This window comes from Notechis scutatus, chromosome Z (assembly GCF_049901735.1).
Source record: "Notechis scutatus isolate UNSWTSFEM ecotype Mainland chromosome Z, rNotScu1.2, whole genome shotgun sequence".
NCBI classification, from domain to species: Eukaryota; Metazoa; Chordata; class Lepidosauria; order Squamata; family Elapidae; genus Notechis; species Notechis scutatus.
Window position 1 is genome coordinate 172,401 of NC_142025.1, and position 142,316 is coordinate 314,716.

The 142,316-nt window shown below is 47.4% G+C and overlaps 4 protein-coding genes and 1 non-coding gene across 6 annotated transcripts in view; 1 reads left to right on the forward strand and 4 right to left on the reverse strand.

The window, feature by feature from the left end:
• Window positions 1-3,864: 3,864 nt before the first annotated feature.
• Window positions 3,865-12,432, reverse strand: ELP6 (elongator acetyltransferase complex subunit 6). 2 transcript variants are annotated; one of them, XM_087946664.1, is made up of 7 exons: window positions 12,263-12,432; window positions 10,968-11,046; window positions 10,363-10,433; window positions 8,472-8,599; window positions 6,862-7,057; window positions 6,017-6,163; window positions 3,865-4,187 (listed from the first exon to the last, which is right to left on the reverse strand). In XM_087946664.1, the coding sequence occupies exons 1-7, from the start codon at window positions 12,314-12,316 to the stop codon at window positions 4,059-4,061; spliced, it is 804 nt and encodes a 267-aa protein (XP_087802790.1). In that variant the 5' UTR covers window positions 12,317-12,432; the 3' UTR covers window positions 3,865-4,058. The 2 variants fall into 2 exon arrangements, with proteins under 2 accessions (XP_087802790.1, XP_087802789.1); XM_087946663.1 differs by having other exon boundaries at window positions 3,865-4,341.
• Window positions 12,433-14,349: 1,917 nt separating this feature from the next.
• LOC148128725 (Nuclear RNase P) lies at window positions 14,350-14,563 on the forward strand. Its single transcript, XR_015746152.1, has one exon.
• Window positions 14,564-15,129: 566 nt separating this feature from the next.
• On the reverse strand, window positions 15,130-38,826 carry CSPG5 (chondroitin sulfate proteoglycan 5). The gene is given in 8 exon segments (XM_087948101.1): window positions 15,130-15,849; window positions 15,851-15,894; window positions 15,897-15,906; window positions 20,858-20,930; window positions 27,925-28,113; window positions 34,244-34,280; window positions 34,283-35,563; window positions 38,523-38,826. Coding segments are annotated over 7 exon segments (1,431 nt in total). The 5' UTR covers window positions 35,256-35,563; window positions 38,523-38,826; the 3' UTR covers window positions 15,130-15,744.
• Window positions 38,827-42,857: 4,031 nt separating this feature from the next.
• SMARCC1 (SWI/SNF related BAF chromatin remodeling complex subunit C1) lies at window positions 42,858-116,345 on the reverse strand. Its single transcript, XM_087945998.1, is given in 31 exon segments — window positions 42,858-43,041; window positions 43,044-43,094; window positions 45,256-45,423; window positions 50,439-50,703; window positions 57,138-57,272; window positions 61,812-61,907; window positions 61,909-61,973; window positions 63,994-64,035; window positions 64,038-64,104; window positions 65,065-65,125; window positions 70,890-71,052; window positions 72,541-72,799; window positions 76,905-76,964; window positions 78,834-78,947; window positions 80,818-80,971; window positions 81,464-81,577; window positions 83,986-84,057; window positions 85,841-85,962; window positions 89,133-89,170; window positions 89,664-89,723; window positions 93,563-93,687; window positions 94,575-94,702; window positions 95,536-95,661; window positions 96,131-96,206; window positions 99,626-99,695; window positions 101,371-101,440; window positions 102,317-102,409; window positions 103,934-104,015; window positions 106,841-106,926; window positions 107,306-107,425; window positions 115,888-116,345. Coding segments are annotated over 31 exon segments (3,444 nt in total). The 5' UTR covers window positions 116,212-116,345; the 3' UTR covers window positions 42,858-43,003.
• Window positions 116,346-136,241: 19,896 nt separating this feature from the next.
• LOC113423580 (KAT8 regulatory NSL complex subunit 1-like) overlaps window positions 136,242-142,316 on the reverse strand; it is a 22,620-nt gene continuing 16,545 nt past the window's right edge. The window contains 3 exon segments of the mRNA XM_087946153.1: window positions 136,242-137,230; window positions 138,882-139,092; window positions 141,624-141,736. Coding sequence (XP_087802279.1) covers window positions 136,979-137,230; window positions 138,882-139,092; window positions 141,624-141,736 — 576 coding nt within the window. The 3' untranslated portion in view covers window positions 136,242-136,978.

The following is a 142,316-nucleotide window of genomic DNA, read 5'->3' on the forward strand; positions in this document are numbered from 1 at the left end:
AACAGTGATGGGAGATGTAGTCCAATATATGTCGGGGAAGGGGTGAGACTACAACTCCCATCTGCCCCAGCCGGTTAAAGCAAGAGGGGTGATGGGATATGTAGTCCAATATATGTAGGGAAAGGGGTTGGACAACTCCCATCTGCTCCTAGCCAGTTGACGCAAGAGGGATGATGGGATATGTAGTCCAAAGTGAAAGCAGCGGGGATGATGGGAGATGTATTCCAACTGGGGGAAACGATTGGACTACAACTCCCATCTCCTCCCCAGCCTTGGGCAGGGTGTGAGGGGAGATGCTGCCCAGCTTGCCTGCAAGCCATGGCTGGGGATGATGAGCCATGCAGTATAAGGTCTCTGTCCCAAACCTCTCCCCTGCCAGGCTGTTCAAGCGACGGGGATGATGGAAGATGTATTGCAATATGTTGGACTACAACCTCCATCTTTCCCTGCCAGAAAGTTTGTGTAACCCAGTGGCTGGGGATAATGGGTCAGGGGTACAACTCCACCCACACCCTACAGCCCCTATGAAAGGATGAAACAGAACGGCAAGCCCATCATGGGATATGTAATCCAAAGCCTGGTGGTGAATGATGGGATTTGAAGTACCCACCATCTTCCTCACCCCAGAGCCAGTTGAAGCACGAGGGAATGATTGGGAGGGTGCTTGGACTACAACTCCCATCTCTCCCCAGCCAGAAAGTCTTTTTACTAAAGCTAGGAATAATGGGCCCTGGGATACAACACCCCTTCAACCTACAGCCCCCCACCTCTGATTTAAAGGATGAAAGATAATGCCGAGACCATCATGGGATATGTAGTCCAATGCTTGAGTGGGGATGATGGGCTCTGAAGGACTCCATTCAACTTCAGTTAAAGCCAACGGGAATGATGGGTTGGACTACAACTCCCATCTCCCCCAGCCGGAAAGTTTCTATAACCCAGTGGCTGAGGATAATGGGTCCTGGGGTACACCCCCCCCCTCTTTTTAAAGGATAGAAAGGAACGGTGAGCCAGTCATGGGCTATGTATTCGAAGAAAAGGGTGTGGATGATGGGATCTGAAGTACCCACCCTCCTCCCTCCCAATCAAAGCAATGGGGATGATGGGGGGAGGAGGTTTGGACTACAACTCCCATCCCCAGCCAGGTTTCTACCACCCAGTGAGTGGAAATAACGGGTCCTGGGGTACCACTACCCACCCTCTACAGTCTCCACCTTTTTTTTTTTACAGATGAAAAGGAACAGCGAGCCCGTTATGGGCTATGTAGTCCAAAGCCTGGGTGGGGATGATGGGATCTGAAGGGCTGCACACGACTCCAGTTAAAGCAATGGGGATGATGGGGAGAGCGGTTGGACTACAACTTCCATCTCCCCTCAGCCAGAAAGTTTCTACCACCGCTGGGGATAATGGGTCCTGGAATACACCGCCACCACCATACACCTCTTTTTTTTAAAGATGGAAACAAACGGCAAGACCATCATGGGCTATGTAGTCCAAAGCTTGGGTGGGGATGATGGGGTCTGAAGTACCCCATACGACAGGTTTAATGATGGGGGGGGTGGAAAGCTTTGGACTACAATTCCCATCTCTCCCCCCTCCCCGCCGCCAGAGGAGGCTGCCGGCCAGGCCACACGGGGCATGACGGGAAACGTAGTCTAAAGCGGCCCCCGAGGCAGGGAAGCGGCGATGGGGACGATGGGCTTCGGCGGGGCCGGGCCGGCCGGCTGGGCTGGGGGAGTCCCTACCCACCTGCAAGCAAGACCCGGCGGGGAACGGAGGAGGGACCGTCCCGAGGCCTCACCTGGGCCTCCCTGGAAGCGGCTCCTTTCCCGATCGGCGACGAAGCAGCGGCCGGGTGGAGGAAAGGCGGAAGGAAGGCGCGGCGGACACACGCTCGCTTCTTTGGCCTGGCCCGGCTTCCGTAGCCGCGGACACGCCTCTCCCGGTGGCATAGGCATGCGCAAGTTAGTTCCCGTTTTTTTCCTTCTCCCCCTCCCCTCTAGCTGAAGCCACGCCCCTCACCCGGCAGGAACGTCGGTGGCAGAGTCCTGTCGTCCTCTGGGTCCTAGCGCCGGGCTTCTCAGCAAAGGGCTTCTTCTCGCCCTCGGACAAAAGGGTCGTTGAGAAAGGGGGCGCCAAAGAGAGGACCCCTCCCCAACGCTCCCCACGAGTGATTTCACCCATCGGGCAGAGGGAGGGACGGAGGGAAGGAAAGAAAAAGGAAAGGAGGAAGAAAGAGGAAGGAGGGGAGGGAGGGAGGAAGGAAAGAGGGAGGAAAGAAAGAAGAAAAGAAGGAAGGGAAGGAAGGAAAGAAAAAGGAAGGAAGGAGGGAAGGAAGAAAAAGGGAGGAAGGAAAACAGGAAAGAAGAAGGCAGGAAAGGAAGGAAGGAAGGAAAGGAGGAAGGAAAGAAGGAAGAAGGCAGGAAAGGAAGGAAGGAGGAAGGAAAGAAAAAGGAAAGAAGGAAGAAGGCAGGAAAGGAAGGAAGGAGAAAGGAAAGAAAAAGGAAAGAAGGAAGAAGGCAGGAAAGGAAGGAAGGAAGGAAAGAGGGAGGAGGGAAGAAAGGAAAAAGGAAAGAAAAGGAAAGAAGGCAGGAGAGGAAGGAAAGAAAAAGGAAGGATGGAAGAAGTAAGTGGAGAAAGGAAGGAAATAAAGAAAAGAAAGAAAAGAAGGGAAGAGGGAGGAGGGAAGGAAGGAAAGAAGAAAGGAAGGAAGGGAAAAGGGATGGAAGGAAACAGAAAAAGGAAGGAAGAAAAGAGGGGAAGAAGGAAAGAAAAGAAGGAAGGAGAGTGGGAGGAAGCGAGCAAGGTAAAGAGAGGGAAGGAAAGAAAGAAAGGAAAGAAAAGGAAGGAAAGGAAGGGAGAAGGGAGGAGAGGAAGAAGGGAGGGGAAAAGGAAGAAAGGAAAAAAGGGAAGAAAGAAGGCAGGAAAGGAAGGAGGGGAGGAAGGAAAGAGGGAGGGAGGAAAAGAAGGATGGAAGGCAAAGAAAGAGGAAGGAAGGAAGGAATGGGAGGGAGGGAGGGAGGGGAGGAAAAGGAGGCCAGAGGAATTGAATTCAGCAACCTTGGCTGCTTTTGCGCTGTGTCTTTGTTTGTGTGTGTGTGTGTGTGTGTGTGTGTGTGTGTGTGTGTGTGTGTGTGTCCCCTTGTGTTTGTACTTTCCCTTGACTCTCTGCCCTGGACTCTCTGTCCATTCCCCAATCTCTCCGTCTCAGCCGCTCTCTTTTAATCCTTTGGACTACAACTCCCACACTCCCCTGGCCCATCCAGAGAATTCGGGGAGTTGAAGTCCCTGTGGCAAAAGAGGACACCAAGATTGCGAAGCCACGGAGCTCATCAAAGGCAGATGGATGGATGGGTGGAAAAGAGGGAGTGAGGGAAGGATGGAAATAGGTGGGTGGATGGAAAGGAGGGAGGGAGGGAAGGAAGAAGGAAGGAAATGGATAGAAAGGAGGGATGGAAAGAAATGGATGGATGGAAAGGAGGGAGGGAGGAAGGAGAAAGGGAGGGAGGAAAGTGGAAGGAAATGGATGGATGGAAAGGAGGGAGGAAAGGAAGAAAGGAAATGGATAGATGGAAAGGAGGGAGGGAGGAAGGAGAAAGGGAGGGAGGAAAGTGGAAGGAGAAATGGATGGATGGAAAGGAGGGAGGAAAGGAAGAAAGGAAATGGATGGATGGAAAGGAGGAAGGAAGGAAAAGGGAGGGAGGAAAGTGGAAGGAAATGGACGGATGGATGGAAAGGAGGGAGGGAGGGAGGGCTGCCAGGGGAATTCTGGGAGTTGAAGTCCCTCTGTCGAAAGAGGCCCAGATTGCATAACCCCGGAGTCCATCCTGGCGTGTGAGAAGGCAGACACAAACAGCCTTTGGGTTTGATCACAGTCCCACTTCATTTATTACATTGTAATCTCTTTCCCTTCTTTCTTCCAGCCGCCCTCGACCAGGATTCGATGCCGGCGCCGCCAACCCGATCCCCTCTGGTCCCTTGGGGAGCGCCGATCCTCCTTGGTCTCCCCCAGATCTCCTTCCGACGGCCTTTCCGGGAACCCACCGCCAACCTCTCAGTCACAACACGGCTGCCGACATTCCTCGGGCAAAGAACGCGACGTTCTTATCCTGGATCTGATACTGGAAAACCCGCTGGGGATCTCTCGCCCCGCCAGATTCCTGGGAATCCTTTTCCAGGATGGTCAGCTGCGGGAAGGAGAGTGAGCGGGGGGTGGGGGCAGGCCTGGACATTGGCCGGGCCGCGTGGCGAAGGCAAGATAAACAGAGCGGAGCGAGACAGAATTTTCACAACCGGTTTGTCCAAACCTGCCCGAACCAGCTGAATCCCCCCACGGGAAATCTACGGATGGAAAGGAGGGAAGGAAGGAAGGAAGGAAGGAAATGGATGGTAAGGAGGGAAGGAAGGAAATGGATGGAAATGGATGGAAAGGAGGGAGGGAGGAAGAAGAGAAGGAAGGAAGGAGAGAAGGTGGAAGGAAACGGATGGAAAGGAAGGAAGGAAATGGATGGAAAGGAGGGAGGGAGGGAGGAGAGAAGGAAGGAAGGAGAGAAGGTGGAAGGAAACGGATGGAAAGGAAGGAAGGAAATGGATGGAAAGGAGGGAAGGAAGGAAGGAAGGAAATGGATGGAAAGGAGGGAAGGAAGGAAGGAAGGAAGGAAGGAAATGGATGGAAAGGAGGGGAAGGAAGGAAGGAAATGGATGGAAAGGAGGGAGGAAGGAAGGAGAGAAGGAAGGAAGGAGAGAAGGTGGAAGGAAACAAATGGAAAGGAGGGAAGGAAGGAAATGGATGGAAAGGAGGGAGGGAGGGAGGAGAGAAGGAAGGAAGGAGAGAAGGTGGAAGGAAACGGATGGAAAGGAAGGAAGGAAATGGATGGAAAGGAGGGAAGGAGGAAGGAGAGAAGGAAGGAAGGAGAGAAGGTGGAAGGAAACGGATGGAAAGGAAGGAAGGAAACGGATGGAAAGGAGGGAGGGAGGAAGGAGAGAAGGAAGGAAGGAGAGAAGGTGGAAGGAAACGGAGGGAAAGAAAGGAAGGAAACGGATGGAAAGGAGGGAGGGAGGAAGAAGAGAAGGAAGGAAGGAGAGAAAACGGAGGGAAGGAAAGGAAGGAAATCAGACAGGCAGGAAAGAAAAGAAGGCAGTAAGGCAGACAAGGAGGAAAGGAACGAAGGAAGGAAAGAAGGAAGGAAGGCAGACAGGCAGGAAAGAAGGAAGGCAGTAAGGCAGACAGGGAAGGAAAGAAGGAAGGAAGGAAGAAGGAAGGAAGGAAGGAAGGAAGGAAAGACAGAAAGGAAAAGAAGGAAGGAAGGAGGACAGTAAGGAAGACAGGCAGGAGGGAAGGAAGAAGGAAGGAAGGAAGGAGGACAGGAAGGAAAGAAGGAAGATAAGGAGACAGGCAGGCAAGGAGGGAGAAAGAAAAGAAGGAAGGAAGGAAGGCAGATACGGAGGAGGGAAGGAAAGAAGAAAGAAGAAAGAAGAAGGAAAGACAGGAAGGAAAGAAGGGACAGTAAGGCAGGCAGGCAGGCAGGCAGGCAGGCAGGCAGGCAGGCAGGCAGGCAGGAAGGAAGGAAGGAAGGAAGGAAGGAAGGAAGGAAGGAAGGAAGGAAGGAAGGAAGGAAGGAAGGAGAGAGAGAAGGAAAAGAAAGAAAGAAGGAAGGAAGAAAAAGAAGAAGGAAAGACAGGAAGGAAAGAAGGGACAGTAAGGCAGGCAGGCAGGCAGGCAGGCAGGCAGGCAGGAAGGAAGGAAGGAAGGAAGGAAGGAAGGAAGGAAGGAAGGAAGGAAAGGAAGAGAGAGAAGGAAAAGAAAGAAAGAAGGAAGGAAGAAAAGAAGAAGGAAAGACAGGAAGGAAAGAAGGGACAGTAAGGCAGGCAGGCAGGCAGGCAGGCAGGCAGGCAGGAAGGAAGGAAGGAAGGAAGGAAGGAAGGAAGGAAGGAAGGAAGGAAGGAAGGAAGGAAGGAAAGCTCTACTTGAAACCCTCCCCCAAGAAGTCCAGGGAAAGGAGACAGGTAGACTCACCTGTCCGTGGACTTCCTTGCAGTAGCCGCTGGCCAGACCTTCGGCCCAGAGGACGCTGTGGGCCTGATGGCGAAGGGCCTTTCCCAGAAGTTCATTCTCCTCGTCTTCCGACGCTTCACTGCTCCGCACCAGGAAAACCAAGTTCCCCTAAAACACAAACCATCATTGTTCACTTGGTTCGCCTTTCCGCTCAGAATACAAGTTAGAGAGCCCAAAACGCCCAGTCCTCGACTTACGACCCCAATTCCCGTCACAAAGCCAGCCCATCGACCATTCTCTCCATGTAACAACCTTTTGGGCCGCCATTGCTAAGTGAATCCCGGCGGTGTTTAACTTCACCATACGGTTGTTCAGTGACATTGACTGATTTTGCTTGTTGGGTGGTCGCGAAACGGATTGCCCCAACCCCGGGATGCTGGGACCGTCGTAAAAAGGAGTTGTCTGAATTCTGATCACGTGACCGCAGGGATGCTGCGACGGCTCACAAGTGCAAAACAGGGTCCTAAGTCCCTTTTTTTCATTTCCGTCGGAACTTTGACCGGTCACTAAATGAACCAGTAACTAAATGAGTGATGCGGTAGCCTAGAGGTGGAGCTCTCACCTCACAATCAGAAGGCTGTGAGTTCAATCCTAGGTAGAGGCAAATATTTCTCTCTCTGGGCATAATGAGAATATATCTGCTGAACAAAACTCCACACTGGCAACAGGAAGGGCATCTGGCCATTCAAACACTCTGCTAGCTCCATTCAATTGCCTTTACTCCACAAGGATTTATGTGGTCATTAAAAGATGATGATGATTAAACGAACTGTTGTAAGTCGAGGATGACCTGCGTCGAGAGTTACCTTCAGTTCATCATTGACGGTCGCCCGGCAATAGTGAACGAAATTCAGGACATCCGTCAGCCGCACTCCAAGACTTAGCAGGACACCGGGATCGTCAATGATCACAACGGGGAACTTCCACCGATATCCGTCAGCAGAAGGATTCATGGATGTCCGGACAAAATGGTAAAGTTGTTTCAGATCCGAGCCATCTCCGCTGCAAACGAGGGATGGAAAATTGAAGTCAACCACGGTCAACGGTCCGACTTTCGGAACCACAGCTAGTCTTTGACTACAACCATTCATCTAGTGACTGTTCCGAGTTACGACAGCCCTGAAAAAAGGCACTTAGGATCTTTAGCTCCCGTACGGGCATCGCCGCATCCCCGTGGCAGCGTGATCAAAACTCAGATGCTTGGAAAGTGACTTGGATTTATGACGGGGATGGTGTCCCAGGGTCACACGGTCCTCTTTTGCGATCGTCGGATGAGCAGGAAGCCGGATTCGCTTAACAACCTTGTCACTAACTTAAGAATGGCAGAGATTCACTCAAGGACCGTGGCAAGGAAGATCGTAACATGGGGCAAAACTCACTTAATAACTGTCTTCCTTAGCAACAGATTTGGCTCAATTGTGGTCAAGTTAAGGACTATGTGGATTTTAGCACCAGAAATTTTGGGCTCCATTTTGGTCGTAAGTCAAGGGCAACTTATATCTGCTAAGTATGACCAAAATGATTTAATTTCTCCCATATACAGGTAGTCCTCTCTTTATGATCACAATTGAGCCGAAAATTTCCGTTGTTAAGAGAGATAGGGACATTGCAACCATTGTAAATGTGAGTCAGTTACTAAGCCTCTGAATTTTGATCACATAACTGGGGATGTGGCAATGGTCGTAAATGTGAAAAATGGTTATTTGATTGAACTTTGCATTTTGTATTTTAACTTTGTTCAGAATAATAAAATAAAATAATAAAAAAAAAAAAAAAAATATAAAAATAAAATAAAATTAAATATAACATAAAATAAGATAATGAAATGAAATAAAATATCAGTGGTAATTTTGAACACAATAAAATAAAATATAAAATAATACAATAAAATAAAACAAAATAAAAATTAAATAAAATAAAACAATGAAATGAAATGAAACAATGAAATAATGAAATAAAATATCAGTGGTAATTTTGAACGCAATAAAATGAATAAAATATAAAATAAAATAAAACAATAAAATCAAAATAAAATTAAATATAACATAAACTGAATGAAATAAAATAATGAAATAAAATATCAGCAGTAATTTTGAACACAATAAAATATATATAATATAAAGTAATAAAACAAAATAAAAATAAAATTAAAACAATAAAAGGAAATGAAATGAAATATTAGTGGTAATTTTGAACGCAATAAAATAAAGTGATATAAATTAAAATAATAAAATAAAAAATAAAACAAATTAAAATAATAAAATAAAATATCAGTGTGATCATAATTTTGAACGCAATAAAATAAATAAAATCATATAAAATCATAAAATAAGATATCAGTGTCAACGTAATTTTGAACGGTCACGAAACAAATTTAGTGGAGGGCTGGGCCTCCAGGGAAAAAACGTTCCGCTACCTAATGAACTGGAAAGGATTGGGGTCCTCGGATTTCTGCGCGTCGCTGAAGAAAACGTGGTTTGCCAATTTCAGCCCTTCAAAGAACACCAGCTGATTTTGTTCCTTGGCTGTCAGGAGACTGACTCCCTAAAAACAACAACAGGGAAAAGGAGAAACAGGAATTTTCTGAGCAAGGAACGAGACTATGGGATTTTTTTTTTCCAGAAGAGCTCGCTCGCTGCATGCGATTCTGTCATGGTTGTAAGTCCGAGGACCCGCCTGAGTTTTTCCAGCTCTCTTATAACTTTGAACGATTGTAAAAGGAACCGTTGTAACACGAGAACTAGATGTATTTCACCCGTTCCCAAGCATACACTGTCGTTGTCTAGATCAGGGGTCCACAATCTGTGGGCCCAGCCCTCTACTGAGGTGCAGCCTATGTCAGGGTTCCGACGGACGCCCTAATTAATTCATGAGCCTCGAGCCAAGTTTCAAAATAAATCCAATTACTTAATGGAGCAACATGTCACCCTTTTCCCAAATGCAGTTGGCTCTGCCCTATGTAATTTACTGCCCTTTCCTCCCAGGGTGCGTCATAAATCACATTCTCCAACCGAAGGCTGTAAAAAACATGACCCTCTGGCTGACTCTGGTAACCTGGGACACAATCTGGAGAAAGGTATGCATGGAATGGGCTTCTGGTCATAGCAACCAAGCTGCTCCATCAGATCTCCCTCCCCCCTCCCTTCTTATGGCAACTCGAGAGCAAGTCAGGAATGCTTTACGAGTTGACAGTCCATTCACAACCGGGCCATACGGGTTGGTGGCTGCTGTGCGCATGCATGCAGCCCCACTCACGCGAGCATCATGGGCGATCACCACGCCACACACGCGAGCCTTGCGGATGATCGCCAGCTGACTCGCATGAGCCTCATGTGTTATCGCAGCTGCACTCACATGAGCCACGCGGGTGTTCCAGCCACAACCGTCTCGCACAACTCGCGCGGGTGATACCACTCAGACGAGCCTCGCAGTGGATTGCAGCCCACTCACATGAATGGCGCAGGTGATCACAGGTCGACTCGCGCGAGCCTCAGGGTGGATCGCAGGTCAACTCACGCAAGCCTCGCAGGTGATTGCAGCCCCACTCACACGAGCCTCGCAGGTAATCCCATTCGGACGAGGTGATCGCATCCCCGCTTGCATGAGCCTCACGGGTTATCACAGCCCCACTCATACGAGCCATATGGGTAATTTCAGCCGCACTCACCTCACGAGTGATTGCAGGACTCAAGTAGGTGATACGACTTAGGCGGGCCTCGCGGTGGACTGAAGCCCCCTCGTGTGAGCCTCAGGGGTAATTGCAGCCCCACTCATGCGAACATCACAGGTGATCGCAGCCCCACTCACACTGAAACCTCGTACCATGCAAGGCTCCTGGGTTATCGCAGCCCCACTCACACGAGCTGTGCGGGTAATTCCAGCTACACTCGCCTCACAGGTGATCACAGGACTCGCACGGGTGATATCACTCAGTTGGGCTTCACGGTGGATTGCAGCCACACTCGCGTGAGCCTCACAAGTGATTACAGCCCCACACGCGAACATCACAGGTTATCACAGCCCAACTCACACGAGCCTCACAGGACTCATGCAAGCAACGGGTGCTCTACCACGTGTACATGCACATATGCCTGCCCCAACCACAGAAACTTTACCCCTTTGTCGCCCCTCTGGACCACCAACCCAGAATACTTGGGAAACTCTGGTCTTGATTCCTCAGATTCCAATTAACCTGGGCGGACATCAATTCCCAGAATTCCCCCAGCCAGGAATTCTGGGACTTGAAGTCCACAAAGTTGTAAGAGATATAAATATGTTTTCATAGACCAAAATAAAATCAGGTTTACCAGCTTTTGAGCCACAGAGTTGTAATGGCTGAAGGATTGCACGAAGGCCAGAAAACAGACTTTGCAACCCGCTGTGAAAGACAAAAAGAGAGAAAGATGTTATACGGATCGTCCTCAAGTTACGACCCACACAGAAGATTTCTGTTGCTAAACGAAACATGCGAAGTGAGCTTCATCCCATTTTACGAGCTTTACAACCGCCGTTGTTAAGTGAATTGTCAGCTTTGGAGGCCATGCTGCCACATAGCCTGAGAAAGCGGGAGGGGGGTGATTTCAATTGAGTAGCTCTAACCACTTCCGTGGTTAGTGAATCTGGCTTCCTGCTGGTCAGAAGGTCGGAAAAAGGGGATCACATAAGCCCTGGGACATTGCGACCGTTGTAAATACGCATCGGCGGCCGAGCATTGGAATGTTGATCACGTGTCCGCTGGAATTCTGCAACGGTTGTTAAGCGTGAACAACGGTTGTCTCATTTTTCAGATCGTTCGAACGATCATGAAGTGAATGGTTGTAAGTCACGATATTTGTTTTTTTAATGATGGAGAACCGGACGGCTGCCTACTGAGGCGGGAGATAGGTTACGGAGTCCTTCCTTGCCCGCGTACCTTTCAGGTAGAAGGAAAGAAAATGGTGGAGCAGGAAACTGGCATCTGTCTGCGTGGCACAAAGCAAAATCAATTTGCTCTGAAAAAAACAAAAACAAGAGTTTGTTTCTGGGATGGTATCAAAAAGGGAAAAGATGACAATATTAAAAATATAGATCCCGTATACATCAGATTAGTCCCCGAGTTACAAGCCCAAAAGGGAAACATGACTGAGTTTTGCCCTCTTGTATGGATAGAGGCAGGCAGGCAGACACGTAGATAGACGTGAGATGTAGATAGAAAGATAGATGATAGAGATATATTCATAGATAGATACATAGATGGATGATGGATGGATAGATATAGACGGATAGATAGAGATGGACGGATGGATAAATAGATGATGGATGGATTGATAGATGGATAGAAAGATTGATGGATGATAGATAGCTGTAGCTATATATAGACTATACAGTAGATATACGGTAGATATAAAATAAATTAACAAAATATAAAGAGAAATGGCACAAAAACAAATAGAATAAAAGATAGAAAATAAAATAACAAGATACCAATCATAAAAAAATAAAATAAACATGAAGCCTATCATAAAATATAACAATGTGCCACAAAAGGTCAAATCACATCCACCCGAAATAACACTTATGATCAAATGTAAACCTATAAGGTCGAATCGAATCGACTATAAATCAAATCAAATCACATAAAACCAAAATAGATATAATAAAATGTAAACGTATATGTAAATTAGAACAGAAGAGACTATCAATCAAATGAAATTATGTGTGTGTGTGTGTGTGTGTGTGTGTGTTAAAATAGAACAGAACAGAATAGAAAAGCAGTAACAGGGAATCAGTGGGAAGGGAGCTTGTAGGTCATCTAGTCCAACCCCCAGCCCAAGTGGGAGACACCATTTCTGACCTGTTAAATAAAGCATATAAATTAAAATTAAATTTCAATTAGATTCTGAGAGCTGAAGTCTGCCGAGCCTATTAAGAACCAGAGTTGCACTACAATGCCCATGATCCCCTGCCAGCTCAAGCAGGGAGCGTCAGTGTATAACTTAACCCCACTCCAAAATGGGGGCAATCAGGAGAGAAAGAACTACAACTCCCGGCGAGCCTCGCGTCCAAAAGCCAAGTCGCCAGAAGCATCTTGGGAAGAGCGGAGTCTCAGCCGTCGCGGGCCCGGTACATCCCGGCCCGCTCCTGGTTCACGCGCACGCGCACGGCGACGGGATCCGAGAGAGACAAAAAAAAAGATCCAGCCGGCGACGCGTTCGCGCTCTCTCTCACCCGCTCCGGCTGCTCCACGGAAAGCCCGAGCAGTTCGTTTAGCGCCACGAACATCCCGTTGGGGCGGCCGTGACCGGCTCCCTCCGCACCCGCGAGAATGGAATCCCAAGCGAGCGAACGACGACAGTTAGGCCGCGGCCTACTGTCGTCGCCCTGCGCATGCGCTCTCTAGAGGGGCGCTCTTTCGCCCCGTCTCTCTGCTCTGATACCGTTAGGTCCGCCCTCTGCCGGCCAAACAGCGGCACTGCCTAGCCAGGAGTAGAAATTTTCCGGCCTTGGAATAATTAATTTAGAATTAGAATAATTAGAATAAGGATTAGAAAAGAATAAGATAGAAACAAAACAGAATAGAAATAGAATAGAAGAATAGCAAGAATAGAATATAGAGAATGGAATAGAATGCAGAATAATATAGAATATATAGAATAGAATAAGAAATAGAAAGAATAGAATAAGAATAGAATAGAATAAAAATAAAATAGAATAAAATAAGAATAGAATAGAAATAGAATAGAAAGAATAGAATAGAATAGAAATAGAATAAAAATAGAATAGAATACATTAAGAAATAGAATAGAAATAAAATAGAATATAACAAATAGAATAAGAAATAGCACAGAATGTAGAATAGAATAAGAAAGAATCGAAATAGAATAGAAATAGAATAGAATAAGAATAGAAGTAGAACGCAGAATATAATAGTATAGAATAAAATAAGAAAGAATAGAAATAGAATATAAGAATTGAAATAGAATACAAATGGAATAGAATATAGAGAATACAACAGTATAAGAAACAGAAATAGAATAGAATGCAGAATAGAACAGAATAGAATGGGAATAGAATGGGAATAGAAAAGAATAGAGTAGAATAATATTTGTGATACATTTTTAAATGTTCAGTTGACTGAATTTCCTGTTTAATGAATAAAGTATATAATAATAACAAAAACAACAATTACAACATTAAATCCTGCTGGTTTTGCAAAAAAAATTTATTTCCATCGGCTTTTCTGCTGTGTTTTCTTCTCCGGTTGTGTTCCCAAAGCACTTGTTCAACCTTGTTTGCCCCAGAGTCCCACTCTCAGGCAGATCTGCCACTCAGAAATCAGAAATATTCCTGCATATATAAAGAGTACTCCACATCCCATCGTCCCCAACCGGCATAGGAATGGAGGGGACTGTAGTCTGACCTATCGCGAGATCAGACAGCTGGTTTCTCCTTATCAAGAACGCTCTGGCTGTTAAGAGGGGAAGCAAAATGATGAACAGGAAGTCCTCGCCTTGGACAGTTCATTGAGTCACTGTTGAAAGGGACACGGGCGCTGAGGATGCCTGGGTGAAAAACCAGACGCGTTCGTGAGAATGCGGAGGAGCGGGTTTTTTTTCCCAGGGATGAACCTTTGCTCCATCTCTGTGATCCAAATTTGTATTTATGTGTATTTATGTACAATAGAATCCGGAGCAGAACAAAACAGAAGAGAAGAGAATGCAGAAGAGAATGGAATAGAATAGAATAGGGATTAGGAGTAGAATAGAATAAGGAATGGAATAGAATGGAATGGAATGGAATGGAATAGGAATGGAATGGAATAGAATAGAATAGAATAGAATAGAATAGAATAGAATAGAATAGAATAGAATAGAATAGAATAGAATAGAATAGAATAGAATAGAATAGAAAATACGGAATGGAATGGAATAGAATAGATTAAAATATGGAATAAGAATAGGAGAAGAGAAGAGGAGAATTACATTGTCACTTTGAATGTACACTGGTCGGCACCCATTAAAATGAAATTTCGTTGCATACCATTTTGGGGTTGTGTGTGTGTGTGTGCGAAGTATACACATTTTAGTGTAGACAAAGACGGCTAAAGAATGCTGAAAACTCCAGAACCACAGAAGATGGCTATTTTTTTTTAAACACGGCAAATTATTTGAATTGATCCTCTAAGCTGGGGGGCTAATTTGAACTGGACAAAGGTTCCAATTCAGCAGCTTGTCCAGACCTGGGACCCTTTTTGTGCTTTGGGACATCAACTCCCACGTTCATTAAGGTGGAGTTTGCAGGAGCCGAGATCCATAACCAGATGAATTACTCTCCGTAGGGGCCACGTGCTGGGTGTCCATCACCCTTTGTCCCGCCTCTGGGAAGGTCTGAGAGAAGGGCCAAGTTTGCCACCCTAGCAGGGTGCCACCTTCTGAAGGTGGGTGAGTTCCAAGCAATCCCAGCAATGAATGCCGTGTAGACACTTTCGACCAAAACCACGGTCGCCCAATCAGCCCTTCTCTCCATGCTATTCCATAACTAGCCAGAAGGGGGAACTGGTGGCATATATGTTGTTATCCTTCTGAGGCACTCTTACCACTGGTCAAGGCAATAGAGATAGTCCTCAACTTATGACCAATTCCATAGCAAATGTTCAAAAGTTCGGACAGAGCCTACCGGGCTAAAACCCAGATTTGAAGTTCGGACAGTTGTCTCCCCCACAGAAATGTGAATATTCCAGCCATGATGCTTTAAGAGGGGAGGACTTCAACTCCCAGAATCCCCCGGCCAGGATGCTATAAGATGGGAGGACTTCAAGTCCCAGAATCCCCCAGCCGGCAGGCATTAAAAGAGGTGGACTTCCACTCCCAGAATCCCCCACTCAGCATATTTTAAGAGGGGACTACTTCCACTCCCACAATTCCATGCTGGCTGGAATTTTGGACGCTGCAGTCCAGCCAACCAATCAGTACTCATTTAACCCAACCCTCATTTTTCATTCGTCTTCGTCCCCTCCATGTCCCGCCTTGCCTTCTCCCCTTCCCCACCCCCGATTTCTACACCGCCAGAGATCCAAACCACACCGTCACTTTAAAAAAAAAAAAAGTTTATTATTATGATTATCGTGATCATTGTCGCCATTCTTATCTCGTGATCTTCACTTATTATTTTTTTGTTACCCACGTATTTTTAAAACCGATTTCTCAAAAAAGAAAAAAATGGAGAAAGAAAGAAAGGAAAAAACGAAAAGAAAAGAAGGCGGGGGAATTAAAATTGCAAAAACAGAAGAATGAAAAAAATCAGTCAAGCCACAGTGAAGGGTTAGAAATCACAGGGGTGGGAGGGGCCGGGGTGAGAGCCGGTAGGGGGCGTGGGGGGGCACGGGGTTGTGGGGTGGGTGGTGGGTGGGAAGGAAGCCAACTAACCTGGGGTCATATATACAGACAAGGGACTGGTCAAGAAATCAATGCACACACCATTCATTTAGGGAAAGCTGCCAGAAATTATCTTCGAGCCATTTTTTTTCTTTAGTAAACTTTCCTTTTCTTTTTTCCGCACGAAATACATCAAAGCATGCGATGGCGTTGGCAGACGGGGGTGGGGGGAGGGAAAGAAACAAAATAATGATAATCGAATCGAAACCCATTTTCCTCCCCGCAGTTACCACCCACCACTCCACCCTCCGTTTGCACGGTCTTCCGGTTGGATCTTCAAGTCAGATTGTTCTGCAAACAGTTTGCATCGGGGTCGTCTGGATTGCCTTTCCGGTTATCCAGCTTGGGCGAGGTGGAATTCTGAATGTTAAACACTTCGTGCGTCTTTGAGGCAGGATTTCAAGGGGTCCTGCAGCTTGTGGGGGCACTGGGATCATCCTAAATGGATGTTGGGGCAGGGTAGGAAACAGGAACAGGTCAGGAAGTGGGAGAGAGAGAAAAATCGGTTAGTTTCCCGGTGTCGTTGGAACGAGTCAGGGAGATGGTCAAAGGGGGCTTGCCTCTTTTCTTCAAACCGGTCTCAAACCCAGCAGCTTTAAGATGCGCGGACTTCAACTCCCAGCATTCCTCAGGCCAGCTGTGGAATTCTGGGAGTTGGAAGTCCACCCGTGGTTTTTTTTCGAGTCGCGAAAGTTGAGAAACTCGGCTCGAAAGAATGCCTGTCCCACCCTTGCCCGCGTACCTGGACTTCAACTCCCAGCATTCCCGATATTGGCTGGGGAATTCTGGGAATTGTAGTCCGCCTGTCTTCGAGTTGCTGAGGGGGGGAGAAACGCTGCTTCTAGTTTATTTCCTCCCCAAAGCAGGGTGGAGTATTTTCCCGAGTACTTTCATGCCTCTAGTACAGGTAGTCCTCATTTAGTGACTGCTCGAAGTTACACCGGCAAAGAAAAAAATGACTTCTGGCCACTTTTTTTCACACTTACAACCATCGCGGCATCCCCACGACGTGTGATCCAATGCTTGCCAACCGTCTCATATTTATGACGGTCGTGCTGTCCCAGGGTCATGTGATTTCTCCCTTTCGTGACCTTCCAAACATCAAGGGAGGGAGAAGCCTGATTCACTTAATGACCATGTGACTCGCTTAACAACGGCAGGGCTTGGCTTCTCCGCGATGGCAAGGGAGGCCATAACATGGGGCGCTGCCATCTGGCATAGCGACAGGAAATGTGGGGCTGGATTGCGGTTGTAAAACAAGGACTACCTGTATATATCCTAGCCAGGGTGCAAGAAATAGTTCTCGGATGAGAAACACGACATTTCATTTGCAACTCTTGAAAGCAGCGCTGTCCTTTTTCTTCCCAGGAAAGGACGCAGCTGCTTTAAAGGACAGCCAATCGCTGGCCTCAGGAGTGCCATTTCTTGTTTTAATTTCTTTTTTTTTTTTCTTTTTTCTTTGTAACCCAAGCTGTGCACAGCCTTAGCGTCAGTCCCCGAGGATGGAACTGCAAGCAGTGATGCAGTCGTGAACATGCCCATGCTTTGGGGTTATTCTCTGCCCTTCCCTCTCTCTGTCTTCACCTGTCTCTCTCCTCTCCTCCTCTCCCTCCTCTCTTTTCTTCCCCCTCTCTCCTCTCCCCTCACCTTCATTCCATCCTACTTTCCTCTCTCTCCTCCCCTCTCTACTGTCCTTTCTTCCCCCTCTCGTCTCCCCTCTCCTCTTCATTCCTTCCTATTTTCTCTCTCCTTTATCTCATCCTCTCCCTCCTTCCCCTCTCTCCTCTCCCCTCTCCTTCATTCCTTCCTACTTTCCTCCTTGTCTCCTCTCCTCCTCTCTCCTGTCCTTCCTTCCTCCCCTCCTCTCCCCTTCATTCCTTCCTATTTTCCTCTCTCCTTTATCAATTCCTCTCCCTCCTTCCCCCTCTCTCTTCTCCTCTTCTTCATTGCATCCTACTTCCCTCTATCTCCTCTCCTCCTCTCCCTGCTCTCCTTTCTTCCTCCTCTCCCCTTCATTCCGACTTTCCTCCCTGTTTCATCTCCCCTCTCCCTCCTCTCCTTTCTTCCCTCTCTCCTCTCTCTCTTTCCTCTTCTCTCTCCTTCACTCCTCCTCCTTCTCTGTCTCCACCCCTCTCCAGTTCCTGCTTTCTTTCCTCCTCCTCCTCCTCCTCCTCCTCCTCCTCCTCCTCCCTCCTCCTCCTCCTCCTCCTCCTCCTCCTCCTCTTTTCTTCCCCATCTCCACTCTCCTTCATTCCTTCCTACTTTCCCCCTCTCCTTCATTCTTCCCTTCCTTCTTTCCTCCTCCCTCCCTGTCTTCTTTCCTATCTTTCCTCTCCTCTCCTCTCCCCTTCCCTCTTTTCTCCTCCCCTCTCCTTTCTTCTCCTCCTCTCCCTCCCTCTCGTCTCTTATCCTCCCTTCCCCTTCCATTTTCTCTCTTTCTCTCCTCTTTTCTCCCTTCCCTCTCCACTCCTCCCTTTCCCTCCCCTCCTCCTCTTTTTCCTCTCTTCTCCTCCCCTCCCTTCTGTTCTTTCCTCTTCCCTCTCCTCTCTTCCCCTCCCTTCTGTCCTCTTTTTCTCTCTCTCTTCTCCTCCCTTCCCTCTCCTCTCTCCCCGTCCTCAGCGCAACAGCAACCTTGGAGAAGGGAGGCAGCCAGCGCCCTCCCCCAGCATTCTCCTGCCTCCCCCACTCCAAATTCCCAGTTCATCCAGTGTAGCTTCTGGCCAAGGATACACAGCCATCCACCACAACACCACGGATGGAGGATGGAGACAAGCAGACAGGGGAGGAAGACACAGGGAGCCTGTGGAAGGGGGCTCAGGCCCACTGCAGGACCAGGGGGAAAAGAGGGGTGGGTAGACTGAAGAGGGGTGGTCTCCCCCAATCCCCCTCGCCTAAGATTTAGGGGCAGCAAACAGGAAATTAGTTACCTTCATCCAAGCATTGACTACCAAAGAGGGTTAAGAGGCCCCAGTAGTGGTTATGCTACTGGTTCACCCCGGTTTGGCCGAACCGGTAGTGAAAAAAAATCAGCTACAGGGGAGATCAACCACCGAACTGGCGGTGACTAAAGTAGGATCCCGCTGCTGAGAGGCCCTCAATATGTCCTCATGAAGTTTCCTTTCAAATCATGTGTCCTGCAGATGTTTAGCTTTCAGCTCCCAGAATCCTCCAGCCAGCATGGCCTTTGCTGGTCATTCTGGGGGTGGGGGCGAAATCGACATTAGAAGGTGGCTCCTGGGGGGGTGAGTGAGAACCCCACTTCAAAAACTGAGGTTGTCCAGTGGTCCTGAATATCTATGAGGAGCCCATCAGGGCAGGAGAGAGAGAAAAGAGAGAGAGAGAGAGAGAGACAGAGACAGAGAGAGGAGAGAGAGAGAGAGAGAGAGAGAGAGACAGAGAAAGAGACAGAGAGAGAGAGAGATGAGAGAGAGAGAGAGAGAGAGAGAGAGAGGAAAGAGAGAGAAGAGAGAGAGAGACAGAGAAAGAGACAGAGAGACAGAGAGACAGAGAGGAGAGAGAGAGAGAGAGAGGCAATGAAGGGCCAAACGCAGAGGATGCTGTGGAGAGATCCCAGATCAGAGGCTCTTCCTGTTGAGGAGGGGGCATCCCACCCATTGGGTGACCCCTTCTCTAGGAATACAGGAGACCCAAAGGAGCTTCAAACCTCACCATCTTCCTTCCTTGGCGTTCATTTTCATTTTCACCTTTGAAACAGTTCTAAGGAGGAGAGACCGAACAGCCACTAGGAAAAAAATGTGGACCTATCTTCTCCCCATATCTTGATCATATCCCTCAGAACTGTGAGAGAAACTCATCCAATGCAATTGCCAAGGCAGTCAAGGATTGCCCTCAAAGGGAGACTCTAAATAGGTTTCACATGAGTTTGGCAGAAATCTGGCGGGAATCCTACAGGGGTAATATGGACCTATCTTCTTCCCCACATCTTTATCATATCCCTCAATCTATTGCAGGGACCCTGAGATAGCTCCAGAGCTGTGAGAGGAACTCGTCCAATGCAATTGCCAAGGATTGCCCTCAAAGCAAGAATCCTAAGTAGGTTTCATGTGAGCTCAGTAGAAATTTGATGGGATGCCTGGGGGGGGAATGTGGACCTTTCTTCTTCTCCCTACATCTTGATTATATCCCTCAATCTAATGCAGGATCCCTGAGATAGCTCCAGAGTCCGATGCAATTGCCAAGGCAGTTGAGGATCGCCAAAAGCAAGAATCCTAAGCAGGCTTCCTGTGAGCTCGGTAAAAATTCAGCGGGATGCTGTTTGGGCAGCCCCAGTTTCTTCCCCTGAACCCCTTGAAATTAGAGGGTGCTACTTGCTGAATATAGGGCGCAACTGGTGTTAAGGTCATGATGCCATCACCTTCAACAGCTTTGAAGAGAAACTGATCATTCATGGAGATCAGGTGAGGATCAGAAGCCCCGACAGGATAACACACACGGGGGAGAGAGGGGTGCTGTGTTGCTCGTGGTCCAACGTCATGCGGGGACCCATAAGCTGTTGGGGGGGGGCAGGAAGGGAACCACCCTTAGGGAGGCAGACTTTGGACCCCTGAAAAAACAGGGCAACTTTCCAGGGGTGTCACAGAGCAAAAACTGATTGCTGAGATACCGCAATTGAAGCTCTGGATTATTTTTGGGTTACTTTCTGCTGGAACCGGGCGCTCCTCAAGTTCCAAATGTCCTCCCTGCTGGTCCTTCACCAGGCATGGGTGGGAGTCCATATGGATAGACGGCAATATTTGTAGCTTGGGGTTGAAATGAAGGGGCCTTGGAGCTCTCTGAGCTGGGTGGTTTTCTTGCCGATGTTTCACCACCCTGCTAGGTAACAGCATCAGGGTTAGAAGGGGGGAAGAGTGTCAGATCCTTGACGCTCTCATAGCTGGGTAGTTTTCTTACAGACATTTCGTGACCCAGCTAGGGAACCTCATCAGTGCTAGGATGGTGAAGGGTTTATTCTCCCATCTCATCATCCTATATCACTCTTATCTTTGCCTATCGAGAGTCGTCAAGATTCGAGCGAAACGAAATCAATGGAAGCCTGCATAAACGCCTAGCTGGACTTTTCACCTTACTGCAGTCGTCTCGATTTTTTTGGATCCAACTCGGTCGGCGGTGGCAACCCAGATGGATCCACTGAGGGTGCAGCCTCCCAGGGGGTGGACCAGGAGCAGCAGCAGCCCAGCCAAGCATGCCTGAGACAGCAGAGACGGGACGGGGAGACAGGGAGGGGGGTGGGGGTGGCAAGGCGTCAGGAAGCATGCTGAAGGACGGGAGAGGTGAAGAAGACACGTTACCTGACATATAATGTTATCATAGTAAGCCAATGCACGAGCGTGGGGGAGTGGTTACACGGGGTGTCACAAAATTTCCTTACATTTGGGTGCGATCCCTCGGCAATGGTGGAGAGGGAGAAGTTGTCGTTGTGTAGCTCCGAAGGGGTTCGGTATCTGCAGGGAAAAGAGAGAAAAGGGTGAGCATGCGCGCGCAAGAGGAGAAGGATGGTCAATTCCAGAGAGGCGCTTTCCTAACCATGTCTCACGGGGGGAAGAGAGGGCTTCTGAGCACGTGCAGAAGGCCAGCCGTTCAAGTGCAAACCTTCTGGACCATCGAGCGGCAGGTGGAAATTCTTGGCTAATCCCCAGAAGCCTTGGTTAGGATTGGATGGGAGATGACTCAGATGCCATGGAGGTGGATGTGTGTGTGTGCACACACTCGCATGTGTTTATTTGTGTAAAGAAAACTTTGGGGGAAAGCACTTTTTTTTTCCAAGGCCTTTTCTTTCTTTCTTTCTTTCTTTCTTTCTTTCTTTCTTTCTTTCTTTCTTTCTTTCTTTCTTTCTTTCTTTCTTTCTTTCTTTCTTTCTTTCTTTTTCTCTTCTTTCCTACTTTCTCCTCTTTTTCTTTCTCATGTTTTTTCTTTTTCCTTTTCTTTTTCTTTCTCCTTCATTCCTTCCTTATCTCTTTTATTTGTTTCTCTCTATTTCTCCCTCCCTCCCTCCCCTTTCTTTCTTTTTTCTTTTTCTTCCTTTCTCTTCTTTCTTTCTCCTCCCTTTCTCTGTTTTTCTTTTTCCTTTCATTTTTTCCTTCTCCTTCCTTCCTTCCTTCCTTTCTTTCTAATTCATTCTACTTCTCCCTCCCTCCCTCTTCTTTCTCTCTTCTTCTTTTTCCTTCCTTTTTTTCTTTTTCTTTCTCTCTTCTTTTTCCTTCCTTCCTTTTTTCTTTTTCTTTCTCTCTTCTTTCTCCTTTTTCTCACTCTCTCATTTTCTCACTTTCTTCTCTTTTTCTTTCCTTTCTTCCTTCTTTCATCCTTTCTCATTCTTTTCTCTCTTTTAATTGTTTCTATCTACTTATCACTCCCTCCCTATCTTTTTTCTTTCGTTCTTTTTGTCTTTCTCACTTTCTTTTATTTCTCTTTCCTTCTCTCTCTTTTTCTCACCTTCTGTTTTTATTTCTCTGGTTTCCTTCTTTTTCTTCTTTTTTACTTTCTCCTCTTTCTCTCTCTTTCTCTTCTGTGTTTTTCTGTCTGTTTTCTCTTTCTTTTTCTTTCTCACTTTTTCTTTCTCTCTCCCTTCTCTCCCTTCCTTCCTTCCTTTTTTCTTTCACATTCTCTTCTTTCTTTTTATTTCTATTTCTCCCTCCCTCCCTTCCCCTTCCTTCCTTCCTTCCTTCCTTCCTTTTCCTTCCTTTTTTTCCCTTCCTTCCAACTTAATAACCCTGGAACTAATTTGACTTCTGCAGCAAATCGCTGTCAAAAAACAACATGTGGTTGACTTAATCCCTGATTCGATGAACGATGGGTGGCCAAGAAAGTTTGTAAAAACAGGCTCCAACATTTCCCTTTCCGAAGCGTCTCGTTCTGCAACTGCCGCAATTTGGGAGTCACTCGACGACATCGGTCATAAGCTGAGGCCTCTCCGTTACTACCCTTTGCTTTATGAGATGGGTAAGTGGCAGGCGGCCTTTGGAAGGGGGCTGGGGTCTTTCTCAAATGCCCACTTCTCTTTCCTGAAACCCCCCCTTGCAATCCCCTTTATAGCAAAACACTTTCAAAAGTTTCTCTCTTGGCAACACAGAAAGCTGTCGAAAACATCTGTGGGTTTTCTCTCTTGGCGGCGAGATTGAAGCCCCCCAGAGGCCACCCACTTACCCTCCCAGCTTTGCATTCAAGCCATCACTGGCCCCAAATAATTCCCCCTGGCAAACCAGCCTTTTCAATGCCCTCTCCCCCCTTCCCCCAATCTCCCCCAAAGAGGACCGTGGGAACCCGGCGTCTTCCCATCGCAGCCGGCTTTGTTCCCTTTCTGGTGACCTTTGACCCTCGTTCCCCCCCACCCCAAGTGCTGGAATCTTTCCAGGGACACCCCTCTCCCCATGGTCACAGCTCCCCCACACCCCACATATGCACACACACTGCCCCTTTGTAAGACAATGCACCATCTGCTCTGGCTGCGCTCAGACGTCCCTTTGCGGGGGGAAAAACAGCGACAATACTCGGCAAAAGGAGGGTGGGGGTATCCGGGTCATGCATTGGGGCGGGGTGGGGGACACAACTCATTTGCATCTGTGAGCAAGTCCCCCTCAAAAAGAAAAGGAGGAATAGGTGGAGGAGGAAGCGGCCAGGATTTTCCCACGATCTTTGCCAGAATGGGAATTCGCTGACTGCTACTCTCGGAGTGCCAATGGGTCAATCTCCATCCAACCGTTTAGCCAGGGGAGGCTGTCACAATGGAGACTTGGAGACTGACTCCCCAAATTTGGGACCTTATCATTATTATTTTTTGCACAGAGAAGGGTGGACCTCACGAGTTTGGGAAGCTGGGGGGGAGGAAAGACATCCCACATCTGCCAAGAGGGGGTGGGCTCAGGTCTAGACCAGGCTGTGGGGAGGCAGTAAATATGCTGTATTCTGGGGAACGAGAAAACGAACGGCCTTCCGTGAATCGATGTCAACTCATAAAATACTTCTATGGTCTTTTTAAAGTTGCTAACAGAAAGGGAGAGGGGAGCAGTGTGGCAGCTTGGAAATCGAAAGTGCATTCCATCAATAGTTTTTCAAAGATAGTAACTAGGTGACTGAAGTTTCTGCCGTGCAAATATCTAATGGGAGAACATGATTGATGAATGAATGAATTCTTTATGAATGAATTCTTTATTGGCCAAGTGTGATTAGACACACAAGGAATTTGTCTTGGTGCATGTGCACTCAGTGTACATGAAAAGAAAAGATACATTCATTAAGAATCATAAGGCACAACGCTTGATATAGTCATAGGGTATAAATAGGCAATCAATAGAATAGAATAGAATTCTTTATTGGACACACAAGGAAATTATGACTCTGGGCAATGGATGTGTCTCGTTGGAGAATATAATCTATAACACACCCAGGGGGTGGGGTGGGGGAAACCAGGGTGAAGGGGGACAAGGAATGTGACAAGGTGACAAGGATGTGCCTCAGAGTCAGCTCCACCCAGGCAGTGCCGGACATTTTAACTCCCCATAAATCCTTTTGAAGTTTGGCTCGAGACTCATGATTTCATTGGGGGAAACTGCCGGAATCCTGACACTCTGTTTAACTCCCGATGAAGGCCCTTTATAGATGTAGCCCTTGACTTTACAACTGGCACGGGCGGGGGGAGTTGGACTAGAAGACCTCTAAGATGTCCCTTCCAAGCATGATTCTCACGGATGGATGGTCTGTTAGCCGAGGGGCCGGAGCCAGCAGTGCTGTGACCAGGAAAACTTGAGTGGGCTTCTCTGGGCCTTAATGCACAAACCCAAGGACAGGTGGAACCGAGTTGGAAGGGGTACCGGAGGTCATGTAGTCTAACCCTGGTGTGTACATCCATGAACAGGCGACAGTTCATTTACTGACAGTTTGAAATGACGACGGCGCTGAAAAAAAAAGAGAGGCTGATGATCCCCTTTTTTGCACTTCCTGTATCCCCCCCCCCAAACCCGGTCACGTGATCAAAATTTGGACACTTGGCCACTGACTCATATTTATGACAGTTGTGGTGTCCCGGGGGTCATGTGATCCCCTTTGCGCCCTTCCGACAAGTGATGGGGAAGCCAGATTGACTTCACAACCATGTGACTAACACGTCGGTGATTTGTTTAACGACAGAGGCCAGATAAGCGATAAAATGGGGGCAAAACTCATTTAACAAATGTCAACTTAGGAGATTGGCTTGAAGTAAGCCAGTTGCTTTCGTGCCTAAGGCGGGACTAGAACTCCCAATCTCCCAGTTTCCAGCCTGCTGCCTTAACACTTCACCCAAACTAGCTCTTCGTGTGAACCTTCCTTGATGGCTTAGCAGGGATTCCCTTGTTTCAAAACCGCATGTCTGGCGCCTAGCCTTGGGACAGGGAAATCCAGGCGCCCTTCCCCACGGGGTGGGCATCCATCCCCACGTTGGTCTACTGGACAACCTTGAGTTGGACCCTTCCCACTTCTCCTCCTTTTTGGTTGCTACATTCGGCTTCTCGGAGAGGAGCATTCTTCACCTCCTTGGCGGAACCGAGGGGACAATTTATCCGGGAAATTGATAGCTTGAAGACCAACCAGCATCAACAGCGCAAGCCTCTCTCCATCTCATCTAGGGCCAAGTTGGCATCCTGCCCAGCAGAAAGTCCGTCCATAAATCAGAGACTGGAGAAGATGGATCTCTCGGGAGCTCCACGGCTAACAGCTGTGTGGAAACGTCTCCTTGGGTGTAGCGACGCCGAGAACAGCCAAGCAGAAAAATCGGTCCATGGGCGAGGAAGAACTCTTACGTCGGCCAGTTTTTGAAGGAGGAGGAGGAGAAAGAGGAGGAGGAGGAGGAGGAGGAGATGGAGGAGAAGGAGGAGGGGAAGAAGGAGGAGGAGAAAGAGAAGAAGAAGAAGAAGAAGAAGAAGAAGAAGAAGAAGAAGAAGAAGAAGAAGAAGAAGAAGAAGAAGAAGAAGAAGAAGAAGAAGAAGAAGAAGAAGAAGAAGAAGAAGAAGAAGAAGAAGAAGAAGAAGAAAGAAGAAGGAGGAGGAGGAGGAGGAGGAGGAGGAGGAGGAGGAGGAGGAGGAGGAGGAGGAGGAGGAGAAGAAGAAGAAGAAGAAGGAGGAGAAGAAGAAGAAGAAGAAGAAGAAGAAGAAGAAGAAGAAGAAGAAGAAGAAGAAGAAGAAGAAGAAGAAGAAGAAGAAGAAGAAGAAGAAGAAGAAGAAGAAGAAGAAGAAGAAGAAGAAGAAGAAGAAGAAGAAGAAGAAGAAGAAGAAGAAGAAGAAGAAGACAACACCTGGGTAGGTGGATGGGGGTGTCGCTCCAAAATGATCAAGGAAGGAAAGTTGGGGCCTCACCAACTTTAGAGGAAGGGAAGACACAGTGTGGTGGGGTTGAAGAAAGGAAGAAGAGGAGAGTTCGAAGGGACCTTGGAGATCTTCCAAAGTGGACGATGGATGGGAGAAGGTCAGAGGTGGAGTTGAGAAAGGTCAGGAGATGTTGGTGAGAGAAAGTATCTCAGACGAGGTGGAATGGAGCATGGAGGTCTTCTTGTCCCCCAAGGACTGGAGGAGGGATGGGTGAAGGTCGAAGGTAGACCTGGGAAGCTCAGGAGATGTGAGAGAGAGAGAGAGAGAGAGAGTAGAGTAGAGAATTGCAGAATTGAAGAGGGGGAAGGGACCTTGGAGGCATTCTAGTCCAAGCCCAGGCTGGAGCTGGAGACCCTCTACCATTTCAGACAAGGGCCGGTCCAATCGCTTCTTGAAGAGCTCGCTCCTCAGTGATGGAGCACCGACAACTTCTGATGGGAAGTCATTCTACTGGTCAATCGTCCTCACTCCTTATGTCATGCCCCTGTCGGAGTCTGAATCCGAGGAGAAAGCCGAACAGCTGACAGGGAGCGGGAGTGTGGCTCCGTTGGCTGTGAAGGAAACGGGGCGGGGGGGAGGGCAAAGTCTGACTGGGCAGAACAGGGAGAGGTAGAACAAGGGAGAGGGTGTTCAGAGGGTAGACCCAGGCCCACCCCCCTTTTCATCCTAGGGCACGCAGGGAGGAACGGAGAAGGGAGCAAGGTGGGTTGCCTGGCTTACGGGGTAGGAAAGGGCCCTGATTCTCTTCATTAGCCACACCTGGAGAGAGAGTTTAAAAGAGATGCAAGCTGAGTGCGGCATCTGCTGGGAACAAACTTGAGTTTATCTTGTGTTGACTTTGCTTATCTGTGTTCCTGGCGTCTTCCCAAACCGTGTTGAGTTATTGCCATGCCTTTGCGTCTGGAATTCCTTCTCCTGCCCTGCCAGACTCCTTTTGCCTCGGTTGGACTTATAGTTACAGTTTTTGTTGACCACGTTTTGGACTTGATTCTCTGCAGCCCAAAGGCTGTTTACCTGGGAGAGTTTTTTTTTTTTTCTCCAGCCCAGAAGGTAACCAGGACGTTGGAGATAGTCAAGGGACTCTTATCGCTTATTTGACTGTGTTGCCTTTGTGCCACGCCCCTTTGGGTCCTCACACCTTAGTTGCAGGTTGCTTCTCTCCTTGATGAGCTTCCATCCATTGCTTCTATGGGGCAGGCCCTCCAATTTGGGAAGATGCTCTCATGTCTCCAACCTCCTTCTTTTCGCTAGACTAGATATCCCCGATTCCTGCAACCGGTCTCCATGTTTCTCCAGCACCATGTAAAGTTACAACGGGTAGCTGTTGGCCAGAGTAACATCTGCCTACTGCCTCCAAATGCTTAAGAGGGGGAGTCTGGTGGACAACAGGACTCCTTTGAGCATGCTGTGACTTTCGGCCTGTCGCTCTCACTCTCTCTCTCTCTCTCTCTCTGAGTCCAACCCACCTCACAGGATGGTTGTGGTGGGAAAAATAGGAGGAGGAAGGAGGGGGAGGGGGAGGTGGTCATCACTTTGAGTCATTGATGAGGGAGGGAGGGAGGTGGGAAGGGAGGAAGGGAGATGGGAGGGAAAGAAAGGGAGGGAGGGAGGGAGGAGACAGAGGGGGAAGGAAGGAAGGGAGGGAGGAAGGAGATGGGAGGAAGGGAGAGAGAGGGAAGAAGAAAAGGGAGGGAGGGAAAGAGGAAGGAGAGGGTGGGAGAGAGAGAGAGAGAGGAGAGGGAGAGGAAGGAAGGAAGGAGGGAAGGAAGGAAGGAAGGAGATAGAAGGGATGGAGGGAAGAGGAAATGGGGAAGAGAGGGGGCTGCAAGGGAGCAGGGAAGGAGAGGGAGGGAGAAAGATAGGAGAAGTAGAGGGGGAGGAAGGAAGGAGGAAGGAATGAAGGAGATGAGAGGAAGGAAAGTGAGGGAAGGAGGGAGGAAAGGGAGGGAAGAATGAGAGGGAGGGAGGAAGGAGTGGGAGGGAAAGAGGGAGGGAGGAAGGACAGGCAGGGAGGGAGGAGAGGGAGGGAAGGGCTACTTCAAGGAGGGGGCACTTTTGTTGGGGAGACCCTGCCTCCCTCCCTCCCTCCCGGCCAACTCACTTGCTCTTCCGCAGCTTGAGGTTCTCGGTCTTGAGCAGGTAGAGCTTCTTGGCGAAGAAGACAGTCATCATAAAGAGGAGCAGGACGACCAGGGCAGCCGAGCCCACCGCCACGCACATCACCTGGAAGTCGGTCACGATGGACTCGCAGCGCAGCCCCTTGTGCCAGATGTAGTCCTGGGTGTTGCACCTAAGGGGGCGGGGGGAAAGGACCAGTGGTGGGTTTCCAAATTTCTTCCAACTCTTTCGGGGAGAGAGAACATGCACGCAGGGCTCTTGCATCGACGCCGGGGAGCTGCGCTGGGTTGTTGTTTTTTTAGCTCAGCTGAGGCGCAGCAATGCGTTCTGCCACGAGAGAATCAGCTGAACTAAAAGAAACCCAAGGGAATAGAGGAGAGGAAAGGGCGGGGCCAGCCAGAGGTGGTATTTGCTGGTTCTCTGAACTACTCAAAATTTTAGCAACCGGTCCGACAGAACCGGACCGAACCGGCTGAATACCACCTCAAAGGTTTGGACTGATCCCACGCAATCCCCCATTCCAGCACTCTCTCTCTCTCTCCCTCTTCCTGTATCTATCTCTCTATCTTTCTATATCTATATCTCACTACATCTGTCTGTCTGTCTACCTACCTACCTATCTCTCTACCTCTCTCTCTACCTCTATCTGTTCTCTCTCTCTCATCTATCTATCTTTCCCTCCCTCCCCCATCCACCCACAGCTTAAATAAAACCTTCCAAGTTTTTGTCCCTCCCTTTCCCAGCCGCCCGTGCAGAATTCACCTCCGGAAGAGAGGGATAGCGCCATTTGCAATTGAATGAAGTGGGGGGGAAAGAAATAAACTAAAAAGAAAAAAAGAAAAATTCTTAAAAATGATCAAAAAAGGAAACGTAAATAATAAAACATAAAATAATTAAATCAAATCAAATTAAAATCAGAAAAATTAAACAAAAAACAAAAAAAACCTAAATCTATTAAAAAAATTAAAAACATAATTTAATTTAAATTATTTTAAATTAAACTAAAATAAAATAAATGAAATTAATGAAATAATCAATCAAATCAAATATAAAAAAATAAACCTAAAGTAAATTAAATTAAACTAAACTAATTAAAGTAAGTAAACAAACTAAAATAAAGGAAATTAATTAAAAAATAAAATAAAACAAAATAATTAAATTAAACTAAATTAAAGTAAAGTAAACTAAATTAAAGAAAATAAAGAAATAATTAAATTAAATTATTAAGATCTTTTGTGACCTATGAGAAAAGATTTGGCCTTACATAAAATCTCCCAGTGGAAATGCCACTCTAGAAAGTCCTTTACTTATAATCCACTGAGCCCAACATTTCTGTCGCTAAGTGAGACAGTGGGGAAGGGAGTTTTGTCCCTTTTTACCACCTTTCTGGCCACCGTTGTTAAGTGAATCACGACAGTTTTTAAGTCAGTTTTGAGTCACAAGGTCGTTAAGTGAATCGGGATTGACTTTGCTCATCAGGAGATTCACCACTGTGACTGTCATAAATATGAGTCCATCGCCGAGTGCCTTGATATGAATCACACGACCATGGGGAGGGTGCAGCGGTTATAAGTGAGGAAAAACAACCATCGCTTTTTCCTGTGCCGTCATAATTTTGAACCATCACTCAGACTTATGACCATTACCACGTCCCCGCAATCAAAACTCCTGTGGCAACGGTCTTGTATTTATGACCATCTCGTGTCCCCCCTCTGCGACCAGTCCATGGGTAGAAGCCCGATTCACTGAATGACTGTCTGACGACGGGGATTCGCTTCATGGCGGGCCAAAAGGTCATTAAATTGAGTCAAAACTCAGTGAACGACTGTTGTGTTTGGCAAGATAAATTTTGGGCTTCGGGGCGGTCATCAATCTGAGAATTACTTGTATTCTGCTCAGGAGACAGATGAAAATAGATCTTAAATTCATATTGTTATATAATATTATAATATATAATATCATGTATTGTTATAATATATAATAATATGTAATATTATATTACATTCATCCTGATATTTTAGTTTCATATATTTCCTTTTTATAACTTGTTATACAGGGTGGCATTATTCCTTTTTGCTCGACTTATGACCACCTTCGAGCCCAACGTTTCGTCACTTTGTTCCATCTTGAGTTTGGCCCCCTTTGAACGACCTCTCTGGCCACCGTCGTTAAGTAAATCATGGTGGTGGAGAGGCAAGCAACCCGGTCTTTAAGTGAATTGGGCTTCCCCATTGAACTCTGCTGGCCTGACAGTCGCAAAAGGGGATCATATAGTGCTGGCATCGTCATAAGCACAAGTCAGAATTCTGATTGCACGACCGCAGGGAGGCTACGACAGTCATAAGGGTGAAAAACAGCCACCGGTCACGTTTTTGTTCAGTGCCGCTGGAACTTGGAATGGTCATTAAATGGGCTGTCGTAAGTTGAGGACTTTCTGTTTGGGGTCTCCTGCTTGAGCAGGGGGGTTGGACTAGATGACCTCCAAGGTACCTTGCATTATTCTACAATTTCTGTAAGGGTCTCCTGCTTTAGCAGTGGGATAGCCTAAATGACCTCTGAGGTTCCATCCGACGCTATGATTTGACATATCTTCCATCTTGGCTGGAGCTACTTGGAACCTACAGAACTCCCCACCACTAGACCTCTGCCAAATCTACAGCCTGAAAGAGTGCTCGACCGGCTCTCCCGACCTCAACAGACTACAAAGCTCAGAGTCCCCGACTTCAGGATCTCCCCATGGGGATCCAGGAATCCATTTCTGACTGCAGTTTCTGACCTCCTGGCTGGACGACCAAGTGGATTAACGGCTTCCGACGGCTTTGACCTAATTCCGGCAGAGGGGCGAGGCCGGAGGACTCCGAATACCATCTGCCTGCTTCTGGGAAAAGCGGGGGCAGGGTCTTCCGACCCCATCTGTGGAATTCAGGGTAGGGGGTCTTCAAAGAGGATGGCCTCCACACACGGAGCTTGGAACCTCGTCCTCGAGATACGACCACGGATTTAAGAGAGCATTCGATATGACGATGGCACTGAAAGAAGCGATGAGGGGATGTTTGTTTCACCCTTAACAACCGTCGTGCCTCCCGATGATTCAAATTCTAGATGAAGGGCCACCAAACCAAACCCCGTGTTTCCCTGAAAATAAGACCGGGTCTTATATTAATTTTTGCTCCAAAAGACCCGTTAGGCCTTATTTTCCAGTTAGGGCTTATCTTCAGGAAAACAGGCTACTTATGACGGTTACAGTGTCCCAGGAGGTGGGGGAGAGGTCAGGGCTCGTCCCCATTTTGCGACAAGCGAAGTCAGGTGTGGGGGAAGGGCGGGGAGGCCTGATTCGCTGAACAACCAGGTGTCCGACATTATCCGCCCTGTCGATTCCCTTCACAAACGTCTCACTTAGCAGCAGAAATGGAAGGGGGTGGTGGACTGCGTAAGCCACGTCACGACAGCGGGGATTCGCTTCAGGAAAGGTCGCAAAACAGGGCAATACTCACTCAACGACCGTCTCGCTTGGGGAGGGACCAAGTGGCCATCGTACTGTCGAGGACAGCCCTACCTCAACATTTGATTTGGGGTGAGGGGGGACAGGGTGGTGCCCTGGAAAGACCCGACCGGCAAGGGCCAAACTCGCCCATCTCGCTTAGTGACATAAACGTCAGGCTCCACTTTGGTCGTAAGCCGAGAACTACAGGCCTTATGAAACAAAACCGCCCCGTCAGCAAAAGGACCAGGTAGCCATGTTAGGCGCGGAATGATTGAGCAGCTCCGGTGGCCTAGAGGTGGAGCTCTCGCCTCACAATCAGGAGGCTGTGGGTTCAACCCTAGGGAGAGGCTAACATTTGGAATAGACTCTTCTCCTCAAGCAGGGGTTGGACTAGATGACCTCGCAGGTCCCTTCCGATGTTCTTCTTCTGTCAGGGTCTCCTGTTTGGGCTGGGGTTGGACTAGAAGACCTCCCAGTTCCCTTCCAATTCAGCGACTCGAAGTTGAGCTCCGCCTCACAATCAAGAGGCTGTGAGTTCGATCGAGGCGAACGTTTGGAATAGGCTCTCCTGCCTCGAGCAGTGGGTTGGATTAGATGACCTCCGAGGTCTCACCCAACTCTTGTTATTTCTGTGAAATCTATGAAATTCTTTGGGGAGGGAGGAATTGAAATGGGGGTATGAGGTCAAAGGTGAGGCCAAGATGGGAGGGGGAAGAAAAGGGGAGGGGTCTCTTGGCTTCAGCCTCCCCCCCGCCACTGTGAGACCCTCAGAGGTCCCATTTTGAGTCTGGGGGCAACTGAGGTGGTGTTCAAAGAACGCTACCACCCCCTTGGTTGCAGAAGAGGGAAAGAGGGAGGGGGATATCTTTCAAGACCCTCCCCCCTACTTTAAGCCCCTCCCTCCTGAATCCTCTTTTAATGACCCTCGGCGTCATTAAAATGAAACCTCTGCGAAGTTCAGGCGGGCCGATTGGCATCTGGCAAAGAAGAACTCCTGAGCATGCGCAGAGTGCTTTTGAGTGGGAGGGGGAGTTTTCTTCAGTGCCAGGTGAGAATTGAGCAGGGGGGCCTTTCCTGAATGGAACAGAATGAATCCTCAGAAGGTGCCCAGGAGGTCATCTAGCCTGCCCAGCTCCTTTGCGTTTCTCCATCGACCAGCTGAGGGTGGGTGAGTGCTGCTCCTGGGCTCCTCAGCCTCCAGGTGTCAGATTTCCATCCCCCAGCGCCAGTTCAGGGGTTCCTTCCCCCAGGGGAGAGACAGAGAGAAAGAGGGAGGGAAAGAGAGGGAGGGAGGGAAGGAACAGAGAGAGAGGAGGGAGGGAGAGAGAGAGGGAGGGAGGGAAAGTGAAAGAAAAGAGGCAGAGAGAGGGAGGAAAGAGAGAGGGGGGAGGGAAAGAGAAAGAGAGGCAGAGAGAGAGAGAAAGATAGAGAAAGAGGTAAAGAGAAAGAGAGGGAGGGAGGGAGAGAGAGAAAGAGAGAAAGAGGGAGGAAGAAAGAGAGGGAAAGAAAGACAGAGGGGGAGGAAAAGAGAGAGAAAGAGAGGGAGGGAAAGAGAGAGAGTGAAAAGACAGAGCGGGGAAAAGAGAGAAATAATATTACAAAAGTTTTTCTTTTTTATTGTTGCTAAACGTAATATTTCAAAAGCAAGGGAAAAAAAAACCAAGGGGCATAAAAATGCATTTTTCATGTTTTTCTTGGAACAATTATCTGAATTCTGCCTTGTTTATCATTATTTTAGGTAGTAAAGCCTCATTATTCAGGTTAAATTAAATTATTCACTACCCTAGGGCCTAGCCCTAGACCATTCCTCCCTCTCTCTCTCTCATTCTCCCTCTCTCTCTTTCTGTTCCTTTCTTTCCTTTCTTTCTTTCTCTCTCTCTCTATATATATATTTCTCACTCTTTCTCATCCTCTCTCCCTCTCCCTCATTCTTACCTTATTTTCTTTCTATTTCTTTGTTTCTTTCCCCTTCTCTTTCTTTCTCTCTTTCATTCTCCCTCTCTCTCATTCTTTTTCCTCTTTCTTTCTCTCTCTCATTCTTTTTTCTGTTTCTTGCTCTTCTCTCTCTCCCTCACCCCTTCTCTTTTGTTCTTTCTCTCTCCCTCCTTCTCTTTCCCATTCTTCTCTCCTTCACTCTCATTCTTTTTTATCTCCTTCTGTCTGTTTCTCTCTCCTATTTTCTTCCTATTTCTTTGATTCTTTCTCCTCTTTCTCCCTCTCTCTCTCATTCTCCACCTCTCATTCTGTTTTCCTTTCTTTCTCTCTTTCTCTTTTTTACTTGTTCTTTCTCCCTCCCTCACCTCTTCTCTCATTCTTTCTCTCTCCCGCTCCTTCTCTCTCCCATTCCCCCTCTCCTTCAATCTCATTCTCTTTTCTATCTCCCTCTGTCTCCTTCTCTCTTTCCCTCTCTCCCATTCTCACCTATTGTTTTCTTTCTATTTCTTTCTGTTTCTTTCTCCTCTTTCTTTCTCTCTCCCTCTCTTTCATTCTCCCTCTCTCATTCTTTCCTCTTTCTCTCTCATTCTTTCCTCTTTCTCTCTCATTCTCTTTTTTTCTGTTTCTCACCCATTCTTCTCTCTCTCCTTCTTTCCCATTTTCCCTCTCTCCTTCACTCTTTTTTCTACCTCCCTCTGTCTCCTTCTCTCTCTCTTTCCCAAGTTTCCTTTTGCACCCCGAAGTTGAAAAGAAACCCCCTAGCTTCTCCGGCTTGAAGGTAAGGGAGGAGTGGTCTCTGTGTGAAACCTCCCCTCAAATCTTCCCTTACGGGAGCCGAGAGGGACCCCCAGCCCTTTTCCAGCTTCCGTCCCCCTCTGCTCACCTGCAGAAGGCGCCCAGGTTCTCCACTAGGTAACACTGCCCCCGTTGTGGCAGTAACTTGGGAAGGTGTCGCAAACTGACTTGCAAGTTGCGTTGTGTCGGGTGTAGCCGCTACGGCATTCGGTGCTGTTCTCTGGGATGCTGGCTTCCCGGGCCGGATCCCCGAAACTGGTCCGGCAATGGTTCGTCCCCGAAACGACAAAAGTCTGCGGGGGGAGAAGAAAGCGGCGGACGGTGGGCTCTGTGCCGGGGAGTTTGCTGTGGACTTTAGGGGGTGTGGGCGTGGGGGCCCAGGGGTCCTTCCCCTCTTCCTCTTCCTCTGCAGCCCCTGCCTCTTCCTCTTCTTCTTCCTCCTCTTCCTCCTCCTCCTCCGGCTCCTCTTCCTCATCGCCGTCGGTGTAGAAGGAGGTTGTGGGGTAAAAATCCGACTCGTCGAATGGGCTGAACTCATCGTAAAGGTCACGGAAGGGCCACGAGACCCCTTTGTCCACAGACGGCTTCGACTTGGTCGAGTCTACGCCAGGCCCACGCAAGGCCCCTCCGTCGAAGAGGTCATAGTAATCAATGTCGATGATCTCCGAGGCCAGTGGATCAGAAGAAGGGGTCTGCGTAGGTTTGACGATGGGAGGTGCCGTGGAGCGGAGGGTCTCCAGGTTCGGGGTGCGGCTGGACAGCTCTTCTGTCGGGCCCTGGGCACCGCCGGCTCCTCCCAGGGTCTCAGCCGCTTGGGGGTGGTGCGTGGATCGCGTGGGGTCAAGCAGCAGCTCCCTCTCGGCGTTGTCGCGACCGAGTGGATTGAAATCGTGCGGGGGGAGTGCCGTGGCCCATCCGGGATTCAGGGGCGTCTTCGCGTGGGGGTCTCCACTGCCCACGTCTTCTTGGCTGCCGGGCCCGGCTTTGCCTCGGTCGAAAAGCCTCCAGGTGCCGTCTTCCGCCCTCCCCAGGGATGCCCCGCGTGGGGCAGCCGAGGAAGCTTCAGTGCCGGGGTCCGGGTGCGAATCACTCTCCACCATCTCTCTCACCGTCCGCCGGGAGCAGCCGGGACAGAGAACTGGCCAGGTTTTGGGCTCCCACGTGGGTTGACGGGCCCATGTGGGGGGCAGAGCGTGGAGCACCCGTGGGGACTCCTTGGCCCGGGCCGGTTGCACAGATGACCCCTGAGCCGCGGAGACGTTGCCCACCAGCCCGGAGGTCTCTCTGAGGGGAGCCGGATGCACTTTCGTGGGGGGCTGGCTGCTGAGAAGGAGGGCCCCCTGGCTGCTTCTCCACAGGGGTCCCGGGATTTTGGGGTCACCCGGGAAACTCGGACGGGGCTCAGAGCCTGCAAGGGAGGAAAGCAGACACATCGGAACACGGTGCTTAGGGTGTGTCTCTCTTTGGCGATGCACACACGCCTCCGTGGGAGGGGGGAGGGGGGAACCCCCAAGAGAGGGGGAGGGGGAGGAGGAGGAAATAAATATGCCTATTTTCTGCCATACCCTTCACCGCGGCTGTGCCACGCGTGGCATCGCAAAAATAGCAGCCGTTCCCACACAGCCTGATTCATCTGTTGGATCCTCCTCACCTCCTTCAGAGCGTAGTAAAGGGAGATTAATTCCCAGGAGGTGTGGCCGGGAGGGAGAGGAGAAGGAAGGAAGGAAGGAAGGAAGGAAGGAAGGAAGGAAGGAAGGAAGGAAGGAAGGAAGGAAGGATGGAAGGAAGGAAGGAAGGAAAAGAGGCAGGGAGGGTGGGAGGGAAAGGATGGATAGGAAAGAGGGAGAGAGGGAAGGGAGGGAAGGAGTGAGAGGGAGGAAGAAGGGAGGGAGGAGGGAAGTGAATGAGGGAGGGAAGGAAGGAAGGAAGGAAAAAGGCAGGGAGGGAGGGAGGAAGGAAGGAAGGAAGGAAGGAAAAGAGACAGGGTGGGAGGGAAAGGATGGATAGGAAAGAGGGAGGGAAGGAGGGAGGGAAGGAAGGTAAAGAGGGAGGGAGGGAGGGAAAGGATGGATAGGAAGGAGGGAGAGAGGGAAGGGAGGGAAGGAGTGAGAGGGAGGAAGAAGGGAGGGAGGAGGGAAGTGAACGAGGGAGGAAGGAAGGAAGGAAGGAAGGAAAAAGGCAGGGAGGGAGGGAGGAAGGGAAGGAAGGAAAAGAGACAGGGAGGGAGGAAAAGGATGGATAGGAAAGAGGGAGGGAAGGAAGAAAGAGAGAGAGGAGGGAAAAAAGGAAGGAAAGGAGGGAGGGAAGGAAGGTAAAGAGGGAGGGAGGGAGGGAGGGAAAGGATGGATAGGAAGGAGGGAGAGAGGGAAGGGAGGGAGGGAAGGAGTGAGAGGGAGGAGGAAGGAAGGGAGGAGGGAAGTGAATGAGGGAGGGAAGGAAGGAAGGAAAAAAGGCAGGGAGGGAGGGAGGATAGGAAGGTGGGAGGGAAGGAAGGAAGGAAAGAAGGAAGAAAGGAAAGAAAAAAAGGAGGAAGTGAGGGAAGAAAAAGAGAGGAAGGGAAAATTGATGAAGGGAGGGACGGAGGGAGGGAGGGAGAAGAGGGAGAGAAGGAAGGAAAAGAGGCAAGGAGGAAAGAGGGAGGGAAGGAGGGATTGATGGGAAGGAGGTAGGGAAAAGGAAAGGTTCAAGGAAGGAAAAGAGGGAGTGAGGGAAGGAAAAGGAGGGAATGAGGAAAGGAAAGAAGGGCAGATGGGAAGGAAGGAGGGAGGGAAGGAAAGGAGGGAGGAAGGGAGAAATTGAAGGAAGGAAGGAAGGGAAGAAGGGACAGAAGGAGGGAGAAGAAAGGGAAGGAATCAGGGAGGGAGGGAGGGAGGGAGGAGTAAAGAAGGTGGGAGGGAGGGAAGGAAGAAGGAAAGAAGAAAGGATGATGGAGGGAGAGAGGAATGATGGATGGAGGGAAGAAAATGGAAGAGAGGACAGGGAAGGGATGAAGGAAGGAGGGAGAGAGGAAGGAAGAAAAGAAGGAGGGGTGCAGGGAAAAATGTAAGAGAGGAATTGGAAGGGTGGAAGGAGGGAGGCAGGGAAGGAAGGAAGATGGGAGGGAAGGAGGAGGGATGTAAAAAGGACAGGGAAGGGCAGAAGGAAGGAAGGAATATGAAGGAGGGAAGGAGGGAAGAAGGAAGGAAAGGGAAGGAAGAAAGGCAGGAAAAGGGGAGAGGGAAGAAGAGAGGAAGGAAGGAGAGATGGAGGGATGAAAATGGGAGAGAAGAGAGGAAAGGGATGAAGGAGGGATGCAAGAAGGGAGACAGGGAGAAAAGGAAGGAGGGATGGAAGGAAAAAAGAAGGATGAGGGGAGGGAGAGAAGGAGGAAGGAAGGAAGGAGGGAGGGAGAAAATGAAAGAGAAGGAAAGGAGGGAAAGGAAGGGGATGAGGAGGGAGAAACGAAGGGAGGAGAAAAAGATGGAGGGAGGAAGGCAGGGGCTTAGAGTGAAAGAGGGGCACACCCATTTTTTTGGGGGGGTGTCTCCCCCCTTCTTCCAGAAAGACCCTGGGAGGGGTTCACCTGCTTGAGGGGGTCGCAACCAAGCAGGTGTGTGTGTGTGTGTGTGTGTGTAGGGCGGGCCGGGCAGGTTTTCTGCACATGCTCAGGAACCCCTCTTCCTGGGGATGCCACCTTCCTCCCCCCCACCGCCTCTCCTTCCCTCTTGACCCCTTCCCTCATTCCAACCAAACCCCTCCCTTTCCCCCTGGACCATCTAGCTTGTCTTCCACACCTTTTGGCTGGGGATGTTGGGCTTGGGAGTCCGGCCCGTGGGGAGGAAAGAGTGGGCTGGGGAAAGTGTGTGTGTGCGCGCGGGAGAGAGCAGGACCCCCTCTCCCCTTTTCTGGACCCCCAACCCCTTTCCCAGGAGAAAGGGAGTCCCCTCCCCAATCTCAGACCCCCCTCTTGAAAGACGCTGATTGACAGATGGGGAGAGATAACCCCCCTCCCCAGATTTCCGCAGCCCCCTCCCCTCAATCTAGAGGAAAAACCCCCTCCCAGATTTCCGCAGCGCGATCCACCTACCTGCATCTCTTCCAAGGGTGCTCTGTGTGTGTGTGTGTGTGTGGATTTGGAGTGGTGTTCGGGGGTGAGATACGTGTCGGGGGGAGAACACCCCAATGACCCCCTCCCCCTTCGTCTCCCCATGGCCCACCGCGCCCCCAATCCGAGCCCCCCAGCCTGAAAGACCCCAGCCTGAAATGCGAAGAAGACCCCCTCCTCATTTCTTTGGCCAATGTGGGGAAGGGTCTGCGAAGGGCTAGGAGGGACCCCTCCCACAGATTCTCAGGACCCCCAGCCCCTTCCTTCTTCCAGGCCCACCTACCCGCCAGCAGCAAAGCCAGGAGGGCCAGCCGGGGAGCCGCCGGGGCGCCCCCATCCCTGCCTGCCCTTCCACGCCGCCGATTAGCTCCTTCGCCGCCGCCCCATCATCCGCGGCCGCCTCGCCTCCAAGCAGCACCACCGCCGAGTGGCCAGCCGCCTCCTTGAACGGGGGTGGGTGGGGTGGGGGCGAGAGGAGGATGGGCGGGGAGGGGGCGGCGCTTGGAGAGGGGGAGGAGAGTGAGAGGCAGCAGCAGCGGCGGCAGCCCCCCTCCCCATCCACGCCAATCATCCGCGGCAACCAGGAGAGAGAGAGAGATGGGCTTTGTAGTCTCTCTGCGTTGTCGCGCGGCAGACACCCCTCGCTGGGCTGAACGTGGGAAACGTGGGAGCTGGACGGGAGGGTCGATGCGGGAATTCGCACGGGGCTGGGCGCTCGGGACTCGCGCCCAAAAGCAGCCAATGCAAGGCGCGAACGGAGCCAAGCAGCAGGCAGGCACCCCCAGCCAAGGAATTCAAGGCGGGGGGGGCTCCTCTGGCTGGGGAGGGAGTGCAAGAGGAGGAGGAGTCTTTGTGGCCGGTAGTGGTGGTGGTCTTGGCTGGATCCGGCTGGGGCTTTGCTTAAGGCTTTAGTGCCTTGGGCAACTCAGCTTCAACTCCAAGAAACCCCCCCACAAGCTGGCAAGTTTTTAAGAGGACTACAACTCCCAGAATCCCCAAGGCAACATGCTTTAAGATCGGTGGAAGTCAACTTCCAGAATCCCCCAGCCGGCTGGGGAATTCTGGGAGTTGCAGTCCACGTGCTTAAAGTTATCATCATCCTGGAAGGACCGTGATTGTAGTAGTAGGAGGTTGGGCCATCGTACCGTTGCTGCCTCAGTCGCCGAAGGAAGATGAGAGGGTCCATCAGAAAGCAACGCCAAAGCCCATGACGCTGGGCTGCCTCAGCCTTTCCAAACCCATGTCCCTCGAGGTTTGCCCGGCTGTGAGGCCAAGGAGCCTTCCTTTCCCCCCGTCCATCCTGTCCGTCAGAAATTGAGGAATCTTATTCCCAATTCTCGGGCTTTCTTGGAGCGACTCGCAGAGAAAATAGTAGCGGAGCTGGTGGACCTTGTTTGGGGCAGCTCTTAATTTTGGCAGGGGGTGACTGGCGGGCAGGGGAGGTTTCCTCTTAGCCAGCTTTTTGGGGAGCCAATCGGGAGCAGAAAGAAAGGGAGTTGTTGGGTGATGCCAAGCAGATCCAGGTGCAGATCCTGCTTGGCCCGGGAGATACGACAGGCATCCTGTCTCGAATTCAGTGGAGAGAAATTGGGTCGATTGCGGAAAGAGTCTGTCCGTCAGTTGTTGGGGAGGATGCCTGGATTGTCTTGCTTCCTTAGGATGATCTTCATCAAATGCCGGTCATGTTGGGCTTAGCTTGAGAAACCAAACCGGGTTTCTCTGCTAGGTGCATTCCAGGCACAGGCCCGTTTTGCATCAATCCGTTGCACCCAAAAAAAAAAAAAAAAGATCACCGTGAACACATACCCACATCCGTAGAGGAGCATATACCTGCAGCATTGCCAGCGATGCGGCTGGCAGCTCTCCTGGCTGAGGATGCTGGGAGTTGTAGTGCCACGGCCTGTGGATTGGGAAGGCTGAAAAGGGAGGTGGGGGAAAACCCAGACTTGGCGGGATGGGACTCAAGGGAGTTTAACAAAAAAGGGGAAATCCGTGTTTTCAATTGTGGGTTGTTGTTTTTTTTTAGTGCAAAAAGATGAAAGTTGTTTTAAATTGAATTATTTGGGGTTTTTCATGCAAAAAAAAAAAAAAGGAAATTGTGTGTTTCAAATTAAATTGAGTTTTGTGGTTTTTAAATGCAAAAAGGTGAAAACTTAAGTTTTGGGTGGGATTTTAAATGTAAAAAAAAATTGTGCGTGTGTTAAACTCTGGATGTTTTGCTGAACATTTTAATGCAAAGAGTGTGGGCATGCCTGTAAACTGTAGGGGTTTTGTGAGTTTTTCTTTAAATGCCAAAACAGGAACGTTTAAAAGTTGGCTTTTAATGTTGTACACAACCTCTGTGTGTGTGTGTGTGTGTGTGTGTGTGTGTTTCACAGCTCTATAAATCTGTTCGATTAATAAGAATAAACTCCATTTCTTTTCCAACAAGGGAAAGTCCCCATTTCTTTGGCCATCCTAGAGACCGTATGGTGGGCACCAGGTCAGCCCAGGGTTGTGTGTGTGTATGTGTTTGATTTTTAAAAACCGGCTGTGCAGATCTTTTTGGGTGTCATTGTCAGAACAATGGAAGATGTTGAGCAAAGGCGGCAACAAGAGCATTCCAGGTAGACTTACGAAAGTTCTTTTAGTGACTGAAGTTACGACGGTGAAAAAAGTTTTTTCATACTTATGACCGTCGCAGGATCCCCATGGTCCCCTGATCGAAATCCAGAGGTGGGCGGGCTGCAGCTGAGCACAGGCCACAGGGCAGGGCAGGGACGGGTGGACAGGGCCAGCTGATCGTTGTCCGTATTGATTCGCTACAAGCGCCCGGAACTGGCCACAGCCCACCGCTGCTCGTATTCGTCCCAGTCGTAGTGTCCCGGTGTTACGTGATTCCTCTTCTGTGACCGTCTTGACAAGCAGGAAGCCAGATTCACTTGACCAGGTTTTACGACACAACTGCAGCAACTCACTTAACAACTATGGGAGAACGGTCGTAAAACAGAGCAAAACTCACTTCACAAATCTCTCGCTTGGCCACCGGGCACCGTTGCGGTTGTTAAGTTGAGGTATACCTTGGTCATTCAACAAACACACCATCAACATGCCGAGTTGTTTTTAAAAAAAACCCACATTTTTATTTTCATTGTCACAAATATTGAAACGTTTGTGCTGCGAGAACTGATGTCCCCACCCCCAAATTGGAGCCAAAAAAAACCCCCACCCACCCCCAAACATCTCTCCGTTCTCATGCGTACCAAAACACCATTGTGTTAATAATTCGTCACACAAACATACGCGGGACGATCCCGGTCACTAATCGAGTTTTTAAAAAAAGGGAAGAAAGAAAGAAAGAAAAGGAGAGAAAAAGTTCTCCGCTTTGCAACAAATCTTTTCTAATCCAAAGGAGAGCTCGCTAAAAAAGAAAGAGGACTCTGTCCGAAAAGGACCTATACTGAGAACCACAAATCCCATGGTGCTCCTGAGGTAAGGAGAGATTGGGGGGGGGGGGGGCTCACGAGGGACGGGAAGGAAAAAAAAGGGACCTTCTTTTCTAGGTGTGTACGTAGAGCGGAGGACAAGATCTTCCCCCAAACAAAGAGGTTGGAACAACCGGAAATTGTTACCCTACACAACCGCTGAATTCTTCACACCCGGGGGTCGGGGGAGTGGGGTGAAGCAGGTTTGGGGTGTCTGTATGTGCCCGGCCCCCCAGTTAGAAACACTGCATCGTTGTGCAGGACAACCCCACTTCAAAAACACACCTTCCAATTTCGGGTGTGGGAGGGGCGGGGGGGGGTGGGGATTATGCGTGTTTTGGGGGAGGGTGCCACGGCCGGCCTCGGCACCCCGGACGACCCACCTGTAAAGGCTGTTAGAAAACCAGGTGCTGCGGCTGCGAGGCTCCGGGTCTGATCCAAGGGCCAGGAGCGCCACTCCCCACGTCTAAAGGGTGTGTGGAAAAAGGCGGGGGTTTGGGGGTACAGTACAGGTTGGGGGGGGGGGTGTTCCCATGAAAGGCGGGAGGGGGCTTTCAGGACCCCAAAGAGGATCCTGCTCTTGCTGGCTTGCCCCCCCCCACACACCCACACCCAGTGCAGCTGTTTTCTAAGAGGTAGTTTTGAGAACCAATGACAGTGGAGGGTTGAGTGGTGTGGGGGGGAGGGGCTGCAGGGGGAGGAGCCACAGAACGGTGGGGAAAAAGGGGGCTGGAAGGGGAGGTCTCCCTGGGCTACTACAATGACATCGTGGGGAGGGGAGAAGGAGGGGTGTGTGTGTGTGTGTGTGTCCCGTCCCAAGGTTCAAGAAGGCGTGAAGGAGAAAGGGCAAATGTTCTGGAGAACTTGGTCCATCTGGGAGAAGAGATGGAGACGTCTCCCAGAAGATTTGTCCCCTTGAACCCTAAGCTATGGGGAACCCTTCCTTCCTCCCCCCCCCCCACCCCCTCCGATTCACGGGAACGAGCTGGTCCATCTTGGTTCTTGGCCTGACCCGCTGACCCAGCCCTCCCCCCCGCACCTCAAAAAAAAAAAAAAACCCCTTTTGAGGATGCGGGGAGCTCTTGGTGGCCAGGAGACCGAGGCACCAGGATGAACCAGCTCTGGGCCAGAAGCACCACCCAAGGGTGACCACCGCCCTCATCACAAAATCATGGGAGTTGGGGGTCGAATGACGCATTGGGAAGGAAAGACAAGCTGGGAGGAGAAGGAGCAGAACATGGAGAATGATGGTGTGGGTTGCATCTTCCAGAGCTTGAGATGGTCCCGGTGGAGGACGCCTTCAGGGCGCTGTGGAGGCGGGGAGGGGTCCTGCGGGAGCGGTGTGGCCCCGTCGGTTGGAGGAGGTGGTGGCGGCTGAGGCGGCGGAGGATCTGAGAAGAGACAGCAAAGAAATTAAGGTGGGCACCTGGAAAGAGAGCTCTGATCTTCAAGTCGGGTTCCTTAGAAGTTGCAAGAGATGATTGCGATGTCTGGCCTGGCTTTGATTCTGTCTTTCCACGTGGTAGGAAGACCTGCGGTCGGACTGACCCCGAGGCCTCTTACTCACCCTGTGGTCACAGGAGGCCAAGCCCAATATGAGGTGCAGCGAATCCTCGACTCGAGGTGGCACAGGAGGCAACCCCAATATTTAACCAAGTGGCAGGGCTACCCCTTATCGGAGGAATCCTGGGTAAAGAGTAGGGACGTCCAAGCCAATCGCCTCGTGGCAAGGCTCCATGCAGAAACTCCAACCAAGCCTGCAGGGGGTGTGTGGGTGGGGGTGGTGGGGTTCACAGCCCCAAGTCCTATACCTGCAATACTAATTCTTTTTGTGTTGTACAGGTCACCTTCAAGAAGTGAGGGGAGCCGAATGTCAACTCGTAAAACATCTCTATGGCTGTTTTAGAGTTGCCAACAGAAAGGGGTTTGAAAGAGCAGTGTGGGAGCTTGGAAATCGAAAGCGCATTCCATACTAGTTTTTCAGAGATAGTAACTAGGTGACTGAAGTTTCTACCATGCGAAAATCTAACTGGAGAGCATGATTGAAGTCTCTTGGCTATGGGGGTGTCTCATTTGGAGAATATGGATTATGATACACCCAGGGGGTGGGGGGAAATCGGGGTCAAGGGTGACAGTGAATTATGTGTCTCAGAGACGGCTACACATAGGCAGTGCTGGCATGTTAACTCCCAATAAATAAATCCTGTTTAGTTTTGGAAGTTTGGCTTGAGACTCATGATTTAGTTGGTGTAACTGCCGAAATCCTGACAGATGGGTTGGAACCAGTGGTGGGACGCTGCTGGCTCACACCGGTTCTAGCGAGCCGGTAGTGCTGGTAAGCAGTTGGCCCTGCCCCCGCCCCCTCCTCTGCTTTATTTCCTCGCTTGGGAGGTCAGCTGATTTGCAGAGTGGATTGCTGTGCCTCAGCCATTTTACTCCCCAGCGCTGAATACAAGGTCAGTTTTGAAGCTTGAAATCGGTGGTTTATGGAGACGCGCACAAAGCGCACTCTCCGAGAACCAGTAGTAAAAAAAGGATGAATCCCGCCCACTGGTTGGAAGCCACCTTTGAACATGAAGGTTTGCCCCTAAAAATGGGGACGGACCAAGGACCAATTGTTGAAGGCCTCCAACCAGAGATGGATGGATCAGAAGGTTCATTTGGGGAAGGGTGGACAACATCCATTGGATGGCTGGTAATATGCAAGAATGTGGAATTTCTTTATTATTATTATTTATACAGACCAAAAGTCAGCAACCTGTGGCTCTGGAGCCGCATGTGGCTCTTTCAATCCCTCTGCTACAGCTCCCTGTCACCTGTCGGCTCCACAATCGATAGGGCTTTCGGTTAGGACAGGGAGAGGAAAAAGGATGCCGCGCTAGGAGGAGACTCTATGGTGGGGGAACCGGACTTCCGGTTGGCTCCAGGATTGAATGGGAGGCTTCCGGTTAGGATCTTTGTGGCTCTTTTGAGTGTTTGCCAACCCGATTTAGACCATTTATTTGCCGGATCCCCAGCAACGCCCTTCAAAATGGAGTTGGTGGTTTGGGGATGGCCCGTCAGGAAGCCAGGGGAACTCTCTGCCACTAGATGGAAGATTTGTAAGAGGCTGACTTCAGTTAATAGCCAAGAGCTATTATCGGAGAGCAACAGGGCTGAAGATCAGACAACCGTTTGTCCACCATGCTAGTGGTCGTCCTCGACTTACGAGCCATAATCGAGCCCAACTTTTCTGCTGCTAAGTGAGACAAATGACTCAGATTGAGGATGGTCACCCTGTCCCGGGGTTCTCTTTTTGCGACTTCCTGACCAGCAAAGTCAACACGGAAGCCGGACTTGCTCAACGATCAGGTGACTCACTTAAACCACTGCAACGATTTGCATCACACTTAACGGATATGTCACTGAGCAATAAAAAGGTCGGGCTCAATTGTGATGGCTAAGTCGAGGACCCGCTGGAAATTTAAGCAATAAAAGGAAAGGAGGCCACTGAGAGTCGGGGTCGAAGAAGACGTGCTGAAGGAGAGTCAGGGGCCAATGGGGAAGACTTACACAAGCCATTTGGGGATGCCAGTTGTCCCCGGGACCCGACAATGTTTCCTGTCCCAGATGAAGGGATATTGGTGCTGCCGGCTGACGGGGTGTTGCTGGTTCCAGTTGGCATGATGCGGCCTGGCAGGGGCTGTCCAGGTATCAGGGAACCCTGTCCGAGGATTGGACCTGTAAGGGAGGAAGTAGTAGTGAGATGTTGGAGGAAGGCTATGATGGAGGGTGGTGGCCCTTGGAGCCGCCCTTGAACCTTTGGAACATCTCTCTGTTCATGTCTCCATCCACCCATCCATCCACCCACGCATCCCTCTTCTCGTCCTCTTCATTTACTTCTTCCTCCTCCATCTATATCTACCCATCTATCCTCTGGTCTTCTTCATCCATTTTCTTCTCCTCCCCATCCATCCAGCCATCTTTTGGTCTTCTTCATGCATTTTCTCCTCCCCATCCATCCATCTACCCATAGCTCTTTCCCTCCATTTTCTGATCCTCTTCATCCATTTTCCCCCTCCTCCTTCCTCTCTCCATCCCATCAGCATCCTGGCCCCCATCGGATGAGACAGGAACACAAAATGGAACCTCCTAAATAACACACAATATCGCACCCTTAAGGGCCACCTGAGTATGATGGTTCAGGTCTATTCCAGCCAACTCTATGATTCTGTGAGCAAGTCAGGACGGAAGGGCCAGGTCCTTCAAACTTCTGACCATGCTCTCCAGGAGCCAGGATAACATCTCACTGGTTCCTTCCAACTCTATGATTCCGTGAGCAAGTCAGGACGGAAGGGCCAGGTCCTCTGGGCTTCTGATCATACTCTCCAGAAATCTTCAGAAGACCCCCATGGTCCATCCCAACTTTACGATTCTGTGAGGAAGTCAGGACCGAAGGGACGGGTCCTCCAGCTTCCAACCATCCAGGAATCATGAGAGTTATGATGCATCGTCTTGAGAAGAACATCTCAAGTCAGATATATGGCCCATGGCTTCTAAGTCTTGTGAAAGAGAAGAATGCCTGAAAGCTCATGTTCAGGGTTGGCCTGGTCAAACCCTCACCAGAAGAAGCTCTTTTGGGGGGTGCCCATCTCATGTGGCTCCTCCAGCCCAGGAAGCCTACCATAAATTTGTTAAGTCTTCCTGAGATAATCCAAGTTAAGTAGATGAGGTAGACCGAGCAAAGCAAACTTGAGTTACTGACTGCCAATTCGAACACTCACTAAAAACCTGTTAGTGGGGCAGTTTTATTAGTATCCCATTAGCAATCTATAAGTATCCCATTAGTAACATATAAGTATCCTATTAACACTATTTATTTTCCCCATTAAGAAAAAAAGGACGTAAAGTCACAAATGTTGGCTGGTGTCTAGGAGATGCGTCAGCAAAAATTCCAACGTGACGGACTTTACTCGATCTGAAACTGCTGGGGATGGGATCTACACCATACCACCATACCATCCTGGGATTCTTGTCCTTTCGGGGGGAGGAAGGAGAGAGGAAAGAGACTACAAAACCCAGCAAATTAATTTCAGAGCTGGTGTGTACAAGTTCAGCAGTGGCTGCACCGCTTAGTAAGAACTTAGTAAATTCTAAAGCTTTCTTTCCTTTCAAATATCTCTGCCTCCCCCTTCTTAATCCATCCTCACAATGTTCTGTAGGAACATTTGCGTACCCCAAAGTCTCCCTGCTCAAGGCAAAGGGCCACCTATCCACCTCTCTATCCACCCATCTTTCCATCCTCCCTTTCACCCATTTTCATCCATCTCTCTATCCATCCATTCCCCACCGCCCATTATCATCTCCCTCCCTCCCTTTCCATCCATCTCTCTCCATTCCCAGTCCTTTGGCATCTCCATCCATCTCTCCATCCAAAGCCTTGGCAACTAAAGCACCAATCAAACTACTGGATTGAAGTGGAGAGAGAAAGAGAGGGAGGAAGAGAAAGAGAAAGGGAAGAGGAAATGGAGGGAGAGGGAAAGAGAGGAAAGACAGAGAAAAATAGGGGGAGAGAGAGGGGGGGAGAAAGGAGAAGAAAGGGGGGTGAGATGGGAAAGAGGAGAGAGGAGAGAGAGGAAGAAATAAATAGCGGAGAGAAGAGAGAGCGGAGAGAGGAGAGAGAGAGAGTGGAGAAAGGAGGGTGGGGGAGGGAAATGCTTTTTAACATGCCGGCTGGGGGATTCTGGGAGTTGAAGAACTCCCCTCTTAAAGCTTCCTGGCTGGGGGATTTTGGGAGTTGGAGTCTGCCCATCCCCATGTGGTGGAGGCTGCGAAAAACCCTGCCCCCCCCATAGTCCTTGTCTTACAACGGTCCATTTAGTGACCGTTCGAAGTTAAAACAGCACATAGTTTTCAGACTTTAGAACTGTTGGTCACCCAGACAACATTGGCAACCGCCTCGTAATTTACGACAGTCGCGGTGTACTGGGGGTGAGTGTGTGGTGTGTGTCACGCGATCCCCTTTTTACGACCTACGGACCAACCACATTACTGACTTAACAATGGCAGGGATTTTTCACTTAACAACGGGGACAAGAAACTCCTTGAAGAAAAGATCTCCCGAAATGCAGCCACTCCATCACGGTTGTTAAGCCGAGGGAGGCCTATCGTTCAGCCGCGCCTTTTGAAAAAATGCTTTTAAAGCCATTGGCGAGGAGGGAAAAAAATCTTATTTTTAAAATTTTTTTCCTGCTGCTCTACTTTTGCAGGGAACGGCACACAACATTACAATGCCTTTTAAAAGCCTTTTTATGTGTGTGTGTGTGTGTGTGTATGTATATATATATATATTTATTTTCGGGTTGCAAAACGCTGACCTGCAAAAACTCTCCATCACAGGTTGGGGGAGGGGGAAAGTGGCTTCCTGCTAACCAGGATTTCCCCACAGTAACCGAGATTCAGAGACACAGAGTGACAGATAGGGAGAGAAGAGACAGTCAGCCAGCGAGAGAGAAGAGACACACAGAGAGAAAGACAGTCAGAGGCAAGAGACTGTGTGCGGGGAGAACTTTGGTGGAGGAGAAAGACAGGAGCCAGAGACAAGAGACACAGGGAGGGAGAGACAGAGAGAAGAAACAGAGAGAGACAGTCAGGGACAAGAGACACGGGGGAAGGGCGGGAAGGACATTTGCTGGAGGAGAAAGAGGAGAAGATGGGCGGATGGAGGAGAAAGGCGGAACAGCTGGAGCAGAATAAACAGGGGAAGCGTGACCTACATACAGGAAGGGAGGCTGAAAGGAACACACACACACACACACACAAATGCACAGCCGAGCACAAATGGCAGCTGTTTGGGTTGGGGAGGTGGGCTGGGGGAAGTGAGGCATGGTTCATTAGACAGGAGGCTGCTGGCGGAGATGCCTTTGGTTGGCTTTTCTTCCGTCCTGCCCGTCTCCCTTCTTCCTTCCCTTCCTCCCCCCATATATCTCCTTCCTTCCATCCACCCATCCCCCACACCTACTTCGTTTCATACTTCCTTCCTTCCTTCTTTCCTCCATCTCCTCATATCTCCTTCCTTCCATCCCTCATGCCTACTTCCTTCTTTCCTCCATCTCCTCATATCTCCTTCCTTCCTTCCATCCATCCTTCATTCATCTCCTGCCTTATTTTTTCTTTCCATTCATCCTTTCCCATATCTCCTTCCTTCTTTTTCTCTTCCACTCATTCCTGTATATCTTCCTTCCTTCCTTTCATCCCTCTATACTTCATCCATCTCCTGCCTTTTTCCTTCCATTCCTCCTTTTCCCACACCTATTTTTCCATTCACCCTTTCCCACATATCTCTTTCCTTCTTCCTTATTTCTCTTCCATTCGTCCTTCCCCTCGTATATATATCTTCCTTCCATCCATCTGCCTTCTTTTTTCCCTTCCATGCCTCCTTTCCCACATATCTCCTTTCCTTTTTCTTTTCCATTCATGCTTCTCCCACATATCTTCCTTCTTTCCTTCTTCCCTCCCTCCTTCACTCCGGGAATGTCCTCTCAGAATGTGCTAATCCTGCTCTGGGGTTGAAACCTGTTTTCCCCGCCAAGGGATTTTTAAAAAAACCTTTCTTGCTTTCCAGAGTTTGAAAAGCCCATTTTCGCACCCTCTGGGTATCCCCAAATAAGTTTCCAAGAAGCTTTGGAGCAAAGCTTTGATAGGGAGGTGCCACCAAGCGCTGAGGGCCCCTGGCGTTAACAAAACGGAGGAGGACGAGGAGGAAACGCCGCCGATTGCAATCCACCATTCCTCTTGCGCTCCTAACACAACACAGGGGTTGTTATATGCTGATGATGTTCCCTAGTTGGGTCATGAGACGTCTGCAAGGAAACCACCAAGCTTAGAGAGCTCCAAGGGCCCCACAGTTTCTTTCTTTCTTTCTTTCTTTCTTTCTTTCTTTCTTTCTTTCTTTCTTTCTTTCTTTCTCTCTCTCTCTCTCTCTCTCTCCTTTCTTTCTCTTTCCTTCCTTCTTTCACTTCCCTTTTCTTCTTCCTCCTCCTCCTTCCTTCTAGCACTAATGACGTTCCCTAGTTGGGCCATGAAACGTCTGCAAGGAAATTCACCCAGGGGAAACCCACCCCCCAAAGGAGGGGAAAGGATGCTACCAGGAGATTGAGTCTCCTCCCATTTATAGTCACACTTACGTACAGTTCAAAAAGGCAACGAAAAGGGTGGCACATCCCCTCTAGTTACCAATACTCAGAGAAGCAAGGATTAACCCCAGACAAACAATCAAGGAGAAAAACAATTCTCTTCTAATCAAGCAACTATCAAGGGGAATAAAAAAAATATATACTCCTCCTCCTGGCACTGATGACGCTACCTAGTTGGGTCGTGAAATGTCTACAAGCTCAGAAAGCCCTAGGGCCCTCGCCATCCTCTTACTTATGACCATTGCTGCGTTCCCCATGGTCCCATGACCCAAACTGGCCACGACGGACCGCACAACCACAGGGATTCGCTGAACCCCACCGTGGAAAAGGAAGGGCTGCACAAACCAGGCGCGCATCTGCTCAAACTGCCGCCTCCCAAAGTTGGTCGCAAGGCGAGGACTACCTATTATTTACAGGTGAGGGCCTCCAGGACTTCATCAGACTTGGGCTTCCTTATCTCCTGGTCAGGATTTTGGGCCAGCCCCAGAACGACTCTCACACTTTCTCTGATCGCTGAAACCCACGCTTCGGCGGCCAGTGCCGACCGACGGTGTCACTCACCGGGTTGAGGAGGGTGAGGCGGGGGCATCGGGAGGTGCATCATGGGGTAAGGGGGAGGCTGCTGGTGAGATGACAAGGCTGTCCCCAGTGGGTTCATGCCCGGACCGCCGGCGTGCTGGTGCGACTGTTGGACATTCTGGCTCTGCTGTTGCTGCTGCTGCTGCTGCTGTTCTAATTGTTGCCGGGCTCGGAGTTCGGCATATTTCAGCTGCTCCATGTGGAAGTTTTGACGCTCGGTGAGCAGCTGTTGCCTTTGCTGCTCCAGCTAAGGGGGGGAATCGAGACAAAGGGGGAAAAGTCATAAACCGATTGTTAAGATTCCGGCAGTTGCCCTAATTAAACCATGAGCCTCGAGCCAAGCTTCAAAAACTTCCAACGGATTTATTAGGAGCGAACATGTCGGCATGACCTGTGTGAAGCCGATTCTGAGACACATCATTCACTGTCACCCTTGAGCCTGGTTTCCCCCCACCCCGCTGGGCGTATCATAATTCATATTCTCCAACGAAGCATGTTCCCCAATTAGTGATTTGCAGGTGGCAGAAACCCTGGTCGATTAGTTACAATCTTTATTTTTTATTTTTTAATAAAGTTTTATTTGGGTTTTCCCAAAACATACCTACCGGGGTGTAGCAGACTCTGAGACACCATAATTCATTGTCACCCTTGACCCTGGTTTCCCCCACCCCACCCCCTAATTCATATCCTCCAATGGGACACATCCATAGCCCAGAGTCATCAATCAGGCTCTCCAGTTAGAATTTTGTGTGGCAGAAACTTCGGTCACCTAGAAACTATCTTTGAAAACATTTGTGGAATGCAAGCTGCCCACTGCTTCCGCCTCCCTTTCGGTTGGCAACTCTAAAAGACCACAGAAATATTTTATGAGTTGACAGTGGATTTTGCCCTGTTTGCCCCGCTTTCTGGTAGGCTGTTGTTAAGTGAAGCGCCGGGGCTGTTCATTGAGGAATATGGTTGTTGAGGGAATCAGGCTTCCCCAAGGTCGCAAATGAGGATCATGTGATTCCCAGGAAAATAGCGACCGTTGTAAATCCGTGGCAGTTACCAAATGTCCAAATGTTGAGGACAGGTTAGCCCTTGCCTTACGACCAGAATTGAGCCCATCATTACTGTTGCTAAACGAGACAGTTCTTCCAAGTGAAGTAAAAGGTGAGTGAAGTGTTCATACCACCTTATAAGGCCTTGGTAAGGCCATACTTGGAATCCTGAATCCAGTTTTGGTCGCCACGATGTAAGAAAAGAGGTTGAGACTCTGGAAGGAGTGCAGAGAAGAGCAACCAAGAGGATTAGGGGGCTGGAGGCCGAAACAAAGGAAGAACTGCTGCAGGAACTGTGTATGGACTAAGGGAGTATGGACTAAGAGAAGGACTAAGGGAGACATGATAGCAGTCTTCCAAGATCTCAAAGAAGAGGGAATCAAGCTATTCTCCAAAGCACCTGAGGGCAGGACAAGAAGCAATGGGTGGAAACTAATCCAGGAGAGAAGCAACTTAGAATTAAGGAGAAACTTCCTGACAGTGAGAACAATTAACCAGTGGAACTGCTTGCCACTAGAAGTTGTGAATGCTCCAACACTGGAAGTTTTTAAGAAGATATGGTAGTGTAGGGTTTCCTGCCTAGGCAGGAGGTTGGACTAGAAGACCTCCAAGGTCCCTTCCAACTCTGTTACTCCTATTCTATTCTATTCTATTCTATTCTATTCTATTCTATTCTATTCTGTTCTGTTCTGTTCTGTTCTGTTCTGTTCTGTTCTGTTCTAGTCTAGTCTATCTTTCCCTCTGAATCTTAACAAAAAGGGAGGGGAGAAGAAAATGGTTTTTTAAAAAACCCAACGGGTTCCTAAATTCTGATCATGCCTCTGTGAGAAAAATAGTAATAATAATAATGAAAAGAGATCGAATCGTCCGTCTCTGAAACGGGGACCAATGGAATTTCTCCACCTGTCAACTTCCCATTCGGATGGCGCATTGCCGAGGGAAATCCTATTCACACCTCCCCACTGTAGAACGGGGCGTGTCGCTTTTGCGTGGGCGAGCGAGCGAAGTATTCACAGGGCACAGCGGTGCAAAATAAATAAATAACACGGGGAAATTAAAAGCAACTCAGCCGCCACGGGGGGGCCATCGGTTCTGCAGTAATGCAGCCCAACACCTCTTGTGTGAGATTTTTTTTTTTTTAAATACAACCCTGAACTTCGATCTCTCCTGGGCTAAAAAAAAACTGTTACGCTGAATCGGTTATGTACAAAATTTCATCTCTACTCCTTTTGCAAAGATGAAAAAAAAGGCCAATTTGATGTCGACTGGAACGCTTCCCGCCCCGAGAAGAATAACAACAACAACAACAAAAACCAACATTTTTTTGCAACAGGAAAGGTTTATTTTGCAAGGAAAATTGAGGTGTTTGTTTTTATTTCTCCCTCCCCCCTGTTTTTTTTTTTTTTTGGAAAGCTTGGGGAATCCATGCAGCGAGAAGAGCTGCTTACTGCAAGTAATTTTCTTAAAGGGGGGGAGAGGGGGAGAAAGAGAATCAATGGAGAAGCTGCCTTCGCCCCTAGCAACCGGTCCTTTCCTTATCTGCCAATCAGCGGAGGGTGGGGGGAGTCACACAAAGGCTATTCCGGGAAAGGAAATCGGGAAAACCGGCGGAGATAAAGAGCCGGAAGAATGTGCCAGGGGTTCACACAAAGTGGGGAAGGGGGATATGCCCCATTTTGTGTGGTTTGCCTGCAGGGGGAAACGGCAGGGGCTTCGACTCCCCCTCCCCCAGGGGATCAAAGGTCAGGAAGAGAACAAGCCTGAAACTTTTTCCCCCGAGGAGGAGGAGGGGTCTGGAACAGGGAGTGGGGGAAGAAATAAACTTGGGGGGGGAAGGGTCTGGGTTATTGTGGCAGGTCAGATGCCAAGACAAGAATGGTTGAATGGAGCGTGACTCCGCCGATGGATGGGGTGGGTGGAAGGACTTCAGGGATGGACCATGGTGTTGTGGTCCACCAGCGGGACAGTGGCAGACTCGGACAGTGAGGAGGTGGTGGAGGAACATGGGCCAGTCCTGGAGTCTGGGGAGGGCTCTGCGTTGGGGCAGATATGGGGCCAGGGCCCTCTGACAGTTATCAGCTGCCTTCTGAGTCAGAGATAAGTGGGGAAGAAGAACAGCCGGAGCCTGTTCCCAATGTGCACATGCGCAGAGCTGCCAGGAGAAGGGAACAGTTAAGAAACAAGGGTCAACTCAGGAGTAAAGCCACAGGTGGACGATGAATGGCCCCTCCCAGAGGGAATAAAGGGGAGCAAAAGGGGAGTGGGGTTGGCAGGGGACAAGTAGTTCAAGTCATTCGGGTGAAGATCTGTTCCTGACTTCTTGCCAAACAATTGCTGCTACAGCGTGGCGTTTGGAAGCTATCAGCCTGGCAACTCTCCAAGCCTGATAAAGGCCTGTAGTTGTGAAATCTCATGAAAGACTGTTGTCTGGGACTTTGGAATTCACTTTATAACCTAAATAAAAGGGGTTTTATTGAGACGAGGAGTCTGCTTCATGATCTTGGGAAATTTAGGTCAGAACACATGGAGCGTTAGGGGAGACTCCCAAGGATTGACCATGGGGTGTCTTGAGGAACTCCAAAGATTGACTTTGGAGTGACTAGATGGATTCCATGGGTTGACTAAGGGGAACCCAAAGGGACGATGAATTTACCAAGAGCTGCTTAGAACAACTCCCATTTTCCAACCACAGGATATCCAGAAAGATTAGGGGTATTGATTGCGGTGTGTCCGGAGGGACGGCACGAATTGAATCCGGGGTGCCCAGAGAAAGAGATTGTGTGGAGGGTCCATGACATGGCACAGATTCATTCGCCGGCCCCAACTGGGAAAAGAATTAGTACATGAACGGGACGAACGTCGGTGTCTGTAGGAGAAGCTGGACATGAAGTCGTGAAAAGAGGCAGCAGCTTAGAAGTCTTACGTAGTCGCAAGCAAATTAAGTCCAGCCTCCCTTGGATTTGGTTGACTCACAGCTTAAAACTCCTACTACCTAATTTCCCTGAAAATACGATCTACCCTGAAAATAAGTCCTAGCTTGATTTCCCCCCCACACACATACACCCAATATAAGCCCTACACCCCAAAATAAACCCTAATTAGAGCATTTGCACCAAGACAAATTCCTTGAGTGTCCAATCAAACTTGGCCAATAAAGAATTCTATCCTATCCTATCATATCCTATCCTATCCTAATTCTATTCAGACCCCCACCTGCTCCAGGGGGGGGAAGGGGGGGGCAAGGTGCACAGGTAAAAATTAAGCCAGGGTGGGGATGGGGTGGTGGTGGAGCTGCCCTACTTACCAGGCCTTGCACACCCCAACATCTGCCTTGCTGGCCCACATCTTCTGCGTCCACTTATTGCCACTTGCGCGTGTCGCCCCCGGCCTCTGTTCTGTTGTGAGAGGTCTTCAGAAAAGGTCCCTGCAGCTAAGAAGCGGGCTCTGGACTGATGCCTGCGGCATTCCCCTGGCCTTGTTTCACGGTCAGAGGCCTTCCTAAAAGGCCCCTGGAGCTCGGTTATCGGCTGCAGAGGGGGCTTCCCGGAAGGGGGGCGCTGCGCACATCAATCTGGAGCCCGTCTCTCAGCTGCACAGGCCTTTCCAGAAGGTCTCTGACAGCGAACCAGAGGCGGGGTGGTGTGTGTGTGTGTGTGTGTGTGTGTGTGTGTGAAGCGCGTGCAAGCAGCCAAAGAAGTAGTGGGCCGGCAAGGCAAAGCAGATGTCGGGGTGTGCGAGATCTGATAAGTAGGGCAGCTCCATCACCACCCTATCCCCATCCTAGCTTAATTTTTAACCCGTGCGCCTCATCCCACCCCCTACACCCGAGTGGGTGGGGCCTTTATTAGGGCTTATTTGGGAGGGGGTGTAGGGCTTATATTGGGTGCACATGTAAAAAAAATCAAGTTGGACTTACTAGGTCATATTTTCAGGGAAACTCGGTAGTAGGAGTTAAGGTATGAGTCAACCATATGTGTATGTATGTATGTATGTATATATGTTTATATAAGATAGATATAGATAGATAGGGGGAGGAAGGGAGAGAGACCGGGTCTTATTTTTGGGGGAAACACGGGTAGCAGGTGCTGTTTGCAGAGAAGATTCTCCCCTGGCTAGGCTTTTCAGCAATCCATCACTTTAGTTGAAAGATTCCTGCATATACAATCCATCACTTTAATTGGATCTGCATGTGTGCAGCTGGTCTTGGTTTTTGCCAGCCCTCCATGTGGAGGAGGGTCTTCCCAATTTCTCTGGTGGGGGACCAGCGTTCCCCCCCCCCCTATTTTAGTGGGTGGAAAATAGGTCTCTATTTCTCTGCCTGGTGCACAGGCAAGTCATGCAATAAAGCACCACCTGTCTGGCTTGGCAGATTGGGCTTAGCCCCGGGGGGAACCCTCTCTCACTGTACCCTATTTTGGGAGGGTTCCCTAACCTTGGACCACTGCCAGCGATGCTGCTGTTGAGGAGAAGGGGCAGACATGTGGAAATGCCAATTGTTGAGAAGGCTGACAGATCCACTCTTTTTCTTAAGATTGCACGCACAAATATGGGCCCCTCCATAGAGAGGAGAGATCCCCGCTACAACAGAAGTATGAAATCCATGGGGCAGGACAAACTCAGCACCCCTCTTAGCAATGGTGCTCTAGGGAACAATTTGGGCCTGGAAGTCGAATCTTTTTTCTTTTCTATGAGGTTTATTATTTGGGGGTGGGGGGTGGGGGGAAATCAAAGGAATTTCCCAGAGGAAACTCACAACCAGAAAGGTGAGGAAAATAAACTGACCAACAAACCAATGAATAAGATGACAACCGTTGGTATGCGTTGAAGTGAATGAAATCAAGAAAATTTGGAAATTAGGGGGCGGGGATAGGAGGAGGGAGAAGAATCGGCAGCCCTCAACTTACAACTGTTTGTTTAGCAACCTTTCAAACTTATAATGGCACTGAAAAAGAATGACCTGGGACCGTTTCTCGCACTTAATCATCTTCTTCTTTTAATGACCCCATAATCCCTTGCTGGGTGGAGTCTGGGCAACTGAATGGAGCTGAGTGTTTACTGGCCGGAAGCCCTTCCTGTCGCCAGTGCAGAATTTTGTTCAGCAGATACATTCTCATCGTGCCCAGAAAGATCTGCCTCTACCTAGGATCGAACTCACAGCCCCGATGGCAAGGCGAGAACTCAACCTATAGGCCACCGCACCATTCATTTCTCACACTTAATGATCGTTGCAAATTCTTCATGCTCTCATGATTAAAATTCAGAGGGTTGGCAACTGGCTCGTATTTATGATGGTGGCAGTGTCCCAGGATCAAGAGATTTCCTTTTGCGATCTTTTGAAGGGAAGCCAAGATTCACTTTACAACCATGTTACTAACAACTGCGGCGAGAATGGTCTTGCAATGGTGTGGACCTCACTAGACCACCGTCTTGCTTAGCAACACAAATCTGGGGCTCCACTATGCTCATAAATCGAGTCGTACCTGTGTATCGGAGACGTTTACTGCCCAGAGTTAATTATAAAAACGAGAAGGTGGGATATAAATAAATCCACAGTAGAGAAAGTAAATCTGGAGAAACTTTTGAGCTGGCAGAAAAACAGGTTCCGAGACATGCATGAATGGAAACTGGAATTTAATCTTACCGCCTCTTTCTCTCGATCCATGATTGTTTCCAGCTCTTCAAAATGACGAAGTTTGATCTCTAGTTTTTTCATTTGCGTTTCCACCAGGAGAGCTACCAGAGATTTGATCTTCCGTTCCTCGACGGCGGCCAGATGCTGAGGAAGAACAGAACATTGTTTATTGGGAGGCCAAACCAGCAATGTGGGTGTTTTATTTTTGTTGTTGATCTGGATAGTATTCCTGCCCCCCCCCCCCAGCTCTTGAAAACATTTTATCTTTTTATTTTGTGCTGGTAAGCATCTGTCTGGCTTCTGCAATTCTTGCAGAATTTGCTTTCAATGAGACGGAAAGGGTTAAAGATAAACTTGTCGAGGTTGCTGTACGGCGCCTGAATTTTGAGGTGATCGACAGCACAGCTGTGGGATCTGCCTGGCAACCATTTAAGGCTGAGATTTTTTGGGGTGGTGGTGGTGGTGGTAAATGAAGGCACTGTTCTATCCTTCCTTGACAGTATGAAGATGAAGTAATCATCTCAAAGCGGCTTAATAATTCAAGTCTCAAAACGCCATGAGCAGCTTTAAGATGACACTGGCGACCACAACGGGACATATGAGATTGCCAATGGGGAAATGATTTCATTTATTAGAATGATTCCCCAAAAATGGGGATTTTGGAAGGTAATGTCTGGGGAAAAGATTGAGTGAGATGGTTTCCCCACCCAGGGTGTGATTGGGAAGGACGTTGCACTGGTGTGACAGAGTTTATTGGGGTAAACCTGGATCATCTTGGATCCAGTTGTGGGATTCAGCTGGTGTAACAACCGGTTCGGTGAGCATGGGCTACCGGTTACTAACAACTGCTTTGCCCGAACTGGTCCATACCAGCTGAATCCCACCCCTGCTTGGATCCCAGATATAAAAGCAAAGCGTGCAAAAGGAATTAGCACCTTACAACAGTTTGTTTAGTGACTGTTCAAAGTGAGCCAGCCGTGTGCAGCAGCAGCCAAAAAAGCTAATGCAATCCTGTTGCATTAACAGAGGGATACAATCAAGATCAAATGAGGTACTAATACCACTCTATAAAGCCCTAGTAAGACCACACCTAGAGTACTGCATCCAGTTTTGGTCCCCACATTATAGAAAAGAGGTTGAGACTCAAGAAAAAGTATAGAGAAGAGCAACCAGGATGATTAGGGGACTGGAGACTAAAAGATATGAAGAACGGTTACAGGAACTGGGCCTGGCTAGTCTAGTGAAGAGAAGGACCAGGGGAGACATTATATGTTCCAATATTTGAGGAGCTGTCACAGAGAGGAGGAGGGTCAAGCTATTTCCCAAGGCACCCAAAGGCCAGACAAGGAATAATGGATGGAAACCAAACAAGGAGAGATTCAACCTGGAAATAAGGAGAAACTTTCTGACAGTGAGAACAATCAACCCATGGAACAGACGTTGTCCTCGGAAGTTGTGGGAGCGCCATCACTTGAGGCTTTCAAGAAGAGCCTGGGCTGCCCTCTGTCAGAAATGGTGTAGGGTCTCCCGCTTGGGCAGAGGGTTGGACTAGATGACCTACAAGGTCCCTTCCAACTCTGTTATCTGTTAGAACGGTATTGGAAAAAAGGGACTTATGACAGTTACGTTGCAGCATCCCCATGGTCAGGTGATGCAAATTCAAACCCTTGGCAACTGCCTCGTATTTATGATCGTTGCATGTCCTGGGATCTCCTCTTACGACCTTCTCACAAGCAAAGTCAATGAGGGGAGGAGCCAGATTTGACTTTACAGCCGTGTTGCTAACTTAACAACTGCAGCGATTCGCTTTTAGCAATTCTGGCAAAGACGATCGTCAAACCTGAACACATGTCTCGCTTAGCAAGAGAAATTTTGGGGCTGAATTATGGTCGTCAGTCAAGGACTTAACTGCATTTTCAGAGAAAGCAAATAGGAGATGGATTGTTAAGACTTTTTTAAGAGTTAAGAGATTTGTTATCAGCTCCAGAGGCCTTCAGGAAAGCCTTGCCGGTTGCTGAAGAAATGGGCCAGCAAGGCAGGTGTCGGGGTGTGCGAGACCTGTCTACACCTGTCCAAAGGTAAGTAGTAGGGCAGCTCTGCCCCATACCCACCCTAGCTTAACGTTTACCCGTCCACTCTGGAGCGGGCAGGATAGTAATTAGGGCTTTTTTTTTGGGGGAAATAGGGCTTATATTGGGCGCACATCTAAAAATCAACCTAGGACTTACTTTCAGGGTAGGTCCTATTTTTGAGGAAGCAGGGTATCTGCATTATGGGTAGTCCTCGACTTACAACCATTCACAGTTACAAACAGCCCTGAAAAAAGCGACTTACAATGGTTTTCACAGTTGCAACCGCTGCTGCCTCAAAACTCAGCTGCTTGGCACATGACTCAGATTTATGACGGTGGCGGTGTTCCCCCAGAAGTCAGATGATTTCCCTTTGGCAAACGAAGCCAAAGAGGAAGCAAGAATCATGTAACAACCGTGTGATTAACCTAGTAAGCGCAGTGATTCAACTTAACAACCAAGGAGCAATGAGGAAGGAAAGGAGACAAGAAAGGGAAGAAAGAGAGAGAGAGAAAAAAGAAAGGGAGTGAAAGAGAACGGAAGAGGAGGGAAGGAAGAATGAAGGAAGCAGAGAGGGAGGGAACAAAGAAAAAAAAAGAAGGATGGAATGAAACAGAAAGAAAGGAAGAGAAAGTAAGGAAGAGAGGAGGGGAGGAAGAAAGAAATAAGGAAGGAAAAAAGGGGAGGGAAGGATGGAAAAATGGAGAGAAGGAAGAAAAAAGGAAAGAAAGGAAGGAAAGTAGAAAAGGAAGAAGGAAAGAAAGGAAAGAGAAAGAGGAGGGAAGGAAAGGAGCAGGGTGGAAGGAACAAAGAGAAGGAAGGAAGGAGAAAGAGGAAGAAAGGAAGAAAAAAGGAAAGGAAAGGGAGGAGAAAGGAAATGAGGCAAGAAAGAAAAGAGAGAGAAAAGGAAGGAAACAAGGAAGGAGAAAGACAGGAGGAAGAAAGGAAAGAAGGGAGCAGGGAAGGATGGAGGGAAGGAATAGAAATAAAAAAAAGAAAGGAAGAAGAGGAGGAAAGATCCTTGGTGTTCTGTGGGCTAGACTGTCTTGGAAACGTTTCATATCCCAACTAGGTAACATCATCAGTACTAGAAGGAGTGTGGGGTTGGCTCTCTGTTTATATACAGTCCCTTCTACTCCTTATGATGTCACCTAAGAGGGTCATAAAATGTCTGCAAGGGAACAACTGGGAGAAGAAAGATTGGGAAATGGGGCAAAATTCACTTTAACAACAGTCTCGTTTAGGAAGAGAACTCTGGGGCTCTATTGTGGTCGCTAAGTCAAGAACTACTGCATGGGGAAAGCCTGTTTTTTTTGGAAGCTTCCTTTGCATCCCGGGGCAAACCCCCAAAGGAAATTTCACTTGGATAGAGTCAGTGGTGCTTTGATCATAAATGAGCATGCTCTTCAGGTCGGACTTTGTTTTTCCCTGTCGGAAGAAATGAACATGTGGAAGAGTTTGGGTGCAAAAGGGACAACCGCCTGTCATGCGTCGCAGTCTGAATAGGAGGAGGAAGACAAACAGCTGACAGGGAGCAGGAGTGAGGCTCTGTTGGCTGTGGAGAAAACTGGGGAAGGGCAAAGTCCACTTGGGCAGAGCAGGAGAGAGGTAGAACAAGGGAAAGGGTGTTCAGAGGGAAGACCTGGGCCTATCCCCTAGGGCATGCAGGGAGGAATGGAGAAGAGAGCAATGTGGGTTGCATGGCTTACGGGGGAGGAAAGGGCTCCGATTTCCTTCATTAGCCACAGAAGGGAGTTTAAAAGAGATGCAAGCTGAGAGCGACGTCTGCTGGGAACAAACGTGCCTGGCGTCTTCCTAACCATGGTGATTTACTGCCTTCACGTCTGGAATTCTTGCTCCTGCCCTGTCTCATTTTGCCTTGATTAGACTTGTAGTTAAGTTTTTGTTGACCATGTTTTGGACTTGATTCTCTGCAGCCCAAAGGCTGCTCCTAGGAGTTTTTTCTCCAGCCCAGAAGGTAACCAGGACATTGGGGGCAAAGCTGGAGGCAAATAAAGGGACTCCTACTGATTTGACTGTGTTGCCTTGGTGCCACGTCCTGGGTCATCACACTGCGATTCCTAAGAGCGGAGCCCGAGGAGAAAGGAGCATGGGTATCCTTGGAAAAGGGGGATCTTTCTGCTTACTGGCTTGTAAATGGGCAGAAAGACTCATCAGCATGCATTCAACCAGAAGGGGGCGAGGGGGGGGAGGCTACACAATGGTCTCTTTTCAGACCCACAACCCACCCCCTCCCTCCCAGTAATTTAGAGCTAGAATGGGTTAGTCTCCCTACACACACACACACACAAACACTAACCCCTGCGAGGTTCTTTCAATCATGCCAAAAGGCATCAACCCGTCGAAGCCGTTAACGGAGCAGTGTTGCCAAAATTTTCGGCAAGGCCGACAATAGCGGACACACATTCCCCTTCGCACCAGCTGAAGGCGGCTGAGGCGCACAAACAGGGCATTGGGAAAGCATGGAAGAAACAGGAAGAGGGGGAAACAAAAACAACACACAACGCAACGAAAAGTAATCCTGGGCACGTCGCTGAAGACAAAGCAGCGGAAATCCAGAGGGCCGCACGGAGAAGTCCTCTCCAGGACCAACCTTGGCTTTGGTGGCAGCCGACGCCAAAGCGGCAGCTGCGGCTGTGGCGACGTTCCCTTCGGAGAGTTCGGGCTCGACACGGGCGCTTCCCGCCCCCACCGCCGTCCTTCTCTTTGCCACCATCGAAGTTCTCCTTGTCGGCCTCGTCGGCGTCCTTGTCGTCTGAACAAAAGGAACCCCCGGGTTAGATTCTGGTCAGCTCCTTTTCTTTCCTTCCCAGTCTGAGATTTGAGTTGTGGCTGAAGAAAAACCAGTCTCGTCCCGCCATGACCAGGGGATGGACTGCTATCTCTTTGCCCTGGTTCAGGCGAACCGGTAGCGAATTTTAATCCTTTTTAATGACCGGTTCGGTGAACCGGTAAATCCCACCCTGCCCCTTCCAGGAGTCCCCAGGTGGCCCGTTTTGGATGCCAGGTAAGTACAGGACCCTCGCAGACGCTTGGGGAGGGCAAGAAACAGACTGCCCTGAGGCTCCAAAAGGATGGAAATGGGCCCGTTTCCAGCTGCTGGAGCCCAGGGAAGCAGCTTTCACCCTCCCGGAGGTTAGAGGAAAGCCTCCGGAGCCCAGGGAGGGAGAAAAATTCCCCACCACCACCATGGTGCAGGAGGCCAACAAGGCCATGCCCACCATGGCCAGCCCACCCACCAGCCGGGCAGAGAAGCCATGGCTGAAATTTGTGAAGTTTACCCGAGTCTGACCAGCAAGAGAACTTGCTCTGCTAGAGCCTCTCTGGACAGGTAGTCCTCGACTTACCAACAGTTCATTTAGTGACCGTTTGAAGGTGTTGAAAAAAAGGGACTTAGGATCTGCCTGTCGTACTGACGATGGTTGCAGGCTCCCCTGTTCAATATTTGGATGCTTGGCAACTGGCTCGTAATTACAACAGTTTGGAATGTCCCCGGGTCATGGGACCCCCTTTTGCGACCTTCTGACTGAAACAATTCATAGGGGGGGAGCCAGATTCACTTAATGACCGTGTTTCAGAGTGAATTGTCCATTTGCCAACTGTAGCAGGAAAGATCATAAAATTTGGGAGGGGCAGAGAAATTCATTTTAATGACAGTTTGGCTCAGCAATAGAAATTTGTGGGCCCAATTGTGGTCGTTAAGTCGAGGACAGCCTACACCTCGCTTCCTTTCCATAAGCCCAGTTGAGGCCCAAATGTTCCATCGCTAAGCGAGACATCACTAAGTGAGTTTCCTCCCGAATTTTACAAACTTTCTTTCCAACGCCATCAAGTGAACCACGACCGTTGTTAAGTGGATCAAGCTTCTCCATCAACTTATGCTCGTTTAATGGTCGCAAAAGGGGATGATATGACCCCTGGGGACACGGCAACCATCGTAAATGTGAGCTGGTTGCCAACTTTGTCTAAATTTTTGATCACACGGCCACGGGGCATGCTAAAGTGGTCACTGGGCATGAAAAAAGTTCAGATTTTTAAGTGCAGTTGTAACTTCGGTCATTAAATGAGCCGTTGTAAGTGAAAGGCAGGTCATAAGTCCAGAGCAGGGCAAGTTACCCCCAAAAATCTTCCTGGGTTTGCCCATTTGTTCTTTCAGATCAAGACTGTACCGCCATAAACAAAAATATCCCCCCCCTCCTCTCTTTTAACGTTTCAGCCTGGACTCTGTTAGCCTTGAGGATTAATGACCCGCTGTAGATATATACCACGATGACGGGAGATGAAAAGCGCCGGTAAAGTGAAGCAGACAAGGTTTTCCAAAATCAAGATTTACTCTCTCCCGGCACAGAGAGAGAGAGAGAAAGAGGCTTGTGAAATGAGCGGCAGGAAATTTACGGCCGCATTCTGTGTTGGGGGTAGAATGGAACTACGTCTGCTACAGGGTGTCACTGGAACAATAGAGAAGACCTGTGTGTGTTTGTGATACAGCAAAACATTCCTTGTCACCCTTGACCCTGGGTTTTCCCCACCCCCTGGGTATATCATAATTCATATTTTCCAATGGGAAACATCTAAAGCCAAGAGTCATCAATCGTGTTCTCCAATGAGAGATTTGCTTGGCAGAAACTTCAGTCACCTAGTTAAAGTATCTGAAAAACTATTTATGGAATGCACTTTCGGTTTCCAAGCTGCCACATTTCTTCCCCTTCCCTTTCTGTTGGCAACTCTAAAAAAACCATATAAATATTTTAGTTGACAACTCCCCCCATTTCTACCTTGTTTTGAATCTTGAGACACATCACTATCTTGTTCTTTTAGGTGATTCTCTCCTCGTCTCCTTCCGGTAACTTGTTGGGGTCAATTTCATTCTCTCCTTTGGTTTCAACCTAGGGACGGTGGAGAAGAAAGAGAAAGAAGGGATGATGAAATTCATATTTAAACAAGAGAGAGAGAGGAGAGAGAGAGGAGAGGGAGAGAGAGAGAGAGAGAGAGAGAGAGAGAGAGAGGGAGGGAGGGAGGGAGGGAGGCTTAAGAGAATCATGGACTACAAGTTGTCACGCGGCAGCTGAATTTCAGCGGAAAAAAGAAAAAGGACTTAAAGCTCCCATATCCCGATAGGACTACTCTAGGATAGTAACAGCTAACCTAACCCTAATCCTGGTACTCTCTGAGCTTGGTCGTTTTCTTGCAGACATTTCACTACCCAACTAGGTAACATTATCAGTTCATCCCCACTGCCTTATAGCCCTGATGATATTACCTAGTTGGGTTGTGAAATGTTTGCACGCAAATAACCACCAAGATCAGAGAGCAATCCTCCTGCTCTTCCTCCCCCACAACTCCTCCTCTCCACAAAGCCCCCTCCCCTCTAGCACTGATGATGTTCCATTATGAAAACCAACAAGCTCAGAGAGCCCCAAGGACCCCACAATCCTCCTCCCTCTCCCTTCCTTCCCTTTGCCCTCCTCCTTTTCCTTCCTCCCTTCTAGCACTGATATTTCCTAGCTGGGTCATGAGATGTGAGAAAACAACTGAAATCAGAGAGCACCGAGGCCCTCATAAACTTCCTCCTCATCCTCCCTTCTACCACTGATGATGTTCCCCAGTTGGGTTATGAAACGTCTGCCAGAAAACCACCCAGCTCAGAGAACCCCAAGGACCCCACAATCTCTGCAAACCCGGTTCCTTCCAACCCTTGATGACATTAGCTAGTTGGGTCATGAGACGTCATCAAGAATCAATCCTGAGCCTCAGCTCCAAACCAAACTCACTCAAGCTGGAAAGAGAAACGACAATGACAACAACCACAACCACCACAACAAAAAGGGGATTGGATTGTGTCAGACCTTAACTTTGTCTGCCTGGGCGTCGTCCATGTCGGTCTCCATCTTGTCCTCCTGAGCTCCATCTAGAAGACAAGAAGAAGATGGACCCTGAAGATCACACCCTGGATGGACGCCAATAAATCAAGGCGACAGAGCTTGGTCCTCGAGTTAACGACCCGAATGAACCAGCCAATTTACGCCATGGAGTGCAAAACGTTGGTGAAGGGAGTTGGCGCCACTTTCCGGCTTCTCTTTCCGCCCTCATTCCAAGTATGGAAGTCAGTGATAAGAACGGTCATTAAGTGAAGCTAGATTTCCCTGTCGCCTTTGCTCGTCAGAAGGTTGCAAAAGCGGATCATGTGAGCCCCTCTCCCCCCAGGATGGTCCTTAAGTGAATCTGGATTTCCCCACAGATTTCGCTCTTTGGGAAAGTGGCAACAGCGGATCGCGTGAACCTCAGGACGCTGCCAATGTTATAAATACGGAACCGGTTGGCAAGTATCTGAATTTGGATCACGTGGCCACGGGGATGCCGCAACGGTCGTTAAGTGTGAAAAAACGGTCCTTCTTTTTTCAGCACCGTTGTAACTTTGGTCACTAATGAACTGCTGTTAAGTCGAGCACAACCTTGAATGGTACGATAGAACACCTGGTGCTTTGGACATGCAAAGATATGACACCGGGAAAACAGAATCCTTCGTTAATGCAACTTACAACGATTGAGCCTGAAAGGCAAGGAGGAGTGAGAATTCTGTGCGGTATGATGGGATAGATGGTATAAGCGGATAGAACATAGGAATAAGGACTAACGTATACAAATAAACATAAGTATAAGTAATATCTATGACACAATACTGTTAACAATGTAAAGAGAGATGTGTAATTTGGAAAATAAATAAATAAAACAAACCCCTTTCCCCTCCTCCCTTTCTGTTGGCAACTCTTAAAAAGACCATAGAAATATTTTAGGAGTTGACACACTGCCATTGTTCAGTTAGTAGCCCGGTTTTTAAGTGAATCTGACCTGGCTTGGCTCGCAAAAGGGGAATCATGTGACCTTGGGACACAGCGGCGGTCGTAAGTACGAAACTGTGGCCGAGCACCTGAAATTTAACCCTGTGAACCTCTGAAATGCTTGTAAGTGTGAAAAATAGTTCTATTTTCATTGCCATCGTCACTTCAAACAGTCACTAAATGAGTGACTGAACTCGACTTACGACCTCCACTGAGTCCGCTGCTAAGCGAGACAGCCGTCCCCAAGTCCCTTGTTTTTCATTGCTGTTGTCACTTCAAAGGCTCACGAAACAAACCGCTGCTAAGTTCGAAAACTCCCATCAGGTTATATGGCAACACGACAGGGCAATAAGAGATATTTTAATAACATCTCTTATTTATATTTATAATCATTTTAAAGTCTGTCTGAAAGGACAGAATCCCAAAGATTCAAAAAAGAGGGAGGGAATTTTTTATTTTTTTTTAAAGAGAGATTTAAGCGGATGAAAGGCGTTTTATTCCCATTTTCTCAACTGCCATAAAATTATAACTGCCTCCGTATGAGGTTGTGAAATCAATTCAATTTTCTTTCTTTCCCTTCCTTCCTTTTTCTTCATCACTTCCCTCCCTTTTTTCTTTCCTTTTTCTTTGTCTCCTTCCCTTTCTCCTTCCTTCTCTTTCCTTCCCTTCCTTTCTTCCACCCCTCCTTGCTTCCTCCCTCCCTGCTTCGTTTTCTCTTTCTTGCCACCTTTCCTTCCATTTTTCCTTCCTTCAGCTTCCTTCCCTGCTTTCCTTCCATCTTTCCTTTCTTCCTTTTTCTTTGTTTCCTTCCCTTCCCTTTCTTGTCTTTCCTTCCTTCGTTCTGCCCTTCCCTGCTTCCTCCCTCCCTTCCCTCCATGCTATCTTTCTCTTTCATTTCTTTCCTCCTCCTTTCCTTCCATCTTCCTTTCCTTCCTTCCTGTCTTCCTTCCCTCCCTGCTTCCTTCCATCTTTCTTCATTCCCTCCCTTGTCTTTCTCTTCCCTTTCTTTCTTCCCTTCCTTTCCTGTCTTCCTTCCCTCCCTGCTTCCTTCCTTCTTTCTTCATTCCCTCCCTTTCTTTTCTCTTTCCTTCCTCCTTCCTTTTTGTCTTCCTTCCCTCCCCTCCCCTTTCTTTCTTTCTTTCTTTCTTTCCTTTCCTTCCTTTCTTTCCCTTCCTTTTTCTGTTACTTCCCTCTGTTCTTCTTTTCATTCATTCCTTCTGCCCCTCCATTTCTCCCTTCCTTCCCTCCATTCTATCTTTCTTTCCTTTTTCTCTTTCTTGCCTCCCTCCCTTCCTTCCTTCCCTTCCCTCCCGGTTTCCTTCTTCCCCTCCCCTTTTTCTTGCCTTCCTTCCTCTCTCCTTTTTCTCTCTCTCTCTCTTGATTCCTGCCTTCCCTCCTCCCTCCACTCTCTTTTGTTTTTAAGTCTCCTTCAGACACAACAACAACTAGCATCTGGCCATCAACCCCCCGCCTAATCCCAAAAAGAACACAATCTGGTTGTGGTCTCACGCAAAAGCAGCTATCCCAGGGCCAGAAGGGAGTTTTCCAAAATAAGACAAATTGCAATAAAAAAAGACAGACTTACAGCCGTTTCTCCCACTTACGACCTTCACCTGCATTCCCCAACACTCACCCTTATGACCGTCGCGGTCTCCCGAAGCCATGCCATCCCACCCTCTTTGCCACCTTCTGAGAAACCACATGGGGGGCAGGGGGAAGATGCCCCTTTCAGTTCCCAAACGGGCAGCTCAACCTATCGATGGCTCGATTCACTTAGCGACTGGGGTAAGAATGGTTGTCAAAATGGGTCAAAACAAATGATCTCACCCTTCATGACGTACTTTGAGGGCTCAAGGGCGGTTGCAAATTGAGGATAACCCCCCGAACAGTCCTCAACATATGGCATATAGGCAGTCCTTGACTTAAGAAGAGTTTCTTTAGCGACGGCCACTGATCCACAACAGTTGTTAAGCCGAGGACTGTAGGCAGAGTCTCTAGGGGGTAACCCCAGCATGGGGGCCCCAGTATGATACCCTTGAATTTCCATTTTGTCCGTTCGAGCGGATCAAGGCGCTGTCAAGTTCTGTCCTCATATAACGACCATAGCTGGCCATAAAAGGGAGTCCTCAAAGGTTAAAGTTTCCCTTTTGGTTTTTTAAAAATCGGTTATTGGTCTCAGAGGTGAAAAAAAAAAGGGGGGGGGGAGGACAGTAAGTTGATGGACGGTGTGTAGTGGTTTAGGTGCTGGCTTCGAAACCAGAAGACGGGGAGTTGTAGTACAGGTTAAAGTGTGAGAGCAGGCTGGGGGATGGTGGAACGATGAACAGGAGACAGTGAATTCTAGTCTTTCCTCAGGAAGGAAGGGTGGGTGGGTGACTTTGAGCCAATCCCCAGGAGACTGGGAGTTCTAGTCGGAAAGAGTATTATGTATGCTTGGCAATTTGAGTTACTTATCAAATGATAAAGTTAGATCCCAAGAGAGAAGCAATGAAAACGGCTCTCCCTTGCCCAGAGAAATGAAGGATTTCCTTCCCTGCAGGGGTTCCAAACGCTCCCCGACCCTCCGCAGGGCCTTCTTTGAAAGGTCAGCCAAGGGGGCTGCTTAGTGGCTGAGCCCCCCCACCCCCGCACGCACCCCCTGCCGGGCGCCCATCTGCCTGGGCTCTTAGGCTAAGAGGTCTCCTGTGGGGGGAATGTCCCTTAAAGCCGCCGTCTTCTGAGGTGCTGGTCAGATCAAGCAGATGGAGGGCACAGCGTTTGGGAGGAACAGGAGTCGGGAGGGTTTCCGGCTGGAGCAGAGGGTTGGGGTAGATGGCTTCTAGGATCCCCCGATCTCTACGGATTCTATAAGGGTCTCCCTGCTTTGAGGAGTTTGGACCGGAAGACCTTCAAGGCTGCCTTCCAACTGCACGACTCTGAAAGGGTCTCCGGTTTGAGCAGCGGGGTTGCACTAGATCAGGGGCCGCCAACCTTTTGGACCTCAGGGACCCCCAAACTCATCATGTTAAATCCCGGGGGCCACGATGTGAATTTGGACTGACGGTGGCTTGCTGACGTTGGTGGGAGGAAGGAGGAGAGGGAGAGAGAGAGAGAGACGACCTCCAAGGTCCCTTCCAACCCTGTGATTCTGTGATTCCGTCAGGGTCTCAGGTCATAATGGAAGGGACCTTGGAGGTCTTCTAGTCCAACCCCCTGCTCGAGCAGGGGACCCTTAGAGAGACATGGAATAACAGACTTGGAACTTGGAGGTCATCTAGTCCAGCTCTTGCTTGCATAGGAGACCCTTATAGAATCACCTGGGAAGTCATCTAGCCCAACCCCTTGCTCTGTTGGAAGGGAGCCTCGAAGGCCACCTAGCCTGATCCCCTCTCCTGCAGGAGACCTTTACAGGATCAAGGAAGCACAGAGCTGGAAGGGATCCCGGGGGGTCATCTAGTCCAACCCCCTCTCTGGCAGAAGACCCTATAACTGTCAGAATGGGAGAGGATCTCCTGCTCGAGCAGGGGGTTGGACTAGATGACCTCCAGGGTTCCCTTTCCAATTCTGTCACTCTGCCCCATCCAACGACCTTTCTTGACACCATTGTCCAGCGAATCCCTGTCATTGTGAAGTTAGCCACACGGTCGTTCCGTGAATTTGCCTCCCCTGTTGGCTTTTGCTGGCCGGAAGGTTGCAAAAGGGGATCAGATGAACCACAGATACGGCGACTGTCATAAAGACGAGTCAGGGGAGAAGGATCAGGTTGTAAGTGTGAGAAACGGCTGTACGTCCCCCCCCCCTTTTTTTTACCAGCGTCATCGTAATTGTGAATGACTCACCAAAACAAACAGTCGTAAGTCCAGGACTGATTTGGATTACAAAACAGGAACTGTAGACGGGGGAGAAATTGCATCGCCAGGTTTTGGCTTTTCGTTTACTGACACTGCCCGGGCGCTAAACGAGCGGTTGTAAGTCAAGAACTGCCCCAATTGTAGTTGGGGAGAGAAACAGGGTGACAAGGGTTCTCGCATTTCATTTAGCAACTTGGAACCGTGCTTAACCGAACGGTCGTTAAGTCGAGGACTAACTGGATTTGAACCCCCCACGGATTGGAAAAGGGGAGAACTTCTGCTGGCAGCCTGCAGAGACGGCAGCAGAATCAGACAGTGGGGAGGAGCATGGGCCCGTCCAGGAGTCTGGGGAGGACTCGGATGAGAGTCCTGCGTCCGATACAGAGATGGGGCCAGGACCACCTGGGAGTGGGGTGCTGTCTCTGGAGCCTCGAGTCTCTCAGCAGCGAGGCAGAGGACCCAGGGAGCCTGTTCCCAGTGCACGCTTGCACAGAGCTGCCACAAGGCAGAGCAGCTGAGACAAAAGGCGACTCGGGTGTAAGGCTGGGAAGTGATTGCCCTTCCCTTAAGGGATAAAGGACAGGCAAAGGGACAGGAGTCTTTGCAGGAGGCAACGTTGTTCGTCTCTGTTCAAATTAAACCTTGGAGCTCTGTGGGGACTTTGTACTCCGGTTGGTTTTTTACAGTTCATTTGGCATTTTAGTTGCTGGCAGCAATTCAAAGGAGAGAAAGGTGGGTGCTTATCTCGAGGGACTGTTTGGGACTCATTACGGGCTGGGAATGAACATAATTCCCAGCCATTGAAATAAAAAAGAGCTGTTGGGACTAAGCACGTGCTTAATTATGGTCTCAGGAAGTCTTGGTCAGAATATAGTGGGTCTCCCTGCATTTAACTGGAAGCCAAAATAGGGCATATGGGGATTCCTGGAAGGGGCGAGCCAGCAATTTAACAACCAGTTCAGCCGATGAGGGTGCGAACCGGTTGAATCCCACCACGGAGCGTCCATTTTCTCCGGCTCATCGGGGGCCGTTCCGGCAATGCAGCTACTCTCGAGCCCGTAAGTGGGGTCTACTTTCCCTGAAACTCGAGCAGCTTCTTGAACCTTCCTGATGTGGGCCTCCACCAGCTCCAGAGGGACTTCTTCTCGGACGCGGGAAAATTCCTCTGCAGGACCAAAAAACATTGGAAATTCAGAAGGGACCGTGGAGGTTTTCTAGCCCAACCCTGGAGATCCCTTGTAACCCCTTTGGGAGAAAATGGGTTATGCGCTTTTTGAAAAGCCCCTTCCAGGGATGGGAGCTCGGGGGAAGGCTTGTCTGTCAAAAGAGTTGGAAGACAACCACGCTGGGATTGTGCGAGGAATTGTCAGGGGAGGCATCTTGGACTGCTGGAACCCTGTTGTACGTGGGGCTACCCTTGGAGAGTGTTTGGAAGAAGGCGACTGGGGTATGTAGAAGGCAGCGGGGCTGATTGAGTACGTATGTGGAGTCCTCGGTGGTCTCTGAGCTGGATGGTTTTCTTGTAGTTTTGTGACCCAACTAGGGAACATCGTCAGGGCTAGAAGGGAGGAGGAGGAGGAGGGGTCTTTGCAGATGTTTCACGACCCAACTAGGGAACATCATCAGAGCTAGAAGGGAGGGAGGTTGGCTCTCTTCTTTATATACAACCCCTTTTACCACGGATGTTACTTAAATTGGGTCATGAAACATCTCCAAAAAAACCAACAAACCCAGAAAGCACCCAGGACCCCACCTCCATCCTCTCCTTCTTCCTCCCCCTTTTCTTGTTCTTCACTTCCTTTTGGCACTGATGGCATTGCCTAGTTGGATTATCTGCAAGGAAACTACCCAGATCAGAGAGTACCCGGAACCCCATAATCCCACCCATCCATCCTTTTTTCTTTCCCCTTCTCCTCCTCCTCCATTCCTTTCTAGCCCTGACAACATTACCTACTTAGGTGGTGAAATATCTGCAAGGAAACCACCGAGGTCAGAGAGCACAGGGACCCAACAGTCCTCTCCCTCCCTCCCATCCTTCCTCCCCCTCCCCCATTCCTTTCTAGCCCTGATGACATTACCTAGTTGGATCACGAAATGACAGCAAGGAAACCACCCAGCTCAGAGCGCCCCAAGGAGACCCCCATAGTCCTCCTCTCTCTCCCTCTCATCCATCCATCCATTTTTTCTTCCCCCTCCTCCTCCTCCATTTCTTTCTAGCCTTGATGACGTTCTCTAGTTGGGTCAGAGACCACCCTCAACTCACCTCCCCCGAGCGACCAATACTCTTCTTCCTCTCAAGTTTCCCTACCTAGGGAACCCGGTTTAGCTTCTAAGCTAGGGGTCGTCAACCTTAAACACTCATAAGAGCCACAAAGGTCGTAATTGGAAGCCCCCTCAATTCTGGAGCCGACCAGAAGTCCGGTTCCCCCACCATACAGTCTCCTCCTAGCATGGCATCCTTTTTCCTCTGCCTGTTCTAAGAAAGCCTTATCAATTGGGAAGCTGACCAGCGACAGGGAGCCACAGCAGAGGGATAAAAGAGCCACATGCGGCTCCAGAGCCATGGATTGCCCACTCCTGATCTAAGCCAAGATCACCAATCCTGGTCCGTACAGCAGCGGGAATGAGGGGTGGGTGGGAAGAAGACCCATACCTAAAGCGGCTTTGGCAGCGGCCGAAGCCACCCGCGGATCCACCACCGAGGCCAGGAAGGCCACAGTGCTCATGACCGGATTGCCGGATTGGCTGAAGGGACGGGCTGGTAGGCCAGGGGTCCAAGGAGGCGTCCTCCGATTCTCCAGGTAAGGGTCTTCTATGGGGAGTCTGAGGAAATGGAGGATGCACTCATCCTGGGTTCGACTCCCGACGTGCTCGGAGACTTTATTCCAGTCGTCCTTGTACATCTCCAATGCCTGGCGGAGAAGAGAATGATTTTTTTGGGGGGGTGGTGTTTCAGGAGCAACACACAAATTACACACATCACAATCCCGTTGGTGGGATTTACTTATGACCTCAAGGAGCCCGAAATTTCCGCCGCTAAGCAAGATGTCTGTTGGATTCCGGCAGTTACCCCATTTAAATCATGAATCTCGAGCCAAACTTCCAAAGGATTTATTGGGAGTTAACATGCCGGCACTGCCTGGGTGTAGCCAACTCTGAGGCACATCATTCATTGTCACCCTTGACCCTGGTTTTCCCCCACCCCACCCCCTGGGTGTATCGTAATTCATATCCTCCAATGGGACATCTTCATAGCCCAGAGTCATCAATCATGCTCTCCAGTTAGATATTTGTGCGGCAGAAACCTCGGTCACCTAGTTACTATCTCTGAAAAACTATTTATGGAATGCACTTTCGATTTCCAAGCTGCCACACTGCTCTTTCAAACCCCTTTCCACCCACTCCCTTTCTGTTGGCAATTCTAAAAAGACCACTGAAATAATTTTGAGTTGACACTCGGCCCCTCAAGTTTTAAAGTGAATTAAATTAGTCCCACGGTTGCTAAGCGAAGCGGTCTTCCCCCCACCCTTAAGTTCGCTGTTCGGGAGTCAGGATCAGAGATATTCAGACGGATCGAAATGGTAGTGAAAATTTTTGAAACCCACCACTGGTCGGGATCATGTGATTTTCCCACCTGTCCGGCCTGGGGGTCACGGTGACCCTTGTTCATGCGGGTCATTTGGCAAGCACCTGAATTTTGATTGGGCAACCATGGGGGCGTTGTGACAGTCATTAAGTGTGAAAAACGGGTTGTAAGTCATGGTTGCCGTGTAACTCTGGGACACAGTGACCGTCATAAATACGAGTTAGTGGCCAAGCGCCTGGATTTCGATCACGAGACCACGGAGAAGCAATGATGGTCGTATGTGTGGAAAAAGAAGGTCCCAAGTCACGTCTTTCAGGGGCATCGTAACTCAGAACGGGCGCTAAAGGAACCATCGTAAGTCAAGGACAACCTGAGCGGGTGCTTTATGGTGGTTCAAAGTCATTTAGATTCACTTGGACTTTGGTTACGGGACTAGAAATTGGGAGACGGGGAGTTGTAGTTCTGCCTTAGGGCCTCAAGCCAGCTGGGTGACTTTGGGCCAGACGCTCATGCTTAGCCCTAGAAAGGCGGCAATGGCAGACCTTTAAGAAAACTTGGGGGCTTCTCCATGCATGATGAAGAGGAGGAGGAGGGAGGGAGGGAGGGAGGGAGGAAGGTGCAGGAGCCAGTGATAGAGGGAGCGAGGGAGGAAAAGAGAGGAAGAAGAATAGATTGAGGAAGGGGGAATAGGAGGAGATGCAGGAGGAGGAAGAGATGAGGAAGGGGAAGCAAAGAGAAGAGGAGAAAAAAAAGAGGAGGAGGAGGAAAAGAAGAAGAGTGGAGGAGGGTGGAGGAAAAGGAGAAGAGGAAGAAAAAGGAGGTAAAGTAGAAAGAGAAGAGGAAGTGGAAGAAGAGATGGAGAAGAAGGAAGCGAGGAGGTGGAACAGGAAGAGGAAATACAGGAGGAGGAGGAGGAAGGGGAAGCAAAAAGGGGGAGACGAAGAGGAAGAGAGGAAAAAGAGGAGGAGGAAGAGGAGAAGAGGAAGAAAAAAGGAAATGAAGGAGAAAAGGGAAGCAAAGAGAAGAGGAAAAGGAGGAAGAGATGAAGAGAAAGAGGAAAAAGAGGAGAACGGAGGAGGGGCGGAGGAAAAGGAGAAGAAGAAAAAAAGGAGGAAAGGGGAAGAGGAAGTGGGGAAAGAGATGGAGAAGGAGGAAGAAGGGAGTGAGGAGAGGAAGAAAAGGAGAACATAGAAAAGGAGGAGGTGGAGGAGGGAGAGATGGAGAAGGAAGGGAGGAGGGAGCAGCAACAGCAGCGCTTTTTTGGAAGGAGCCAATGGGAAAGGCCTGCTCTGCTGTTGCTATGGCAACAGGAAGATTGTCTCCATGTGGTCCCCCAGTTAAGCCTTGACTGGAGGATGCTTCCCCCTTCCTTCCTTCCAACTTTCTTTGAATTCTGAACCTTCTTCTCCTTTCATCCGGAGGCCATCTCTTCTTTCCCTACCAGCCCTCCCTTCTTGCCTTCCATCCCTTTTTTTCTCATTCCTCCCCTCCCCTCCTTCTTTCCTTTCTTCTCGATTCCTCTTTCTCTTCCTTGTTTCGTCCATTGCTCCCCTTTTCTTTCCATCTTTCCTTGTTTTTCCTGTCTGCTCTCCCTTCTCCCTTTCCTTTTTCTTCTCCTTCCCCACTTCCTTCTTTCTTCCATCGCTCTCTTTTCCTTCCTCTTTCCTCTTTTCTCCCTCCTTCCCCATTTTTCGACTGCTCCTTTTTCCTTTCCTTCTTTTTCTTTCCTGCCCTCCCTTCTCCCTTTCCTTTCTTCTTTCGCTTCCTTCTCTTCTACCTTTCTTCTCCTTCCCCTTCCTTCTTTCTTCCATCCTTCCCTCCCTTCCCCTCTCTCTTTTCCTTCTTGCCCCCCTCGTCCCTTCCCTTTTCTTCCTTTCTCCTTCTTTCCCTTCTTTCCTATTTCTCCTCCCTTCCCTTCCTCCTCCCTCCCATTTTTCCTTCTTTCTGCCCTCCATCTTCTTTCCTTCTTCCCTCCCCTTCTTCCTATTTCTCCTCCCTTCCCTTCTTCCTGCCCTTTCCTCCCTTCCCCTCCCTTTTTTACTTCCTTTTTCCTCCCTCCCTCCCTCTTTTCCTCCTTCCCACCTCCTCTATTCCTTCTTCCTCCTTCCATTTTTGCCTATTTTTCCTCCCTTCTTTTCTTCCTCCCTTTTCCTCCCTCGTCATCCCTCTTTTCCTTCCTTCTTCCCCCCTCCCTCACATTTTTCCTCCCTTCCTTTCTTCTTCCTCCTTCCCTATTTCTGCCTTCTCTTCCTCCCCCTTTCCTCCCATCCTCCTCCCCTTTTTCTTCTTCCTCTTTTCTTTCCTTCCTTCCCCCTCCCCATTCCTTCTTCCTCCCTCTTTCCTCCCCCCTCTTCCCTTTTTTTCTTCCTCTCTCTTTTCTTTCCAAGCATCCTCCCACCTCCTCCTCTCCTTCCTCCCTGAGATCTGGCTTCAGCCAGAACAGTGAGGCGCGTCGTCATTGCTCAATTGGAGCTGCCTCTCATCCACAATGCAGCTCGCCTCCTTCCTTTCACCCCTTTCACCTGTCTGTTTGGCGCCTCCCCTCTACCGCTGCCCGCTAAATCTCCATCCAATTCGATGGGAGGAGGAGGATGAGATATTGGATTTATTGATCCGTTTGGGACGGCTAAGCAGAGGCAACCTACCTCCTTCCGTCAGACACGGAAGGTGGTTTTGTTCTAAGCTTCCTCCCTCTGTGTTACAAACCACAATTCGTGGTTAAGACTCTAAATTATAGTTTAACTGACCGAACTAGACCACGTTTGGTCCTTCCCAGCTGGTGTGGATACAATATGCAATGGAGAAAAGGAAAGTTACCCCAAAATCAAAGAGGCCACCTCACTCTCTGGAGTGCGACACAATGCACAACCACACCAGAGGGAACTAAGGGAGCTTGTCGAAAAGGATTGACTAACCACCATTCAGAGGATTCAGCCCACTGTTGAGCGTACTGACGGGAGACCTTGATGTATGACATCCAAATTTATCTTGCTACGTGAGAAATCTGTTCCATAAAGCCCCGCTTTATGGCGTTTCCTGCCATGGTTGTTAAGCGAATCCCAGCGGTTGGGAAGAGAGTCCCACTGTCATTAAGCGAAGCAGACTTCCAGCTTGTCAGAAAGGTGGCAAAAAAGGGGATGGTGGGGACACGGCGACCGTTGTAGATACGAGTCAGTGGCCCAGAGTCTGAATTTTGATCAGGGTGTGTGTGTGTGTTGTGACCGTCATAAATCCAAATTGGTGGCCCAGTGTCTGATTTTTTGATCATGTAACCCCAGAACGTTGAGACTGTTGTCAAATAGGAATATCTGAACGGTGATCATGCGACCGCGGGGATGTTATGACGGACCTCATGTTCGAAAAAAGGGTGCTAAATCACTTTTTTCAGGGACGAGGTGAACACAAACACCACACACACACAAAAATATTACCTCAAGCAGAAGCAGAGTCTCTTGTTCTGTCCATTCTCGGCCAGCGTTGGCGCTTTTACTCTGGAACGAAGAAATAAAATATATATATAATCTAATTTATATATCTAATCTAATCTCTCTCTCTCTCTCTCCATCATCTGTCCATCTATTTATCTAACCATCCTGTCTTATCATCTCTCTCTCTCTCTCCATTATCTGTGCATCTGTCTATCCATGTATCCTGTCTTTCTATCATCCATCCACCTATCAACTCTCTACATCATCTGTGCATCTATCCATCTGTCTATTATCCATCTATTCATTCTATCTATTCTATCTATCTACCTATCTATCATCTCTCCAACATCTGTGCATGTCTATCCATCTATCCTGTCTTGTCTATCATCCATCCATCGATCCAACCATCCATTCATCCACTCTATCTATCGTCTATCTCAGTGGTCCCCAACCTTTTTTGTACCAGGGACCAGTTTCACGCAGAAACACTTTTTCAAGGACCGGGGGGGAGAGGGAGTCGAGTTTGGTGGTTTGCTTGCAGACGTTTCATTGCCTGACTAGGTAACATCTGATGTTGTTACCTAGTCGGGTAATAAACGCGTCTGACAGCAAACCACCAAGTTCAGGAGCGCCAATGCCTCCTCATTGCAACCTGAGCGACAGATATTCTCTTCTATTGGGACATTTAAAACGGAGGGTTTCAGCTGCAGATTCAGGAACTGCGCCAGGCTGAGGAGCGCCTTCAAAACTGAGCGCTGGGCGGCAGCCACGGCTGTCTCCGCGGCTCAGGACAAGTTCCTGCAGGACGGCTCAGAAGCCCCGCCTCTCGGCCCTCCCTCCCTCAGCCTCATCCCTCAGGTGTCTGCCTCGTTCCTCTCTCAGTCGCTCTCTCGCTCCTCCACCAGCCCAGGAAGAAACTGCTTCAAGGAAGCCGGCAAGGTGGCTTTTCCTGTCGGCGCAGCTCCCCGAAGTGCCCGTTCGCTCGGTTCAATCCAGTGCTCCGTTCTGCCTGCCTGCCTGCCTTGGTTTCTGGTAGTTTCGGAGCAGCTTGGCTGAGTAAAAGAGGCGAATAGTTATTATTCTCAGCCGAAGCTGCTCCGAAACCACCAGAAACGAAGGCAGGCAGGCAGGCAGAACGGAGCACTGGATTGAACCGAGGGCGGCGGGTGGGGGTGAGCGGGCGCTTCGGAGGAGCTGCGCCGACAGGAAAAGCCACCCTGCAGTCTTCTTTGAAGCAGTTTCTTCCTGGGCTGGTGGAGGAGCGAGGCGCGACTGAGAGAGGAACGAGGCGGGAGGAAACCGAAGCCACTGAGCCGGAGAGTAGGACAGGCTTTGGTTGCTTCCTCCCTCCCCTTCTTTCATTTGTGTCCTTGATCCCCGATCCCAGCAGCATTCACCGAAGGCGAAGAAAGCCGCCATTTTTATTTTATTTTTATTTTCTTTGCGGCCCGGTACAAAGTGATCCACGGACCTTTACCGGTCCGCGGCCCAGTGGTTGGGGACCCCTGGTCTATCTAATCTACCTATCTACCTACCAACCAAGTTATCTTTTATCTCTATTTACCTATCAATTTAAGCTATCTCGCTCTCCCTACCTACCAACTTTATCTATCCACCCACTCTCCCCCTCACCTACTTACCACCTGTCCCCTCTGTGTGCTTGTTTTTGTGTGGGTGGGTGTTTGTGTGGGTGTGAATCATCCCTCCAATTGAGAGATTTGCTCATCATCTCCCTCTCCGAGCGAATTTCCCAGCTGCCTGGGAGGAAATACTTCCTTATTAAACAGCCTGACCATTCTACACACTAGCCAGTTTTCAGACTGAAGATTATGAACAGAGGTAATCTTGTTTCTCTAGCTCAGCATCTACTTCCAGAGGCGGGGAGTTCCACCTGCTCAAGGAAGGAAGAAAAAGGGGGGGGGCATGGCTTGCCTTGGCTAAAGTTTTCTTGGAGTAGATGTCCGTGCGGAGGCCAAAATTCTGCAGATCCATCGGTTTCTCCTTGTTTTTCTCTGGGAAGGTCAGCATTTGTTGGGAAGCAGGAATCTAAGTTTTTAAAAAAAGGAAAAGAAAAAGGCAGAATAATGAGAAGGGGGGGAGGGAGAGAATCTGAACACCCTTAAGGAGGAGGAAGCCAAAAAACCCAACTCTCAATAAGCAAAATCAAGTTTACTTTCCGAAAAGATGCACATGAAGTACTTAGAAAATACGATAAGATCCCACCCACTCCAGAATGGATGGGTAAAAATTAAGCTTGGGTGGAGCTGCCCTACTCCTTACCTTTGGACAGGTGTAGCCAGGCTTTGCATACCCTGACACCTGCCTGGCCGGCCCATTTCCTCTGCAGCCAGCAAGGCTGGCAAGGCTTTCCTAAAGGCTTCTGGAGCTGATAATAAAGCTCTGGATTGATCCTATCGGCTGCACAGGCCTTCCGGAAAGCCTCGCCAGGCATAGAGGAGTTTCCTGAAGGCCTCTGACAGCAAAGAAGAGGCCGGGGGCGATGTGCGCAAGTGAAGTTTAGTCAGTGGATGACATTCCCTCCGCAAAATGAGACCTGGTGTCTTTTTTTGGTGGCAAAATAAAAATAAGACAGGGTCTTATTTTGGGGAAAACACGGTACTACTACGCCTCCTCGCCACAGGTTAAAAATAAAATATTTTTCCAGATCACAAATACCAATGATAGGTGAGGGGTCATATCTAAATTAGGAAGAGGAGCCGAAAACTGAAATCAAGAGATTTGAAAAAAAGAAAAGGAGGCGACCGAAGAAATGAGCAAAACAGTTTTCAACTGTGGAGACTGTGAGTGCCAAAGTCTGGGACTCATCACCTAATCTAGATCCCTGACCGGAACGGAACCCCACCAGACGGAAAAGAAATGGGTGGGGCTGGATGCCCTTCACAGCTCACAGAGAACGGGCGTATCAGGTAAGTACCAACGCCCTTTCTCCCGTGAGCTGTTCAGAGCATCCAGAAGTGGGACATACCAAAGCTTGGCCTGTCCTTAGGGGGGGGACTCCGTCTGGATCGAAACCCACTCCTAAACTCTGTGGACCCTCTGCAGGACTCTTCTGCCAAATGAAGCGTCCGCTGAGGCGTAGACATCAATTTTATAATTTCTGACAAAGGGCGATGGTGAAGCCCAAGTCGCCGCTCTGCAGATTTCGTCTATGGAAGCCCGTGTGGCCCATGCTGCTGATGTTGCCACACGCTGGGGAGGTGTCCCGTGGAGGAGGAGGAGGAGGAGCGTCCCGGAGTTTTAAGCCCAGCCTTTCCAGAAGAGACTGAAGCACCTCCCACTACTGGATGCTCTTCGCAGCTCATGGGAGAATCCCCCAGCCTTCAGGTTGAGAAGCTCTGAACTCTTTCCATCCATCCATTGGTTCCTCAACCACGGCAGCTTGAATTCAACTCCCAGAATCCCCCAGCCTTCATGCTGAGAAGCTCTGGTCCACCTCTTCCTCTCCATTCCACCCTCCCAGTATTTTTCTCTGGATTGATCCGGAGCTCTGTTATCGGCTGCAGAGGCCTTCAGGAAAGCCTTGCCAGCCGCAGGAGGACGCCGGGAGTGACACATGCAAATGAGGATGACGTCCCCCAAAAATAAGACCTGATGCCTTTTTTTTGGTGCCCCCCCCCCCAAAAAAGACAGGATCTTATTTTCGGGGAAACGTGGTAATTAATGTACCTTATTTTACCCCCCAATTCTTTATTATTTCAAATAGAAGATGGTGGCTAAGACTCATTTCTTTTTTTGGTTTGTTTGTTTTAATTTTATATTTTTTCTTGCCTTGCCCGCGTTTGGTCAGGCCAAACCCAGAAATAAGTAAGGTTTTTCTGAGGTGGACAGGAGTTTGTCCTGCCTTGAAGGCCATCAACTGAAACTCAAGAGACCTACCGGCAGAAGGACGGTTTACCTGAGGGGTGCGTAGGTGGAGCGGCATGAGTCCGGATGGGGTGTCGGCCAACACGTTGAAGTGCGGGGTGGGCGGTGGTCCCATGGCCATAGGCCGGCTTTCCGGATCCACTTGGTAATTGATCAGGCCCCACTGCTCCAGAAAGGCGTGGACCCTACAAGAGGGACAATGGGTGAATGGGGGCGACACCAGCGGTGGGTTGCAACCGGTTTGCCACAGTTTGGTTGAACTGGTTGTTAATTTTACATCTGGTTCCCCGAACTGGTAGTTGCAATGGCTGGCAGGCCCCCTCCTCCTGTCCCCGAAGTCTCCACGCAGCCCATTTTGGATCGCAGGTAAGTGCAGGGTCTGTGTGGAGGCTCGGGGGTAACAAACAAGCCTCCTGGAGATTCCAGGCCCGTTTCCGCCCTCCCAGAGGCCTCGAGAACAGCTTTTAAAGCCCTGGGAGTGCAAAAACGCCCCCCATGCGCCCCCCGCTCCTAGGGTGGTGCAGGAGGCTAACTAGGCCACACTCATCATGGCCACGCCCACCCAGCCACTGTGATCCCCTTGCTCCGCATAATGAAAGGAGACCCTGCAGGCATGATGTCATCCCCCCCCCCCTCCCCCCACATTAACACAGACGCACAGACATGGCAATGACTACCTCATCACGGCACAAACGTCCCCAGTTAAGTTTCTTCGACAGGCCGTGCTGGTCAAATATTCCTGAGGGTTCAACCGGTAGGTGTCGATCATGAAATTGCGATAAGCTAAGTATCTGGGAAATATGAAAAGAAGCAGACAACCAGTTAAGGAAGGTTGAGGGTTGGGGTGTCTACCTGTATGCGTTAATTGTGCTTGTTTTTAAAAAAATACTTTTATTGTACTTTTTTCATTATTATTCATCCCATTTCCAAATTTTGCAACAGCAGCGTACTGGCTCTGTCAAGTCCTTTTTAAATATACATCCATCCATCCATCATAGTTTGTCTAACTATCTTCTCTCTCCCATCCATCCATCCATCATCTGTTTGTCTGCCTCTATTCCCTCCCATTCATCCATCGTCTGTCTGTCTGTCTATCCAACTAGCTTCTTTCTCCCATCCATCCATCATCTGTCTGTCTATTCTCCAATCCATCATTGTCTGTCTGTCCATCTATCTTCTCTCTCCCATCCATCCATCCATCCATCCATCCATCCATCCATCTATCTATCATCTGAAAATAAAGGTAAAGGTTCCCTCGCACATATGTGCTAGTCATTTCCGGCTCTAGGGGATGGTACTCATCGCCATTACAAAGCCGAAGAGGAGCCAGCGCTGTCCAAAGACGTCTCCGTGGTCATGTGGCCGGCAGGACTAAATGCCGAAGGCGCAGGGAACGCTGTTCCCTTCCCACCAAAGGGGTCCCTATTTTTCTACTTGCATTTTTTATGTGCTTTCGAACTGCTAGGTTGGCAAGAACCTGGGACAAGGAATGGGAGCTCACTCTGTTATGTGGCACTGGGGATTCGAACAGCCAAACTGCCGACCTTTCTGATCGACAAGCTCAGCGTCTTAGCCTCTGAGCCACCTTGCCCCCTTCATCACGGTATACACCCGGGTTATAACTATTATTCTCACAGTCATACGGTATAGTCTCTTTTAAATAGAGTGTTGTACATCGTAATTATAACTACTCTTTTCATAATTGTATCACAATACTCTTATTACATTTATCACTCTACTGTATGTATGTGCTAATTGTGGTAGGTGGCATTACCAAGAGATGAAAAGGTAGAGGAGGAGGAGGAGGAGGAAGGACAGACTGTGGGGTCCTTGGCCCTGAGCTGGGTTTTGTCTTGCAGATGTTTCATGACCCAGCTAGGTAACATTATGAGTGCTAGAAGAGAAGGGGGTTTTGGAGGAGGAGGAGGAGGAGGAGGAGGAGGAGGAGGAGGAGGGACTGTGGTCCTTGGAACTCTTTGACTTGGGAGGTTTTCTTGCGGATGTTTCACGACCCAACTAGGGAACATCATCAGTGCTAGAAAAGGGAGGGGGAGGAAGACTATGAGGTCCTGGGTGCTTTCTGAATTTGGTTGTTTTCTCGCAGACATGTCATGACCCAGCTAGGGAACATCATCAATGCTAGAAGGGAAGGGAGTTTTCAAGGAGGAGGAAGAAAAGGAGGAGGAGGAGAAAGAAGAAGAGGAGAAGGATTGTGGGGTCCTTGGTGCTCTGACTTGGGGGAGGTGTTTCTTGTGAACATTTCATGGCCCAACTAGGGAACATCATCAGTGCTAGAAGGAGCGAGGTTTCTGGAGAAGAGGAAGAGGAGGAGGAGGAGGAGAAGGAGGAGGAGGAGGAGGAAGGACAGATAGATGGATGGACTGTGGGGTCCTCGGTGCTCTCTGAGTTTCCCTGCAGATGTTTCACGACCCAACTAGGGAATGTTATTGGTGCTAGGAGGGAGGGGAGATTGTCAAGAGAAGGAGGAGGAAGAACAGGAGGAGGAAGAAGAAGAAAAGGAAGAGGAGGAAGGAGGAGGAGTGTGGTGGTGGGGTGTTCGGTGCTCTCTAAATTTGGCAGAAGAAGAGGCTCGGTCAAGGAGAAGGAGGAGGAGAAAGAAAAAGAGGAGGACAAAGAGAAGGAGGAAGAAGGAAAGGAGGAATATGAGGACAGGGAAGAAGAGGAAAAGGTAGAGGAGGAGGAAGAGAAGGAGGACTGGGGGACAGGGTCCTTAGTACTCTCTGAGCTGGTATATTTCCTTGCAGATGTTTCATGACCCAACTAGGTAACATAATCAGTGCTAGAAGGGATGGGGGTGTTGTGGAGAGGAGGAACAAAAGGGGAGAGACAGAAGGAGAGAGAGAGAGAGAAAGACAGAGAGTGACAGACAGACAAGAGACAGAGAGAGGGAAAGAGAGACAGACAGAAAGAGAGAGAGAAAGAAAAAGACAGACAGAGACACACACACACAGAGAGAGACAGAGACAGAGAGAGAGACAGAGATAGAATGACAAAGAGAGACAGAGGGAAAGAGAAACAGATAGAAAAAGACACATACACACATAGAGAGAGAGAGACAGACAGAGAGACAGAGAAACAGAGACAGAAAGAGTGACAGACAGACAGACAGAGAGAGAGAGAGAGCCAGAGAGAGACAAAGAGAAAATAAGAGATCCCCTCCCTCGACTCTGTAACTTACATTTCTGGAGTCTTGGATTTGTTTTTCCCGTTAAAAAATTCGGGAAGCGCCCGGCGTTCGATGACATGGATGCTAGAAGAAACGAAAAAGAGAAATCGGGTCAGTCTGCTGTTCGGTTCAAGACGGCCTTGCAAATTCCCAGCTGGCTCTGTGAATCATCCCTGGATCAACCTGGATTCAATGCTAGCTTGCTGTGGAAGCCCCAGTCACAGCCATCGGGATAGCAGGACAAGCCCGAAGGCGACAATGCCAGATTCATTAAGCCAAATCTATATAAAAGTCGCTTTGTGCTGTTAATTAAAAAAAAAAGGACAGATCCGGCCACAAATAATAAATGTAATCTATTTCCTTGCAGAAGTTTCGTGACCCGACTTAGGTGGTATCTGTTCTGACCAAGGCTTCCTGAGACAGTAACAATCACACACTTAGTCCCAAAAACCCTCTTTTTATTTCAATGGCTGTGAATTATATGCATTCACCGCCCGTAAGGAGTCCCAAACAGATTGTGAATAGTCCAACAGAAATTCTGCCACAGTCCTTCGGGATAAGGCTGATCAGCACTCACCTTTATCTCCCTTGAAATGCTGCCAACGACTACATTGCCAATTAGCTGTACAAAGCCAAACGGAGCACAAAGTCAACACGGAGCTTCAGAGTTTAAACCGACCAGAACAAACAAAGTTGCTTCCTGCAAAGGCTCATGTCCCTTTGCTCCTCCTTTATGACTTATGGGAGGGACCAATCACCTCCAAGCCTTACTCCCGAGTTGCCCCTTTGGTCTTAACTATTCTTGTTTTCTGGCGCCTCTGCGCAAGCACGCACTGGGAACAGGCTCCCCCTGTTCCTCTGCCTTGCTGTTGTCAGATTCTGGAAGCTCCTGAGTCAGCACATAACTCCCAGATGGCTCTGGCCCCCTCTCTGTGTCGGACGCAAATCCCTTGTCCAAGTCCTCCCAGACTCAAGAACTGGCCCATGTTCCTCCCCACTGTCTGCTGCCAGCTCCGCAGGCCTCCGGTGGACCACAACAGTATCAGTGCTGGAAGGGACTGTTTATAAAAAGAGAATGAAACCCTCCTAGCTACTCCCTTCTAGCACTGATGCTGTTCACGAGTTGTCTGCAAGAAAACACCCAGCTCAGAGAGCACCAAGGACCACCCCAGTCCTCCTCCTTCCTCATCTTCCTTCCTTCCTTCCTTCCTTCCTTCCTTCCTTCCTTCCTTCCTTCCTTCCTTCCTTCCTTCCTTTCCTTCCTTCCTTCCTTTCCTTCCTTCCTTCCAGTACTGATGACATTCCCTAGTTGGGTCATGAAATGTCTGCAAGGAAACAACCAAGCTTAGAGAGCAATAAGAACCGCCCTCCCAGTCCTCCTCCCTCCCTCCTCTTCCCCTGGTCTTCCACTCCATAACCCTCCTCCCTTCTAGCAATTATGACTTCATCATCAGCTAGTTTGGTAATTAAAGGACTGCAAGAAAATCAGCAGGCTCAGAGAGCACCAAGGACTCCACAGTCTTTTTCCTCTACCACCTCATCTTCCTCCCCTTCATTCCATGTAGAAAATAATGTCAATTATGGAATTGACAAGATTCCTTCCTTCCTCCTTTCCCTCTCCTTCCTTCCTTCCTTCCTTCCTTCCTTCCTTCCTTCCTTCCTTCCTTCCTTCCTTCCTTCCTTCCTCCTCTCCTTCTTTCCTTCCTTCCAGCACTGATGACGTTCCCTAGTTGGCTCATGAAACATCTACAAGGAAACCCCCAAGTTTAGAGAGCAACAACGACCCCACAGTCCTTCCTCCTCCTCTTCCCCCTCCAAACCCCCTCACTAACCCCACTAAGGTTTGACGTAAAATGAGGAAGCTTACCAATTGTAGTCGAACCAGGAGGCATAGCTGGGGATTATGATGTGGTTGGTCTGTTCGGTGACGTTGTCTTCTCCGGCATCGAGGGACCGTCCCTGGTCCCCTTTGTTTGGGTCTTCATCTTCCTGTCGGCGAGAAAGAGAGTTGAAGAGTTGGCAATATTCTTTTCTTCCTCCTCTTCCTCCATCTCTTGGTCCTCCGTCCTCACTTCTCCTCCTTCTCCCTCTTCTCGTTCTCTTCTTCCCTTTTTTTTCTCCTCCTCCTCCCTTCTCCTTTTTTCTCTTTCCTTCTCTCTCCTCCTCCTGTTCCCCTTTTTCTTCTTCTCCCTTTTCCCCTCCTTTCTTTTTCTCCTTCTCCTCCCCCCCCTTTTCTCCTCCTTCTCCTCCTCTTCCCCTTCTTTTTTCTCTTCCTCCCTTCTCCCTTCTTCTCTTTTCTCCTGTTCCTGAGCTATATGACTTTGACCCCCCCACCCCACCCCCAGTTCTCAAAGAAGGTACTGGACATTGGTAACATTTGTCGGAGGAATAAATATTGTGTGAAGGAGAGCACCTTAATGTAAGAGGAGATTGGGGGACGCTTTGTACCCGGGGTCTTCTGAGATTTGGTTACCGGCAAGATTGGTTCGGAGAAAAGAGAAGATTTGTTGCTCAGAATTGAACCATCATCAGTGCGGGAAGGAAGGAAAAGGAGGGAGGAAAGGAAGGGGGGGGGGGAAAGAAGGAAGGACTGTGGAGTCCTGGGTGCTCTCTGAATTTGGTTGTTTTCTCTGAGACGTCTCATGACCCAGCTAGGAAATATCATCAGTGTTAGAAGGGTGGAAGGAAAAGGAGGAAAGGGAGGAGGAAGGGAAGGAAGGAAGAAAAGGAGGGAGGGAGGGAGGGAGGGAGGAACTGGGGGACTTGGTGCTCTCTGAGCTGGGTGGTTTTCTTGCAGACGTCTCATGACCCAACTAGGAAATATCATCAGTGTTAGAAGGGTGGAAGGAAAAGGAGGAAAGGAAGGGAAGGGAAGGAAGAAAAGGAGGGAGGGAGGGAGGGAGGGGGAGGGAGGGAGGAAGGAAGGAAGGAAGGAAGGAAGGAAGGAAGGAAGGAAGGAAGGAAGGAAGGAAGGAAGGAAGGAAGGAAGGAACTGGGGGTCCTTGGTGCTCTCTGAGCTGGGTGGTTTTCTTGCAGACGTCTCATGACCCAACTAGGGAACATCATCAGTGCTAGAAGAGAGAGAGGTTTTTGGAAAGGAGGAGGAGGACTGTGGGGTCTTTGGTGCTCTCTGAGCTTGTGTTAGCGGAGAGTTTATATCGACAGAGAATAAATCAAGAAAAGCCTGCCAAGAAAACTACCCAGTTCAGAGAGCATGAAAGACCCCACAGTCCCTCTTTTCCTCCCTCCCTCCCTTCCTCTTTTCCCTCCTCCTCCTCTCCACAAACCTCCCTCCCTTTTAGCACTGATGATGTTCCCAAGCTGGGTCATGAAACGTCTGCAAGGAAACCACTCAGCTCAGAGAGCACCATGGACCACATACCCCCCAGGCCTTCCTTCCTTCTTTCCTTCCTCTTTTTCTCTTTTCCCTTCTCTTCCTCTCCAGAAACTTCACACCCTTCTAGCCTAACCCTCTCCCTTCTAGCAATGATGATAGATGATCCCTAGCTGGGTCCTGAAATGATGATCCCTAGCTGGGTCCTGAAACGTCTGCAAGCAAACCACCCAGCTCAGAGAGCGCCAAGGGCCCCATGGTCCTTCCTTCTCCTCTCTCTCCTTCTCTCTTTCTCCCTGTCCTTCTCCCTCTCTTTCTCCTCCTCCTATTCTTCCATTCCACAACACCCTCCTTTCCAGCCCTGATGATGTTCCGTAGTTGGATCACAAAACATCTACAAGGAAACACCAAGGGCCCCATAGTCCGTCCTTCCTTCTTTGTCCTTTCTTTTCCTTCCTTCCCCTTCTCCCTCCCTGCTTTTTCTGTGTCCCCCCCCCACCCCACTTCTCATGAACCTCCCTCCTTCCTAACCCCGATGACATTCCCTAGTTGGGCCACGAAACGTCTGCAAGAAAACCTCAAATGACTCCCCAGGACCCCTCAAAAAATGTCCTTTTCATTCAACAAACGTGGAGTGAAACTATCAGAGGTTCAACATATCCCAATTTGCGAAATCTCCCTCCCCCCCCACCCCGATCCTCTGCCCATAATTCAAGTTAGGAGTCATGATTTTTGACGAGAAGATTTGGTGCATAGTTCACCCCCAAAAGCCAGTCAGAGCCCGGCGTGGCCCAAGCAAAGCAAAATTTCCTGGGAGAGATTACTCCTTCTCTTGAGCTAAAAAACCTTCAAAAAGGGGAACTTATTTTGCAACTCAAACAAATGCCACTTCCTTTGCCATCTTTTCTCCAAGATTAGAGTCCAGGCAGGGGTGGGGCTTCCAAAATTTTAGCAACCGGTTCTCCGCCTGGTTGCTGGGGTGTGTGTGGCCATGGTGGGCGTGGCCTAGTCGGCCTCCAGCACCACGGCAGGGGAGGGCATTTTCACCCTCTCCGGGCTCCAGAGGCCCTCTGGAGGCTGGAAACAGGCCCGTTTCTGGTCTTCCAGAGCCTCTAGGCGGCCTGTTTTTCGCCCTCCCTGAGCCTCTGTGTGGGCCTGTATTCATCTGGGATCCAAAATTGGCCACGTGGGGACTCCTGGGACGGGGGGCTAGCCAGGGTGGGATTTGCTGGTTCGCTGAACCGTCCCTAAAATTAGCCACCAGTTAGCAACCGGATCGCACGATCCGGGCAAACTGGTAGCAGCCATACCTGAGTCCAGGAGCCTCGCTGAGGTCCAGCTTCTGTCAACTCATAAAATATTTCTGTGGTCTTTTTAGAGTTGCTAACAGAAAGGGAGGGGAGAGCAGTGCAGCAGCTTGGAAATCGAAAGTGCATTCCATGAATAGTTTTTCAAAGATAGTAACTAGGTGACTGGAGTTCCTGCCGGACAAAATTCTAACTGGAGAGCCTGACTTGATGACTCTGGGCTATGGACGTGTCTCACTGGAGAATATCAATTGTGATACACCCAGGGGGCGGGGGGGAAACCAGGGTCAAGGGTGACAAGGAATGATGTGCCTCAGAGTCGGCTACACCCAGGCGGTGCCGGACATTTTAACTCCCCATAAATACTTTGGAAGTTTTGCTCGAGACTCAGGATTTCATTGGGGGGAACTGCCGGAATCCTGACAGCGCCTTTGTTTGAGGGGAAGTCGAAGCTCCAGGCTGCAAATTAAAATTAATTATTTTTAAAAAAAAATTAAAGAGAAAGAACATTGGCTAACCTTCGCTCCGGCCGTCATCGTCTCGTCATCTTGTTCATCTGCAAGACAAAGAAGACAATGGGAGGCGGATTTGGGTCATTCGCACAATGTCGCCGTTGTATACCACGGAGCGCAGCAAATGCCTGAATGTCACAATATCTACGGCTGCCCTCCCTTCTGCAGGGACTCGACTTACAACTGCAATGGAGGCTAGCCTGTCCGTGGCTAAGTGAGACGGTAGTGAAGTTTGACAATGTTCCTGGCCACCATTAAGTTGAATCCCCATCCTTGGGAGGTTAGTCCTAGGGTCGTGAAGCGAAGCTTAAGGGGGAATCATGAGAGCCCAGACCACTTGCGACCGTTGTAAAGATAAGTCGGAGGGGTTTGAGCGGCTGAATTTTGATTGCTTGAACAAGGGACACTGCGATGATCATTAAGGGGGAAAACACCATCCTAAGTTCCTTTTTTAAGGGCTGTTGTAATGACGGTCGCTAAACGGTCATAAGTCGAGGCCCAGCTGTAAATAAAAAGCCAGAATAAAGTTGGTCTCACCAAGATCTGCGACGGTACCTCCTTTGACTGGTGTGTTTTCGCTGTCCTTCTTCGGATTAACTGCAAAAAGAAATAAGATCAACGTATATATATATAATTTCATATTTGATAGCATTATTTTTATCATTTAAATTTAATTTGTGTTATTTTATTTGATGATATTTTTATTTTATTATTTATTTTATTATTTTTCCTTTATTTTATTCAATTTTACTTTGATATTATTTTAATTGAATTATGTGATTTTATTTTATATTTTATTCTATTTTAATTTTATTTTACTTAATTTTATTCTATTTTATTTATTATTTTAATTTTATTGCTTTAATTTATATTTTACATTATTTATTTTATTCTTTTCACTTTATTATATTCTATTCTATTTTACTTTATTTTATATTATTTTATTATTTTAATTTTGTTTTAATGGAATTGTGATTTTTATTTTATATTGTATTATTTTATTCTATTTTATTTTATTCTATTTTACTTAATTTTGTTCAATTTATTTAATTTTATTATTTTAATTTTATTTAATTTTATTATTTTAATTTATTTTAATTCTTATTCTCTGCTCTTTTTCCATCAAATCAGAATCTTCGACCCGGTGTTTGCCAGACCTGAATGCCAGATCGCTCTCTGAGAGGTCAACACCTCCATCCCCATGTCCATCGTACAGGCAGTCCTCGACTTACGACCACAATGGAGGCCCATCTTTCCGCTGCTAAGCAAGATTTTTGCGAAGCGAACATTGGTCCAAAGTTTAGACTTTCCTTTTGCCACCGTCATTAAGTGAAGGGCTGCAGCTGGTAAGCGAGTTGCACGGTCGTTAAGTGAATCTGGCCCCCCAGTTGTGGAAAGGGATCATGCTGACCCTGGGATGCTGCGACCGTTATAAATAACAGTCGGTTGGCCTGGGGGTGGGGGGGGTGTCTTGATTTTGATCCCATGACTGCGATGGTCGTAAGTGTGAAAAAAGGGTCCTCGGTCACTTTTCCTTTCAGTGCCTTTTCACTTCAAATGGTAACTAAATGAATGGTCGTTAAGATGAGAATTACCTGCATTCTGCAAATAGAGGGTGGGAGGAATCCAGCAACTTTTAAAATTTGGAGACTTCAACTCCCAGAATTCCCAAGCCAGGCATGCTAGACCAACAATCAAGCAGTGAACAAGTACTCCAATCAAGGAATATACCAAGGAGAAAAACATGACACCCCCCCACCCCTCCCTTCTAGCACTGATGACGTTCCCTAGTTGGGTCATGAAACGTCTGCAAGGAAACCCCACACCTCAGAGAGCATCAAGGGCCCCACAATCTTTCCTCCTCCTCCTTCCCCCTCCTTTTCATTCTCCTCCTCCTTTCCTTCATTCTCCTCCTCTTTCTCCCCTTCCTCTCTTCTTGCTCCTTCCTCCTCCTCTTCACCTCTTCCTTGTTCCTTCCTCTTCTTGACCTCTTCTTCCCCTTCCTCTTCTCCTCCTCCTCCTTCCCTTCCTTCCCCCCTCCTCCTCTTCCTTGTTCTTTCCTTCCTCTTCTCAACCTCTTCCTCCCCTTCCTCTCCTCCTCCTCCTTCTTCCCTTCCTTTTCCCCTCCTCCTCCTCTCCCAAAATCCCCCTCCTCCCTTCTAGCCCTGATGGCATTCCCTAGTTGGGTCACAAAATGTCTGCAAGGAAAAACCCCAAGCTCCAAAAGCCCCAAGGACCCCCGCAGTCCTCCCTTCTCCTCCTCCTCATCTTCCTCCTCCCTGAACTCCCCCCTCCCTTCTCGACTGACCTTCCCTGGTTGGATCATAAAACAGAACAAAGAGAGGCCCTGAGGGAGAAACCTATTTCCTTCTCTGTCCAAGCTTTCATTTCGCCCCCGCTCCCCGCAACCATTATGCTATACAGCCTTTCCTATTTTCAAACAAAAAGCATTTTTTGCTAAAAATACTCTATTTACACACACACACACACACACTCCACATGGTTGTGTAGACTCCAGTAACTCGGCTCTCAGATTTTGGAGAAATGGTTGCAGAAATATGTATGTATGTATGTATGTATGTATGTATGTATGTATGTATGTTATTCAGCTTTGTTTGGGTATTTTCCCACGTCATTGTAGTGGTGCTTTTAAAGTTGTAGCAACGTTTGGGCAGAATCTCATCTGCCATCATCAGGCTTCTGCATTGTGTTCGTCTGTGAGTTGAACAGAAACGTTGCTACAACTCTAAAAGCACAACTACAATGACATGGGAAAATATCCGAACAAAGCTGAATAACATACATGTAAGTACCCGCGAAAACTTAAGAAAATATATGTGTGTGTATGTGTGTGTATACACATACATACATATTTAGACACACACACACATATATATACAAAGACACACACACACACATATATATATACATACTAGCTCACTAGTCGTGCTTCGCTACGAAACAATGTGGTCGGGCTTAGTTTTTGGGGAGGAAAATAATGAGGGGGGGGAATTCTGCCTCTGCCTATCAGCATCCATCCAGTATTCATCTGGCTAGCGTCCTGTCAGAGTTGAGGGCTGTTTGGAAATTGAAACTGTAACTGCTCTGTGAGCAAGGATACAGCAAGGAGCCTGCTCTGGACTAAAGCTGTTTAGTGTTGTGAAACTGAAACTGAAACTCCTCTGCTTGTGTTTTGCCTTGGGAACAGATTTCTTTTCAGGTGGGGAGGGGGAGTAGAACTCCTTAGCATCAGAGCGTGTTAATTGCTGTAGAAGAAATACTAATGAAATACTATTGATTCAATGGTCATTTTGAAATATCCTTTCTTAGTGAGCCCCTAGAAGCCTAGAGGAACCAATGGGCCAAATGTCAAGTTTGTAGGCTTTACGGTTCTGGAGATTTTGTGATGATGTGTGAGGGGTATTTTGCTTTTATATATAATTAATTAATTATAGATAGATATAAGATATATACACACACACATATACACACACAGAGATATACATAACTATATATACACACATACACACACACACATATGTATGCATATGAATGTATGCATATAAACACATACACACACACACACACACACACATATATATGTACATATATCAGGCATGATATTCCCCTCTGAAAAAAAAATCGGGGCCGGCCAAAGGAGACCCCCACCGCGCGCCAAGAAATCGCTGCCCAGCTCCCTTTTCCTGCCGCTCAGCGGCCTCCGCTCGCGCCGCCCGCCCGCCCGGGCTCCGCTCAGGTATCCGGCTGGGGCTGTCAGGAGTTGCTACCGCTGGTGCGGCTCCGGTCCCGCATTGCCTCGGGAAGGAAAGGCAAAACCAGGAGCCGCTGCTGCCGTTGCAAAGCGCCGCCGTGGCTCTTCCTTTTTGCCTTTCCCTTCCTGAGGCAACGCGAAACTGGAGCCACGCAGAGCCGCGCCAGCGGTAGCAACTCCTGACTCGGGGCCTCCGAGGGGAGGGGAAGGAGGAGAAGAAGGGGGGGAAGGGGGGGGACGATTCCCAAAAAAATCGGAATTCTGATTTTAATCGGAAGAATATCATGTCTGATATATGTACATGTGGCGGTTGTTCAGCGAGTCATATGTTGGTTGAGCGAATCCGTGGACTCGGGGGGGTGGGGGACACCAATGGGGACGCCACGACTGTCAAAAATGAGTCGGCTGCCCAATGCCTGACTTTGGATTGCAGGGATGTGAACTGTGACAAAAACAAAAACAAAACCTGGACCTCCATCACCAACATCTCATTCAGCAACGGGAATTTTGGTCATCAAGTCAAGGACCGTCCATCTGGAGAAAACCTCCAGATTACGGTTTTCAGAAGCGAGGAAAATAAAAACACAGCGGAGTAAACGGGGGAGACTTCTGTGGGGGTTTGTGTGGTGCAGCTTTGTGTATTGTCCGCGGCTTTGCAACGCACCATTTTTGGGCAGGGCCACCTCCTCAACGTTGGGCACCGGGGTGGGGTCCTCCATGTCTTTGGTCAGATCGTCCTGCTCCTCCTCTTCTTTCTGACCGCGTCGCTTGCCATAGAGGCTGGCTTGTCTGAAAGGGGAGTGAGGGGTGGGGGTAGACAAAAGTAGAAGAGACCACCCTTGAGTGACCCTTTTCTGCACAGGGGGTGGACCATGGGTTAGGGTTTCCCCCCCCACCCCTGTCAACCTGAAAATGGGTGGGCTTCAACTCTCAAGTGGTCCTGAGTTAGCATGTTGAGCAACATCTCTTTCTCTGTCACTTTCATCCATTCATCTCTTCATCTCTCCACCCATCCTTCCACCCACCCATCTCTCCATTCACCCCTCCCTTAATCCATCTCTCCATCCATCCATTCATCCATCCATCCATCCATCCACCATATCCCTCCCTCCCTCCATTCACCCTCCCACCTCTCCTCTATCCCTTCATCTCTCCATCCATCCATCCCTCCATTCTCCCACCCATCCCTCGACCACCCATCTCCCCACCTCTCCATCCCTCCATTCACCCACCCACCTATCCCTCCCTCCCTCCATTCACCCACCCACCTATCCCTCCCTCCCTCCATTCACCCACCCATCTCGCCATCTCTCTCTCTCTCTCTCTCTCTCTCTCTCTCTCCCTCCCTCCACTCACCAATCTCTCCATTCATTCCCCCACCCAGGTGTTTCTCAACCACGGCCACCTAGAAGACGGCTGGCCTTCAACATAAGATAGAATGAGGATAACAGGAGAAAGGAGCGACAGGTTAACGAGTCCCCAACGGAACAGTCTCTTTCTGACTGATCAGCCGAGATGGGAGGGAATGAGCACCTCCTTCTCCTGCAGGATTGTGAATGGATCCACCTTGGGAGGTGGCAGATCATCTCCTTCCTCCTCTCGGTCACGTTAACCACAAACTCACTGCCACTTGATGGGTAATTCAATCCATCCATCCATCCATCCAAGGACCATACCCTTTCTTGCCAACTTTCTTCCTGGATTCCACTGGGGTGGGAGGTGGTGGGGGTGAAGGAGAGGCCTTCCTCTTACGGGTCCCGGCCGCTGCCTTCCTATCTCGCCGTTCGGGGCTACGGACCGGCTGCTGAAAAAAGAAAGAGACGGTCCAACCAGGCTCCCCTTTCCCCAGGACCCATCGTCCATGTCTCATCCAGCAGCTGGTTCCTCAGGGGTCCTGCCTTTGAAAATGATCCAGGAACCTGTGGCAGGTTCCCCCAAAGGGGCTTTGAGGCAAGATTAGATGGGCACTGAGGGTCCCACCACTGGCAAGATTCACAGGTGTTATGGGCCTCTTCTCTTAAGGAGGTCCATCTGGTGGGACCCAGAAGAAGGACATTCTACAGTGGTGGTTCCCTCCATGTTCTTTGAAGGACCTCTTATCTCAGTTACATCCATCTGACCCACCACAGCAAGGAGGGAAGGAGATGTTATGGGTCTCCTCTCCTAAGAAGGTCCACCTGGGGGAACTAAGGAAGTAGTATTAGGGTTAAGGTCCAGCCACTGGTCTAAAATGGTCTAGGGTCTCCTTGCTTGAGCAGAAAACCTCCAAGGTCCCTTCCAGATTATTTTCCCTTCTTTCCTCCTCTCTTTTCCTTTTCTTCCTCTTTCCTACTCCCACCCATCTTTTCTCTCTTCCCTTCTTCTCCTCTTCCCTTTACCCTTTTTAACCTCTCTCCTCTTCCTACCTTCCCTTCCTCTCTCCTTTCTCCTTCTCCTCTCTCCCCCTCCATTCTATCTCTTCCCCTTTTCCTCTTCCCTTCTTTTTCCTTTCTTCCCCTCCCTCCCCTCCCCTCTGCCTTCTCCCTCTTCCCATCTTTTCTTCCCTTTCCCCTTTTAACCTCTCTCCTCTTCCCTCCTTCCTTCCTTCCCTCCCTCCCTCCCAGTATCACCTCTATCCCAAGAAGCCAAAAGCATCACCTCTTCGTTTCTCAGGTAGATCCGTTGTCGAAAACTGACCGGCTTCTTGTTCTCATCCACCTCATAATCTTCTTCATTCATCCATTCATTGAAGACGTCCATGTCCAAGATCCATCGGGCGTGGACCTAGCCCAAACAAGCAGAATCATCAGAATCGTCTTGAAGGACAGGCAGTCCTCGACCTACAACCGCCGTTCAGCCCAAAATTATGGCTGCTACGCGAGAAATCGGGAGTTTTGCCTGATTTTAGGATTTTTCCTGCCACCACTGTTAAGTGAAATGCTGCAGTCGTTAAGTGGGGAACCCGGTTGTTAAGTGACTCTGGCTTTCCCCATTCAGTTGGCTGGTCAGGAGGTCACCAAAGGGTCATGTAACCCCGGGGTGCTGTGACCGTTGTAAATGGCCATGGCCTCCAGCCCCCTCACCATTTAGGAGAACTTCATTCTGATGTTTGACATTTTTTGCGGGGGTCATCTTGTGTGCGCAAACCGTACGCGTAATTTCTCTTCTCTAAGAATTAGTAATGCCTCCAGCGGGAAGTCACTGAAAAAGCAGGGACTGTCACAGCCTCCGCCCACCAAGAAGCAAGACGCACCTTCCAAGGCTTTTCGGGAATTGGAGGCTCTTCGATCTCTGCTTCGACTTCGCTCACATGGACCCAGGTGTCATAGCTGAAAGGTTAAAAAAGAAAAAAAGAAAAAGGTTGGTTAGACTGCTCTGACAGGATGGAGCACAAGAGACATGACTGTCTATCTATCTATCTATCTATCTATCTATCTATCTATCTATCTACTTACTTATCTATCTCTATCCATCTCTATCTCTATACATCTGTCTGTCTATCTATCTGTCTATCTATCATCTATCTATCTATCTATCTATCTATCTATCTATCTATCTATCTATCTATCTATCTATCACCTATCTATCCATCTAGTATCTATCTCTCAGCTATATATCTATCCATCCATCATCTATCCATCTATCTAATATCCATCTACCTATCTATGTATCGATCTATCTATATATATAGATCTATCCATCCTGTATTTACCTATTTACCTGTCTATCCATCCATTATCTATCTATACATCTTCTAATATCTCTCATCTATCCATCCATCCATCCATTTAGTATCTAACTAGTATATCTATGTATCTACCCATCTATTCATCTAGGATCTATATCTACCCATCCATTGATCCATTCATCCATCAATCAAATTATCTACCTAGCTATCCACCTACCCACCATCCATCCTTCCTTCCATCCATAAATCCATCCATCCATCCATAATCAAACTATATATCCATCATCTATCCATCTATCCATCCATCTAGTATCATCTACCTACCTATCTATGTATCTATCTATAGATCTATCCACCCCATATTTACTTATCTATTTACCTGTGTCTATCCATCCAGTATCTATCTATACATCTAATAACTCTCTCATCTATCCATCCATCCATCTAGTATCCATCCATCCATCCATTTAGTATCAATCTAGTATCTATCTATCCACCTATGTATCTACCTATCTACCCATCTAGTATCTATCCATCTACCCATTAGTATCTATTTATCCATCGATCTATATCCATCTATCGATCTACCCATCCATCATCTATCTATCCATGTTTAGTTTAGTTTACTTTATTGTCATTGCACCTCATACAACGAAATCAAACACCATCTTCAGTGCACATCATGACCGTGACCATGAAAATAAACACAAACACACATCCTTCACCTTTCACACATTGAACCGGAAACCCCCTACACCACACCAACACTGCACTATACAGCAGAATTCAAAAGAGCTCCTGCCCTGGGATAGATGCTGTTTTTCAGCCTACTTGTCCTTGTTTTTATTATTTTGTATCGTCTGCCAGATGGTAATAGTTCAAAAAAAAGGGGGTTCCCAGGATGAGATGGATCTTTGAGAATGTTTTGAACTTCCTTAAGGCAGCGGGAGCTATAAAGCTCTTCCAAAGAGGGGAGAGGGCAACCCATGATCCTCTGAGGGGCAATGACCTTAACCCTCTGGAGTGCTGTCCTATCTGCCACGGTGCAATTGGAAAACCATACAGAGGTGCACTAAGTTCAGATGCTCTTTATGGTGCAGCGGTAGAAGGTCACCAGCAGTTTCTCATTCTGTTGTTATTTCCTGAGCAGTCTCAGGTAGTATAATCTCTGCTGGGCCCTTTTGACCAGGGCTGCAATGTGAGCCCCCCAGGTCATGTCCTCTTTTAGGGTAACACCAAGAAACTTAAAACTGGCCACTTGCTCCACTCGGTCTCCATGGATAAGCAAGGGATGGATGTCTGATCTGTTCCTTCTATATAGTCCACTATAAGCTCCTTGGTCTTAATGGTGTTGAGGACCAAGTTATTGTCTTCACACCACGAAAGCAACCGTTGGTCCACCTCATCTTGGCAGGCAGTCATTCCCCCCCCCCCCCAGATGAGTCCCACCACTGTTGTATCATCTGCAAATTTAGCAAGAGTATTACTAGCGTGAGTGGGAATGCAGTCATGCACAGAAAGAGTATAGAGTAAGGGACTCAACAAGCAACCCTGTGGTGTACCAGTGTTAAGAATAAGGGCTGAAGAGGTATGATTACCTAATCTGACCCTCTGTGAGCGGCCAGACAGGAAATCCATAATCCAAAGGCAGATTGAATGAGAAAGCCCAAGGTCCAGAAGTTTAGACACTAGTCTATGTGGAAGAATTGTGTTAAATGCAGAACTAAAATCCACAAAAAGCATCCTCACATAGCCCTCTCACTGTTCTAGCTGAGTCAGAGCAGTGTGAAGAGCGATGGCTATAGCGTCCTCTGTAGATCTATTTTTTCTGTATGCAAACTGGTGTTTGTCAAATGTATGCGGAAGACCAGAAATGATGTGCCAGCAGACCAATTTCTCAAAGCACTTCATGATGATAGGAGTAAGTGCCACCGGTCTGTAATCGTTGAGGTTATTGATAGGGAACTTCTTTGGCAGCAGAACAATGGTGGAAGCCTTCAAACAAGATGGAATAGTGGACTGGGATAGAGACCGGTTGAAGATCCTGGTAAAGACTCCAGCCGACTGATCAGCACAGTCTTTAAGCACTCAGCCAGAGATACTGTCAGGACCGGCAGCCTTTCTAGGGTTCACAGCCCTCAAAATGCTCCTCACCTCCTGTTCCTCCACAATGAGGTGGGTGCTACAATTGGCTGGTGGTTGTATTTTATCTGTCTCTGGTGTCTCCACTTCAAAGCGAGCAAAGAAATGATTCAGTTCCTCTGCCAATGAAGCCTCCCCCTCAGCAGGGATGACATTGGTCGGTTGATGGTTTGTAATGTAGTATCTATATCCATCCATCTTGTATCTATTTATCCATACATCTAGTATCTGTCCATCTATTGATCTATTCATAATCAAACTATCTATCCATCCATCTACCCACCCACTTATCCATCTATCCACCCACCACCATCTATCTATTCATCCATCCATCCTTCCTTCCATCCATAAATCCATTCATCCATAATAAAACTATCTATCTATCCAGCCAGTCAGCCTCTATTCATTTATCTATCCATCCATCCACCCATCCAATTTATTTGCAATTAAATGGGCAAAAAAGATCTACTGGTCTATCTACCCTTTGAATTTGGTATCTGTCGTCTTTTTCACTTCTTTTTTTTTAATTCCTCAACTTACAATTGACACCAAGTCCTAACATTTCCATTGCTAAGTGAGGTTTGCCCCATTTTATGACTTTTCTTGCCACAGTTGTTAAAAGAATCACTGCGCTTGTTAAAGTTAGTTACACGGCTGTTCAGTGAATCTTTTGATGGTCAGACGGTCACAAAAGGGGATAAATGTGATCCCGGGACATTGCAAACGTCATAAATACGAATCAGTGGCCAAGCATCTGAATTTTGATCTCTTCATCATCTTGGGGATGCTGCAACAGCCATTAAGGGTGAAAAACGGGTGTAAGTCACTTTTTTTCCGTGCCGTGGTCACTAAATGAACTGTCGTAAATCAAGAACTAGCTGTATTGTAATGTCAGATTGCCAAGGCCTTGTGGATTACCTGTCTGGGTAATAACCCCAATGCACCAGGATTTGCTTGTCTTTTCTCATCACCGGTCTCAGCCACTCATCTGCCAGGAAGAGAAATCAAATGACATCTGCCTATTTATTCATTTAATTTATTCATTACGTACGGAGTGACGGAATCCGACATTCATGTATCAAATTCATCAAACCGGCATAGAGAAACATGTATCAAAATATAAAAACACCAGTTTCAAGCAGCAACTGGACTTTCTTCGGAAAGTGGCAACTGGATTTTATTTTTCATGAAGAGGTTTTGCTTCTCATCCAAGAAGCTTCTTCAGTTCAGAGTCAGGAAATCAATTGTTTCTCAGAAGGGAGGAAGCCTCTTTGGATTGAAAAGCAAAATCTCTTCAAGGACAAAAAAACCCCAAGAAAGTCCAGGTTGCCTTTTGAAGAAAAAGGGACATTCAAACACCTGGATGAGTGAGAATCTCCAAAGACATGTCCTCATGGTCCCGAGTAGTGCAAATGGGGATGGAGCCTTGATGTTTTCTGCCGTGTCCATACACAGGCTCCACCCCCACTTGCACTACTTGGGTGACTCTGGGGACACAGGTAAGTTTCCAAATGGTCTCAACAGCGCTCTAAAAGAATGCCAGCCTGGCTGCAAGAATTTATATCAGGGGGGTCTTCAAACTTGACAGCTTTAAGACTTGTGGACTTCAACTCCCAGAATTCCTCCTCCAGTCATGTTAGCTCGGGAATTCTGGGAGTTGAAGTCCACAAGTCTTAAACTTGCCACATTTGAAGACCCTGGATTTATACCCTTCCATTCCCCAACATCCAGTCCCAGCTGAAGAAACATCTCAGCAACCATCAGCGGAGGCTTTTAAGAAGAAACTGGACAAGGATTTGTCTGAAATTGTATCGGGTTTCCTGCTCGAGCTAGGGGGTTGGACTAGAAGACCAACCAGGTCCCTTCCAGCTTGGTGACTCTGTACTTCAGGTGAGAAACCAGATCAGAAAGGATTCAGAAGACCCAGGGGCCAACGTGCCTGGGAAAATGCTGCCCTCCAGTGGAAAAACTCTGGAGAACATCTGCAGGATCAGCCAACCACCTCATCTCTGCATGCCAGTCACAACGGACAAATATGTCCTTTTAAGGCCCTAGAGGCAAATGGCACCTATATTTTGAACACTATTTTAATCTATATACAGGATATATAAGCGCGAAATACCACTCCCGCATCATTACAAAATCTCCCGAACCGTCAAGCCTACCAACTTGACATTTGGCACGTATGTGCCTCTTGGCTTCCAGGGGCTCGCTCACTAAGCAAGGATTTTTCAAAATGACCCTCAGACCCCTTATTAGTATTTCCTATATTATTATTATTAACACGCTCTGATGCTAAAGAGTTCTACTCCCCCTCCCCACCTGGAAAGAAATCTCTTCCAAATGCAAAACACAAGCAGAGGAGAGGAGTTTCACTTTCACAACACCAAGCAGCTTTAGTCCAGAAGAGCTGAGCTAACCCACACCCAGACTCCTTGCTGTCTCCTTCTTGCTAACAGCAAATACGGTTTCAGTTTCCAAACAGCCCTCCATTCTCTCACACGCTGACAGGATGCTAGCCAGATTAGTATTGATGGATGCTGGTAGGCAGAGGCAGAATCCCACCCCCCTTATTTTCCTCACCAAAAACTAAGCCCGACCACATAGTTTCCTAGCGAAACACGGGTAGCGAGCTAGTAGAATATTATAAAGGTGTGTCGAACCTTCATCCAGTGAGGTAGGAACAGGGTATATATGATGTGTGGCCTTCGACTTGTCATCCGTGACCGTCCCCTAAGAGGGAAAAAAAACAGAGAGTAATAGCATATAAGCTTGCTGCTTTTCTTGGAGAAGTTTCATAACCCAACTAGGTAACACCCTCAGGGCTAGAAGGGAGGGGATTTATTGAGAGGAGGAAAAAGACTGTGGGGTCCTTGGTGCTCTCTGAGCTGGGTGGTTTTCTTGCAGACGTTTCATGACCCAACTAGGGAACATCAGGAAGGAAGGAAGGAAGGAAGGAAGGAAGGAAGGAAGGAAGGAAGGAAGGAAGGAAGGAAGGAAGGAAGGAAGGAAGGAAGGAAGGAAGGAAGGAAGGAAGGAAGGGACTAGATGGTCCTTGGTGCTCTCTGAATTGGGTGGTTTTCTTGCAGACGTTTCATGACCAAACTAGGGAACATCATCAGTGCTAGAAGGGAGGGGGGTTTGTGGGGAGGGGGAGGAGGAGGAGGAAGAGGAGGAGGAGAAGGAGTCATTGTGTCTTTGAGCTTGGTTGTGTTCTTTCAGACATTTCATGACCCAAACTAGGGAACATCATCAGTGCTAGAAGGGAGGGGGGTTTGTAGGGAGGGGGAGGATGAGGACTATGGGATTCTTGGTGCTCTGAGCTTGGTGGCTTCCGCGGAGACATTTCATGACCCAACTAGGTAACAGCATCAGTGCTAGAAGGGGGGTTGATATCTCTTTCTCTCTATACGGTCCCTTCTAACATTAACAAAATTACCTAGCTGGGTTATGAAACGTCTCCAAGAAAGCAACCAAGGACCCAACACACAGACTGCAGTTGTGAGCCCCAAGGGGCAGTTTTGAGAACTTCCTGTCTCATTTTTCCCAAATGGCTTCATTATCCCACAAGAAAACCGCGTGGGGATCTGGCAGTTTTGACCTCATTACCTGATGGCGTTTGACAATGTCTTTGAGCTTGTTAGCCACTTTCAGCTCGATGTCCGGAATGAGGTAGATGCTTGGTCTGCTCAGACAGTTATTCTGGAAAAAAAATAACAACAACAACAATAATAAAGGAATTAAAAAGTAGCCAGCAATGAACTTTTTTGATCCTAAGACGGCAGCAGAATCAGACAGTGGGGAGGAGCATGGGCCCGTCCAGGAGTCTGGGGAGGACTCGGATGAGAGTCCTGCGTCCGATACAGAGATGGGGCCAGGACCACCTGGGAGTGGGGTGCTGTCTCTGGAGCCTCCGGAGTCTCTCAGCAGCGAGGCAGAGGACCCAGGGGAGCCTGTTCCCAGTGCACGCTTGCACAGAGCTGCCACAAGGCAAGAGCAGCTGAGACAAAAGGGGCGACTCGGGTGTAAGGCTGGGAAGTGATTGCCCTTCCCTTAAGGGATAAAGGACAGGCAAAGGGACAGGAGTCTTTGCAGGAGGCAACGTTGTTCGCTCTGTTCAAATTAAACCTTGGAGCTCTGTGGGGACTTTGTACTCCGGTTGGTTTTTTACAGTTTGGCATTTTAGTTGTTGGCAGCAATTCAAAGGAGAGAAAGGTGAGTGCTTATTTCGAGGGACTGTTTGGGACTCATTACGGGCTGGGAATGAACATAATTCCCAGCCATTGAAATAAAGAGAATTGTTTGGACTAAGTGTGTGCTTAATTATGGTCTCAGGAAGCTTTGGTCAGAACAAGGATAGAAATTAAATACTGCATTCAAATAAATAAATAAACATACACATACACACAAATACAGATACACACAGACACCTGTGTATCTATATGTACATATGTATAGGATATATTTTTAATATATATCATTCACATATACATATACATTTATACACACAAACACACACATGTATATACATGTGTGTACAGCTAGCAACAGTGTGTATATACGTGTGTATATAGCTAGCAATAGCTATTAGACTTATATACTGCTTTATAGTGCTTTACAGCCTTCTCTAAGCACTTTACAGAGTCAGCCTCTTGCCCCCAACAATCTGGGTCCTCATTTTACCCACCTAGGAAGGGTGGAAGTCTGACACACACACACACATATATACACACACACATACACACACACATACATATATTATAATATATGTATGTATGTATAAAAAATACGGGATAAAAAATATAAATATTGCATTCAAATAATAACCCATTAGTCCTATCGTAAACAATATCATAAACAATACAAATTTAATACTTCAAGAAGATATTGATATTTATCTCTAGGAAAACTGCATTCTTTTAACCTGTTTCTAACTGCCCATGATGCTTGCCGTTTAATCAAATTATGTATATTTTAGATATATATTTATTTTTAGAGACTGACAAAGAATCAGCCTTTAGGGGGGGAAAAGGGAAGAGATTATTATTTTTTCCTTAAAAGTACTTCAGGGATGGTTGGTTGATGTCGAGTTGATGCAGCCGTGTATAATACATATGTATGATATATATGTTTTATTATATTTATTCTGAGAGGCCCAAATCCCTGAAGCACCTCAAAAGCCATTTCCGAGACCCCCACAATCCAAAATAACATTTTCAGCCTTGCCTGCACTAATGTTTTCTCAATGTTCATGAACATTTCCACGTTTCGGTCCATCCGCGAAGGGTTTTGCAAGTCGAATCGCCTCCTGTGAAGAAAATAAGGCAGAGAGAAGAAATGTGTGTGTGTTTTGTGTTTTCTTTTTATAGTTATTATCATGTACACCGAAGATAGCATTTAATTTTGTCATACGAGGTGCAATGAGGGGGGTATTTATCATCATTCAGGATGAGCAGAAATGCAATTCTCACGCCATCCTTGACTTGCAACCGCCAGCGGCCCACCCCGCTGCTAAGCAAGATGTCAATGAAGTGCGCCCTGCCCCATTTTACTTTTCCAGCCACATTTGTTGAAGGAATTGCTGCAGTCGTTAAATTAGGGAGCCAATTCTTAAGTGAATCTGGCTTTCCCCAGTTTGCTCGTCAGAAGGCCGCAAAAAGGGAATCGCATGACGCCCAACCATCACAAACTGGAATGGGTTGAAGTTGGATTCCATGATCACGGGGATGCTACAACAGGCGTAAGTGTGGAAAACAGTCATAAGTCGTATTTTGAAAATGGTCATAAGTCACATCTTTTGGTGCTGTTAACTCTGAACATTCACTAAACGAACTGTTGTAAGTCAAGGATTACCTGTGTTATCAGTCAGGAGGGCAATAAATGCACTTATTCTCAGCCGGTAGGCAGTCCCTGACTTACAACCAGCACTGGGAGCAGAATTTCCATCACTAAGCAAGGCAGCGGGCTCAGCGAGCCTCCCCCAAATTTGATAACCTTTGTCCGGCTGTTAAGCAATTGCAGCAGTTGTTAAAAGTGAATCACAAGGTTGTTAAAACGATCGGGCTCCGCCCCTCACGGAGGTTGCTCATCAGAAGGTCCCAAACACAAGACCCCCAGGATGGTGTAACTGGTGGTAAATACAAGCGCATTGCCAATTCAAGGACCCACGAGTACGGTTGTTAAAGTACAAGAAATGGTCGGGGAATTATTCTTTTTTAAATATAATAGTGGCCTACTCAGAAATTAATAAGAGGATAGAGCAGGGGGACCTTCAAACTTGATAGCTTTAAGACGTGTGGATTTCAACTCCCAGAATTCCTCCTCCAGTCATGTTACCTCAGGAATTCTGGGAGTTGAAGTCCACAAGCCTTAAACTTGCCAAGGTTGAAGACCCTTGGGCTACATAATGGAGATTTATAATTTAATTTAAATGTGTGAAATGCTATGAGAATTATATAATTTAAACACTGCAACTATGATTAATATATAATTGGTAGCAAAAGGAGTGAGGTTAAGAAGATAGAGATGGACCTTAAAAATAACATGCGGTAATATTGAATCATTAAGATTGATCATTTAATAATTATACATATGAATATCAAACTCAAAAAATTGTCAACTACATTGAGGAATAGAATAGAATAGAATAGAATAGAATAGAATAGAATAGAATAGAATAGAACAGAACAGAACAGAACAGAATTCTTTATTGGCTAAGTGTGAATGGACACCCAAGGAATTTGTCTTGGTGCAAATGCTCTCAGTGTCCATAAAAGAAAAGATACATTCATCAAGAGTCAAGAATCATCAGGTACAACACTTAATGATAGTCATAGGGTACAATAAGCAATCAAATCATACTAGGAAACAGTCAATATTAAATCCTAAGGATACAAGCGACCAGGTTACAGTTATACAGTCACAAGTGGGAGGGGATGGGTGATAAGGAGTGGTAAGAAGATTAATAGTAATAGTAATGCAGATGTCAACTCATAAAACATTCCTATGCCTGTTTTAGTAGTTGCCATAAAAAAGGGGGGGGGGAGAGGAAGGAAATCTGAAAGAGCAGTGCAGCAGTTTAGAAACTGAAAGTACATTCCAACTCTTATCTTTAAAATACTGTAACTAAACTACCAGAGCTTTTGCCCTCGAATATATTTAATTGGAGAATGTGAATGAGGACACCCAGCCCGTAATTGGAGATTATGATTGATGACACCCAGCTCGAGAACAGGCTCAATTAGAGAATCTGGTTTATGAGACCCCCAGGAGGGGGTGGGGAAACAGGGTCACAGGGGACTGTAAATTACGTAGGCCGGAGTTGGCTTCATACAGGGCAGTGCCAGTATGTCGCCTCTAATGCATCCTTTGAAGTTTTTTTAAGTTTGGCTCCAGAATCATGATTTAATTAGGGTGATTGCTGGAATCCTGACAGCAGACTTTGTAAATAGTTGGATAGTATTGAGGGAATTATTTGTTTAGCAGAGTGATGGCGTTCAGGGAAAAACTTTGCTTGTGTCTAGTTGTTCTGATGTGCAGTGCTCTATAGTGCCATTTGAGGGGAGGAGTTGAAACAGTTCATGTCCAAGATGTGAAGGGTCTGTAAATATTTTCACAGCCCTCTTTTTGACCTGTGCAGTATACAGGTCCTGGATTGATAGGCAGGTTGGTAGTAATAACTACTCTCTGAAGTCGGTGTCTGTCTTGTTGGGTTGCAGAACCAAACCAGACAGTGATAGAGGTGCAGATGACAAGACTCAATAATTCCTCTGTTGAACTGTATCAACAGTTCTATATAGAATATAGAGACTGACCAAAAAATATCGTACTGTAATATTGAATAATTAAGATTGATCATTTAATGATTATATGTATTAATACCAAACTTGAAAAATTGCCAACTATATTAAGGAAAAGGAATAGTGTTCTATTTGTATCAAAATGTAAGACGCTACGGAACCACACTGGTCACACATTGATTCTGGTTGTAACCAAAAAATACAACATTTATTGTATCAAAAAAAAAAAAAAAAAGCATGAGAAGCGGCCCGTACGGCTCTTTTTTTGAGAAGTCCGGTCACTAAAAGGAGCGGCCGTTAAGTCGAGGACAACTTGCGGGGATCGGAAACTCACCACCCTTGCTCATTCTTGTACTTGTAAGCGGCCCCAAGGATGTAACACAAGGTCCCTCCGGCTTTGAAATCCAGGAAACACTTGGCCTGAAAGACAAAACCAGTTGCGGGTTGTGGTTTTTCCCCCCCTCCCTTCCTGACAAACCTGAAACACGCAACTGGTCACACAAATCGCACAACAAATGATTGGCCAACGGTTGGCAAGTTCGCCACACAGATTGGCCATCGAGAGAACCGGATTGGACAAGGAGAAAAGATGCGGGCCATGAAGCTAGGAGGCAGTGAGTTCTAGTCCCGCCTTAGGCACAAAAGCCACCTGGCTGACTCTGGGCCAATCACTAGGAGGCTGGGAGTTCTAGTCCCACCTTAGGCATGAAGCCAAGGGCCAACTGTTGGCATCCCGTGTTCTACCCACAAAGACTTCCACTGAAGACCCACAACAGGGGTCCCTACCCTCAATACTAACCGGAAACTTGGTGAAGGCGGGATTGGCCACATGTTTTCCAAAGGCATCTTCCTGGAACTGCAGCAATTGGGACACCAGCCCAGCCAGGGTTTTATTGGTCGGTGCGTCGGCCTGGACATACTGTGAAAGGAAGACACAACACAATTGTGGGTGTTACTTTTCCGTCTGGATGCAGAACCACAACATTGGCCGTAACCCTGAGCGCAGCATGGGTCATCTTGGTTTGTTTGAATCCTGATTCTCCCAATGAGGAGAAGCTGTTGCAGATGGAAGTCAGGTAGCGAGGGGGGCTGTCCCCTGAGTTACAACCACACGTTTAGTGACCAAAGTTAGATAGAGCAGCCCCAGAAAAAACAGCCAATTTCTTAAGAGCAAGGAAAATGTATGTGGCTAAGCCAGACAGTGAAGGGAGGGTTGCCCCGTTTTATGACCTCTCTTCCTGCAGTTCTTAAGTGTTCTGACCTAGGCTTCCCAAGATCATAAAGCCGACTCCTCGTCCTGATAAAACATCTATTATTTAGGTTATAAATTGAATTCCTCTCCAGTAAAGTCTCGGCCAACTGTCTTTCGAGAGATTTCACAACTACAGACCTTTATCAGGCTTGGAGAGTTGCCAGGCTGATAGCTTCCAAATGCCACGCTGTAGCAGCAATGACTTGGCAAGAAGTCAGGAACAGATCTTCACCCGAATGAACTGAACTAATTGTCCCCTGCAAACCCCACTCGCCTTTTGCTTCTCTTTATTCCCTCTGGGAGGGGCCATTCATCATCCACCTGTGGCTTTACTCCTGAGTTGACCCTTGTTCCTTAACTGTTCCCTTCTCCTGGCAGCTCTGCGCATGTGCACACTGGGAACAGGCTCCAGCAGTTCTTTCCCACTTATCTCTGACTCTGAAGGCAGCCGAAGGCAGCTGATAACTGTCAGACAGCTCTGACTCATATCTGCCCCAGACTCCAGAACTGGCCCATGTTCCTCCTCAACCTTCTCACTGTCTGAGTCTGCCGCCAGCTCCGTTGGCAGGCCACAAACATAAAGTGAATCGCCCCAGTTGTCAAGTCAGACCGTCGTTAAAATGAATTTGGCTTCCCCATGGACTTTGCTCATCATACGCTTGCCAAAGGGGATCACCTGACCCCGAGACACTGAAACCCTTGTAAATCCGAGCCGGTTGCCAAGAATCTCAATTTTGATCACTTGACCGTATGGGGATGCTGCAAGGGTTGTTACGTGTGAAAAATGGTCATAAGAGACTTTTTTTTCAATGCTGTTGTAAGTTTGAATGATCTGTTGTTAAGTCAAGGACTACTTTCTTAAGCTCCACCAACAGGGGACCTGATCAGCAAATGTAGGATTGTCAGGAATTAGTCTCCTGCTTGAGCAGGGGTTGGACTACATGACCACCAAGACCCCTTCCAACTCTGTAATGCTGTAAGGATCTCCTGCTCGAGCAGGGGTTGGATTAGAAGACCTCCAAGGTCCCTTTCAATTGTGTATTTCTGTAAGGATCTCCTGCTCGAGCAGGGGTTGGACTAGATCAGGGTCCCCAACCACCGGTCCGCGGACGGTACCGTCCGCGGAACAAGTCCTACCGGGTCTAGTTGCTGGGCGCCGCCATCTTTTGATGAAAAAGTGCTTCCGGTGAGCTTTTCCGGTAGAAAGCTCACTGGAAGCACTTTTTCATCAAGAAAAGATGGCGGCGCCCAGCTAATGCCGGTACCGGGCCGCGGCATAAGAAAGGTTGGGGATCACTGGACTAGATGACTTCCAAGGCCCCTTCCAACTCTGTCATTCTATGATTCTGAAAGGGTTTCCTGTTTGAAGCAGGGGCTTGGACCAAAAGACCTCCCAGATGACTTTCAATTCTGTATATTTCTCTAAGAGTCTGTTGCTCAAGCTGGGGGGTGGACTAGATGACCTCCAAGGCCCTTCCAACTATGTAATTCTCTAAGGGTCTCTGGCCTAAGCAGAGGGTTTGACTAGATCAGTGGTCGCCAACTCGTGGGGCAGGGATCACTGGTGGTCCGCAAGAAAATTTTGGTGGTCTGCAGAGAAATATCCCCCCAAAGCACTCCCCCAAAGCAATTAATCCAGTCTGCATGGGAACACAAGGCTGTGCGCCCACATGGCCCGCCCACCCACTACCCCCTACCCTTTGGCCAAACACAAACATTACCTTGAGTAGAGCCACAGGAGCTGGAACTGGAAGGTAAGACCAACGGCGGGGGAGGGAAATCCGCCCTGGGGTGGTTTGCTGACGTTGGTGGGAAAGTCGGTCCCATATTCCAGAGCTGCAGGAGTCACAAGAGTGAGCAGCTCCTCCAGTCCATGGCAGGCTGGTACATCCGGGTAGAGGAGCAGCTGCTCTGGGGTGACCAAAGGGCCAGTCCTGTGACTCCTGCAGCTCTGGAATATGGGACTGACTTTCCCACCAGCATTAGCAAGCCACTGTCAGTCAAAATTCATATTAATGGTCCACGGGATTTTAAATTATGAGTTTGGTGGTCCCTGAGATCCAAAACGTTGGTGACCCCTGGACTAGATGATTTCCAAGGTCCCTTCCAACCCTTCTTCTTCTATTCTGTATCATCCCACGGCCAGTTTTGCTATACACAACCTAAGATTTTATCGGCTTTTCTAATTGTTGTACTCTGCTCTGGCGGCTTCCAAACTAATTGGCGGCCTCTTAAAAACAAACAAACGGAAGGGCGATCAAATCCAGCCCTGCAGGCCATTGTGGGTGGCCCAGGTTCATTCATATACACAACAGCACAAGCACACAACAAATGAAACTCTACCAGGCTGGCAGACAAGAGGGGAGATTGGTCAGGGTATCGAGTCACAGAGCTGGGGAGGGACAGCTGCACTTCCAGCTGCTAAACCTCCCCATAGGCTGTTGTGTTTGGTGTCAACACCTGCCAGTCCTCTGCCAGGAGACCAGCAAGGAGGTGTGATTGTGACAATACAGGCTTTTGTAAAAGAATGAGGGAAGAGAAAGGGAACTCAGATTTGCAGATGACCCGAAATACTCTCAAAAAGACTTTAGTAAGTCATTCGACAGAGTAGAACACAACACATACGTCTCAGTAAGTGGACAAATGTGGGATAGACAGCTCCCCCACCAGATGGGAGTGGGGTGAACTGGCTGACAAACCATACTCAACGAGTAGTCCTTAACAGTATGATCTCCAGGGAGGGATACCACGAGGTTACAGTCTTAGGCCCAGGACTCTTGAATAGTTTCATAAATGCCTTAGATGATGTCAACTCATAAAACATTTCTATGCTGGTTTTAGAGTTGCCATGAACAGAAGGGGGGAGGGGAGAAATCTGAAAGAGCAGTGCATCTGTTTGGAACCAAAAGTGCGTTCTATTCTTATCTTGCAAAGATTATAACTAAAGGACCAGAATTTCTGCCCTGCAAATCTCTAATTGGAGAACATGATTGATGACTCTCTGCTATGAAAGTCTTTCCTTGGAGAATATGAACCCAGAGGGGGTGGGTGGGAAACCAGGATCAAGGGTGACAGTGAATTACATGTCTCAGAATCCTTTTGAAGCTTGGCTCCAGGCTGATGATTTAATTAGGTCAACTGCTGGAATCCTGACAAGATGAGGGAATAGAAGGGGAATTCCTGCAGTTTGAAAATGACACTAAACTGGCAGGAATAGCCAACACCCCAGAAGACAAGCTCAGAATCCAAAAAGATCTGGATGGAAGGGAACTACAGGCCCAATCCAGCAAAATGAAATGTAATGTGGGTTTCATCCCATTGAGTTTCATACAAAGAAACAAGTTATAACTAGCAGCCAGCCCGGGTTTGTTATAAAGCGATCACGCCAAAGGAATCTTATTTCATTATTTGACCAAGTGACCAAATTAATAGACCAGCAAAATCCCGTGGACATAGTATATTTAGACTCCAGTAAGGCATTCAATAGAGTAGATCACAACCTACTTCTTGCTAAGCTAGAAAAATGTAGGATAGATAGCATCACCATCAGATGGATGTCCATCAACTGGCTGACAAACCGTACTCAAGGAATAGTATTTAACGATACTAAATGGAGGGAAGTAAGCAGTAGGGTACCACAAGACTCTATCTTAGACCCAGTGCTGTTCAATATTTTTGTAAATGACTTGTATGAGAGGAAATAGAAAAGAAACTCATCAAATTTGCAAATGACACTAAACTGTCAGGAATAGCCAACAACACCCCAGAAGATAAGCTCAGGATCCAAAAAGATCTGGATGGACTCGAACCCTGGGCCCTATCCAGTGGTGGGCTGGTACCGGTTCTCCCCAGTTCAAGCAAACTGATAGCTAATTTTATGGCTGGTTCGGTGACCCAGTAAATCTCACCCCTGGCTGGCCCTGCCCCTCCCCAGGAGTCCCCACGCGGTCTGTTTTGGATGCCAGATAAGCACAGGGCTCACGCGGAGGCTCAGGGAGGGAAAACAATGGGCCTCCTGGAGGCTCTGGAAGGCCGTAAAGGGGCCCATTTCCGGCTTCCAGAGGGCCTCCAGAGCCCAGGGAGGCCATTTTCACCCCCTCGGAGGCTCAAAGAAAGCTTCGAGCCCGGGGAGGGTAAAAATGTCCCTCCTCCGCTGTGGTGCAAGAGACAGCCACGCCCACTCAGCAACCAGGCAAGAGAACCAATTGTTAAAATTTTTGAAGCCCACCCCTGCTCCTATCCAACAATATGGGCCAGCCAGGGATGAGATTTACTGGGTCACCGAGCCAGCCATAAACATAGAAATTTAACATAGAAAAGCAAGGTGGGAAAAACCAAAGGTACAAGTGCAGAGTGGGAGAAATCCAGCTTGAAAACAGTAACTGTGAGAGGGACATTGGAGTCCTAACAAATGATCACTTAAATATGAGCTAGCCATGTGCAGCAACAGCCGAAAAAGCTAATACGATCCTTGCTTGTCGAAACAGAGGCATAGAATTAAAATCATGTGAAGGATTAGTACATTAAGTGGAGTTCTTGCCACAGTTGTTGAGCAAATCGTTGCTGTTGTGAAGTGAGTCACATGGTTAAGTGAATCCAGCTTCCCCAATGACTATGCTCATCGGAAGGTTGCCAAAAGGGAATTGCGTGACACCCCCCGCCCAGGACTCTCATAAATAAGAGTCAGGTGCCAAGCGTCTGAATTTTGATCATGTCACATGGGGATGCTATTATGGCTGCAAATGTGAAAACTGGTCATGTCTCTTTTTTTTCTGGTGCCGTTGTAACTTGGAACCGTAGCTAAACAAACGGTTGTAAGTCAGTGACTTCCCTTCTGTGAGGGATAAGGGGCAGTGAAAAGTTTGATAGATAAATTACTCTTATTGTTGTTAATAAATAATCATAAATAAATCAAGGAAGGAAGAAAGGAAGGAAGGAAGGGAGAGAGGGAGGGAGGGAGAGAAAAAGAAGGAAAAAGGAGAATTAGGAGGAGAGGAAGAAAAAGAGGAAGGAAAGAATGAAAAGGAAAGGAGGAGGAAAGAAAGGAGATGGAGGAATAGGAGGAAGGCAGGAAAGAAGACAAAAAGAGGGGGGAAGGAACAAGAGAAGGAAAAGGAGGGAGGAAGAAAAGGAGAAGGAAGGAGTAAATAAAACTGGCAAACTTTTGAGAAAAAAACTTGAATTCTGATTGCAAAGATGAGCACAGCTGCCTCAGTTCCCTGCTGAGCATGTATGCAACCACTCTATCACGCGTGCGCAACTTCATGCCTGTTCATGCACAAAAGAAACCAACAGGTTTGACCTGCCTTACAACTTCTGTGGCTCATCTGATATCACGGGTTTCAAAAAAAAAGGTAGAGAGGCTGCGTAACTTAATGACTACACATGGGAAAAACCATTCGGAAAAATTCGACCCAAAGGAGGAGTTGTTACAACAAGCTCACAGCATTGGGTGCAACATAGCTACCCATAGCTGAAGGGTTCAAAGAGTCTATGATCCACGTCACAGCGATCAGTGTAACCAACCTTATCCAGGCATGGATAGAAGAGTGTTTTTAAGCTTGGAGTTGAAATGCGGGGGTCTTTGGTGCTCTCTTGAGTTGGATGGTTTCCATGCAGACATTTCATGACCCAACTAGGGACCAGCATCAGTGCTAGAAGGGAATGGGGAGGGGGGGAGAGGAGGAGGAGGACTCTCCAAGCTTAGTGGTTCCCTTGCAGACATCTTGTTACCAAACTAGGTAACGTCATCAGGGCTAATGTTGGGTTCATTCATATTTCAGTAAGTAAATTCTGTATTCATATTTCAGTACATTCTGTAAGAAAATCACAAAGGCCAGAGAGCATTGAGAACCTTTCAGTCCTCCTCCTCCTTTTCTTCTTCCTCCTCCGCCTCCCTTCTAGCACTGATGTTTCCTAATTGGGTCATGAAACATCCGCAAGAAAACCACCAAACTAAGAGAGCACCAAGGACCACAGTCCTTTTCTTCTTCCTCCCCCTCCTCCTCTCTACTTTCTCACCCCCCACCTTCCTCATCTCTACAACCCTCCCCTTCTGGTACCGATGACATTCCCTAGTTGGGTGACAACACTTCTGCAAAAAAAACACCCAGCTCAGAGAGCCCCAAGGACCCCATAGTTCTCCTCTTTCTCTTCCTCCCACCTCTCTCCCTTCTAGCACTAATGCTGTTCCCTAATTGGGTCATGAAATATCTGCAACAAAACCACTCAGCTCTGAGAGCACCAAGGACTCTACAGAAAGAGAAATTCAGATAAGCAGGGATTAACCCCAAACAATCAAGTGGACAACAATAAACAAAGGAAAATACCTACATTCCCACCAGCAGTTCCAGGGCAAGCAATGTATATAAACAGAGACCAAATCCTTCCAGCACTGATAATGTTCCCTAGTTGCGTCTACAAGCAAACCACCAAGCTCCAAGAGCACCAAGGATAAAAAAAGAAAAATCCAGATAAGCATGGATTTGCACCAGTCAAACCATCAAGCAGAAAACCATCAAGGAGGAAACCAGGCTCCCTCTAACACTGCCAAGACAAGCAACTGTATACTAAACCCCCCAATATTCCATTTAGTGACTACTCAAAGTTACAATGGCATAGAAAAGTGTGACTTATGACCCTTTTCTATGGTGACGACTTTTGCAGGATCAAAATTTGGATGTATGGCAACTGGTTCATATTTACGACGGTTAAAGTGTCACATGATCCCCTTTGGCGACCTCGCAATATGCAAAGTCAATGGGGGAATTCAGATTCCCTTAACCGCCAACGACTGCACAGATTCATTTAGCATCCATGGCAAGAAAGGTCGTAAATCGGGGCAAAATTCCCTGAGCAAAGGTCTTGCTTAGTGACAGAAATTTCCATGCAGGAAAGCTCACAACTGGTTGCACAAATGACATCTTCCCAGTCCAAGTGGAGCATCCCTAGGTCCAACTGGCCCCATAATCCACAGCCACCCCTCTCTCCCACACCCCAGAGGGCTGGAGGGTAAAGACCTTAAGACATTATTGCTTTTTTTGCGGGGGGGGGACAATGACCCTATCTAGAATTAAATACGAGGGGGAGGCCTGTCCCCAAGTCCAGCTAGACCCATAATCCACAGCACCCCTCCCCCATCCCTCAGGGCAGGAGGGTAAAGACATTATGACTGGGGGGGAGAAGGATGACCCCACATCTAGGGTTAAATATTGGGGGAAAGAGGCATGACCCTAGGTCCAGCTGGATCCATAATCCACAGCCACCTCACTCTCCCAGACCCAAAAGGGCAGGAAGGCAAAGACATTATGACTTTTGGGGAGGTGGGGGGAAGAATTACCCCCTCCCCATTTAGGGTTAAGAAAACGGGGAGGGGAAAAAAATCAACCCCAGGTCTAGCTGGCCCCATCATCCACAACCTCCTACCCTCCTCACACCGTGGATAATGGGACCACCCACTCTGACAAAAAGGACCCTAACTCTAAGAAAGCGCTGTGGGGAGGGGGGGAGGGTCCAGGAGGAGGAGGGTAAAGGGGAGGGGTCGAGGGGAGGAAGGGTCAGGGGTCAAGGGTCAGAGATCTCCCGTTCTTTTGTGTTTTTTTTCCCCCTCTCAGGAATGAGAGGCCTCATTCTTTTCTTTGTTTTTGTTTTTCCCTCAAGAATGAGAAGCCTCCTTTTCTTTTCTCTTTTTCTTTCTATTTTTTCCTCAGGAATGAAAGGCCTCCTAATCTTTTTTCTTCTTTTTCCTTTCAATTTTTCCCTCAGGAATGAGAAGCCGCATCTTTTTTCCCCCTCAGAATGACTGGCCTCTTATTCATTTTTTCTCCCCCCCTCCTCCCCAATAAATCAGAGGCCTCCTATTGTTTTTTTTTCCTTTCATTTTTCTTTCTATTTTTCCCTCAGGAATGACAGGTCTCATATTTTTTATCTTTCTTTTTTCCCCCTCAGAAATCAGAGGCCCGTATTCTTTCTTTTTTCCCTCAGAAATGAGAGACCTTCTTTCTTTTTCTTTCTCCCCCCCAAGTAATGACAGGCCTCGTATTCTCCCCCTTTTTTTAAATTTCTTTTTACCTCAGGAACGAAAGGCCTCGTATTCTCTTTTTTCTTCCACCCCCACCCCGCCCCCTCACCTTCTTGTAATGCTTAGCCAGCCAAGCCCGGGCGGCTTCCAATTGCGAAGCCGTATCGGCGCTTTCCCAAAATTTCCCGGCGGGGCCTCCGTCTTTCCGGCGGGAAAGCGACAAAGGGCCGGCGGAGGAAAACGACGACGACGACGACGAAGAAGAAGCCGAACCGGGCCCGCTGCCTCCGACGACGGTTCCAGGCCCCGACACGGGACTCGAGGCCGCCGTTACGGAGGCCGAGGCCGCCGCCATTGTCCTGCCGGGCCTACCGCGCCGTCGCCGCCGCCGCCGCCGGGGCCCCGCGCCGCCCACTTTCCTCGCTCCGCGCATGCGCGGCCGAGGAGGCGCCGCGGCGGCTACTGAGGCAGTTCGCTCGCCGTCGCTCGCTCGCTCTTTCTCGCTCTCGCTCTTTCCGCGCACGCGCCGCCTCAACGCCGAGCTCTCGACGGCTCCTCGGCCGGGGTTGCCTCAGGCCGAGGGGGAGGACCAGGCAGAGCGCATGCGCCGACGGCCCATAGACACGCCCTCTCGCCTCCAAAGCGCCTGCGCCGTCCTCGCCGCCGGGAAGTTGTGCGCAGCCGTGCATTCCCCTTCTCTCCCCGCCCCCACTCCGGGAGATTTGATGGACATCCGGCCCGGCCGAATGGCCAGAGGCCTTTTTTTTTTTTTTTTTTTTTTTGCGCAAGCGCGGGTGAGTGGAATGGACTGCGCCTGCGTGAGACGGGGAGACTAAGAGGCAGCCCGAGACCTCTGAAAGAGGGTCGGGGATGGAGAGGGGAGGGGCGACCATGGGAGCTCAGCTCCCTGGCCCCGCCCACTTAGACCCAGTCTCGCCACGTGGAGGACGCAAGCCTGGACTTCCACTCCCATAATCCACTGCTATGGTGGGCGAGGGGGACCAATACTGTAATCCAGACACTCTGGAGAGGCAGGTAGACCCTCGTAACCTGGATGATTCCTGTCTGCACGTGTGAAAGGGCTTGACACGTGTAGCATGAGAGTTGCCTTGCTCTGTGCAACCTGGTCAAGTAGCCAGAGAGAGATTTCCAGGTTTTTTGACGTGGCCGGTTTTCAAATTAACAGGTAGTCCTCGATTTGCAACCATAATTGAACCCAAAGTTGTCGCTAAGCGAGACACTGGGGGTACTTTCCTACATTTGACTGCCTTTCTTGTCAGTCATTAAGCAAATTGCTATGGTAATGAAAGGGGTTAAGGGAATCGGGCTTCTCCCTTGGCTTTGCTCATTGGAAGGTTGCAAAAGGGGATTGCATGACCCCCCTGATTGTCATAACTACGAGACAGTTGTGGAGTGTTTGAATTTGGATCCCATAAGCCTGAACTTGCATTAAGTCTAAGTCTAGGATGTTGCTGTGGTCGTTAAGTGTAAAAACGGCCAGGAGTCCCTCTTCATTGCTAATTGGACATCAGACGGTCACTAAACGAACTGTTGTAAGTCAAGGACTACCTGTATGGAGCCCTTCTATGAGGGACATGGGGCATTATGATGGTTACTGTTAAATACAGGTAGTCCTCGGCTTACGACCCCAATTGAAGCCACCTTTTTCATGGCGAAGTGAAACATTTGCTCAGTGAACTTATTTCCGTGTTTTGGTGCCATTGTAATTGCAAACCATCACTAAATGAACTGGTGTTAAGTCGAGGACTATCTCTTTTTTTTTTATAAAAAGGTTTTTTTATTGATTTTAACAACAAACAAAAACACAAACAACATAAGACATGACATAAAAACATCATTATTCTTCATATATTTACAGACAGTGCATCGGTTGGTTTATCACTCCTTTTTGTGCATCTATTTCATAACCATCATAGTAGTTATATTACATAGTAACTCATATTATCAATCAACAATTGTATATCCTAATATTGTTATTAAACAATCATTTAACTGATTTTAGTAATTCATACTTAAACGAGATGACTATAATTTATTTAGCTTATCTTATTACGAATCATAAAATCATACCAAGTCTATCGTAGTGAAATATTCTAAAAATGTTATCAAAGCCAAGAAAAGAAAAAAAGAAAAAAAAAGAAATATATATATTCATTATTTCCTAAGTTTCTAAGTATTCTATTATTATATTGCATTATCTAACCATTGGTAAAAAGATCCCAAATTTCATAAAATTGTTTATCTTCTTGCTCTCTAATTTCAAATGTCAATCTACTCATTTCAGCACAGTTCAATATTTTCTTAATGATTTCTTCCTCTAATGGTATTTTCTCACTTTTCCAATTTTTAGCAAATACAATCCTAGCCGCTGTTAATACATTTACAATCAGGTACTTTAAATTTTTATTAAATGTATCAGGTAAGATTCCCAATAAAAATCTCTGGTTTCAAATCTATATGTTCCTTTGTCATTTTTCCAACCACATGCGAATTTTAGTCCAATATTTTTTTGCGTCCTCACAAGTCCACCACATGTGGTAATATGAGCCAGGAGTCTGATGACATTTCCAGCATTTTTCAGATTTGTTCTTGAACATTCTTGCTATTCTTGTCGGGGGAAATGCCACCTGTAAAACATCTTATACAAGTTTTCTTTATATGCTACTGACATTGTCATTTTATAATTTTGAGACCATAATTTTTGCCATTTCTCCAAATCAATCCCATATCCAAAGTTTTTCCCCCAAGCAATCATTGTTTCTTTGACTTGTTCTTCCTCTAGTTTAATTTCCAACAAATGACTATATAGTTTTTAATCACCTTTTCATCAGAACCTGTCAAAATCCTATCTAAGTCAGTCAATTTATCATAAAATCCTTCTGTTTTAGAATCTTTAAGATACCTTGAGTGTATTTGCGCATATGAAAACCAACTCATCTTTATATCTTGTTCTTCTAACTTTTGCATCGCTTTTAAGTTCACCCTTTTCATCCAATATTTCCCCATATCTAACTGTTTGTTCCTTCTTATAAACTATAGGATAGGAAAAAGCTTGATAGTTGATAACCAAACTGGTATTTTCAAATAACATTGTTTCTTAATTTTCTCCCAATTCAACCATAACGATTCCCGTATATAGTGCCTTCTAAAATAGCCCTGCGATTTAGTTCCTTTATACCACAAAAAAGCGTGCCAACCCAACAATAAGTCATGTCCTTCCAATGTCAATAATCTAGTCTTTCTTAATATTATCCATTCTTTAGCCCACATTAAGTTTGCAGCTTGATAATACAACTCCCAGTTAGGAAGGCCAAATCCTCCTCTAATTCTAGCATCCTGTAAAAGTTTTAATTTTATTCTCGCTTTCTTACCTTGCCATATGTATTTCAACACAATTTTATTTAATTCTTCAAAATAGTCCTTACTTAGCTTGATTGGTATTGTTTGAAACAAATATAAAATTCTAGGTAGAATATTCATTTTAATTGTTGAAATTCTACCTATCAAAGACAATTGTAGATTTTCCCACTTTTTCAAGTCGGATGCTATCTGCTGTTTAAGTTTGATATAGTTATTCTCTTTCAATGTAATACATCTTGAAGTCAAAATTATCCCCAAGTATTTAACTTTATTCGTAACTTGAATTTTCAATAGGTCTGCCAACTCTTCTCTTTGTCTCAATAACATGTTTTTGTCAAAATCTTTGTTTTCTCTTTATTTTCAAGCCAGCCATCTCACCATATGTCTCTATCTTTTCCAGTAATTTTAAAGCTGTCTCTAAAGGGTCTTCCAAAATAAAGACCAAGTCGCCTGCAAAGGCTTGCAACTTAAATTCCTCCTTTTTAACTTTCATTCCTTTTATGCTTGTGTCCTCTCTAATATTTCTGTTTAGCACTTCCAAAGTCAATACAAATAGCAGAGGGGATAATGGACATCCTTGTCTTGTGCCTTTTTTAATATTAATAGAATCTGTAAATTCTCCGTCTATCATCACTTTGGCTGTCTGCTTATAATATATAGTTTCTATTGCTTGAATAAATTTTCTAGCAAAACCCATCTGTTCCAGTAATAATAACATAAATTTCCAATTCACGTTATCAAATGCTTTTGGGCATCTAAGAATATCAAAGCCATTTGTTTTTCAGGATGTGCCTCATAGTATTCCAAAGTATCCAGAATTACTCTCATGTTGTCTTTAATTTGTCTCTTTGGTAAAAATCCATTTTGATCAGGATGAATAAAATTATTTAAGTATTTTTTAAGCCTTTCTGCCAAAATTGAAGCAAAGATTTTATAATCTGCATTTAATAAAGAAATGGGTATATAGTTCTTAATTTGTAGTGGGTCAGCCCCTTCTTTTGGGATGAGCGTAATATAAGCTTCTGACCATGTTTTAGGCATTTTCTTGTTTATCATAACTTCATTCATAATTTCTAACAATGAGATACTCAACGATTCTTGTAGTGTTTTGTAAAATTCTGCCGGAAAGCCATCTGGTCCTGGTGCTTTCCCGTTATTCTGCCTATTAAGTGCTTCAGTTAATTCCATCATTGTTATAGGATTTTCTAACATTTTCCCAGTTTCGTCCGGTATCTTGGGTAGGTTGGCATTTTGTAGGTACTGTTTGATTTTCCCTCATCAAGATCCTCCTGCTTATATAATTGTGCATAAAAGTCTCGAATAATTCTCTTTTTCTCCTTATTACCATAACAGACTTGGCCTTGTTCATCCATTAATTGTAGTATTTTCTTGGATTCTTTCTCTTTTCTCAATTTATATGCTAACCATCTACCTGGCCTATTTGCATCTTCAAAGTAGTTCTGTTTAGTGCTTCTAATTTTTTGCGCCAATTCTTCTTTCTCTGTTTGGTCCATTTTATGTTTAATTATGTCCATTTTAAATTTAATATCTTTTTTCTGCGGTGTTCTCTGTAATTCTTTTTCCAATTTTTATAATCCTCTTCTAAAATTTTAATCATTTGCCTCTTTCTAATATTCTTTTTCTTTGTATAATCCATTATCAATCCTCTTGCATAAGCCTTCATTGCGTCCCAGACATTCTGCATTGAAGTATCTTCTTTTCTGTTCTCATTAAAGAAGAAGGCCAGTTCTTTTTCTATCCATTGTATAAAATCTTTTTCCTTTAAAATAGTATTATTTAATGTCCATCTAGATCTTCTTTTTGTCCTTTCCATTTAATTGTCAATGGATTATGGTCTGCCCATGTACTTGTTTCGATGTTTATTTCTTGAATATTAGATAATAATTCTGTTGACGTCCAAATCATATCTATTCTGGACCATGATGAGTGTCTATTCGAATAAAAAGTGTATTGTTGAGTCTTAGTATTTCTTTCCCTCCATATATCTTTTTAAATTTAGTTCCTCTATCATTTCGAAAAAGATTTAGGGAGGGTCCTCCTATTTTGTCGTATTGTTTTTGCTGAATAGTCCAGTTCATTGTCTACAATTCCATTAAAATCTCCCATTATAAATAAATTAGCATAGTCCAATTCAATTATTTTCATATGTAATTTTTTATAAAATCCATTTTGTTTATCATTCGGGGCATAGATTGCAACCAAGAGTATTTTTGTATTATTATCCACTATTTCAACCATTAGTACTCTTCCTTCTTCATCCTTATAGATCAGTTTTGCTGGAATGGTTTCTTTAATATACAAAACCACACCTCTTTTCTTACAATGTGTCAAAGAAGTAAACATTTTCCCTATCTTCGGTCGAACCAATAATTGTTGATGTTGTTCTTTAATATGTACTTCTTGTAAACAGATTATGTCAAATTTAAATTTCTATTTTATGAAAGATTTTCCTTCTTTTAGTAGCTGAATTCAGTCCATTTATATTCAAAGAAATCAATTTTTTTTTCCTCCATGATTATGATTTATATTTAGGTCTAACCGCTCTCGTTGATCTTACTTCACGTTGTTCTTTAGTCTCCGCTTGTCCACCTACTGCACCTTCTTCTTTTCCCATTTCTTTAAATTGGTTGGGGTAATCTCTTTTCTATCTCTGTTTCTCTTCTTTAAGAAATTCATTGTAAACGCTTCTGCTTCGTCAGTTGAGTCAATTCTGTATCTCTGGTCTTTCCATGTAACCGTTAATCCTTCTGGAATCAACCATCTGTAGTTCACCTCCTTTTCCAGTAATATTTTAGTCAGAAATCGATATTCTCTTCTCATCTCTCTAACTTTTCTGGGAACTTGTTTTAAAACCAAAATTTCTTTATATTTCAATGTCTTCTCTCTTGCCACTTGTAATATCTGTGTTTTAATAGATTTTTTAGTAAATCTGATATGAACTTCTCTTGGTAACTTATTCCTCGACGCATATCTTGTAAAACTCGATATATCTCATCTATTCCATCCATCATCTTTTCATCTGTTATTCCCAGAGCTTCAGCCAAGATTTCTATCATTACTGCAGCAAGATCTTGTCCTTTTTCTTCCTCTATATTTTGAAATCTGAGATAATATTCTGATCTGTCCATCTCCAACTTCAACATCTCATTCTTACTTTGTTCAAGCGTGGTCACTCTGTCATCAATATTTCCAATTTTCTCGTCTCTTTGGTTGTCTTTTCTTCCATTTTTGCAATTTCTCATCTCTTTGGTTATCCTTCTCTTCCATTCTTTGTAGTCTCTCATCATATTTCACCATCATTTGTTGGATGCTTTCAATTTTTTGTTCAATGCTTCCCGTACTCATTTTGAGCTCTTGAATTCCTTGCATAACCGTTGTTAAATCTGTTTGTGCTTTATCTTGCTTCGCCATTGTTGAAAGTCGTCCTCCAGTTGATGGTGAGGCAGGCGCAGAAGTTGAGGTGCCAGAAGGTAGAATTTTCTTACTCATTTGAATAGCTCAGAATCTTCCCACTCTTTAATCCAGTTGGCAGAGTGGTAATTGTAATCCAATTAGGGAAAGGAAAAACATAAAAAAAAAAAAAAAGAATAGCCAGTAAAAATAAAAAGGCCCAAAATTCAAAAAGAAAAAGGTTTCAAAAAAAAAAAAAAGAGAGAGAGATTTCTTCAGGTTCTTCTAAACCTTAATCCTCAGTTACGATAGTCAAACAAACAAAAAAAAAGTAAAGCCCAATAATGTTAAAAAATAATAATAATAATAATAATAATAATAAAAGAAAAAGAGAAAAATTCTTCAGGTTCTTCACACCCTAATCCAATTGCGAGGTCTCCAAACAATAAAACATAGCCATAAAAGGAAAAAATATATGTATGTATGTATGTATGTATGTATGTGTGAAAAAAACAAGAATCCCCCCTCAAGGAAAAGAAAAAAAGAAAGGAAAAAATATTCTGAGGCTTTCCCTTTAGAAAAAAAATAAATGAAAAATAGTAATAATAATGATGAGCGAAAATGTAAGATTGTTACAAAATGCTGTGGGGTTGAGGAGGAGGGGTAAAAGCAACCAGTGAAGCAAAAAACACACTGCATTTTATTTAAACGTCCAAGGCTCTTATTATGGCAAGCTTCGAAGCCAGACTTCAAATATTCAGTTGATTGTAAAAACCCCAAGAGACACCTGTGAAAATGTTTTTCAGATTTCTTCCCTCTATCTTATCAACTCCGTGTCCTTGGGAAAAAGTTTCTCACAGTTCTCACAACTTCAAATAAAATATCTTCAAGCCTCTAGTTGGCAGTGTTACAAAGTTACAAAGTTTCTCTACTCCACTCCCCCTTCTTCCCCTCCAAAAAAAAAGACAAACCCAATAAAAAAATTATGTGTGTGTGTGTGTGTGTGTGTGTGTGTGTGTATATATATATATATATATATATATATATATATGTGTGTGTGTGTGTGTGTGTGTGTGTGTGTGTGTGTGTGTGTGTGTATATATATCAAAAAAAAAAAGAGATTACTAAAGGGAGCCTCTATTAAAAATATAAACAGTCAGACCAAAGAAAATGGATAAATATAAAAGGGAAACCAGTCTGGTTACAATTACTGATCACAATAGAGATTCATTGAAAAGAAAAAAAAAAGATAAAAAGCCAAGCCTCATTTTGACAGCTCTAAAAAAAATCGCCACTAAGTCCACCTTATCGAGTTCTGTCAAAAATCTTACAGATTTCTTCTTCTTCTAGAGTGAGCTTAAGTTCCAGATAATTAAAATAAAATCTCACCAGCCGATGCACTTTCTCTTTCTGTCTTCTCTTCCTTCCGGAGCTGTCCCTGCTTCAGCAGCTTAATGGCTGCCTCTCCGCCGCTGGTAAAGGGGCTTCTTCTGGATCTTCCAGGGACTTGCGGTGTCCCTGTGATCAACAGAACGCGCCCCTTACTATCACCGTCTCTACGGGACGGTTTAGGTCCGTTGGAACCGACCAGGGGCGAAGATCTCAGCTGTAATTTCGGAGCCCCGAAATTACAGCTGTAGCGCGGTGACGTGGCTCCGCCTTCAAGTCGAGGACTATCTCTAATCACAGTATATGGGGGTTCTCAGTCATCCGGGTCATGGTTGTGTCCAGAGGTGCTTTTTTTCAAGAGGCAACTGGCCTTTCTTGGTTGTTGTTTTTTTCCTTGAAGAGGTTTCGCTTCTCATCCGAAGAGCTTCCTCCCTTCTCGCTAACAGTTCAATTCTTCTATCAGAAGTGAAGAAGCTCCTCGGAATGAGAAGGGAAACCTCTTCCAAGGGGAGGAAAAAAACCTCCAAGCTCTGATTTGGATAGTGGAGAATGGAAGGATTTATACTCTTGGCAGACGCCTGGTCATTTGCATTCTTTTTTTAGAGAGCTGTTGAGGCCGCTTGGCGGTTTCTTGAAGTCCTCAGGTCGCCTGAGTAAGTGCAAATGGGAGGCTTCTTGGAACTGCTGAAAGGGTTGTGTTGTAGGCTGGAGATGGGTGTTGTGGTATTCACCCCCCACACACACACACGCCGTTCAGACAAGACTGTTCAATTTTGACAAAGATGGCCTCTTGGATACCCCCACCCCCCTTTCAAACCTGTCTAAAATATGGAATTGTCAATCGGAATAGAGCTGTAAGGGATTTTGAACGTCTTCTAGTCCAGGCCTCTGCCCAACCAGAATTGTGGAATAAAAAGAGTTGGAAGGGACTGGGGGGTCATGTAGTCCAACCCACTACTCAAGTAGGAGACTCTTACAGAATAACACAAGTTGGAAGAAGGACCTTGAAGGACATCTACTCCAGGCTCCCTGCTCAAATAGTAGAACCTTTTATCAGTCCGGACAAAAAATTGAAAATGGAAAAAATGAAAATTGAATTCTTTATCATTGTACGTATATACACAGTATACATACAACGAAATTCACATAACCACCCAGAGACCAGACTCAACACGCATACACACACGACAATCTCCAAACACCTCCTCACCTGCCAAAATTCCCCACCTCCTAAAAACACACAAGCTTCCACACAACAGACCAAGTAATCCTGCCCAACAGCTCACCGATGGTGGTCTTTAAGTTCATTGTTAAGTGCCATTATAGCTCTGGGTTAAAAACTTCAGAAAATGTGTGGTCTGAGTTTTAATGGTTCTGTTCTTCTGCCAGAAGGCAACAGCTTCACAAAGATTGTAAGCAGGATGGGAAGAGTCTCTGAGGATGTTGTGTGACTTCCTCAAACAGCAAGGTGCAAAGATGTCATCCAGGGTTGGTAGCTGGAGCCCGATGATATTCTGGGCAGGTTTTTTTTTAGAATTTTTTTTTTATACATTTCTTCAAGTGACCAATGTGATTCCAGGTTACAACATGCATACATAGTCATAGTTACATTTCCAGCTTTCTTATTTAGTTTCATTACCAAATCATTATCTATTCTATTGATCTTTAAATAAATGTTTGCTTTATATTTTCCATTCATTAATCCAGTAACAAAAACATTTCGTCCTAGAACATATTTTCCACTCTCTATCTCCTATTATTTTCATTTCCAGCTTACCACCTATTTATTTTACATTATTTTCTTTTACTTTCTCAAAGCCGATGTATAGCAAACTGTTCCATATCAGCAGGCTTGAAACCCTGCATTCCTATTGGTCTGCTAAGACCGCTACGTGATTGGACAGTCTGTGCGGTTGTGATTGGCTCGCTAGGAGTCTACCGCGATTGGTTGAAACCAATCGCGGGAAACTCAAAGCGATGTCATTGGCCGCCTAGCCGTGGTGAGCTCTATAAAGAGCCGCCGCGAGTGCTGCTTTTTTACTCAGATCTAGCCTGTAAATAAAGAGCTGTTGTTCACTTAATCTGAGTCTCTCATCTCTATGAGCCCGACCTTTCGAATTTAACACTGGCGAGACAATTCAGCACGTGGCGCGAAAACGACCATCAAGATGGCCAGCAACACCACGCCACCCGCACTCTTTAACCCGGCCACTGAGGACTGGGAGTCCTACATCGACCGGTTTCAGATGTTTTTGGAATGCAGCAACCTGAAAGACGCCAACGGAAATCGGAAACGGGCCGTATTTTTAACACACTGCGCACCCGCCGTTTTTAAAATGGCCAAGGCTTTGGCAAAACCTGTGGACATCAAGGCGATGGATTGGGACGACCGCGCACCCATCCTCCGAAACCACTACGCCCCAGCCGTGCCTACTCTCATTCGCCAACACGACTTTTACCGACGAGACCAGCGCGAGGGCGAGAGCATCAGCGACTTTGTGGCTGATCTAAGGGACCTTGGAGGATTGTGCGGATTCACTGACCTAGATGAGGCCATGCGAGACCGGGTCGTCCTCGGCCTGAAAGACCCTGCACTACAAAGCAAGCTGATGGCCAAAGGCGATATCTCCCTCGCCAACACCCTAGCCGAACCGACCGCAGCCGAAGCCACCCACAAATCGGTAGCCCGAATGCGGCGATCAAACGGAACCGACCGCCATCCTGCCAGCGAGGCAGTTTCAACATCAGAGAAACACACCACCACCACCCACCACGGCAACATCGAATCCCCCTCTGACAGCGACTAAGAGGAGGAAGAGATTCACCGGCTCCAATCGGAACGCGATCGATGGGACCGGCGAGGTTGTAAGTCAGGGTTCTAGTGTGCCGGCTGCGGAGGCGATCACCCCCGTTCCGAATGCCGTTTCCTTGACGCCATTTGTCGGCATTGCGAGAAGCGGGGGCACATTGCAAAAGTTTGCTGAAATAAACGCAACCACAGTCCCCGGCGTCGAGGCGGCAGCCCTAGACGACAAGACGGCACCCCCCCCCAACCATCGGGATCGCCAGACTGACAGCCGATGGAGCCGAGACGGCCGGAACAAACGATTCAACGAGGCGCCGCGGAGAGAAGAGACCCACCAAACGGTTGTCATTGGCCATTCCTCAACCATAGACGCCCGAAAGGTACGCGTAGTGGTGGACATCGAAGACCAACCATGCACCATGGAGGTGGATTCCGGATCCTACCTTTCCATGGTCTCGTGGCACACCATCAAACGCCTAATACCCAGCATACGCCGACATGAGTTAAGTGACCAAAAACTGATCCTCAGAGACTACCAGGGGAACCGCATTCCCGTAGCTGGCATCAGGCACTTCAAAATCACGTTCAAAGGCCACACTAATATACTGCCACTCACCATCATGGACAAAGACCGCCCCAGCCTACTCGGACTACAATGGTTCATGCCGCTAGGGATAGAAATGGCAGGCATCCACCACACAAACAAGGAAGATTGGGAAGCGACGCTCGCACGAAACTTCCAAGAGGTCTTCGATGACACCTTAGGCAGGTACAAGGGGTCCCCAATCTCCTTCAATCTTAGCCCAGACGTCGCCCCCATCCGCCTCAAACCGCGGCGAGTGCCATTTGCGCTCAAGCCCAAAATAGACGAGCAACTAGATAAGCTCATCGCGCAAGGGGTATTAGAGCCTATTGACCATGCCCGCTGGGAAACACCTATAGTCACCCCTATCAAGCCGGATGGCTCCATAAGAATCTGTGGGGACTATAAGGCCTGTTAGGGATATACACCCTAGCAGAACCTGCACGGAAGTCAGGCAGGCAGGCAGATATATGAGATAAACTTTGTTGTAGTTTACACTCAGTAAAACAGATACACTGTGCCAGTTAAATAGTTTTTATTCCAGTAAGAGTTATAGCATAGTCAAACAGTCCATATATCATATACTAAGTTCAGTCCGTCCGGGGATTATCCATTAGCAAAGTCCAGTGTTGAAAAATAGAGGTCAGTAAAACTTACAATATCAGTCCAGTATTTTATCTCTTCGCAGTATGAGATAAGAAGAAGTAAAAACTCTTTTCTTCTTTCAGCAACAGTTCAAACTCAGTAGCAAGGAAAACACGCAGTTAGCAAACCATCAATCATCAATCCAATAAGCCAGCAAACAGTGAGCTCTCTTGCTCCCTCTTATGGTGATTTTACAACCACACCCAAAATACATGGTTTTACAGTTAAAGTGATACACACAATCATAGTCTATATATATTATTTTACCCAAACTAAGTTAGGTAACCATGTTATCCCTAACAAGGCCACCCTCAACCATGCCCTGCAGCAAAGTGCCTACCCCATGCCAGTAGTTCAGCACCTCCTGCACTCCCTGGGGGGAGGCCGGGTATTTGCAAAGCTCGACCTGGCACAAGCCTATCAGCAGCTGCCGGTCGATGCAGAGACCGGCGAGGCTCAAACAATCGTCACGCACGAGGGGCATTTAAATGCAACCGCCTCCAATTCGGCGTCAGCGTTGCACCCGGGGTCTTCCAAAGCCTTATGGAGAGGCTGCTGCAGGGAATTAAGGGGGTAGTGCCTTATTTTGACGATGTGCTAGTAGCAGCGGCTAATAAAAAACAACTAGAAAAACGTCTAAGGGCAGTACTACAAAAATTCAAAGACTCTGGCCTGAAAGTTAAAAAAGGGAAATGCCAACTATGCACCGAGAGAGTTGAATTCTTGGGGTATCTTCTAGACAAACACGGAATTCACCCCACCGAGAAAAAACTCAAAGCCATCAGGGAAGCCCCCAGACCGAAAAACAAGACGGAACTTCAGGCATTTTTAGGACTCATTAACTTTTATAATGTTTTCCTACCCCAAAAGGCGACTGTGGCGGAACCATTGCATAGACTGTTGGATAAAACCGCCTCCTGGACGTGGGGAAAACGGGAGGAAAACGCCTTCCAACAGACAAAAAACCTCTTAACCTCCGACGCAGTCCTCATCCAATACAGTGAAACCCTACCGCTAACACTTACATGCGATGCATCACCTTTCGGAGTTGGAGCAATTCTCGGTCATACCGTACCGGACGGAAAAGAGTTACCCATCGCTTTCTTTTCAAGAACCTTGTCCAAACCGGAAAGAAACTACAGCCAGCTGGACAAGGAAGCCCTAGCGATCATCTCCGGAGTGAAAAGGTTCCACGAATACATCTACGGTAGGACCTTTTCAATCATTACTGATCACAAACCTCTGCTAGGCATATTGGCAGGCAACAAGGCCACCCCGAACATCCTGTCACCTAGGATGACTAGATGGTCCGAGTTCCTTGCCGCCTATAATACCAGCTAACGTATCGACCCGGTAAAGACATTTTGCACGCTGATGCCTTAAGTCGTTCCCCCCTTCCAGACGTGCAGGACGACCCAGCACCCACAATACCAGTTCTTCAAATAGAAACTTTACCCAGCCCACTCCTTACCGCGCCAGACATTGCCTGCGAAACAAAAAAAGACAAGCGGCTGGTGCGAGTCTTGAGCTGGGTAGAGAGGGGTTGGCCAGAAAATGACAAAAACGAACTTTTTAAAGCCTTCAGGAACCGGCAAACTGAACTTTTTTCACAAAAAGGGTGCATACTTTGGGGAGACCGGGTGGTAATACCAGAGACATTACAAAAAAGAGTACTGGACATGCTGCATGAAGGGCACCCGGGCATCATCCGTATGAAAGCCCTGGCCAGAAGTTACGCTTGGTGGCCAGGAATGGACAAGCAGATCGAAACATGGGTAGCCGCATGCAACAGTTGCCAACAAACACGATCCACCCCCCCACAGCACCACCCCTGGAATGGGAAACCCCTAGAGGCCCCTGGTCATGAATCCATGTAGATTTCGCCGGCCCCACTAAAGGACACACATTTCTGATTACCGTCGATGCTTATTCAAATTGGCTGGAAGTTTGCACTATGAAAACAACAACCACGGAAGCCGTCATAACGAAATTAAACAAACTCTTTGCCACACACGGTTTGCCAGGCGTGCTAGTGTCCGACAATGGGCCACAGTTCATGGCACTGGCATTCGAACAATACCTGGCTGACTGAGGCATCAGACATGCTTTAACATCGCCCGCTCACCCGGTGGCAAATGGGCGGGCAGAACGAATAGTTCAGTTTACCAAAAAAACCATACAAAAAATAGAAGACGGCAACATTCAGGAAAAAATTAATAAAATGCTACTAATACAACATATCACGCCTAACACAACCACAAACAAATGCCCAGTGGAATTACTTATGGGCAGAAGACTCCGCTCACCACTAGACCACTTACACCCCACATATAATCCAGAAAAACCCCCAGACTCCACCAGCCGACACCGAGCATTCAACATCGACGACACTGTTTTTGCAAAAAGTTTCACCGGAGACCCTCTCTGGGTACCCGCACAGATCACCCAAATAACCGGACCCTGGTCATACCGCCTAGAAACAACCAATGGGCGAAGCTGGAAGCGATACATCGACCAGCTACGGTCAAGGCTAGCCAGCACACCTCACACAGACTATAACAAAGGAATCAGAGGGGGGGGGAACCTCAAACATTGAAAAAGAAAAAAACTCAACGCAAGCAGAACACCCCCCAAGCAGAAGCCAAACAATCAACCAACCATACTCACCTGAAAACACAGAACCGTTGCAGACGGGTGCTTCACCTGAAAGGAGTAGCCGGACAAGCTCGACCAGCCCAGAGAATCCAGGCGGGAGCGGCAGAGCGAACGACTCGACCAACCCGGGTGGACCAGGCGGGAGTCGCAGCTATAGGCCCGGCTCACCCTTTCAGGCGGTTCCACTGAGATGTTTGAGAGCGACGCAGAGCCCGTCTGCACCAGTCGACGACCAGAGACTTACTGAAACGCGCAGGTCAAGTAGGCAGGTCCAGAGACCCGCCTACCTACGTGACTACGTCACCCCGCCCCTTGGACGATACCAAGAGGGGAGGGGTGTTCCATATCAGCAGGCTTGAAACCCTGCATTCCTATTGGTCCGCTAAGACCGCTACGTGATTGGACAGTCTGTGCGGTTGTGATTGGCTCGCTAGGAGTCTACCGTGATTGGTTGAAACCAATCGCGGGAAACTCAAAGCGATGTCATTGGCTGCCTAGCCGCGGCGAGCTCTATACAGAGCCGCCGCGAGTGCTGCTTTTTTACTCAGATCTAACCTGTAAATAAAGAGCTGTTGTTCACTTAATCTGAATCTCTCGTCTCTATGAGCCCGACCTTCCGAACTTAACACAAACGAAAAACAAAAATAAAATAAAATTAATATATTCAGGATCCCCATGGTATTTCCCCCCAATCTACGATGGATCTTACATTTATTCCAGAGATATTCATATAACCATTTCATATTTCCTCTTTGTTTCCATTTAGCCAAATTTTGCCTATGGAATTTTATTTAATTTTTATTCATCACCTTTTTAATCATAATATAATAATCTCATTGCAAATACTTTACAATATAGTCATTTCTAAATTACCATATTCTTTGTTTTTCTAATATCCTTTATATAATCAATTGCATTTTCTATTTTCTATTTAATATTATATAAAAATAAAAGGATTTAATAATAAAACCATTTTATTTTTTCTTACTCTATCATTTTTCTCATATATAATTATATAATATTCTTACGGTGAGGTCTTATTCCCCTTTAATTCCAATTAAGCTTATTTCTTTATTTTTGAAAGTAATTCCCAATGAACTTTAAACTTCAAAACTCCCCAATCTATATTTCTAAAAAAGACCGAAATACATTTCCATGTGGAATCCCCCCTTTATTTTATCTTTAACCATCACCTCTTAGTCTCTCGGCCCTATAATTTCTTCTAATTTTAGCCAGTTTTCCAAGTTTTTCCAGTCCTTTCTCTTAGTTCTTTTTCCCCCTATTATTATTTTTGTTTTCATCTCCCATTCACTTATTCCTCCCCCCCTCCTGATCTCTCTTTTGTGATTTCGTCTTGTATATCTTCTTCTTTTGTTTAATCTTGGAAGTATTTTCCCTTTTGTTTATCACAACTACCATCAAAGTCTTAATTTTAGTTCCTTTCGTGTCTTTTTGCAATGTCCATTGTTCTTTTTGCTCTTTTGGGCTGGTTTCCTCTTTCTTTAACTCCTCTTCCTTCGACTTTCTTTGTTCTGTGAACTGCATCACCATTTCTAGTTTTTCTGCCAATATACATGCTTTCTTTTATTATTCCCCTCACATTTTGCAGTTCTGATCTGAGTTCTTTGCACATTTCATTCATTTTACTTATTCAGTTGAGTTATTCTATATTTTATTAAAAGCCAGCATCTTCTATTTTAATCTTTAACGAAAATATCCATTTATCTTAATTTCTCTTGTTAATCCTTCTGTTTCCTTATCACAGCCCCAATCCACCAAACAGTCCTAAGATAATATCTTTGCTTGTCCCTTTGCTGTAATCGTTTTGTGCTTCCAGGGTTGCTGTTATATTATAGTCTTTTATTTCATTTCCCATTCATGCATTTACTACACCAGTAATTTTCCATATAATCATAAGAAAAAAGTTCCTTTAAGCATTAGGTGGTGGTGTTACATCGATTTTCACTTTCCACTTTTTAAAGTTCTTTCCCCCTCCTCCGCTTGTATTAATTCTGCTAATCTTCAATCATTAGCTATTATATTTTTTAAATGTAATCAATCCCAGCAAGTCCAGCATTCTAATCAATGCCAAATTTTGTATAATATTCCAAATTGTATTTCTGATTCTGTTATTGTTTAAAAAATTTTCTCTAAATAATATCACTTACATTTCAGTCCTTTTCTAGTCCAATTTTATTTACTTTATAATTTTCCTCTTACTTTCCAATTGCCGCTTCGACAATTTTAAATGAGGGCTCTTTCCTTCTATTTCTTGGGGTTGCCATGAAGAAATCCAAAGTATTTTGCCTGGTCACACACTGCTCACCACTTCACTGCTCCAGCACAAACTTAATTCCTGGATAGCTTCCCGTCTTCAGGTTAGCCATTAAGGACTGCCGCTACAGCCTATCTTCAAGGGGAGTATACCTAGCCAGGTAAGGGAGATGTGGCTCCCCTCGACCCAGCTGACGGTCTCTGCCTCTTTCACCACCCCTCCAGGGTGGATCCAGTCCCTCCAACAGGTTGAGCACAGATCAAAGCCGTGAATGATTGTGGTCTCCGATCCGTCTTCGACGGAAGTGCCACCGGAAGTGCCATTTCTGGGCAGTTTTGATGATTCTCTGTAGCTTTTTTGTCCGCTACAGAGCTGCTCCCATACCATGCAAGAATGCCGTATGTCAGGACACTCTCAATGGTGCTGCCATAGTAGGACAGAAGTAGATGCTGAGATAGATTTTACTTCCTGAGCATTCTCAGGAAGTGCAGCCTCTTCTTCTGTGCCTTCTTCACAAGCATGTTAGCATTCATAGTCCATGAGATCCTCCGAGATGGAAGGGCCCAGAAATGTAAAACCACCAACCCTCTCCACCTCCTCGCCATTAAGGGTAAATGTACATCTCTCTTCCTCCTGAAGTCAATTATAAGTTCTTTAGGGATTTTTTTTTTGGTGTTAAGTGTAAAATTATTTTTTTACACCATTGTCAGCCTTTGCACTTCCTTTCTGTAAGCAGACTCATTGTTCTTGTTAATGAGCCCCACCACTGTCGTGACATTCGCAATTTTAATAATTGCAATTGATGTTATACAATGGTCATGTGTGTACAAAGAATAAAGGAAGGGGCGAGATCCCATCCTTACTGACTGTGGTCTATCTGTCAGAAAATCCTTAATCCACAAAAAAACCCTTCTGATTTATACCCAAATTGGACATTTTAAGGAACAACCTGTTGGGTAGGATGGTGTTAAAGGCAGAACTATAACCCACAAATAACAGCCTTGCATAAGTTCCCTGTTGTTCCAAATTATTCAACACAGTATGGACCACAATAGACGTAGCATCATCAGTTCATGTTACTCTTATATGCAAATTGGTATGGGTCCAAAGGAGATGGAAGACTAGCCTTAATGTAGTTCAACACCAGTCTCTCAAAAGATTTCATGACAACAGATGTTAAAGCTACTGGTCCATAATCATTGAGAGATACCACTACTGTCTGCTGAAGGACTGGCACTATAATGTCTTCAGGCAGGTAGGGATAGAGCACAGTGACAAGGATAGATTGAAAATGTCTGTGAACACTCCAGCTAACCCTGCAGGGCAGCCCCTAACAACTCGCCCCGTGATTCCATCTGGCCCAGCTGACTTCCGGGTGTTAATATTCTGGAAAGTGCGTCTCACATCAGAAACCTGCAGTAGAAGTGGTTGTCTATCAATGGTAAAGATTAGTGGTGTACTATCAGTGGTAGATGCTGGAATGACGGGCATGCCTGTTTCCACCTCAAAACGGCTGAAGAATTGATTTAGCTGCTCAGCCAAAGAATCACTACTGCTAGACAAACTGCTTTAATTGCTCTGCCCCATAATTGGTCGCAGACCTTGCCATAACCCGACCGAGAGTCCAACCCCTCAAAATGTTCAATCCTCCGTCTATATGTAGCTTTAGCGTCCCTCATGCCCTTTTTCAATTTAGCTCTTGCCTTGCTATCCTGTAGTGCATAACCAGAATGGAAAGCAGCATTTCTAGCTCTTAATAAAAGGCACATGTCTCTATCGATCCAGGGCTTGTGGTTAGAAAACACCCGTACTTGTCTGATGGTAGTGACAACATCAGTGTAGCTTTTGATATAAAACAGTACTGTTGAGGTGTAAGTATCCATATTGTCCTCCTCAGGGCCCATTCAGTGCTTCTAAAGGAATGTTGAAGTTCCTCAGATTCACCCACTGGTCGCTCCTTTATTTCTCTGATGGTCTGATTCTGTTGACAAGAGGTCCGTATGATGGAATCAACAACAGAGATCTATGATCTGACTGCCCCAGATGGGGTAAAGGCATAGTCCTAGATCAGTGGTGGCTAACCGTTTGGGGCTCCTGTGCCGATAATTGCGTGCGTGCTTGCCTGCTCATGCTTGCGTGCCATCACGTGTGCCACATTGTGCCATCGCATGCACGCACAACCAGCGCAACTCGCGCGATTCGTACTTCTGCGCATGCGACCTTCTCATGCGTGCTGCATGCTTTTGCGCATGCATGTATCCTGCGTGCCACCGTGCGCCCTGCACATGTGCGCAGATACCTGACAATCAGCTGGTGGGTGGGCAGCGCGCGCGGATGCGCATTACACCTTTTCTGGTCGAGTGCTCGCGTGCCGGCAGTAATGGCTCTGCGTGCCACTGCTGGCCTGCGTGCCATAGGTTTGCCACCACGGTCCCATATCCATGCTTAATGTTACTATATACGTGATTCAAGGGGGACAGTCTATGTACTGATAGAACTTAGGGAGGACAGTCTTTAAATTGGCCTGATGCGCCTCGGTCCCTCCCTCCTGGGAATCCAGACTATGTTCCACCGCACCGTGATGAACTCCAGGGCAGCCTCCCTATGGGTGGATGGGCTTCAACTCCCAGCTAGCTCAGCAGCAGCCATATTGTCGGAGGAACTGGTAGGCAGGCATTCAGTTCGATGATATAGGGTTCCTATAACCACCATTTCTTGCCCCAGAGGGTGATGAGAATCAAAATGGAAATGGAGTCTACAAGAGTCCTTTCGGTAGTTCCAAGAAGGCTCCACACCCATGTGCACTACTCCGGTGACCTTGAGGACACAGAAAAAACCTCCAAGCAGTCTCAGTGACTCTCTAATACAAATGACCAGTTGTCTGCAAGGATTATTAATTGGTTTTTTCCCCCTTCTCATCCAAGAAGCTTCCTTCAGTTCTGACTGAAGAACTGAACTGTTAACCAGAACTGAGGAAGCTTTTCGGATAAGAAACAAAATCTCTTCAAAGAAAAAAATTGAACTTAACTGTTACCCAGAACAGAAGATTCATGGATAAGAAGCAAAACCTCTTTAAAGGAAAAACTGAACTGTTAACCAGAACTGAAGAAGCTTCTCGAATGAGGAGCAAAACCTCTTCAAAGAAAAAACAAGAAAGTCCAGTTCTTGAAAAAGAACATCCACGACCTGGATGACCGAGAAGAGATATCCAGATATTTTAAATATATTTTTAAAATGATGTTCAAAGAATATTTGCAACCAACTCCCCCTCCCCAAACTTACCCCAATGATCACTTCAGAGCCCATGTTATTATCTGGTCAAGTTCCTTTTATTGATTAAATTAGCATTTCCGTACAACTGCATAGCATCGGCCGCTTTTCTGAATAGAAGAGTCTAGAAAGCATCGGTAGCAATCATGATTGATTGTTTTTTTTTTCTCGCCCCCCCAAAGATCAGGAGAAACAATGATTCAGAGTTAGGAAAACCGCCGATTCCAGAACGAGTTTTGTGTTTAGAACACCGTGGATTCCAGAGCGGCATAGATCAAAATGATAAAATTTATCGCACTTCCCTGCAGAACCTTTCCTTCGCAACCCCCACCCCATTAACTAGCGGCTCTGGGGGATGAAGCCTATCATCCACTAATCAATCTCCCCAATTAATCCACACTTCCCTCCTGCTTTTGAGGTTTCCATCAACTGTGTCCGTTCCAAGCATCTCCCCTTGGTGTGTGCTGCAGCCTCTCTGCTTCCCTTTTTTGGGAGGTAGGTGGGTTGTCTCCCGCAGCCCCTAACCTTCCTTCCTGTGTGGTGCTCCGAGTTCTCCCACCTACCGATGGGCTTCTCCAGGTCACCCCCTCCTCCCGCCCCACAGAGGCTCGGCGAATGGCCCCTGCCGGCCCTTCTCGCCGGTCGTGGGGAACTCCCTAGTCCAAAGATGGACCTCCGCTTTGTGCCCGACTTTCCTGGCGCCTGGCTTGCCAGCTGAGCTCGGTGATGCCTCTCTAGAGTGTGGGTGAAACTCTCCCGACGTCTTCTCTCCGGAGCCCGAGAGGTCATCTGTTATTCAGCGTGGAGGCGATGAAGCAACGTGGCTCGGCCTGGTGCTGCCGATCACCATCCTCAGGAGGCCCCGGACGTTTGGCCGGGAAGGCCTCTCTCAGGTAAGAGAGGCCAGCGGTGTTGATGTAGTTAGTCCTCAAGGCTTCATCCCACTGCTGGCCAAAGGTTTTGTGGGAGGAGTCGTGAAGCGCCCGGTAGTCGGCATCGGAAAGCGGGAAGGTGCGGGGTTCCCAAGGCAGGACGTTCTGAAGAGGTGAGGAAGAGGAAGAACAGCAGTGTTAGTGGGAGAGAAGGAGAATTCAGCGAAGGAAAACCCATCCGGGTTCTTCTCGACTTATGAGCAGTTACCGTGTTTCCCCCAAAATAAGACCTAACTGGAAAATAAAACCCTAGCATAATTTTTCAGGATGCTCAGTGATATGAGCCGTACCCTAAAAATAAGCCCCAGTTAAGATTGTCATCCAAACGGTCATATTTAATGCCGTATTTCCCCTAATAAGGCCTAACTGGAAAATAAGTCCTAATGCATCTTTTGGAGCAAAAATTAATATAAGACTGAGTGTTATTTTCGGGGATAACATGGTACTTAGTGACCATTTGAAGTTACGACATACCTCTGTGGGAATACAGTAAGTCCTTGATATCTAACATCTGAGATCTTCAAATTTACCATGGCCCTGAAAAAAGTGACTAATAACCGCTTTTCATACTTATGACCCGTTGCAGCGTTCCCCAGGGTCACGCGATCAAAACTCAGAAGCCTGGCAATTGACTCATATTTATGATGGTTACAGTGGACTGGGGTCATGTGATTCCCTTTCTGTTAAGGTATTGAGATTTAAGAGCTGACCAGTTGCTGTAAGGGTGATGCAATGTAAGGCTGATGCAATGAGGATGGATCAGCCTTGATGCTGCCTTTTTAAGACTATGGATGGGTCCATAGAAGTCTTTACCTTTTTAAGAGGTGTCTACATAAAGGCAGAGGGCATTAGAGGGCCTGTTCTCTTTGCTTGTGCAAAGTTCTCTGTGTAGTTGAAGACAGCTTGCTTGTCAGGTATTTGCCTACCACGTATATTTCTGAATATGTCTTGTATATAAATCACTGTTAAATGTCTAAGCCTCCGGAGTGTGCTTTGTTTTGCTGCTGGGTTGTCTCACGATAGTAGTCACGCTGCACATGCTCTGACATCTTCTGACCAGCAAAGTCAATCGGGAAGACTGATTTCCTTGGCAACTCTGCTATTTAGTCAACAACTGCAGTGATTCACTTAACAACTATTGTGACTGGTGGCCAAATTGAGCCAAAAATGTAGGTTGCTAGGCGAGACAGTTGTTGTGAGTTTTGCTCCGTTGCTCACCAATGTTACTCAGTCAGACTCTCTTCCGTGGTGAAGCCTTGAGACGGTTAAGCGAATCTGGCTCCCCCCACTGATTTTGCTTATCAGAAGATTGCAAAAGGGGATCCCGGGATATTGAATCTGTCGTAAATACGAATTGCTAAATGTCCGGATTTTGATGTGACCGACGGTCCTAAGTCCTTTTTTCAGTGCTGTTGGGCCTTTTGAATTGTCACTGAACCAACAGTTGTAAACTGAGGACTACCTGTAATACCAATCTTCAATGTTTCCTGCTGGCTTCTCCTATGCAGTCAGTGGGGAAGCCAGCAGGAAGCTGAAGTCATACGAGCTCGTTGCTTAATGATAGCAATCAGGACTGCCAGAATTGCTATCGTTAACCTACAACATTGTGCTTTGCGACCACATATCTCAGCGACCAAAATTCTGCTCCCGTTTACGGTCCTAAGCCGAGGACTGCTTCCAATTTCTGTCATAACCAGAGGGGCCTTGCCTTGTTGATGGAATAACCGAGCCCTGCACACTGGGCCAATGGCCTCACCTGGATCTCGTCTGTATTGAAGGAAGAGTCTTCACTGAAGGAATTCCCTCCTCGGCCTCTTAACACCAGGGACGTTGGAATGTTGAAGGGGTCTGGGCTGAGCGACACAGTGGGAGAGTTGGCATCCTGAAGGTAGTGAAGACTGTTCGCCACGCTGTCCTGGCAGCCAGGAGGAGGCACCCAGCGCCCATCGGCTTTATGGGAGGAGCTCCTGGAAGGAGAAGGGAACACAAGAACCCCATCAAGCAGGAAGCTTAACTTAGCAGAGTCTCAAAAGAGATCTTGGGACGGTGGATGGAGCTCTGTGTGTGTGTGTGTGTGTGTCTTATTCCTTCCACCTCAATGGCGGACAGGGGTGCCTCCAAAAGGAGATCAAATGAGGGAGGGGCACGTTTTGGGGTGTGTGTGAAACACTGGAAAAAAGAGATATGCTAGAGAGATAGAAAACCAGACAAAGGTTTGGAAAGTTGTGACTTCTCCCTTCTAAGCCCTCCACCCTTTTGAAGAATTTGATTTAGACTGGAGACATTATCCAATTATTTATTTATACAATTTAGATGCTATATGATACATGAGGCTTCTTTCTGCTGCATTATGTATCCTTAAAGCAGGATTCCCAGGCCAGCCCAGGGGCAATTAGTTTGTCCATCCAATCCATACTTTCAACACCCCCTCCCTCTTCAGCTATATCTCTGTCCATCCACCCATCCTATATTTATCATCTCTCTCTCTTGCTATTACTTTATCATCAATCACCTATCACGTATCCTTGTATGTACCCACCCATCTAATCTATATAATTTGTCTCTATCTTATCTATCCATCCCTCTCCATCCATTCATCTCATCTCTAGCTGTCATCACATCCATCCATCTATCCAATTTCTCTAGCTATCATCCGTCCATCCATCCGTCCATGCAATGTGTATAATCGCTATCTTCGTATCCATCCATTCATCCATCTCAAATCTCTACCTATCATCTTATCTTCCCATTCATCCATCCAATCTGTAATAATCTATCTCTCTAGCTATCTTATCTAACTAGAGCAGGGGTCAGCAACCTTAAACACTCAAAAGAGCCACAAACCTCCTAACCGGAAGTCCCCCATTCAATTTTGGAGCCGACCAGATTCTATGGCGGTTCCCCCACCATAGAGTCTCCTCCTAGCGCAGCATCCTTTTTCCTCTACCTGTCCTAACCAAAAGCCCTATCAATTGTGGAGCCGACCGGCAACAGGGAGCCACAGCAGAGGGATGAAAGAACCACATGCGGCTCCAGAGCTGTGGGTTGCTGACCCCTGCCCTAATCTATATAATTTAACTCTGTATCTTATCTATCCATCTTCTCCATCCATCCATCTCATGCTGTTATCCCATCTCATCCATCTATCCTATTTGTATCATCTATCTTTGTATCCATCCATATCTCTATTTTATCCATCCATCCATCTAATCTCTCTACCTATCATTCATCCACCTCGATCCATCCATCCATCCTTTCTGTATAATCTATCTCTCTAGCTATCTTATCTAGCTAGAGAGATGATATACCGTGTATGGATGGATCAATGGATAAGATGATGGATTATACAGGATGGATGGATGGATATATAGAGATGGATGGGTGGATGAATGGGAAGATGCTAGGTAGAGGGATGGATGGTTGGATAAGATAGAGACATGATATAAATGGATGGATCGATGGATAAGATGATAGCTAGACAGATTGGATAGATGGAAGGATGGGATGACGTGATAGATAAGATGATAGCTAGAGAGATTATATATATGGATGGATGGAAGAATCTATCGTATCATCTTATTTACCCATCCACCCATCTCCCTTGCTATCATCCATCCAACCATATCAACTCTAGCATCTTATCTATCTATCCATCTATCTGTTCTGACCTCAGCTTCCCCAAAAAGCACTAAGCAGATTTTTTGTCCCGGCAAAACCCCTTTTATTAAACGAAGGTGAATTTCTTGCATTCAGCTTCCGCCAAAGGCCTGACCAACAGCCTTTCAAGGGTGTAATGAGGAGCACAGACCTGATCTAGCCTGGAGAGCTGCCAAGTAACTATTTCCAAACGCAGTGCTGACAAGGAAGGACTCGGCACAAGAGTCTCTGAGATGCAGACAGATCTTCCCACTGTGGCAACGAACAAATTGTTTCCTGCAAAAGCCCCCTTCCCTTTCGCTCCTCTTTTAATCCCTATGGGAGGGGCCATTCACCGTCCACCTGTGTCTTTACTCCCACGTCAACCCTTGTTTCTTAGCTGTTCCCTTCTTCTGGCAGCTCTGCGCGTACACACATTGAGGACAGGCTCCAGCTGTTCTTCTGCCCCCCTGAATCTCTGACTCTGAAGGCAGCTGATAATTGTCGGATGGCCCTGGCCCCATTCTCTGCCTCAGACGCAGAGCTTTCCCCAGACTCCAGGACTGGCCCATGTTCCTCCCCAACCTCCTCACTGTCCAACTCTGCTGCCAGCACCACTAGCAACACTCCCCTCCCTCCTTCCCTCTACAATTGGATAATCAATTTGCAACCTCAGCATATCTTAAGACCTCCCCAGGAGCTACCCACCATGCTGAGGCTTATAAGGTAGGGAAACTAAGAGGCGAGTTGAGAAGTTTGTTCTTTAACCTGAAGGCCTGGTCTAGAAGTAGCAGCTCATCTCTCTGAGTGGAAAGAGACTCTCTCATGGAGGGGCAGGCAAGAGCTCGTGGGAACCACTAACCTGTTTCCTCGTCTCTGGGAGGACGTTCCGGTCCAGGAATCCCAGCGGGCTCGTTCCAGCTCTTCAAATTTTTGGTGATAGGTCAGATACGTTTCATCCGAAGTGTCTTCCAGCTAGAAGAAAAATAAAAGTGAAGGTCAAAAGGTCTCCAATCTAGTCTGGAAATTGTTAAAAATGGCATTACCATTGCTTTATATTTTCACATATATAATTCTACATATCACAGAAATGATGGGATGGAGGTGGGGGGGCACGAGGAAAAGAAGAGAAGGAGCCAGAGGAGGAGGTCGACTGTAAGATCGTTGGTGCTTTCTGAGCTGGACGGTTTTCTTGCAGACATTTCCTGACGCAATAAGGAAACGTCATCAGTGCTAGACGGGAGGGCGTTTGCAGGTAGGGGGAGGAGGAAAGGGAGAGAGAGGAAGAAAGAGAGGGAGAGAAGGAGAAGGAAAGAAGAGAAGGAAAGAAGAGAAGCAAAGACAAGAAAGTAGGAGGATTGTGGGATCCTTGGGGCTCTCTGAGCTGGGTGGTTTTCTTGTAGACGTTTCATGACCCAGCTAGGGAACAGCATCAGAAGGGAAGGGGATTGACACAGAAGAAAAGCAGGAGGAGGAAGAAAAGGAGAAGGGGAGGAGGAATAGACGGGAAGAGAAGGAAGGAAATGTAGAAAAAGAGGAGGAGGAGGAGGGGGAA

Bases quoted from the DNA above. Each gene is read 5' to 3' on its own strand.
- ELP6 (XM_087946663.1), bottom strand. From the start codon at position 12,316: ATGTTCGTGGCGCTAAACGAACTGCTCGGGCTTTCCGTGGAGCAGCCG. The intron at 11,047-12,262 runs GTGAGAGAGAGC...TGTTTTTTTCAG, and splicing joins CCGTGGAGCAGCCGGAGCGG to AGCAAATTGATTTTGCTTTG. The intron at 4,342-6,016 runs GTGAGTCTACCT...TTCCATCCGTAG, and splicing joins GCAAGGAAGTCCACGGACAG to ATTTCCCGTGGGGGGATTCA.